Genomic DNA, 102,412 nt, shown 5'->3' with positions numbered 1-102,412 from the left:
CACTTAATTGTAATTCACACCATGAGTATCCTTATCACCCAACCTTAACATCTACAACCCTACGCCTGAACACTATAAATCCTAACAACCCTGAGGACAGTAGCCCTAAGAACTGTAACCCTTACCTCTAACCTCAGACACCTAACAATTCCTTAAACTAAAGCCCAACCCCAACCCACTCCATCACTTACCAGACAGTGCTCTGCATCCTTGGAGGTAGGTAGCCTTATTTTGTCAAACATGCTTAACATGTGTTCAAGTTGACACAGACATACACAGCACTCAATCCCTCACCCATACCCTCACGTGTGTGCAAAGCAGGTGCATAAACACAGTGAAAGCACAGCTGACCACTTGCTCAAGTCTACATTGTCACCCATTATTAGGCACAGCCAGAGCACACCATCAGGCATGGTAAGGCAAGGACTCTGATCAAGCAACCCCACAACTGCTGAAGGTCATCGGAGTGGCCTCACACACACTTTCTGAACCACACGGATTTGTAATCATGAATACTAACATGTGCAAACATAAAATGTATGGAGAAAACAAGAAAAGGAGGGGAGGGGAGGAAGCACAGGATGCAGGGGCGGAGGGGGCAGGTTAGAGGAATAAAGTAGAAAATAAAGTTTTCAAATGAAAAGGGGAGTGAAATCCCATTCTATTTTGTTCTACGGGTCTCTTGCTAATAAAACAGAACTAAATAAGTGCCTTTTCAGGAACTTGTAGATCATAAATTGAGCCAGGAAAGGTAGCAAATTCAGGTAAGCTCCACAGTTGGCAGGCTGAGGCAAGACGATTGAAATTTCAAATCAGGCATGGTCTAAGTGTAAAAATACAATGTCTGGAGGAAAGAGAAAAGATATAAAAGAGAAAGATGGGAGGGTAAGAGGAGGAATAAGAGGAGAAGGATGAATAGAGAAGGGGGAGTAGGAGGGAGAGGAGAAGAGAGAGGCAGTTTTCAATTGACAAGGGGAATAATGTGATGTGATGTGACAAGATATGATGGTGTGATGTGATTATGTGACATGATGTGTTCATGTAACATGATTTGAGGATGTCATGTGATGTGAAGATGTTAATTGGTATGTGATGAAGTCCTGTGACTTGGTGACTAGATATGATTTGAGGTGACATGATCTGGTGATATGAAGTGGTGTGACTTGATGTGATGGTGTGACCAGATATGATGTGATGAGATGATGTGGTATGACATGGTCTACTGTGAGGATGTGACGTAATGAATTGTGATGTGATGTGATGTGACGTGATGATGTGATCTGTTTCTCTGCAGCATAACTAAAATTTGTAATGCACACCCTGAGTCTACTTAACAGCACACAGCCTTAACCCTATCCTTAAGATCCACAACCCTACACCTGAACCCTAATCTCAATCATACCAACCCTGAAAACAGTAGCCCTGAGACCTGAGACCCCTACCTCCAACCATAGACACCTAACAACCCAATTACTTAAATTAAAGCCAAACCCCAAACCACTCCATGACATACCAGACAGGGTTCTGCATTCTTGGAGGTATGTAGCCTTATTTTCTCAAACATGCTTAAGGGGTTTCCAAGTTTACACACAAAGATACACAGCACTCAAACCCCCACCCATACCCTCACATGTGTGTGCAGAGCAGGTGCATGAACACAGTGAAAGCACAGCTGACCATTTTTTCAAGTCTCCATTGTCACCCATAGTTAAGCACAGCAGGAGCACACCATAAGGCATGGTAGGTCAAGGACTCTGATCAACAACCCCCCACAACTCCACAACTGCTGATGGCCATCGGATTGACCTGACACACATTATGAACCACACGGACTTGGAATCATGAATACAAACATGTACCACAAGCATAAAACGTCTGGAAAAAAGAGAAGAGAAGGAGCAGAAGGGAGAAAAAAAAAGAGTGAGAGGCGGGGAGGAGAAAATACAGTTTCAAAATGAGAAGGGGAATGAAATCCCATTCTATTTTATTCTATAAGTCTCTTACTATTGAAACACAACTAAAAAAGTGCCTTTTCAAGTACTTTTAAATCATATATTGAGCCAGGTAGGGTGGCAAATTCAGGTAAGCTCCACAGTTGGTAGGAAGAGCCAGGAAGATTGAGAGTACAGAACCCCCCCTGGGTCTAATGTAGAAATACAATGTCTAGAGGAAAAAGAAAGAGAAAAGATAGGAGGAAGAGGAGGAATGGAAGAGGAAGAGGAGAGTGGAGGAGGGCGAGGAGGGCGAGGAAGAGGGAGAGGAGATGGGGAGAGGAAGGGAGGGGAATGGGAGAGCAGGGGAGGGAAGGAGGGAGCAGAGAGGACAGAGGCAGTTTTCAAGTGACAAGGGGAATGAGGTGATGTATTGTGATTGAGGATATGATGTGACCTGTGGGATGGTGTGATATTATATGACAAAATATGATGGTGTGATGTGACAATGTGATGTGATATATTGAAACGTGATGTGATGTGACATGATTTGAGGATATGATAGTGTGATGTGAAGATGTGACTTTATATGAAGATGTGATGTGATGTCACATGGCTTGTTGACGTGATGAGATGGTGTGACGTGTTGTGATGTGACGTGATGCGATGATGTGTGGGGATGATGTGGAATGATATGATGTAATGGGAGGATGTGACATATTGTGATATGAAAAAGTGATGAGAAATGATGTGTTGTTATGATGGAGGATATGAAATGATGTGATGATGTGACATGAGGATGTAATCTAATATTCTGCACCATGAATAAGAACTGTAATTCACACCAAGTATCCTTAACACCCAACCTTAACCCTATCCTTAATATCAACAATCCTACACCTGAACCATAATCTCAATCATACCAAACCTGAAAACAGTAGTCCTAAGAACACCACAGACACCTAACAACCAAATTCCTTACACTAAAGCCCAAACCACTCCATTGCTTACCAGTGTTCTGCATCCTGGAGGGAGGTGCCCTTGTTTTATCAAACATGCTTAAGGGGTGTCCAAGTTTACACACAGACACGTAGCACTCGACCCCCCCACCCATACCCTCACATGTGTGTGCAGACCAAGTGCATGGACACAGTGAAAACAAAGCTGACCGTTTATTCAAGTCTCCATTATCACCCAAATTAGGCGCAGCAGGAACACACCATCAGATATTGTAGATCAAGGATTCTGATCACACAACCTCACAACAGCTGGCTTGACACACACTCTAAACCATGAATGGTAACATATAACTCAAACATAAAATGTCTGGAGAAAACAAGAGAAGGAGGGGAGGGGAGGAAGTGGAGGAGGTGGGGGTGAAGGGGGCGGGGGCAGATGAGGGGGGAGCAGAGGCAGAGAGGAGAGGAGAGAATAAAGTTGTCAAATTAAATGGGGAATAAAATCCCATTCTATTTCATTCTTCCGGTTAAGTCTTGGTACTAAAACAAAACTAAAAAATCGCCTTTTCAGGACCTTTTAGGTAATAAAATTGAGCCAGGCAAGGTGGCAAATTCAGGTAAGCCCCAGAGTTGGTAGGCTGAGACAGGAAGATTGAGAAGCCTGGTCTAATGTAGAAATACAATATCTAGAGGAAAAAGAAAAGAAAGAGAAAAGACAGAAAAGAGAAGGATGGGAAGGGAGGGGGAGGAGGAACAGAGATGGAGGAGGGGGATGAGAGGGGCAGAGGAAGGGAGGGCAATGGGAGAGCACGGGAGGTAGGGAAGGAGCTGATAGGAGAGAGGCAGTTATCAAGAAAAAAGGGAATATGATGTGTTCTGATGATGTCACGTGATGTAAGAATGTGTTGTGAAGATGTGACTTATTATCATGTGATGTGATGTCATGATAAGGTGATGGAGTCCTGTGAGTTGGTGACAAGACTTGATGATGTGACGTGATCTGGTTATGTGAAGTGATGGTGTGATGTGATAATGTGGTGTGATTATGTGACGTGTAATTATATGATGTGATAATGTGTTGTAAGACGAGGCGTTGATGTGGTGATGTGATGATGTGATGTGAGGAAGTAATCTAATTTTCTGCAGCATAACTAAAAATTGTAATTCCACCGAGTATCCTTAATAACACCCAACCTAAACCATATCCTTAACATCAACAACACCATGCCTGAACCCTAATCTCAATCTGCAACCCTGAAAACCCCAACCCACTCCATGACTTACTAGACAGTGTTCTGTATCCCCGGAGGTACGTGGCTTTCTTCTCTCAAGCATGCTTAAGGAGTGTCCAAGTTTACACACAGAGATACAAAGCACTTGATCCCCCACCCATACCCTCACATGTGTGGGCATAGCAGGTACATGAACACAGTGAAAGCACAGCTTACCATTTAATGAAATCTCCATTGTCAGCCAAAGTTAGGTACAGCGGGAGCACACCATCAAGCATGGTAGGTCAAGCACTCTGATCAAGCAACCTCACAGCAGCTGAAGGCCATCGAAGTGGCCTGACAAACATTGTGAACCATACAGGTTTGGAATCATGAATACTAACATGTGCCTCAAACATAAAATGTCTGGACAAAACAGAGAGGAGGAGAGGGGAAAGGAAAAGGATAGGACAAAAGGACAGGCGAGGAGAAGGAGAAGAAGAGAGAATAAAGTTTTTATATGGAAAGGGGAATGAAATCCCATACTATTTTATTCTACAGATACCTTGCTACAAAAACAGAACTAAAAAAGAGCCTTTTCAAGAACTAAATTTTTTATCATAAAATAGAACCAGATAAGGTGGCACATTCATGTAAGGTGGACATGATGTGATGATGTGGCGTGATCTGAGGATGTGAAGTGATATGAAGATGTGATGTGGTCAGGTGATGATGTGATCTTTCTGCAGCATAACAAAAAAGTTAATTGTAATTCACACCCTGAGTATCCTTAACAACACCCAACCTTAACCCTATCCTTAATATCGACAACCCTACACCTGAACCCTAACCTCAATCATACCAACCCTGAAAACAGTAGTCCTAAGAACTCCAAACCTTACCTCTAACCACAGATACCTAACAACCCAATTCCTTAAACTAAAGCCCCACCCACTCCATTGCTTACGAGTGTTCTGCATCCTTGGAGGTAGGTTGCCTTGTTTGGTCAAACATGCTTAAGGGGTTTCCAAGTTTACACACAGATACATAGCACTCGATCCCCCACCCATACCCTCACATGTGTATGCAGAGCAAGTGCATGAACACAGTGAAAGCACAGCTGACCATATTTTCAAGTCTCCATTGTCACCCACAGTTAAGCACAGCAGGAGCACACCATCAGGCATGGTAGGTCAAGGACTCTGATCAACAACCCCCACAACTCCACAACTGCTGATGGCCATTGGATTGGCCTGACACATTCTAAACCACATGGGCTTGGAATCATGAATGCAATCATGTACCACAACCATAAAACGTCTGGAGAAAAGAGAAGAGGGGAGGAAGAAGAAAAGGAGTCGGAGGCGGAGAGGATAGAATACAGTTGCCAAATAAAAATGGGAATGAAAACCCATTCTATTTTATTCTATAGATAAGTCTCTTGCTACTGAAACAGAACTAAAAAAGTGCCTTTTCAATAACTTTTAAATCATAAATCGATCCCCCACGCATGCTCTCACATAGCATAGCAGGTGCAAGAACACGGTGAAAGTACAGCTGACCAATTACTCAAGTCTCCATTGTCACCCAAAGTTAGGCGCAGAAGAAGCACACTATCAAGCATGGTAGGTCAAGAACTCTGGTCAAGCACCACACAGCAGCTGAAGGCCATCGGAGTGGCACGATACACATTCTAAACTACATGGATTTGGAATCATAAATATTGACATGTACCTCAAACATAAAATATCTGGATAAAACACAGAAAAGAGAAAACATAGAAGAAAAGGAGAGGAGAGGCAGAGGAACAGACGGGAGGGGAGGAGAAGGGAGGGGAGGGAAAGGGAGGGGAGGGGAGGGGACAAAAGGACAGGAAAGGAGGAGAAGTAGACAGAATAACTTTTTCAATGAAAAGGGGAAAGAAATCTAATTATAGTTTATTCTTCAGGTAAGTCTCTTGCTATTAAAACAAAACTACAGATGTGCCTTTTCAAGAACTTTCAGATCATGAAATTCGGACAGGTAGTGTGGCACATTCAGGGAAGGCTGGCGTGATGTGATGAGGTGGCGTGATCTGAGAATGTGATGTCATTTGAGAATGTGCCATGATGTGATGATGGGATGATGGGATGATGGGATGTTTTTTTGAAGCATAACAAAAAACGTAATGGTAATTCACAGCCTGAGTATCCTTAACAACAACCTTAACTATATCCTTCATATCGACATCCCTATACCTGAACCCTAATCTAATCATACCAACCCTGAAAACAGCCCTAAGACCTGAAACCCCTATCTCTAACCCCAGACACCTAACAATACAACTCCTTAAACTAAAACCCAACACACTCCATTGCTGACCAGTGTTCTGCATCCTTGGAGGTAGGTTGCCTTGTTTGGTCAAACATGCTTAAGGGGTTTCCAAGTTTACACACAGATACATAGCACTCGATCCCCCACCCATACCCTCACATGTGTATGCAGAGCAAGTGCATGAACACAGTGAAAGCACAGCTGACCATATTTTCAAGTCTCCATTGTCACCCACAGTTAAGCACAGCAGGAGCACACCATCAGGCATGGTAGGTCAAGGACTCTGATCAACAACCCCCACAACTCCACAACTGCTGATGGCCATTGGATTGGCCTGACACATTCTAAACCACATGGGCTTGGAATCATGAATGCAATCATGTACCACAACCATAAAACGTCTGGAGAAAAGAGAAGAGGGGAGGAAGAAGAAAAGGAGTCGGAGGCGGAGAGGATAGAATACAGTTGCCAAATAAAAATGGGAATGAAAACCCATTCTATTTTATTCTATAGATAAGTCTCTTGCTACTGAAACAGAACTAAAAAAGTGCCTTTTCAATAACTTTTAAATCATAAATCGATCCCCCACGCATGCTCTCACATAGCATAGCAGGTGCAAGAACACGGTGAAAGTACAGCTGACCAATTACTCAAGTCTCCATTGTCACCCAAAGTTAGGCGCAGAAGAAGCACACTATCAAGCATGGTAGGTCAAGAACTCTGGTCAAGCACCACACAGCAGCTGAAGGCCATCGGAGTGGCACGATACACATTCTAAACTACATGGATTTGGAATCATAAATATTGACATGTACCTCAAACATAAAATATCTGGATAAAACACAGAAAAGAGAAAACATAGAAGAAAAGGAGAGGAGAGGCAGAGGAACAGACGGGAGGGGAGGAGAAGGGAGGGGAGGGAAAGGGAGGGGAGGGGAGGGGACAAAAGGACAGGAAAGGAGGAGAAGTAGACAGAATAACTTTTTCAATGAAAAGGGGAAAGAAATCTAATTATAGTTTATTCTTCAGGTAAGTCTCTTGCTATTAAAACAAAACTACAGATGTGCCTTTTCAAGAACTTTCAGATCATGAAATTCGGACAGGTAGTGTGGCACATTCAGGGAAGGCTGGCGTGATGTGATGAGGTGGCGTGATCTGAGAATGTGATGTCATTTGAGAATGTGCCATGATGTGATGATGGGATGATGGGATGATGGGATGTTTTTTTGAAGCATAACAAAAAACGTAATGGTAATTCACAGCCTGAGTATCCTTAACAACAACCTTAACTATATCCTTCATATCGACATCCCTATACCTGAACCCTAATCTAATCATACCAACCCTGAAAACAGCCCTAAGACCTGAAACCCCTATCTCTAACCCCAGACACCTAACAATACAACTCCTTAAACTAAAACCCAACACACTCCATTGCTGACCAGTGTTCTGCATCCTTGGAGGTAGGTGGCCTTGTTTGTCAAACATGCTTAAGGGGTGTCTAAGTTTACTCACAGAGATACAAACTACTCGATCCCACACCCATACCCTAACATGTATGCAGAGCAGGTACATGAACACAGTGAAAGCACAGCTGACCTTTAACTCAAGTCTCCATTATCACCCGTTAAGTGCAACGGGAGCCAACAATCAAAGCATGGTAGAGCAAGTACTCTGATCAAACAACACCCAAAACTGCTGAATGCCATCGGAGGGGCCAGACACATTGTATACCATACAGGTTTTGAATCATGAATATTGGCATATACCTCAAACATAAAATATCTGGATAAAACAAATGACAGAAAACAAACAAGAGGAGAGGAGAGATGGGGGGAGGGGAGAGAAGAGGACAAAAGGACAGCAGTGGAGACAAAGAGAATGAAGTTTTCAAATGAAAAGGGGAATGAAATCCCATTCTATTTTATTCTACAGATAAGTCTCTTGCTACTAAAACAGAAGTAAAAATGTGCCTTTTTGGGGCTGGGGATATGGCCTAGTGGCAAGAGTGCTTGCCTCGTATACATGAGGCCCTGGGTTCGATTCCCCAGCACCACATATACAGAAAATGGCCAGAAGTGGCACTGTGGCTCAAGTGGCAGAGTGCTAGCCTTGAGCAACAGGAAGCCAGAGACAGTGCTCAGGCCCTGAGTCCAAGGCCCAGGACTGGCCAAAAAAAAAAAAAAAATGTGCCTTTTTGAGAACTTTAAAATTGAGCCAGGTAGGGTGACACATTCAGGTAAGGTTGGCGTGATGTGGTGTGAGGATGTGCCATAATGTGGTGATGGGATGGGATGATGTGATCTGTTTTTCTGCAGCATAACTAAAAGTTAATTGTAATTCACACCTTGAGTATGCCTAACTCCCAACCTTAACCCTATCCTTAACATCGACAACCTTACACCTGAACCCTAATCTCAATCATACCAACCTTGAAAACAGCAGCCCTACCACCAGAAACACCTACCTCTAACCAGAGACACCTAACAACCCAATTCCTTAAACTAAACCCCACCCAACCCACTCCGTGACTTACCAGACAGTGCTCTGCTTCCTTGGAGGTAGATGGCCTTCTTTTGTCAAAGATTCTTTAGGGGGTGTCCAAGTATACAGACACATACACAGCACTCGGTCCCCGCCCATACCCCCACATGTGTATGCAGGGGAGCACACCATCAGGCATGGCAGGGAAAGGACTCTAATCAAACAACGCTCACAACTGGTGAAGGCCGTCCGAGACACATTCTAAACCACACAGGTTTTGAATCATGAATGCTAACATGTGCCTCAAACATAGAATGTCTGGAGAAAACAGAGGAGGGGGGGGCGGAAGCGGAAGTGGTAGAGGCATGAGCGGGTGGTAGAAGGGGGCGGGGCGGCAGAGGCGGGGTGGAAGGGGGGCGGGGACGAGAAGGGGAAGAGGGGAGAATAAAGTTTTCAAGTGAAAAGGGGAATGAAATCATTGTTTTATTCTACAGCTAAGTCTCTAGCTACTAAAACAGAAATAAAAAAGTGCCATTTCAAAAACTTTTAGATCTTAAAATTGACCCAGGTAGTGTGGCAAATTCAGGTAAGGCCCACAGTTGGTAGTCTGAGGCAAGACAATTGAGAGTTCAAAACCGGGTCTAATGTAGGAATACAAATACAATGTCTGGAGGAAAATGAAAGGAAAGAGAAAATACAAAAGAGGAGGATGGAAGGGGAGGGAGGAGCAGGGAGGGGAGAGGGAGGAGGGAGAGGAGGAGCAGCAAAGAATGAAGAGTGGAGGGGGGAGGAGGAGGAGAAATGGAAGAGAGGGTGCGGGACAGAGGTGGAGAGGAGGGGAAAAGGAGGCAAAGTTTTCATATGAAAAGGGGAATGAAATCCCATTCTATTTTATTTTTCATGTAAGTCTCTAGCTACTAAAACAGAAATTAAAAAATTACCTTATCAATAACTTTTAGATGATAAAATTGAGCCAGGTAGGGTGGCAAATTCAGGTAAGGTTGGTGTGAAATGATGATGTGGTGTGATCTGAGGATGTGATGTGATCATGTGCCATGAAGTGGTGATGTGATGGGATGATGTGATCAATTTTTCTGCAGCATAACTAAAGAATTGTAATTCAGACCCTGAGTCTTATTAACAACACCCAACCTTAAACCTATCCTTAACATCGACAACCCTACACCCAAACCCTAATATGAAATCATACAAACCCTGAAAACATTAGCCCAAAGACCTGAAAACCCATACCTCTAACCACAGACACCTAACAACCCAATTACTTAAACTAAAGCCCAACCCCAACCCACTCTGTGACTTACGGGACAGTGCTCTGCATCCTTGGAGGTAGGTGGCCTTGTTTTGTCAAACATGCTTAAGGGGTGTCCAATTTACACACAGAGACACACAGCACTCGATCCACCACCCATACCCTCACGTGCATGCAGAGCAGGTGCATGAACACAGTGAAAACACAGCTGACCATTTACTCATCTCTCCATTGTCTCCCAAAGTTAGGAGCAGCAGGAGCACACCATCAAGCATGGCAGGGCAAGGAACAACCCCACAATAGCTGAAGGCAATCAGAGGGGCCTAACACACATTCTAAACCACACGGGTTGAGAATCATGAATGCTAACATGTGCTTCAAACATACAATGTCTGGAGAAAAGACAGAGGAGAAGCAAAGGGGAGGAAGGGGAAGGGGGAGGGGGAGGGGGAGGGGGCGGGGGAAGCCACAGAGAAGAGAGGAGACAATAAAGTTTTCAAATCAAAAGGGGAATGAAATCCCATTCTATTTCATTCTACAGGTAAGTCTATCGGCACTGAAACGTAACTAAAAAAGCGCATTTTCAGGCCCTAAGATCATAAAATTGAGTCAGGTAAGGTGGCAAATTCAGATAAGCCCCACAGTTGGTAGGCTAATGAGAGTTCACAACCGGCCGTGTCTAATGTAGAAATACAAATACAATGTCTGGAGAAGAAAGGAAAGAGAAAACAAAGAAAAGAGGAGGATGGGAGGGGAGGGAGGAGCAGGGAGCAGAGTGGGGAGGAGGAAGAGGAGGAGCAGGAGAAGAGGAGGTGGGGAGGGGAAAAGGGAGAAATGGAGGAGGGGCTGGGGTGGAGGTGGAAGAGGGAAGGAAAAACGGAGAGTTTTCAAATGAAAAGGGGAATGAAATCCCATTATATTTTATTCTTCTGTTAAGTCTGTAGCTACTAAAACAGAACTATAAAAGTGCCTTTTCAAGAACTTTCAGATCATAGAATTGCTTATGCTATTCCTAGGAGGAAATGCTATATCAGGTGCTCCAATCATTAATGGCACTAATCAGGTTCCAAACCCTCCGATCATAATTGGTATAATTATAAAGAAAATTATAACAAATACGTGGGCAGTCACAACCACATTGTAGATTTGATCATCCCCTAAAAGAGCTCCTGGTTGACCAAGTTCAGCTAGGATGAGGATGCTTAGACCTGTGCCTACTATTCCGGCTCATGCTCCAAATATAAGGTATAGGGTTCCAATGTCTTTATGATTTGTTGAAAATAATCAACAATTAATGAACATAATTGATAGAATGGCTGAGTAAGGCATTAGACTGCAAATCTAATTACAGGGGTAGACCCCTTTCTATCATAGTCCTGAGGTGAAATTTCATATTGAATTGCAAATTCAAATGAGCAGCTTCAATCCTACCGGGACTTCTCCTGCCTTTTTTTTTTTTCTTGGCAGGAGAAGTAGATTGAAACCAGATGATTTAGGGTATTTAGCTGTTAACATTTTGTAGGTTTGATTCCTATCAACATAGTGAGGATTTAGCTTTAAAAAAACGATTGGTTTGCATCCACAAGATGTAGTATTCGTTCTGCAGTCCTTAGAGACAGAAATTAAACTTCAGTGTTTACTTAGGGCTTTGGTTAACCTAATTTCTAGAATATTGAGTACAATAATGGGGATGGGGGAGTGAAAATGACAATAGAAAAAGAATAGTTGGGATGGGTCATAAGCTTTTGTGATTATTTAGTCGTCATATGAATTTATTATTTGGAAGGGGAAATAATATAAGGGCAGAGGAATAGATTAGTCGAAGATAAAAGTAAAGGTTTAGTAGGGATGATATGGCTATAAATATACTTGCTATAACATTTTTAACACTTTTTCTTGGATAATAAATCATTTTTGTAGAAATCCTGTTAGTGGGGGTAGTCCTCCTAATGATATGTGTGACCAGCATGATTAAAGTAATTAGTGGGGTAGAATTTCATGGTTAGAGATGTAGTGTTATTAGCTGATAGAAAGTCTAAGGAGATGAACATGTAAATTGTAAGTATGATGTAAATAAATTAAGGGATTATAGATTGTTACTGCTGCTATCCATCCTATATGGGCGATGGATGAATATGCTAGAATTTTTTCATATTTGAGTCAGACTAAGACCTCCTCAGCCACCAATAAGAATTGATGATATAGCTATAAATATTGTTATGTTTGTATTTAGGTTGTTGGCCATGTGGTATATAATTGAGATTGGGGCCAGTTTTTGTCATGTTAGTAAGATTATACAGAGGAAAATGGAATGCCCTTAGTAACTTCTGGTACTCAAAGGTGGAATGTGGCTAAGCCAAGTTTTAGGGGTAGGGCAATTGGTAGTATATATTGGTATAGGTTGTCTTTTAGGTCAACTATGTTTCAATGGCCAGAGAATCAAGGTTATTGAGGATATAGTATATAAGGATTATTGATGCTGTTGCTTGTGTTAGGAAATATTTTGTGGTGGCTTCGGTTGAGCGTGGGTTATTGTTGTAAATTACTATAGGAATAATTGCTAGTATGCTAATTTCTAGCCTTATTAATATGCATATTCAGTGTGAGGTTGTGAGAACAAATATGGTTCCTATATTAGTGAATATGCAACAATATCAATTAGTATGGGAGGGGTTAAAACCAACATTTTCAGGGTATGGGCCCGACAGCTTTAATTAGCTGACCTTACTAGAATTTAGTGTAATAGGTAGCACGAAGAATTTTGAGTTCTTAGGTTGGGTTTGAGTCCTATAATTGTAAAAATAAAAGGAATATAACCTTTATATTTTACTCTATCAAAGTAACTCTTTTGTCAGACATATTTCTATATTAGCGGTGGTACATATAGGTAGCAGTCGTACATATAGGTAGTAAAATGTGACACATACATAGCCCTAGGGTTATGAGAAGGAAGTTTTTTCATAGAAGATGTATAAGTTGGTCATATGGGAAATGTGGATATGATGCTCGGATCCATAGAAACGATGAAGTTAAAATTAATACTTTTACAACTAGGTTTGAAGTTATCATTTCTGTATTGAGTGTTGAGCTGGTTGGGCCAAAAAATAAAATAGCAATTAGTGACTTTATTAGGATAATATTTATATATTCTGCCATAAAGAATAAGGCAAATGGTCCTGCAGCATATTCAACATTGAAGCCTGAAACTAGTTCAGATTCACCTTCGGTTAGGTCAAAGGGAGCTCGGTTTGTTTCAGCTACTGTGGAGATCACTAGCTAGGGGTCATGCAGGGAGAATTATTCAGATATATTCTTGAGACAATGTAAGGGAAATATTGAGAATGGTCCAGCTAATAGTGTTGTCTATAGGAGGAGGATTGCTGGGCTTACTTCATATGAAATGGCTATACCTCGTAATGCTCTAAATATAGTGTATTTTGATTTGGATGCTCAGCCTTCTCATAAAATTGAATATACTGATATGCTTGATGCTGCTAAGATGAATAAGAATCCTGTGTTTCTGTTAATTAGAGGATGTGGTATTGGAAGGGGAATTCATAGGAACAGAGTTAGTGATAATGCTAAAATAGGGGAAATTTAAAATAGAATTAAGGATGATGTGGCTGGGTGTATAGGCTCTTTAACGAACAGTTTTATAGCATGCACGAATGGTTGAAAAATATCGTATGGATGTACAATGACCTTTTCGTAATTGTATATAGCCTAGGATCTTGCGTTTTAGTAGGGTTAAGAAGACTACTGCTGATGGGGCTGGGAATATAGCCTAGTGGCAAGAGTGCCTGCCTCGGATACACGAGGCCCTAGGTTCAATTCCCCAGCACCACATATACAGAAAACGGCCAGAAGCGGCGCTGTGGCTCAAGTGGCAGAGTGCTAGCCTTGAGCGGGAAGAAGCCAGGGACAGTGCTCAGGCCCTGAGTCCAAGGCCCAGGACTGGCCAAAAAAAAAAAAAAAAAAAAGAAGACTACTGCTAATAAAATTGGAATAATAAATACAAGGAAATTTAAAATAAACATGCTGTTAAGAAGAGGAATTGAACCAATGATAATAAAGTTTTAAATCTTAAGCAATTGCTGAGCTCTGCCATCTTAACAGTTCCTTATCTTGGAAATTATTTGGGGCATGATAATTTAATTAAGAAATAAAACATTAAGCATTACGGCGCTTTGGGAAAAGATGGCATTATTTCTCTGGTCCTTTCATACTAGGAGAAACAGTAAATAGATAGAAACCGACATGGATTTCTCCAGTCTGAACTCAGATCACATAGGACTTTAATCGTTGAACAAATGAACCTTTAATAGCTGCTGCACCATTTGGATGTCCTGATCCAACATCAAGGTCGTAAACCTCATTATCGATATGGACTCTTTGAGATTGCGCTGTTATCCCTAGGGTAACTTGGTCCATTGATCAGAAATTCTGGATGAAAGATGATGTAGGTTAACTTCGACTTTTAAGTCCAGGTCTAGGTCTTTCAGAGGATTATTTTTTGCTCCGAGGTCACCCCAACCAAAATTTTCTTTCTAGCTTGTTACAGTGAGTTTAATTTTTTAGTAGAAAGTTAATTTAAGCTCCATATGGTCTTCTTGTCTTATTGATTTCCACCTCTTCACGGAAAGGTCAATTTCATGGATTAAATGTAAGACACAGGGCTGGGGATATAGCCTAGTGGCAAGAGTGCCTGCCTCGGATACACGAGGCCCTAGGTTCGATTCCCCAGCACCACATATACAGAAAACGGCCAGAAGCGGCGCTGTGGCTCAAGTGGCAGAGTGCTAGCCTTGAGCGGGAAGAAGCCAGGGACAGTGCTCAGGCCCTGAGTCCAAAGCCCAGGACTGGCCAAAAAAAAAAAAAAATGTAAGACACAGATAAGCCCTCGTAATGACATTCATACAAGTCCCTAATTAAGGAACAAGTGGGGCTGGGGATATAGCCTAGTGGCAAGAGTGCCTGCCTCGGATACACGAGGCCCTAGGTTCGATTCCCCAGCACCACATATACAGGAAATGGCCAGAAGCGGCGCTGTGGCTCAAGTGGCAGAGTGCTAGCCTTGAGCAGGAAGAAGCCAAGGACAGTGCTCAGGCCCTGAGTCCAAGGCCCAGGACTGGCCAAAAAAAAAAAAAAAAAGGAACAAGTGATTGTGCTACCTTTGCACGGTCAGATACCACGGACGTTCAACGTTACTAACTGGGCAGGTGGTGCTTCTAATACTTGTAATGCTAGAGGTGATGTTTTTGGTAAACAGGCGGTGCTTGTGTTTGCGAGTTCCTTTTACATTTTTAAATCTTTCCTTGGTGACATACCTGTGTTGGATTAACATTGATTTGTATGTGTTTAAGATTAATATGGGGTTTGTTAAATGTTAATGTTAATTATCAGTGATTTATTTGGGCAGATATACACTTATGTCACGAGTAATTATTTTTAATACTTATACACTAACATTGGTGCATCTAATATAATGAATTGCATTGGACCAGTGTATTTCTAGGAATTGTTATAGGTTTTAGTAATATTTATATTTAACTCGTGTTGAGCTTGAATGCTTTCTTAATTGGTGGCTGCTTTTAGGCCAACTATAATTAAGTAATTATTCACTAGAAAAGGTTGAATCCTAAGTCTGAAGAGCTGCACCTCTTTAGATTAACATTAAATTTTACATTTAATTTATTAATACTTTAGGTAAATTTTAAGTTGAACTAAAATTATTTGCCTGGGCAACCAGCTATCCTAAGGCTCGGTAAGCTTTTCACCTCTACCTTTAAATAATCCCACTATTTGGCGACATAGACGGGTTGGTTGGCTCTGGTTAGCTATTTAAAGGTAGCTCGTCTGATTTCGGGGTGTTTGGCAAAAACACTTTTTGTCAAATTTATTCTAGTTAGGCAATTATCCAAAAGGTAGAAGGTTTTATCTTTGCTTTGTTATACTTTAATTAGATCTTTTATCTTGCCCTTGCAGTACCTGTTTCTGTATCTCTAGTAATAAATTTTCTATATCCTATACTAGGTTAGGGGTGAATGACTTAATGTATACATTAAGAATAATTTAAGTTTATGGAAGGCTAGGCTAGCAATAGTTCAAAGTTTTCAAGTATTTTGAAGTCTTCTGAGTGTAAAAGTCAGATGTTTTATTTAAGCTACACTTTGATTAATCCAAGGGCACTTTCCACAAGTCTTGTAGTTGAAAGTTATATACTTATCTGTATCTAATAGAGTAGGGTGATGGGCGGTTTGTGTGTGCTTCATTGCTCTATTCATCTAACAGCTCTATTTTTAGTTTACTGCTAAATCCTCCTTTGTCTATTTCAGACAAGATTTCCTATGTTCTGTACCAGAAAATGTAGCCCTGTTACACCTCGACCTAACTTTTTTGTATAATTGGGCTAACTTGTTGGACTTTGAAGATGGCGGTATATACACTGAATAACCAAGAAATGGTGAGGTATATCGGGGTTTATCAATTACAGAACAGGCTCCTCTAGATGGATATAAAGCACCACCAAGTCCTTTGAGTTTTAAGCTGTGGCTAGTAGTTCTCTGACAAATAGGCATGTATCTAATCCCAGTTTGTTATACTTTTAGTGTTTTAATTACATAAAATTTATTTCGACATTGTTTTTCATAAAAGATAGGACTTTTTACAGCTTATCTGTACTTTAATATTACTGAATATTTAATTCAACACTCTTTACGCCGAACTTTATTTACTTGGGTCATTCGTATGACTGCGGTGGCTGCCACGAAGATTACCAACCATATGTCAGTATAATAGCCGAACTTTCGTTCATAGCTTAATTTTTGTCACTGCTGTAGCCCGTGGAGCTTCAATTGTTATTCTGAGAGCTTAATAACTACTCCTTTTATTCTAACTGAATTTTAGGGTAAAACTGACTGGCGTATGGACATTTGCATGTATAATTTTACTGACAGCAAATAAAAAGGCCAAGACCAAATCTTTGTGTGTATGGAATTAAACAATTCTAGGAATTTTCAGTGCCTTGCTTTGCTTATAAGCTACATTAACCCAGTGGCCTTAGGAGTGTCAACTAAGCTTTTAGTAAGTTCAGATTAGGACTATGATGGTATTTGCATCTATTGATGTTTAGGGAAATGGGTGTTAATACACTGCTAATCTCCTAAGGTGGGAAGAATAAATATTATTTCTGTGTATGCGTTAGAGTAATATTTTAGTATAAAATTTTTTATGTCCTCAAGCATCAATTAATATGTCAATGGCTTGATTATTATGAGGTTGGAGAATGTAAGTTAATAAGTCCAGCTACAGAACAATTGACTGCCTCCATGCCTGGATGGCTTAGCTGAGTCACAGCATACTGAAAATAAAATACCAGGGGTATGACAGAGCAATTATGTTGATCATGGGCTGATTAGTCACTAATCCATCGAGATGTCTTATTTAAGGGGAACATGTGGGCGATCTTAATTTTATGGCCCTGAGGTGAGAACAAGATGTCAGGTATAGTTTCACAATAGCTACCCCCAAGTTTTATGGGCCCAAATCGGGAAGGGTAGGCCGAGTGGGCGGGTTGTTTCATGGAGGATGGTAGATTAAGAGACAACAAGTAGTAGGGGATATCCATGTGTTCAAGTACTAATGAAATTTAATGGACTAATGTGGGTATATTCTTGAAAAGCATTAACTTATTATACTGTACAATATTCATATTGTGGAGCATTTAATGTGGATATAACATAGGATGTAAATGTACTTTATGGGGGTTATTACTTGCTGATAAGCATGTATGTATTAATTTAATGTGTAATAAGCATTTTATGGTTTATGAAAGATTAATCATAATATGCACGGTAATTTTTTATGGAGAGTTTAAGATTAAGCCTGATGAAAAAGTTTAAATTTATTAAATCTCCCAAGTACAGGGAATAGTTTAAGAATTCCAGCTTTGGGGGTTGGAGGTAGGACTGTATTCTTTCCCTTAATGCTTTAGGAAGATAAAAACTTCATCTTAGGTTTACAAGACCTATATAACTCTTATACTATTAAAGCAGTCTTCATTTAAGTATTTTATATTCAATTAATCCGACAATTGGGAGAAAGAGAAGGATAATAGAAAAATAGAACGGATGCGATTTGTCCACTAATGATAAAGGGTGGTTCTACTGGTTGTCCTGCAATTAAGGTTAGAATAAATAAATCTGAGACTAAAATTCAAAATAGGATTTGGCTAATAGGTCGGAATATTAATCCACGTTGGCTACATGTATGGAGCAGTGGGAATAGGGCAAGGATTAGGATTGATAGGATCAGGGCAATTACTCCTCCAAGTTTATTTGGAATGCAGCATAGAATAGCGTAGGCAAATAGGAAATATTCTGGTTTAATATGAGGTGGTGTATTGAGTAGGTTAGCTGGTATAGAATTATCTGGGGGTCCTAAGGCATCTGGGAAAAATAAAATGATCGTAAAGAAAAAGGCTAGCAATGCTACACCTCCTAATACATCTTTGAACGAGTAGTAAGGATGGAATGGAATTTTATCTGAATCAGATAGGATGCTTAGAGGATTATTAGATCCTGTTTCGTGAAGAAATAAAAGATGAACTATCACCATTGTTGCAATAATGAATGGTAAAATAAAATGAAATGCGAAGAAATGAGTTAAAGTTGCGTTATCAACTGAAAACCCCCCTCAAATTCATTCTACTAGGTATGAGCCAATATAAGGGATTGCAGATAATAGATTGACTCCTCAAAATGACATCTGTACTCATGGAAGTACATATCCTATAAAGGCTGTAGCAATTACTAGAAATAGAAGAATAATTCCCATATGTCAGGTTTCTTTGTAGAGGTATGGGCCGTAATAAATACCTCGTCCAATGTGCAGATAAAGACAAATGAAGAATAATGATGCTCCATTACAGTGTATACATCGGATTAATCAACTCTAGTTAACATCTCAGCAAATATGCACGACTGAAGAAAATGCTGTGAGTGTATCAAATGTGTAGTGCATAGATAAGAATAGGCCAGTAGAAATTTGGATAATTAAGCATACTCCAAAAAGGGATCCAAAGTTTCATCATCCTGAAATGTTAGAGGGAGTTGGAAGGTCAATGAAAGCATGGTTTACTATTTTTATGAGAGAATGAGACTTTGATATGATTGTCATTATAAAGTGTTTTTATAGTTCAATTAACGATTTTTCATGTCATTGGTCATGGTTTAAGTACGTGTGAAAATCATGACAAATTTACTTTATTTAACTTTAATCTTAATAGTTTTATGTTTTGTTGGGGTGGCTATTAAAGCTTCACCTATTTTCGCGGGTGTAGGATTGATTGTTAGTGGGGCTGTTGGGTGTGGTCTTAATTCCAAATGATAGCTCTTATATTGGTATGATTGTATTTTTTATTTATTTACGAGGGATGTTAGTATTATTTGGTTATACAAGTGCTATATCAACTGATGAATATCCTGAAACTTGAGGCTCAAATTTATGACTCTGATTTTTACTATTATTAGGAATCTTACAAGAAGTCGTTTCAGTAATTACTGTTCTGCATTTTGAGGGGTTCGAAGGTATAGGTGGATTATATAATTGAGATAACAATTTAGCATTTGGTGAACACGATGTATTACTAGTTCGGGAAGATTCACTTGGGGTGGCGGCTATTTACAGTTCTGGGAGTTGAATTATAGTAGTTGGTGGTTGAACTCTATAGCTGTTTATCTTATTATTGAAATTACTCATGGCATTTAGCTAATAATAACTAGTAGAAATATGGTGGATAAGATGATGAATACATTTTTAATAGGCCTTTATGATATGACACGGAGCTAGAAGCAGATGTATTAATGGTAGCTACGGTTTTAGGTATAATTTTTTCATTTCATGTATAGTCTATAGTTGATGTTGCTAATTTTTTACTAAATGTGAGACCTATATTAGGAAGGAGTCTATGTGTGATGGTTGGAAAAATTCCTAGCTGGTTAGAGAAGTTGAATGAATATGAATTTGGATTTAATTTTAAATAAGATGATACAATGTTTAGTTCTATTGCAGTAATAAAGCCTATGATATTTACTGTTAGAGCTGGTAATTTGATTATAATAGGCATAGTTATAGTTTGGGTGTTGGTAGGATTAATAAGGTTGGAAAATAGGAAACCAGCGAAGATGCTTCCTATTAGAAGGTGTTTGATCGGATTAATTAGGCTTAGATTATTTTAATTGATGGATTTAATTGGGAAAAATTGTGGATGCCCTTTTAAAACGAAGAAAATAATTTGTGAACTGTAGATAGCTGTAAAAGATGTTGTAATTAGGGTGATGATTAGGGCCCAAGAATTAGTATATGACAGATTTATTGCTTCATTGATTAGGCCTTTGAGTAAAATCCTGTAAGAAAGGGTGTGCCAGTTAAAGCTAGGCTACCTACAATTAGAGCAGATGTTGTAAATTTTTCGAATATCTTGTTCATCGTTTTAAGTTGTGGATAATTGAGCCAGAACATATAAATAACATAGCTTTGAAGAATGCATGTGTACAGATGTGAAGAAATGATAAATAAGGCTGATTAATGCCTAGAGTTACTATTATCAAACCTAGTTGGCTTAAGGTAGAGAATGCAATAATTTTTCTAATATTGTTTTGGGTCAGGGCACAGATTGCTGTGAATTAGGTTGTAATGGACCCAATACATAGAATTAGTTATATATTTGAGAGATTAGCTATGAAGGGATAAAAATGAATTAGCAGAAAGATTCCTGCTACAACTATAGTACTACAGTATAGTAGACCAGATACAGGTGTAGGACCTTCTATGGCAGATGGAAGCCATGGGTGTAAGCCGAATTGAGCGGATTTACCAGTAGCTGCTAGAATTAAACCCAGTAAGGGTAAGGCAGTTTCATTACTTATTAAAAAAATTTGTTGAAGTTCTCATGAATTACAGGTATTATAAAATCATGCTATAGGGCTGTGGATATGGCATAGTGGCAAGAGTGCCCGCTTCATATACATGAGGCCCTGGGTTCGATTCCCCAGCACCACATATATGGAAAACGGCCAGAAGTGGCGCTGTGGCTCAAGTGGCAGAGTGCTAGCCTCGAGCAAAAAAGAAGCCAGGGACAGTGCTCAGGCCCTGAGTCCAAGGCCCAGGACTGCCCCCCCCCAAAAAAAAAAATCATGCTATAGATAAAATAAAGCCAATGTGTCCAATGTGGTTATAGATAATAGCTTGTAAAGCTGCAGTGTTAGCGTCTGCTCGACAATACCATCATCCGGTTAATAGAAAGGATATAATTCCTACACCATCCCATCAATAAAGAGTTGGAACATATTATTAGCTGTGACTAGGATGATCATAGTGATGAGAAATATAAGGAGGTAGGTCATAAATCGGTTTAGGTTTGGATCTGAATGTATATATCATGTAGAAAATTCTATGATGGACCAAGTGAGGAATAGGGCTATAGATAAAAAAAATAACAGCATGAAGATCTAACTTAAAGCTTATGTATAATTCTGTGGAGTGAATAGTTATTCAGTGATAATTAGAGATGACTGTCTCTTTTTTTATATTGATGAATAGGAATAGTGGAATCAGACTAATAATGAAGGCTCATTTTATAGATTTAGTCATTTGATCAGGATACGTTACTGTTGGTTGACCCATTAAAACTTTTGTTAGGGGTTTTAAAAGAATAGCTAATATGAATATAAATGATACGGTAAGCATTAGAGGTTACTTTATCTTGGATTTGCACCAAATTTTTGGCTCCTAGGGCCACTGGATTACCATTATCCCTAAAAAGTTAATTAAAAAACCATACTTTTATGTATGGATGGAGGAGTTAGGAGCTCCACTTTACTTTTTCAGGTAATTAAAAGAACTATAATTCTTTGTTTCTAGATTCACAGTCAATTGTTTTGTTTAAAGTATAATGTAAACTAGAGTTTAAACTATAATTGTAGGGCCAATAATAGGGCTTGGTGGAATTGTAAGAAGAATGACTGGCATTAAGTGAAGAAAAATTAAGGTATGTTCTCATGTTGTCAATGGAGAGGAGGAGAGGAGAAGGCAGAGGAGGAAAAGAAGGAGGCAGGGACACAGAGGAGATAAGGAGAAGAGAAGAGGGAGAATAATGTTTTCAAATGAGAAGGGGAACGAAAACCCATTCTATTTTATTCTACAGGTAAGTCTGTTATTAAAACAGAACTAAAGGAGTTCCTGGGGGGGGGGGGCAGTATTGGGGCTTGGACTCAGGGCCAGAGCACTGTGTCTGGGTTCTTTTTGCTCAAGGCTAACCCTCTGCCACTTGAGCCACGGCACCACCTCTGACCCTTTCTATATATGTCGTGCTGAGGAATCGAACCCAGGGCTTCATGTATAAGAGGCAATCACTCTTGCCACTAGGCCATATTCCCTGCCCCTAGAAGAGTCCTTTTTCAGGTAATTTTAGATCATAAAATTGAGCCAGGTAGGGTAGCAAATTCAGGTAAGCCCCACAGTTTTGAGAGTTCAAAATAAGCTTGGTCTAATGTAGAAATACAACACCTAGGAGACAGAGAAAAGACAGAAAAGAGGAGGGGAAGAGGAGGAGAGTGGATGGAGGGGAAGGAGGAAGGGAGGAGGGGGGGAAGGATAATATTGAGACTGGTAGGGTGGTAAATGCAGGTAACCACAACAGTTGGGAGGCTGAGGCAAGAAGACAAATTTCAGAGACCCCCCTGGTCTAATGCAGCAATACAATGTCTGGAGAAAGAAAAAAGAGGAGGGGAGGGGAGGAGAGAAGAGAGGGAAAGGGGAGAGGAGAGAGGCACTTAAATGAGACAATAGGTGGAACAAGTGCAGTTTTCTTCACTGAACTAATTCGTAAAAGCTGCTGGTTTAGAGGAATCCAACATCAACCATATTTTTCATGTTAACAATCCAACACTTAGTCAAATAAAGCCAATCCTAGAAATAATGAAACACCAAAAATGTCCCTAAGAATCACCATCAACACAGGGGATTTGCACATATGAATCTGAAAAAGAATTAACAGTCATTTGTGCCACTGTTGAACAATCAATGACATACAATTTATGGAGATTCAACAGTTAGTTGCATCTCCTTCCACGTTCACGTTTGTACCATGTGTCTCTCAGGTTATTCAGTGGTCTGTTCTTTTGCTGTTGTCCATTGTGGGGTGTACTTGAGCCAGTGCCACTTCTGGTTTTCTGGCATTTAATGGGAGATAAGGGTCTCAAGCACGTTCCTACCTGGGCTGGCTTTGAGCCATGATCCTCAGATCTCAGCCTCCTGAGTAGCGAGGATCATTGGTGTGAGCCACTGGTGCCTGGCTCTCTTCTTGATTTATTGACACTCTATACTTAGGAATTAATGGGTACTTTGTCTGACGAGTTTTGCAGCTTATGTTTGGAATCTTAGGAGGTTTGTACTGATTTCCTTTAAAGGATTTCAATTTATCGAACTTTTCTTTTAATGGCTTGTAGATTTTCTGTCACCCATGATAGCACCTACTAATCTCCGGGCTTCAGCTTTATCCAGCCCAAGCATCATTGTGGCCTTTCCAGCCTGAGTCTACAATGCTCAGTGCATGCCTGGGACACCCCACTCTCTACCATCAGACAACCCTAGTGTTGATCAAGTAAGGCCCATGCTTCTGTTGCTTCAACAGCGACAATGTCTGATCCTCAGATGTGCCTAAAGTGTCACCTCAAAACCCAAGACTGGGGCTGAGAATGTGGCTTAGTGGTAGAGTGCTTGCCTAGCATGCATAAAGCCTTGAGTTCGACTCCTCAGTACCACATAAACAGAAAAGGCCGGAAATGGTGCTGTCATTGAAGTGGTAGAGTGCTAACATTAAGCAAAAAGAAGCTCAGGGACAGCTCCCAGGCCCAGAGTTCAAGTACCAGGAGTAAACAGCCAGTGCTCATGGCATGCTTTATGGCTAAAAAGTGTGTTTTGCCAAGTCTCATTCTGCATCCTGCCTCATAGCAGCAATTGAGGCCCCAAGTATCTGTGTGGCTACTTAGATGGAGTCCCTGTCTGGAACTGCGCACTAATGAGCATAAGGAATAGCTGTCAGGGTCTGAGAGGCCATTTGCCTGATGACACCATGGCACTTTCAAGTCCCTCCATCGCCCAGTATTACCTTGGAGCAGGGCCAGCCATGGTCTGGTTGCTTCAGTCCCAGCCACACTGGTTGCTCAGCTCCTAAACTAAACCCAGTGGGTATGTTTTCATACCAGATCCTTGTCACCTTCTCCCTGATGCCTCCTCATGATTGTGATTCAATGATTAGAGGGTCTTAGAACTTTGACGGACAGTGATGCCAACTTCAGAATGTTTTTGAATGGGTGTCACTTCTTCAGGGGAGGGGGTGTCATTCAAGCCACTTTTCTACATTGGGCCATACTTCCAGATACTACACTCAAAATTCCAAGTGTATGTACTCCATGTTTTCTGCTGATACTAGACACATTTTGCCCTCAAAGTACTTACAGGCAGAAGAAGTCAACAGGCAACAAAGGATGGGCATGCTGGAACTACTCCCCAGGGAAGCAGGATCCTATATAGGCGACAAGGGAAGAACAAAACAGAAAGTGACACGGGAGGTCCTTACTAGAAAACTTGAATAAAACCAGTCTAAAGGAACTGACTGGGTTATATTAAAGGGGTGAGGTTCAGTGTTGAGTTGCTTGCCTAGGTTGTGAGAGGCCCTGAAACAATGAATTTTACATTCACCAAAAAGAAATTTATATGCTTTGCTATGCTGAACAAAATGTGTGTAAGACCTATGTAATAAAAATAAAATATTTTCCACACAGTCCCTCACAATCCCTAACTCACAATCACAGAGCAGGACATGACCAAAAGCAGAAATGAATACATGGCAAAGAGTCAGAGGCTTGGGCAGGGGCCTAGGGTCACTGAAATTGTTCTGATCAACACCAACATATGAAGCAGTAAAAGATAAGCTGCCCTTCCTCACACATGCCTTCACCTCCTTCTCCAGGCCCCAGGATGGATATGAAAGTATAAATGAAAACTTTATGCAGACTTGAACACAGGCCAAGGGCCTGGGCAAGGCATGATTTTTCCAGAGAAGGTTCTAATGGGGTCCATCCACACTGTTCTACCTTGGGCTATAGAGCCAGAGCCTCTATTCATGATTCCAAGCTTCCAGGCTCTACACATTTTATTCTGACACCATGTGCATTTTCTCTCCGAAATGCATACAAAGGCAGCATAAAAAGAACCAGGGCTAAGAGCTGATGTACTTGCCTAGCTTGTGGAAGGCCCTGGAACACAATACCACTGGAAATCACTAAAAAGAAAGTGAAATAGTTTTGTAGGCCTAATAAAATGTGGCTCACTCCTGTCATCCTAGCTACTCAGGAGACTGACACAAGAGGATCCAGGTTCAAAGTCAGCTCAGGCAGGAAAGTTCATAAGACTGTTATCTCCAACGACACACTAGAAAACCAGAGGTGGTGCTGTGACTCAGGTGGTAGAGCACTAGACTTCAACTGACGACCTCAAGGACAGAACCCAGGCACAGAATTCATACCCCACATTCGGCAAAGAAAAAAAAAATTTTTTTTTTTTTTTTTTTTTTTTTTGGCCAGTCCTGGGCCTTGGACTCAGGGCCTGAGCACTGTCCCTGGCTTCTTTTTGCTCAAGGATAGCACTCTGCCACTTGAGCTACAGCGCCCCTTCTGGCCATTTTCTGTATATGTGGTGCTGGGGAATTGAACCCAGGGCCTCATGTATACCAGGCAAGCACTCTTGCCACTAGGCCATATCCCCAGCCCCAAAGAAAAAAATTTTAAATAAATTAAAGTTTAAAAATAAATGTGTAGGCACCAGCGACCACACAGGAAGATAGCGGAACAGAGTCCCAAATCCGTAATATTCGTGTATCTAGGTAACATTTGCCAGTCACCCATCGTAGAAGCAGTTTTCAGAAAACTTGTACCAGACCAAAATGTTTCAGATAATTGGGCCATTGACAGCGGTGCTGTTTCCGACTAGAACGTGGGTCGTGCCCCAGATCCAAGAGCTATGAACTGCCTAACAAATCATGACATTAGCACCGCCCATAAGGCAAGACAGGTCACCAAAGACGAAGTAATCAAGTTAAAAACTGCAAAGCTAAAATTGAACTACTTGGGAGCTATGATCCACAAAAACAACTCATTATTGAAGATCCCTATTATGGAAACGACTCCAACTTCGAGGTGGTGTATCAGCAGTGCCTCCAGTGTTGCAAGGCCTTCCTAGAGAAGGCCCACTAGGTTATTAGCAATGCCCACAGCCAAGCCAACAACTCACCGACTAGTCCTGTGCCTAAGTGTAGAAGCTTTCCTTAGCCCCAGTCCCTGTTGTTTCTTCAGCTGACTTACTCTTAAACATAACTGTAGGTGACAAATTAGTTTTATTTACCCAAGAAGTTAATTAACTTCTCATTTTCTCCTGATTACCAAACAGTGGAACAAGGAAATAGGGAAGAACAAAATACAACCCTGTGAAGTAATAATGACCTGAGCTCAGGAAGACCTGGACAGTATGGTCTACCTGGCATGTTGAATGCCTAGCACTGCCCAGTACACCTGATTACCTTGTACCTTGCTGACCTGGGCTCTTATAGAGTCACAATAGCTCTACTGATAGCAGCTCCTCTGCTCTCAGAAACGTTTTAACACAGTTTACTCATGGAGCACACTTGTATGTTTGAGATAGAAGCAAGGAATGGTGGTGCCTGTAAATCCAGCACTAGGGAGGCTGAAGCAGAAGGCCAGCATGGGCTATAACATGCCTCAAAATACAAAATAAAAACACAAAATAAGAGGAAGACGGGTGGAATAAATCTTTAATATTCTTACTACTTGTTGCTTTGTATTTAGTTTATTTCATGGGAGTCAGCTTATTTGCTACAATTTAAGCAACTTTACCTTTAAGAATAGAATTCTAGGGGCTGGGGATATGGCCTAGTGGCAAGAGAGCTTGCCTCGTATACATGAGGCCCTGGCTTCGATTCCCCAGTACCACATATACAGAAAACGGCCAGAAGTGGTGCTGTGGCTCAAGTGGCAGAGTGCTAGCCTTGAACAAAAGGAAGCCAGGGACAGTGCTCAGGCCCTGAGTCCAAGGCCCAGGACTGGCCAAAAAAAGAATTGAATTCTATATTGAAAGTACACTTGTATGCAGGTTACCTTCCGTCAGTAGAGAGAATGTTTTCCATACACATCAACTCAAGTGTCCAACCAAAATTGACCAGTCATGAAGTTTTAAAAATTGCAGGGTGCAGTCACCAACCTCTGCCCGATTCAGGGAGCCTCTTCCAGCCCCTGGCTCTCTCAGCAGTCCCGCTTCCCCCTCCTACCAAACCTTCCCACTGTGCAGCACAACCTGCCCATGCAAGCACAGAGATCTTCTGCTGAAACCAGAGAGCTGAGGGAGGCCCTGATCTTCCCTGACTCCAAGCTGAGGCTGAAAATCGACCAGATCTTGGTGGCCTATCCATACATGAAAGATCTGAATGTCATCAAGGCCATGATGTTGGGCTGAAGGTTGTGCTGAGAAGCTTGAGCTCAGGGCCCACTGATAACACTCAAGCTGACTGCCACCTGCAATGGGAAAAATAATGTGAAGAAACCTTTTCTCCAGTGTAAACATTGTTATATTGTACAGGGAAAAGAAAAAAAATGTTTTGTGTATACAAAAATCTGGGTTTTCAAAGACAGCTTTTATATAAAATGCTGCTATTACAGATTTAACATTTTCTATAAAAGGAAAGTATACATTTTCTGCCTGTTCAGAACTGTTTAATAGCAGTTACTCTTCAGCGTACTTACATTTTTATGTTTTTTAAAATATTTACCTTAAAGTTGAAGATATATTAGTAAATGGATATGGTAGCCTTTCTAAAATAATAATGAGTCATTTTCTTAAAAAATAATTACCGGGTGCCATTAGGTTGGTGTGCTATAATAATATGTTAGTAAGTATTCTTTCATCAGCATTTAGAAACTTCCAGACAAACAGGTAATTCTAGTGTACCATCAATTAGCTCACCTCAAATTATAAGGATATTTCAGAAAATACTATTTTCAAAATAAACAACTATGGAGTTATATAAGATAAAAAATAAATAAATGTGTGTAAGACCTATATGATAAAAATAAAAATTTTTTTGCAAATCCTACACCTTGAAATAAGGGTCTAGGCACTGTCCATGTGCTTCTTTTGCTCAAGGGTAGTACTCTACCACTTGAGCAACAACACCACTTCCTGCTTTTTCTGTGTATGTGGTACTGAGGAATCAAACATAGGATTTCATGAATGCTAGGCGAGCACCCTACCACTAAGCCACATTCCCACCCCCAAAAATCTTTTTGTGCTGGTCCTGGGGTTTGAACTCAGGCATGAGCACTCTACCACTTGAGACACAGCTCTGCTTCTACTAGAGGTCTTTGTTGTTGTTGTTGATTGGTGATAAAGAGCCTCATGGACTTTCCTACTGCCATCAACAGATCTTGGCCTCCTGAGTACATAGGATTACAGGCATCTGGAAAAAACATTTTCCACACTTCCCCTCCACCCGAAACTCTGTGCCCTATGCAAGACCTAGATTGAGGTGTATATTATCCTAACCAAGATTTGTTGGGGTCCACTGAGCCCATCCTACATTGGACTGGACACCACCATTCCAATCCTCAACACTTAGGCCTCTCCTCTGTTCAGTGGGATCAGAGCATGGCTGATGGAAGGAAAAACAGGAAAAGGCCATTTAGACCACACTTTCTGCTCCTGCCTTCTGCTACCTCCATCCAGCTCCTAATGGGACAAGTCTGAGGCCAGGCCTGGGGGCAGTGATGGGACACGACTCAGTATAAAGGTGCTTGCCTGGCTGGTGAGGCATGCTCCAAAAACGAGACAAAATACCTTGGTATGCCAAGTAAAATGTGGAATAAACAAGAGAGGCAGGCTGACCTTCTCCACACACTTTCACAAATACCCCCACAACCATGTCCTGAGCCTGCCCAGACTTAAAACACCATCTAAAGTCTCTGCAGTGACTGGGAGCTGGATCCAGAAGCCTGGTTTGGGCCTGTTATAATATAAATGATCAGACAAACCACATTTTGAAAGATCCAATCTTGCAGTCTATTAAAATGCTAGCAGTCTATAAGCAGCCAATTGTTACAAAGGCATGCTGCCCCCAAATATATTTATCGCTGTTAGGAAACAGGCCAGAGAAGAAAGAAAAAACAAAAACTATACTAACAAACCAACTGAGCTCCAAGCGCTGATTTGGAACACCATATTGACCAGAGATAAGCCAGGAGACAACACAGGATTCAACACGGAGATGTGTGGTATGGTGTAATGGCACCTGTGCTTCTCTGGGCCTAAATAAGGCAAAGTCAGGGGACAGGGTAATAGGAAGCTCCTATTCCCAAGCCCTGGACTGACAGGTTCAGTCACCTATAAGGGAAGTACTCACCCATCTCCAGGAATTCAGGCACAACCATCACCTGGAGGTCAGAATTCCCTCCCTCTACCATGTAGACAAGATGCCAGAAACTACAATTCAACGTGTGTGACCAAGATGGCGCCGGCCAGACCTGACTTCCCTCCTGCAGGGCTTGGGCACCCTGAAGCCACCACAAGAAGAGCACAAGCAATCAAGCAGGGAGGCGGGCCACACTCCTCCACACACACTGTCACACCCACCCCATGCCCACGCCCCGGGCCGCACCTGACAGGATGCTCCGCTTAGTTGGCTGTTCTTGGATAGTCTCCCAGAGTCGCCTCAAGGTCGGCAGGAGGTGCTCCAGGCCGCTCTCCATGGGCCTTGGCTCTGCTGACTTCGGCTCTCCTCCCACCCACAGCTCGGCTGCCCGACCTCCATTGTCCACAGGCCGGGAGCTCTGGCCTCCTCTGTATGCAAGCCCCTGCTCACCTCTTGTCCTCCGTCCTCAAGCCCGACCCTGCTCTCCTCTAGCACGCAGGCCTGCAAGTCCAGCATGCAGCACTAGGCTCTCGAGGCTGCTGCGTTCCCGACCCTCAGGTCCCTATCCTGGAAGTCTCGCTCTAGCAGGGTAGAGGCGGAGGTTCAGGTCCCCTCCACGTGGGGTGAGGCCTCTCCCAAGCTCTGCATTGGGGCGGGGCTGGGCTGTGTGGGCACTGTGGAGCGGGACACAGACACTGTCGGGTGAGGATCTCCACATTTGGGGCTAGGACTGTCGACCCTTGACCTGTGCAAATGCTCTTGTCCTCACCATCCCCAAAACCATTGCCCTCAGGGCCGCGTGTTCGGGCTGGGCGCTCACCCCGCAGGGCCTTGCTACATTGGACTGGACACCTAGATCCAACACCAACCATTCCAATCCTCAGCACTTAGGCCTCTCCTCTGTTCAGTGGGATCAGACCCATGGCTGATTGAATGAAAAACAGGAAAAGGCCATTTAGACCACACTTTCTGCTCCTGTCTTCTGCTACCTCCATCCAGCTCCTAATGGGACATCTCAGGCCAGGCCTGGGGGCAGTGATGGTCCACTGAGACAACCAGGGGACACGACTCAGTATAAAGGTGGTTGCCTGGCTGCCAAGGCATGCTCCAAAAAATAGACAAAATACCTTGGTATGCCAAGTAAAATGTGGAATAAACAAGAGAGGCAGGCTGAACTTCTCCACACACTTTCACAAATACCCCCACAACCATGCCCTGTGCCTGCCTAGACTGAAAGCACCATCTAAAGTCTCTGCAGTGACTGGGAGCTGGAGCCAGAAGCCTGGTTTGGGCCTAACAGGAGGCTCCTCTTCTTTGGCTGTGCTCAAATGGTCTCCTGGAGTCACCGCAAGGTCGGCAGGCGCAGTGCTTCCAGGCTGCTCTCCGCGGGCCTGGGCTCCACAGACCTCGGCTCTCCTTCCGCCAACAGCTAAGCCGCCTGGCCTCCATTCTCCACAGGCCAGGGGCTCAGGCCTCCTCCGTCCGCAGGCCCCTACTCACTTCCTGTCCTCCTTCCTCAGGCCTGGGGCACCGCTCTCCTGCCCGCAGGCCTGTGGATCGTGCCTGTGGCAGCTCACCTGCACGAGTCACTCCTGGCTGTGGCTTTCAGGGACCTCGCCTCCCTTTCCCAGAAGTCCCGCCCTCCCAGGGTGGAGCCAGAGGTTCTGGTCCTCTCAACATGGGGCGGGGCCTCTTCCCAGGCTCTGCAGCGGGCCACGGACGTGTGGAAGGCATAGGATGGGGCTGTGACGCCACCAGGGGCGGGGCCGTGGCGATGGCATGGGAAGGGGCCCGCAAAGCCACCAGGGGCGGGGCTGTGTAAGCACTGTGGGGCAGGGCCCAGACACTGTCAGGGGTGAGGATCTCCACATTTGGGGCTAGGACTGTCGACCCTTGACCTGTGCAAATGCACTTGTCCTCCACATAGCCAAAGCCATTGCCCTCAGGGCCACCTCACCCCGTGGGGCCTTGCCCTCACACCAGGCCTGGCGTTCAGACCAGGCCTTCACTGTCCCCACCCCGCCACTGAGCCGCAGCTCTTCTCTGGCCTTACAGTGTGCATGCTTGTATGGGGACAGGAGCATGCAAGGCCCCAATCCACCTGGAGCCAGTGCTCGCCCGTGATGGAAGGGGATGGTGACGCCATGGGTGGCATTTGCGGGGAGGCCTGTATATCAGCGACATGCTAGCAGTGCCCTGACCCCTAACACAACCCCACCACGCTCGCCGCAACCCAATCCAACCCTGACCCCTGACCCAGGTCCCAGAATGGACATGAAATGAACAGAGGCCAGGGGCCTGGGTAAGGCATGAGTTCTCCAGAGAAGGTTCTAATGGGGTCCATCCACACTGTTCTACCTTGAGCTATAGAGCCAGAACCTCTATTCATGATTCCAAGCTTCCAGGCTCTACACATTTTACCCAGAAACTCTGTGCATTTTATCTCCAAAATGCCTACAAAGGTTAGAAATCATGGAAACCAAAGGCGGCATAAAAACAACCAGGGCTAAGAGCTGTGATACTTGCCTAGCTTGTGGAAGGCCCTGGAACACAATACCACTGGAAATCACTAAAAAGAAAGTGAAATACTTTTTTGTGTGCCTAATAAAATGTGGCTCACTCCTGTCATGCTAGCTACTCAGGAGGCTGACACAAGAGGATCCAGATTCAAAGCCAGCTCAGGCAGAAAGTTCATAAGGCTGTTATCTCCAATGCCCCACTAGAAAACCAGAATTGGCACTGTGGCTCAGGTGGTAGAGCACTAGTCTTCAACTGAAGACGTCAAGGACAGAACCCAGGCACAAATTTCAGGCCCCGCATCCGGCAAAGAAAAAAATTTTAAATAAATAAAAGTTTAAAAATAAATGTGTGTAAGACCTATATGATAAAAATGAAAATCTTTTTCTTGCCAATCCTGGAGCTTGAAGTCAGGGTCTAGGCACTGTCCGTGTGCTTCTTTTGCTCAAGGGTAGTACTCTACCACTTGAGCAACAACACCACTTCCTGCTTTTTCTGTGTATGTGGTGCTGAGGAATCAAACAGAGGGTTTCATGAATGCTAGGGGAGCACCCTACCACTAAACCACATTCCCACCCCCAAAAATCTTTTTGTGCTGGTCCTGGGGCTTGAACTCAGGCATAAGCACTCTACCACTTGAGACACAGCTCTGCTTCTACTAGAGGTTTGTTGTTGTTATTGGTGATAAAGAACCTCATGTACTTTCCTACCAGGGCTGGTTTCGAACTGCAATCAACAAAGCTTGGCCTCCTGAGTACATAGGATTACAGGCATCTGGAAAGAACATCTTCCACACATCCCCTCCACCTTAACCTCCGTGCCCTATGCAAGACCTGGGGGTCTTGGGGTTGGTGTTCTAATAACCAAGATTTGTTGGGGTCCACTGAGCCCATCCTACATTGGACTGGACACCTAGATCCAACACCTACCATTCCAATCCTCAGCACTTAGGCCTCTCCTCTGTTCAGTGGGATCAGACCCATGGCTGATAGAAGGAAAAACAGGAAAAGGCCATTTAGGCCACACTTTCTGCTCCTGCCTTCTGCTACCTCCATCCAGCTCCTAATGGGACAGATCTCACACCAGGCCTGGGGGCAGTGATGGTCCACTGAGACCACCAGGGGACACGACTCAATCTAAATGTGCTTGCCTGACTGGCGAAGTATGCTCCAAAAACGAGACAAAATACCTTGGTATGCCAAGTAAAATGTGGAATAAACAAGAGAGGCAGGCTGACCTTCTCCACACACTTTCACAAATACTCCCAAAAACATGCCCTGAGCCTGCTCAGACTGAAAGCACCATCTAAAGTCTCTGCAGTGACTGGGAGTTGGATCCAGAAGCCTGGTTTGGGCCTGTTATAATGTAAATTATCAGAGAAATCACATTTTGAAGGATCAAATCTTGGAGTCTTTATAAGAATGCTAGCAGTCTATGGACAGCCAATTGTTACAAAGGCCTGCTGCCCCCAAATATATTTATCACTGTTAGGAAACAGGCCAGAGAGGAAAGAAAAAACAAAAACTATACTAACAAACCAATTGAGCTACAAGAGCTGATTTGGGACACCATATTGACCACAGATAAGCCAGGAGACAGGACACGGGATTCAACACGGAGATGTGTGGTATGGTGTAATAGCACCAGTGCCTGTCTGGGCCTAAATAAGGTAAAGTCAGGGGACAGGGTAATAGGAAGCTCCTATTCCCAAGCCCTGGACTGACAGGTTCAGTAACCAATAAGGGAAGTGCTCACCCCTGTCTCCAGGAATTCAGGCACAACCATCACCTGGGGGTCAGAATTCCCTCCCTCTAACATGAAGAGATGCCAGACCCTACAATTCAACATGTGTGTGGCCAAGATGGCGCCAGCCAGACCTGACCTCCTTAATTGAGGGCTTAGCCACCCTGAAGCCACTGTAGGAAGGGCACAAATGAACAAACAAGAGAGGAAGGCCACACTTTTCCACACACAATCACACCCCACACCCATGTTCTGGGCCTGAATGTTCAAGCTAAAAGCTCAACAATGACTAGAACCAGCTTCAGAGGCCTGACTTGGGGACTGGCCTCACCCAAACCACTTTAGGAGAAGCAAACCGTATTTCTCCACACTGTCCCTCACCTGTATCCATGCCCTGGGCCTGCCTAGACTGAAAGTGCCAGCTAAAAGCCAGCTCCAGAAGCCTGGTTTGGGGACTGGCCTCACCAAAGCCACTTCAGGAAGGACACAAACCAACACAGAGAGGCAGGCAGGCAGGCAATAAAAACCAACACCCACGCCATGGGCCTGCCAGGACTGAAAGCACTGGCTAAAAGCTCTGCACTGACTGGGAACAATATCCAGAAGACTGGTTTGAGGCATAGCCTCACCGAAGCCAACAGGGAGGCAGGCCGCGCTCCTCCACACACTTTCAGAAGCACCCCACAACCATAGCCTGGGCCTGCCAAGACTGAAACTGAAAGCCAGCTAAATGCTCGGCACGGACTGGAATCCGGCTCTGGAGGCCTGGTTTGAGGCGTAGCCTTACCAAAGCCACTTGAGGAAGGGCCCAAAGGAGCAAACAAGAGAGGCAGGCCATGCTTCTCCACACACATTCACAAGCACCCCATACCCATGCCGTGGGCCCCACCTGCCAGGAAGCTCGGCTTACTTAGCTCTGCTTGTCTTCTGGAGTTGCCGTGGTGGACCTGGGTCCACCCTTTTCCACACACAAGCAGCATCTGCACACGCAGTCCTCCAGGCTTCCCCACACAGAAAAGTGGCTGATGCCTGATAGGACAGGTATATGAAGGCCAACCCATCAACAAACCACAGTGAGCCTGACCAGCTTTGTAGGCCTGACCCAACTAGAGGACCCTCAGAGAAAGGAGCTCTTCCTAGCCTCCTGGCATGTCTGTTTGTTCCAGGCAGAAGGGACCTAAACCAATCCAGCGCCCAAGCCACACCCCTTGACCGCTCACTTCCTCCCCTTGCCCCTCCCTTCTCCTTCCATGTTGCCCCATAAGCCCAGTCCTTTCACTTCTCATTTCCTTGCCCTCACCCCTCCCCTCTCCTACAGTGATGACCCACAAGCCTCACCCCTGCACCTCAGGCACAACTCCTCTACCCACTTTCACAGCCAGCCTCAACCATTGCCTGGGCCTGCCAAGACTGAAAACCACAACTAAAAGGATCGGCACTGAAGAAGCCAGCTCCGGAGGCCTGCTTTGAGGCCTAGCCTCAACCAAAGCCACTTCAGGAAGGGCACAAACAAGCAAACAGGAAGGAGAGGACGCACTCCTCCTCACACTTTCACACCCACCCCACAACCGTGGCCTGGGCCTGCCAAGACTAAAAGCACCAGATAAAATATCTGCACTGACTCGAAGCCGGCTCCAGAGGCCTGGTTTGAGGCCTAGCCTCACCTAAGCCACTTCAGGAAGGGCACAAATGAGCAAACAGGAGAGGCGGGATGCGCTCCTCTACACAATTTCACAAACACCACACAACCACAGCCTGGGCCTGCCAAGACTGAAACCACCAGATAAAGGATAGGCAGACACTGACTGCAAGCTGGCTCCGGAGGCCTGGTTTGATGCCTAGCCTCACCGAAGCCACTTCAGGAAGGACACAAACAAGTAAACAGGAGGGGCAGGCCGCGACTCTCCACACACTCTCACACCCACCCAACAACCGTGGCCTGGGCCTGCCAAGACTAAAAGCACCAACTAAAAGCTCGGCACTGACTCAAGGACAGCTCCAGAGGCCTGGTTTTAGGCATGGCCTCACCAAAGCCACATCAGGAAGGGCACAAACAAGCAAGCGGGAGAGGCAGGCCATGCTTCTCCACACACTTTCTCAGCTCCCCACACCCATGCCCTGAGCCCCACTGCCACATAGCTCTACTTGTCTTCCAGAGTTGCCTCAAAGACAGCTTGGTGCACCTGGATCAGGCCTTCGCCACACACAAGCCGCATCTGCGAATGGTCAGTGTTCCTCCAGGTTTCCCCACACAAACAAGGGTATGGTACCTGATAGGGCAGGTGTACAGAGGCCCAGACCCACCACCAAACCACAGTGAGCCTGACAGCTTTGTAGCCCCAAACCCAAAGATGAGGGCTACTGGCAGGACTACTAGTCCCATGCAGAACCGAAATAAACCAGTCCACTGCCAGGGCCACGGCCCTTACTTCTCACTTCCTCCTGCTTTCTCTGCCCTTCTTGTGCTGTAAGGCCCCATAAGTCCTGCCCCTGCACCTCTAGCTTCCTTGCCCTTGCCCCTCCCCACTCTAGCTGTGATGGCCATAAGCTCCAGCCCTGCACCTCTAGCTTCCCGAGGCCCCACCTGCAGACCTGCTGCCCTGCCTGCCTAGCAGAAGGCCTTTGCTCCAAACCAGGGCCTGGTGCAGGACACTCCACAAGCCTTCAGGGTCTCTCCTGCATCTAGAACTATCAACTCACTGGCACAAGCAGGCTTAAGGGGACACCTGCTAGGGACAGCGGCTAGGGGCATGACATGGCAACTTCCATTCATCCCAGATTACTGTCACAATCAAACATGGCAGATAAGGGGGCCAGGGGAGGGAGAACAGAGAGAAGGACAGACAAGACCAGAGAGCAAAACAAAACAAGAGTAAACAGGCTGGGTTTTTATTGATGTTTACTTATTATTCCGTTTTCCAGGTAGAAGGGGGAAATACCTTTGTTATCACATGGGTCTCTGTTAGACCTTTACAGCAATCTACTTGGTGAAGGATGAATTTAAATTAAAACATTCAAACTTCTCCTGATTTCATCAACCAGTATTTCCTTCAAAAATTTAAAGCGGGGAGGCAGGCAAACAGCCATGGAAAACAATGGCCAGGAATTCATAGGCAACAAGTGCTATCTTCACAAAAAGCTTCCATCCAAGATTAGTTTATTTGTACCTTCATGCTCCCTCATAAACTACAAAAACAAATTTAAAACCTGTACTCTCCCTCTCCCTCCGACTCCTTCCTTCCCTCACTCTGACCTCATCCCTGCTTGCCCAAATAATACTCTAGAAACAGAGTAAAGAAATCTTTAAAGATGAAATTCATGCTGGAAAACACAGACAAAATAACACACACACACACACACACACACACTTAGACAAAATGAAGCCAGAATATGGGCTGAAACTCAAGCAGTGCAGCACTATCTTCAGTAGAAAAGCTAAAGAACAGCACCCAAGTCCTAAATTCAATCCCTATTAACAGCGCGCACACACAAACACACACACACACACTTAGACAAAATGAAGCCAGAATATGGGCTGAAACTCAAAGCAGTGCAGCACCATCTTCAGTAGAAAAGCTAAAGAACAGCACCCAAGTCCTAAATTCAATCCCTATTAACAGCGCACACACACACACACACACACACACACACACACACACACACACACACGGAAAAAAACACTGTTCCACACACATACATATCACACCTGTCATTTCCCAAGTAAACAGCAGAGGGCGCCCTAGCACTTGGGACAGCACCACAGAGCCCAACTCTGACTATGTATGGACAATTTCCACAGGTTCCTACTGATATTCTCTTGGGTAACTTCTGACTGAAGCACTGAGGGAGTCACTGAGCATAGGGCAGAGTCCAACTATTAGAGAAATACCTAAACATAGAACGAATGGGTCACAGCATAAGATACCTGTTTTTGAGCCTGGTAGGGTGGAAAATGTAGTTAACCCCAACAGTTGGGAAGCTGAGGCCAAAGACTACAAGTTCGACCGCAATAGACTGGCCTGGTCTATTGCAGCAATACAATGTCTGGAGAAAGAAAAAAGAGAAGGGGAGGAGAGAAGAGAGGGAAAGGGGAGAGGAGAGAGCCACTGTTTTCTTCAGCATACTAATTCATAAAAGCGGCTGGTCTAGAAGAATACAACATCAACTGTATTCTGCATGGTAACATTCCAACACTTACTAAAATAAAGCCAATCCTAGAAATAATGAACCACTAAAAATGTCCCTAAGAATCACCATCAACACAAGGGATTTGAACATATGAATCAGAAAAAGAATAAACAGTCAACGTGTGCCACTGTTGAAAAATCAATGACATACAATTTATGGAGATTCAACAGTTAGTTGCATCTCCTTCCCTGTTCACATGTTTGGACCATGTGTCTCTGAGGTTATTCAGTGGACTGTTCTTTTGTTGTTGTCCATAGCGGGCTGTCCTTGAGCCAGTGCCACTTCTGGTTTTCTGGCATTTAATTGGAGATAAGGGACTCAAGGACATTCCTGCCTGGGCTGGCTTTGAGCCATGATCCTCAGATCTCAGCCTCCTGAGTAGCGAGGATTACTGGTGTGAGCCACTGGTGCCTGGCTCTATTCTTGATTTATTGACACTCTACTTAGGAATTAATTTTTGCAGCTTAGATTTGGATTCTTAGGACGTTGATACTGATTTCCTTTAAAAGATTTCAATTTATCAAGACTTTCTGTTAAAGACTTGTGGATTTTCTGTCACCCCTGGTAACACCTACTAATAATATCCAGGGTTCAGTCTTATCCAGCTCAAGCATCATGGTGGCCTTTCCAGCCTGAGTCTACAATGCTCAGTGCATGCCTGAGACACCCCATTCTACCATCAGACAACCCTCGTGTTGATCAAGGGAGGCCCCTGCTTCTGTTGCTTCAAAGGCGACAGCGTCTGATCCTCAGATGTGCCTAAAGTGTCATCTCAAAACCCTGGACTCAGGCTGAGAATGTGGCTTAGTGGTAGAGTGCTTGCCTAGCACGCATGAAGCCTTGAGTTCGACTCCTCAGTACCACATAAACAGAAAAGCCCGGAAATGGTGCTGTGGTTAAAGTGGTAGAGTACTACCATGAAGCAAAAAGAAGCTCAGGGACAGCTCCCAGGCCTAGTTCAAGTACCAGGAGTAAACAGCCAGTCCACATGGCATCCTTTATGGCTAAAATGTATGTTTTGCCAAGTCTCATTCTGCATCCTGCCTCATAGCAGCAATAGAGGCCCCAAGTATCTGTGTGGCTACTTAGGTGGAATTCATGTCTGAAACTGCACACAAATGAGCATAAGGAATAGCTCCCAGGGTTTGAGAGGCCATTTGACTGGTGACACCATGGTACTACTTCGGCATAGTTTTCAAATCCCTCCATCGCCCAGTACTACCTTGCAGCACGGACAGCCAGGGTCTGGGTGCTTCAGTTCCAGCGACACTGATTGCTGAGCTCCTAAATTAAACCCAGTGGCCATCTTTTCATACCAGGTCCTTGTTACCTTCTCCCTGATGCCTCCTCATATGATTGTGATTCAATGGTTAGAGGGTCTTAGAACGTTGACCTACAGTGATACCAACTTCAGAATGTTTTTGAATGGGTGTCACTCCTTCAGGGGAGGGGGTGTCATTCAAGCCACTTTTCTACATTGGGCCATACTTCCAGATACTACACTCAAAATTCCAAGTGTATGTTCTCCATGTTTTCTTCAGATACTAGACACATTTTAACATCAAAGTACTTACAGTCAGAAGAAATCAACAGGCACCAAAGGATGGCCATGCTGGAACTACTCCCCAGGGAAGCGGGATCCTATATAGGTGACAGGGGAAGAACAAAACAAAGTCACTCAGAAGCTCCTTACTAGAAAACTTAAATAAAACCAGTCTTAAGGAAATAACTGGGTTATATTAAAGGGGTGAGGTTCAGTGTTGAGTTGCTTGCCTAGGTCGTGGGAAGCCCTGAAACACAATAAATTTCAAATTCACCAAAAAAAAAAAAAGTTTTAATGCCTTGGTATGCTGAACAAAATGGAAGACCTATGTAATAAAAATATTTTCCACACAGCCCCTCATCCCCTAACCCACAATCACAGAGCAGGACATGACCAAAAGCAGAACTGAATGCATAGCAAAGACTCAGAAGCTTGGGCAGAGGCCTAGGGTCACTAAAGTTGTTCTGATCAGCACCAAGCTACCAAGCAGTAAAAGATAAGCTGCCCTACTCACACATGCCTTCACCTCCTTCTCCAGGCCCCAGGATGGATATGAAAGTATAAATGAAAACTTGATGCAGACTTTAACACAGGCCAGGGGCCTGGGCAAGGCATGAGTTCACCAGAGAAGGTTCTAATGGGAGCCATCCACTATGTCCTACCTTGAGCTATAGAGCCAGAACCTCTATTCAGAATTCCAAGCTTCCAGGCTCTACACATTTTATTCTGACACTCTGTGCAGTCAGTGCATTTTCTCTTCAAAATGCCTACAAAGACTGGAAATCATGGAAACCAAAGGCGGCATAAAAACAACCAGGGCTAAGAGATGAGGTACTTGCCTAGCTTGTGGAAGGCCCTGGAACACAATACCACTGGAACTCACAAAAAAGAAAGTGAAATACTTTTGCATGCCTAATAAAATGTGGCTCACTCCTGTCATCCTAGCTACTCAGGAGGCTGAGACCAGAGGATCCAGGTTCAAAGCCAGCTCAGGCAGGAAAGTTAATAAGACTGTTATCTCCAACGACCCACTAGAAAACAGAAGTGGTGCTGTGGCTCAGACTAGTCTTCAGCTGAAGACCTTGAGGACAGAAGCCAGGCACAGAGTTCACAACCCATATTCAGCAAAGAAAAAAATTATAAATAAATAAAAGTTTAAAAATAAATGTGCAGGCGCCAGCGACCACACAGGCAGATAGCGGTACAGAGTCCCAAATCCGTACTATTAGTGTATCTAGGTAACATTTGCTGGTCACCCATCACAGAAGCAGTTTTCAGAAAACATGTAGCTGACCAAAATGTTTCAGATAATTTGGCCATTGACAGCAGTGTTGTTTCCGACTAGAACGTGGGTCGTGCCCCAGATCCAAGAGCTATGAGCTGCCTAACAAATCATGACATTAGCACAGCCCATAAGGCAAAACAGGTCACCGAAGACTACTTTGCTACATTCGACTACATGCTGTCTATGGATGAAAGCAATCTGAGAGATTTGAAAAGAATAAGTAATCAAGTTAAAAACTGCAAAGCTAAAATTGAACTACTTGGGAGCTATGATCCACAAAAACAACTCATTATTGAAGATCCCTATTATGGAAACGACTCCGACTTCGAGCTGGTCTATCAGCAGTCCCTCCGGTGTTGCAAGGCCTTCCTAGAGAAGGCCCACTAGGTTAGCACTGCCCACAGCCAAGCCAACAACTCACCCACTAGTCCTGTGCATAAGTGTAGAAGCTTTCCTTAGCCCCAGCCCCTGTTGTTTCTTCAGCTGACTTACTCTTAAACATAATTGTAGGTGACAAATTAGTTTTATTTAACCAAGAAGTTAAATGACTTCTCATTTTCTCCTGATTATAAAACAGTGGAACAAGGAAATAGGGAAGAACAAAATACAATCCTGTGAAGTAATAATGACCTTAGCTCAAGAAGACCTGGACAGTGTGGTCTACTTGGCATGTTGCATGCCTAGCACTGCCCAGTACACCTGATTACCTTGTACCTTGCTGACCTGGGCTCTTATAGAGTCACAATAGCTCTACTGATAGCAGCTCCTCTGCTCTCAGAAATGTTTTAACTCAGTTTACTCGTAGAGCACATTTGTATGTTTAAGATAGAAGCAAGGAATGGTGGTGACTGTAAATCCAGCACTAGGGAGGATGAGGCAGGAGGATCATAAGTTCAAGGCCAGCCTGGGCTACAACATGCCTCAAATTACAAAAAAAAACACAAAATAAGAGGAAGACAGGTGGAATAAACCTTTAGTATTCTTACTACTTGTTGCTTTGTATTTAGTTTATTTCAAGGGGGTCAGCTTATTTGTTCCAATTTGAGCCACTTTGAATTTAAGAATTGAATTCTATATTGGAAGTACACTTGTATGCAAGTAACCTTCAGTCAGTGGAGAGAATGTTTTCCATACACATGCAACTCTAATGTCCAATCAAAATTGACCAGCCATGAAGTTTTAAAAATTGCAGAGTGCCATTAGGTTGGTGTGCAGTAATGATATGTTTGTAACTATTCTTTCATCAGCATTTAGTAACTTCCAGGCAAACAGGTACCTTTGGTGTACCATCAATTAGCTCACCTCAAATTATAAGGATATTTCAGAAAATATTATTTTCGAAATAAACAACTATGGAGTTATATAAGATAAAAAATAAATAAATGTGTGTAAGACATATATGATAAAAAAATGAAAATTATTTTTGCCAATCCTGGAGCTTGAAGTCAGGGTCTAGGCACTGTCCCTGAGCTTCATTTGCTCAAGGATAGTACTCTACCACTTGAGCCACAGCACCACTTCCTGCTTTTTCTGTGTATATGGTACTGAGGAATCAAACGCAGGGTTTCATGAATGCTAGGGGGACATCCTACCATTAACCCACATTCCCACCCCCAAAAATCTTTCTGTGCTGGTCAGGGGCTTGAACTCAGGCATGAGCAAGGGCTGGTGACATCATGGGTGGCACCTGCAGGGAGGCGTGTCAATCAGCAGCGCCCTGACCCCTGACCCCAACCCCACAAACCTCACCCCGAACCAATCCAACCGCCATGACCCAATCCAACCGCCATGACCCAATCCAACCCCGACCCCTAACCCAGGACCCAGGATGGACATGAAAGGAACAGAGGCCAGGGGCCTTGGCAAGGCATGAGTTCTCCAGAGCAGGTTATAATCGGGGCCATCCACACTGTTCTACCTTGGGCTATAGAGCCAGAACCTCTATTCAGGATTCCAAGCTTCCAGGCTCTACACATTTTATCCAGACACTCTTCAAAATGCCTAAAAAGGCTGTAAATCATGAAAACCAAAGGTGGCATAAAAACAACCAGGGCTAAGAGATGAGGTACTTGCCTAGCTTGTGGAAGGCCCTAGAACACAAAACCACTGGAACTCACAAAAGTGAAATACTTTTGTATGCCTAATAAAATGTGGCTCACTCCTGTCATCCTAGCTACTCAGGAGGCTGAGACAAGAGGATCCAGGTTCAAAGCCAGCTCAGGCAAGAAAGTTCATAACACTTATCTCCAATGACCCACTAGAAAACCTGAAGTGGCGCTGTGGCTCAATTGGTAGAGCACTAGCGTTCTGCTGAGGAGCTCAAGGACAGCACCAGGCCCAGAGTTCAAGCCCCACAGCCAGCAAAAAAAAAATATTTTAAATAAACAAAAAATAAATGTGTGTAAGAACTATAAATATGATAAAATAAAAATCTTTTGTTGTTGTTGTTGTAGCTGTCTTTGCCACTCATGGAGCTTGAACTCAGGGTCTGGGCATGGTTCCTGAGCTTCTTTTGCTGAAGGCTAATACTCTTACCACTAAAGCCACAGCCCTACTTCCTACTTTTTCTGTGTATGTGGTACTGAAGAATAAAACACAGAGTTTCATGACTGCTAGGGGAACACCCTACCACTAAGCCACATTCCCAGCCCCATAAAATCGTTTGGGGCTGGTCCTGGGGCTTGTATGGGCACTCTACCACTTGAGCCACAGCTCTGCTTCTACTAGAGGTATGTTGTTGTTGCTGATTGGTGATAAAGAGCCTCATGAACTTTCTTACCAGACTGGATTCAAACTGCAATCAACAGATTTTGGCCTCCTGAGTAGATAGGATTACAGGCATCTGGAAAAAACATTTTCCACACATTCCCTCCACCCTAAACTCCGTGCCGTATGCAAGACCTGGGTTGTGGTCTATATTCTCCAAACCAAGATTTCTTGATGTCCACTGAGCCCATCCTACATTGGACTGGACACCTAGATCCAACACCTACCATTCCAATCCTCAGCACTTAAGCCTCTCCTCTGTTGAGTGAGATCAGAGCCATGGCTGATAGAAGGAAAAACAAGAAAAAGCCGTTTAGACCACACTTTCTGCTCCTGCCTTCTGCTACCCCCATCCAGCTCCTAATAAGACAGATCTCACGCCAGGCCTGGGGGCAGTGATGGCCCACTGAGACTACCACGGGACACAACTCAGAATAAAGGTCCTTGCCTGGCTGTCAAGGAATGCTCCAAAAACTAGACAAAATATCTTGGTATGCCAAGTAAAATGTGGAATAAACAAGAGAGGAAGGCTGAACTTCACCACACACTTCCACAAATACCCCCACACCCATGCCCTGAGCCTGCCTAGACTGGAATCACCATCTAAAGTCTGCAGTGACTGGGAGCTGGATCCAGAAACATGGTTTGGGCCTGTTATAATGTAAATTATCAAAAAACCACATTTTGAAGGATCCAATCTTACAGTCTTTATTAGAATGCTAGCAGTCTATAGGCAGCCAATGGTTACAAGAGCCAGCTGCCCCTACATATACTTATCACTGTTAGGAAACAGGCCAGAGAGGAAAGAAAAAACAAAAACTGTACTAACAAACCAATTCAGCTCCAAGAGCTGATTTGGGACACCATGTTGACCAGAGATAAGCAAAGAGACAGGACACAGGATGCAAACACGGAGATGTGCGGCATGGTGTAATGGCACCAGTGCTTGTCTGGGCATAAATAAGGTAAAGTCAGGGGACAGGGTAATAGGAAACTCCTAATACCAAGCATTGGACTGACAGGTTCAGTAACCTACAAGGGAAGTGCTCACACCTGTCTCCAGGAATTCAAACACAACCATCAACAGGGGGTCAGAATTCCCTCCCTCTACCATGAAGAAGAAGAGATGACAAACCCTACAATTCAACATGTGTGTGGCCAAGATGGCGCCAGCCACACCTGACCTCCTTACTTTCAGGGCTTAGGCACCCTGAAGCCACTACAAGGGCACAAATGAACAAACAAGAGAGGAATGCCGCACTTCTCCATACACAACCACAAACACCCCACACCCATGTTCTGGGCCTGCATAGACTGAAAGTGCCAGCTAAAAGCCACCTACAGAAGCCTGGTGTGGGGACTGGCCTCACCAAAGCCACTTCAGGAAGGACACAAACAAACACAGAGGGTCAGGCATGCAATAAAAACCAACACCCATGCCATGGGACTACCAAGACTGATAGCACTGGCTAAAAGCTCTGCACTGACTGGGAGCCAGCTCCAGAAGACTGGTTTGAGGCCTAGACTCACTGAAGCCAACAGGGAGGCAGGCCGCGCTCCTTCACACACCCCACAACCATGTCTGGGCCTGCCAAGACTGAAAGCCAGCTAAATGCTCGGCAGTGACTGGAAGCCGGCTCTGGAGGCCTGGTTTGAGGCCTTAGGCTCACCGAGGCCACTTCAGGAAGGGCCCAAACGAGCAAACACAAGAGGCAGGCCACGCTTCTCCACACACTCTCACAGACACCCAACAACCGTGGCCTGGGCCTGCCAAGAATGAAAGCCCCAGCTAAAGGCTGGGCACTAACTGGAAGCTGGATCCAGAGGCCTAGTTTGAGGATTAGCCTCACCAGAGCCACAAACAAGAAAACAGGAGAGACAGGCCATGCTTCTCCACACACTTTCACCAACACCCCACCATCATGCCCAGGGCCACACCTGACAGGAAGCTTAGCTAGCTCTGCTTGTCTTCCAGAGTTGCCTCAAGATCAGCCCAGTGCACCTGGGTCTGGCCTTCTCCACACACAAGCAGCATCTACACACGGTCAGCATTCCTCCAGGCTTCCCCACACAGAAAAGCTGCTGGTGCCAAATGGGATGGGTGTACAGAAGCCCAGCACAACCACCGACCACATAAGCCAGACCACACCCAAAGCCAACAATGGAACTCCCAGTGAAAGGAGCTTCTGGCAGGCCTGTCTGTTTCCCCCAGAAGTGACCTAAACCAGTTCAGTGTGCAGGCCACACCCCTTGACTTCTAACTTCCTCCTCCTTCCCCTTCCCTTTTTTGCTGTGACGCCCCATAAGCACCTCTACCTTCCTGGCTCTTTCCCTGCCTCTCTCATGCTGGGATGCCCCCATAAGCTTAGCTCCTTGACCTCCTCCATTTTACCCCTCCCCTCTCGTACTGTGATGGCCAAATAAGCCCCGCAACCCTACCTTCCTAAATAAGGTAAAGTCAGGGGGCAGGGTAATAGGAAGCTGCTATTCCTAAGCCCTGGACTGACAAGTTCAGTCACCTATAAGGAAAGTGCCCACACCTGCCTCCAGGAATTCAGGCACAACCATCACCTGGGGGTCAGACTTCCCTCCCTCCACCATGAGGACTAGATGTCAGACCCTAAAATTAAACATGTCTGTGACCAAGATGGCGCCAGCCAGACCTGACCTCCTTCCTGCGGGGCTTGGGCACCCTGAAGACAACACAGGAAGGGCACAAGCGAGCAAGCAGGGAGGCGGGCCGTGCTCACACACACTGTCACACTTACCCCACACCCGCGCCACACCTGACAGGAGGTTCCGCTTCCTTGGCTACGCTCAGATCATCTCCTGGAGCCGCCTCAAGGTCGGCAGGCGCAGTGCTCCCAGGCTGCTCTCCGCGGGCCTCGGCTCCGCAGACCTCAGCTCTTCTCCCGCCCACATGTGGCTCGGCCGCCCAGCCTCCATTCTCCACAGGCCCGGGGCTGGGGCCTCCTCTGTCCGCAGGCCACGGCTCACCTCCTGTCCTCCGTCCTCAGTCCCGGGGACTTGCTCTCCTCCCGCCCGCGGGCCTGCAGGTCGCGCCTGTGGCAGCTCAGCTGCACGAGGCTCTCCTGGCTGTGGCTTTCCCGCGCCTCTCCCTTTCCCCGGAAGTCCCGCCCTCCCAGGGTGGAGGCCGAGGTTCCCGTCCCCTCCACGTGAGGCAGGGCCTCTTCCCATGCTCTGCAGGGCCCCCCCCACCCCGCCACGGAGTAGGGCGGGGCTGTGACATCATGAGGGGCGGGGCCGTGGCGATTGCATGGGGAGGGGCCATGACGCCACCAGGGGCGGGGCCAGTAAGACGAGTGGGGCAGGGCTGTGCGGCCACTGTGGGGCGAGGCTGAGACACTGTCAGTGCAGGGATCTCCGTTTGGGGTTAGGACTTTGGACCCTTGACCAGTGCAAATGCACTTGTCCACGCTGTCACCATCGCCATTGCCCTCAGGGCCGCATGCTCGGGGCCCGGCACTCACCACGCGGGGCCTCACCCTTGGACCGGGCCTGGCGCTCAAACCAGGCCTTCACTGTCCCCGCCCCAATGCTGAGCCGCAGCTCTTCTCAGGCCTACAGTGCGCTTGCATGCACAGGAAGGTAAGGACGGGACGCGGAGCTCGTGCATGCAAGGCCGCGCTCCACCCCGAGCCAGTGCTCACTGCCACCCACACGAGTTCAGTGTTCCTGCGTGTGTGTGACGGAAGGGGCTGGTGACGTCACGGGTGGCACGTGCAGGGAGGAGGCGTGTACATCAGCAACATGCCAGCAGTGCCCTGACCCCTAACACAACCCCACCACCCTCCCAGCCACCCAATCCAACCCAAGACCCAGGCCCCAGGATGGACATGAAAGTATAAATGAAAACTTGACACAGACTTCAACAGAGGCCAGGGGCCTGGGCAAGGCATGAGTTCACCAGAGCAGGATGTAATGGGAGCCATCCACTATGTCCTACCTTGAGCTATAGAGCCAGAACCTCTATTCAGGATTCCAAGCTTCCAGGCTCTACATATTTTATTCTGACACTCTGTGCAGTCAGTGCATTTTCTCTTCAAAATGCCTACAAAGGCTGGAAATCATGGAAACCAAAGGCAGCATAAAAACAACCAGGGCTAAGAGCTGTGGTACTTGCCTAGCTTGTGGAGGGCCCTGGAACACAATACCACTGGAACTCACAAAAAAAAAAAAGTGAAATACTTTTGTATACCTAATAAAATGTGGCTCACTCCTGTCATGCTCAGGAGGTTGAGACAAGAGGATCCAGATTCAAAGCCAGCTCAGGCAGGAAAGTTAATAAGACTGTTATCTCCAATGACCCACCAAAAAACCAGAACTGGCACTGTGGCTCAGGTGGTAGAGCACTAGTCTTCAGCTGAAGACCTCAAGGACAGAACCCAGGCACAGAGTTCATGCCCCACATTCGGCAAAGAAAAAATATTTAAATAAATAAAAGATTAAAAATAAATGTGTGTAAGACCTGTATGATAAAAATGAAAATCTTTCTCTTGCCAATCCTGGAGCTTGAAGTCAGGATCTAGGCACTGTCCCTGAGCTTCTTTTGCTCAAGGATAGTATTCTACCACTTGAGCCACAGCACCACTTCCTGCTTTTTCTGTGTATGTGGTGCTGAGGAATCAAACAGAGGGTTTCATGAATGCTAGGGGAGCACCTTACCCCTAACCCACATTTCCACCCAAAAAATTCTTTTTGTGCTGGTCCTGGGGCTTGAACTCAGGCAAGAGCACTCCACCACTTGAGACACAGCTCTGCTTCTACTAGAGGTTTTTTGTTGTTGTTGATTGATGATAAAGAGCCTCATAGACTTTCCTACCAGACTGGATTCAAACTGCAATCAACAGATTTTGGCCTCCTGATAGGATTACAGGCATCTGGAAAAAACATTTTCCACACATCCCCTCCACCCGAAACTCTGTGCCCTATGCAAGACCTAGATTGGGTCTATGTTCTCCTAACCAAGATTTCTTGGGGTCCACTGAGGCCATCCTACATTGGACTGGACACCTGGATCCAACACCTACCATTGCAACGCTCAACACTTAGGCCTCTCCTCTGTTCAGTGGGATCAGAGCCATGGCTGATGGAAGGAAAAACAGGAAAAGGCCATTTAGACCACACTTTCTGCTCCTGCCTTCTGCTACCTCCATCCAGCTCCTAATGAGACAGATCTCACGCCAGGCCTGGGGGCAGTGATGGCCCACTGAGACCACCACGGGACACAACTCAGAATAAAGGTCCTTGCCTGGCTGGCAAGGAATGCTCCAAAAACTAGACAAAATACCCTGGTATGCCAAGTAAAATGTGCAATAAACAAGAGGCAGGCTGAACTTCACCACACACTTTCACAAATACCCCCACACCCATGCCCTGTGTCTGCCTAGACTGAAAGCACCATCTAAAGTCTCTGCAGTGACTGGGAGCTGGATCCAGAAGCCTGGTTTGGGACTGTTGTAAATTATCAGAGAAACCGCATTTTGAATGATCCAATCTTGGAGTCTTTATTAGAATGCTAGTAGTCTGTAGGCAGCCAATTGTTACAATGGCCTGCTGCTGCCCCCAAATATATTTATCACTGTTAGGAAACAGGCCAGAGAGGAAAGAAAAAACAAAAACTATACTAACAAACCAATTCAGCTCCAAGAGCTGATTTGGGACACCATGTTGACCAGAGATAAGCAAAGAGACAGGACACAGGATGCAAACACGGAGATGTGCGGCATGGTGTAATGGCACCAGTGCTTGTCTGGGCATAAATAAGGTAAAGTCGGGGGACAGGGTAGGAATAGGAAGCTGCTATTCACAAGCACTGGACTGACAGGTTCAGTAACCTACAAGGGAAGTGCTCACACCTGTCTCCAGGAATTCAGGCACAACCATCACCTGGGCGTCAGAACTCCATCCCTCCCTCCACCATGAAGACGAGATGCCAGACCCTACAATTCAACATGCGGCCAAGATGGCACCGGAGAAACCTGACCTCCTTACTTCAGGGCTTAGGCACCCTGAAGCCACTACAGGAAGGGCACAAATGAACAAACAAGAGAGGAAGACTGCACTTCTTCACACACAATCACAAACACCCCACACCCATGTTCTGGGCCTGCATAGACTGAAAGTGCCAGCTAAAAGCTTGACAATGACTGAGAGCTGGCTCTGGAGGCCTGGTTTGCAGACTTGCTTCGCCCAAGCCAATTTAGGAGAAGCAGACCGTATTTCTCCATACTATCCCTCACCTGTATCCATGCCCTGGGCCTGCCTAGACTGAAAATGCCAACTAAAAGCCAGCTCCAGAAGCCTGGGTTGGGAACTGGCCTCACCAAAGCCACTTCAGGAAGGACACAAACCAACACAGAGAGGCAGGCAGGCAGGCAGGCAATAAAAACCCACACCCATGCCATGGGCCTGCCAAGACTGAAAGCACCGGCGACAAGCTCTGCACTGACTGGGAGCTAGCTCTGGAAGACTGGTTTGAGGCTTAGCCTCACCAAAGCCCACTTCAAGAAGGACACAAATGAGCAAACATGAGAGGCAGGCCACGCTCCTCCACACACTTTCACAAACACCCTACAACCATGGCCTGGGCCTGCCAAAACTGAAAGCCCACTAAATGCTCAGCACTGACTGGAAACCGGCTCTGGAGGACTTTTTTGAGGCATTAGCCTCACCAAAGCCACTTCAGGAAGGGTCCAAAGGAGCAAACAGGAGAGGCAGGCCATGCTTCTCCACACACATTCACAAGCACCCCACACCCATGCCCGGGGCCACACCAGCCAGGAGGCTCAGCTTAGCTCTGCATGTCTTCTGGAGTTGCCTCAAGGTGAGCTCTGTGCACCTGGGTCCAGCCTTCTCCACAAACAAGCTGCATCTGCCCACGGTTAGCATTCCTCCAGGCTGCCCCATACAGACAAGCAGCTGCTGCCTGATGGGATGAGTATACGGAAGCCCAGGCCCACCACCAAACCACAGTGAGCCTGACCAGCTTTGTAGGCCCAAATACAACTAGAGGACCCTCAGAGAAAGGAGCTGCTTCCTAGCCTTGTGGCAAATCTGCTTGCTCCTGGCAGAAGCAACCTAAACCAGTCCAGCGCCCAAGCCACACCCCTTGACCTCTCACTTCCTCCCCTTGCCCCTCCACTCTTGTTCTGTGATGCCCCATAAGCCCTGCTCCTTCACCTCTCACTTCCTGTCTCTTGACCCACCTCTTTCATGTTGATGCCGCATAAGCCCCGCCCCTGCAGCTCTCACTTCCACCCCCTTGCCCCCTCCTTTCCTGTGCTGTGATACCCCATGAGCCTGGCCCCTTTACCTATAGCTTCAAGACTCTTGCCCCGCCTCTCTCATGCTGTGATGCCGCAAAGCCCCACCCCTGCATCTCAGGCCCCACTCCTCCACGCACTTTCACAGCCACCCAACAAGTGTGGCCCGGGCCTGCTGAGACTGAAAGCACCCGATAAAAGCTCAGCAATGACTGGAAGCCAGCTCTGGAGGCCTGGTTTGAGACCTAGCCTCACCAAAGCCACTTCAGGAAGGGCCCAAACGAGCAAACACGAGAGGCGGGACTCATTCCTACACACACTTTCACAAGCACCCCACACCCATGCCCTGGGCCCCACCTGGCAGGAAGCTCGGCTTAGCTCTGCTTGTCTTCCAGAGTTGCCTCAAGGTCAGCTGGGTGCACCTGGGTCCGGCCTTCTCCACAAACAGGCCGCATCTGTGCATGGTCAGCGTTCCTCCGGGCTTCCCCACACAGAAAAGCGGCTGCTGCCTGATGGGACGGGTGTACGGAAGCCCAGACCCACCACCAAACCACGCTGAGCCTGACCAGCTTTGTAGGCCAAAACCCAAAGATGGGACCTCACAGAAAGCAGCTGAGTGACTAGCCTTGTCCAAGGCAGAATGGACATAGTGCCAGGGCCACGCCCCTTGACCACTCAATTCCTCCTGGTTTCCCCACCCCTATCATGCTGTAATGCCCAATATGCCCCGCCCCTGTACCTATCACTTCCTGGCCCTTGCCCCTCCCCTCTCCTGCATTGAAGCCCAATAAGCCATGCCCCTTCACCTCTACTTTCCTTGCTTTTGCCCCACCTGTCTCCTGCTGTGACACCCATAAGCTCAACACCAAAAGTGACCCCCTGACCATGGCCTGGGCCTGCCAAGACTGAAAGCACCAGCTAACAGCTCTACACTAGGACTGGAGGCCTGCTTTAGAGATGTGGTTTGAGGCCTACCCACACCACCTAAGCCACTTCAGAAAGACCACAAACAAGCAAACAGGAGGGGCAGGCCGTGAGTCTCCACACGCTCTCACACCCACCCAACAACCATGGCCTGGGCCTGCCAAGACTAAAAGCACCAGATAAAAGCTCTGCACTGACTCGAAGCGGGCTCCAGAGGCCTGGTTTGAGGCCTAGCCTCACCAAAGCCACTTCAGGAAGGGCCCAAACAAGCAAACGGGAGAGGCAGGCCGCACTTCTCCACACACTTTCACAGCCACCCCACACCCAAGCCCTGGGCCCCACCTGCCAGGAAGCTCGGCTTAGCTCTGCTTGTCTTCCGGAGTTGCTTCAAAGTCAACTTGGTGCACCTGGGTCCAGCCTTCTCCACACACAAGCCACATCTGCACACGAGCAGCGTTCCTCCAGACTTACACACACAGAAAAGTGGATGGTGCCAGATGGAATGGGTGTATGGGAGCCCAGACCCACAACCAAACCACGCTGAGCCTGACCAGCTTTGTAGGCCCAAATCCAGAGATGGGGGCTACTGGCAGGACTGCTATTCCCAGGCAGAACTGACCTAAACCAGTCCAGTGACAGGGCCCCGCCCCTTGACTTCTCACTTCCTCCCGCTTTCCCCACCCCTATCCTGCTGTGATGCCACATAAGCCCCACCCCTGAACCTCTCATTTCCTCCCCCTTGCCCCTCCCCTCTCATGCTGTGATGCCCCATAACCCCCACCCCTGTACCACTAGCTTCCTGCCTCTTGCCCCACCACTGTAGTGCTGTAATGCCCCATAAGCCACGCCCCTGCACCTCTCACTTTCTTCCCCTTGCCACTCCCCTCTCCTGCTGTGATGCCCAATAGCCGCACCCCTGCACCTCTCACTTCCTGGCCCTTGCCCCAGCCCCCTCCTGCTGTAAAGCCCAAACAGTGCCCCTTCACCTCCACTTTCCTTGCTTTTGCCCCACCTGTATCCTGCTGTGATGCCCCATAAGCTCAACACCATAAGCCACCCCACAACCATGGCCTGGGCCTGCCAAGACTGAAAGCACCAGCTAACAGCTCTTCACTGACTGGAAGCCGGCTTTGGAGGCATGGTTTGAGACCTAGCCACACCACCTAAGCCACTTCAGGAAGGACACAAACAAGCAAACAGGAGGGGCAGGCCCAACAACCGTGGCCTGGGCCTGCCAAGACTAAAAGCACCAGATAAAAGCTCTGCACTGACTAGAAGCTGGCTCCAGAGGCCTAGTTTGAGGCCTAGCCTCACCAAAGCCACATCAGGAAGGGCACAAACAAGCAAACAGGAGAGGCATGCCGAGCTTCTCCACACACTTTCACAGCCACCCCACACCCATGCCCTGGGCCCCACCTGCCAGGAAACACCGCTTTGCTCTGCTTGTCTTCTGGAGTTGCCTCAAAGTCAGCTTGGTGCACATCTGGGCAGGGTCAGCATTCCTCCAGGCTTCCCCACACAGACAAGCAGATGGTGCCTGATGGGATGGGTGTACAGAGGCCCAGATCCACCACCAAATCACAGTGAGCCTGACCAGCTTGTAGGCCCAAACCCAAAGATGGGGGCTACTGGCAGGACAACCAGTCCCAGGCAGAACCAACCTATACCAGTCCAGTGCCAAGGCCACGCCCCTTAACTTCTCACTTCCTCCTGCTTTCTCTGCAACCTGTACTCTGCCTCTCCCTCCCTGCCTCCTTCCTTCCCTCACTCTGACCTCATCCCTGCTTGCCCAAATAGTACTCTAGAAACAGAATAAGGAGATGTTTAAAGATGAAATTCATGCTGGAAAACACAGAGACAAAATAAATACACACACAAACATACACATACACACACACATACACATACACACACACACACACACACACACACACACACACACTTTGACAAAATGAAACCAGAAGACGGGCTGTGGCTCAAGTAGTGCAGCACAATCTTAAGTAGAAAAGCTGAAGAACAGAACCCAAGTTCTAAATTCAAAACCTATTAACAGGGCTGGGAATATGGCCTAGTGGCAAAAGTGCTTGCCTCGTATACATGAAGCCCTGGGTTCGATTCCCCAGCACCACATATATAGAAAATGGCCAGAAATGGCACTGTGGCTCAAGTGGCAGAGTGCTAGCTTTGAGCAAAAAGAAGCCAGGGACAGTGCTCAGGTCCAGAGTCCAAGGCCCAGGACTGGCACAAGAAACCAAAAGGAAAAAAAAAAACCTATTAACAGCACACACACACACACACACACACACACACACACTTAGACAAAATAAAGCCAGAAGACGGGCTGTGGCTCAAGCAGTGCAGCACAATCTAAAGTAGAAAAGCTAAGGAACAGCACCCAAGTCCTAAATTCAATCCCTATTAACAGCACACACACAGAGAATTAAGGGAGGAAAAACCACTGTTTCACACATTTACATGTCACACCTGTCATTTTCCAAGAAAACAGCAGAGGGCGCCATAGCACTTGGGACAGCGCCATAGAGCCCCACTCTGACTCCCAATGGACAATTTGCACAGGTTCCTAATGACAGTCTCTTTGGTGCCTTCTCATTGAAGCACCCAGGGAGTCACTGAGCATAGGGTAGAGTCCAACTACTGGGGAAATACCTAAAGGTAGAACAAATGGGTCACAGCATAAGATACCTGTTTTAATTCTACAATGGCTTCCCAAATTTTAGACCGAGAATGTGGAAATTAACAAAATATAAAAGTCATTCAAGACTTGGTTAGCACGTGTGAGTGGCCATGATTCAATAGCCAACCCTAAAATATAGTATAGAAGGTAGAAATGGTAGATGAACTCAGAACTAATGGGTAGTTTCCTTACTAATACCTAAAATACACTATGGAGATTCAACAAGTAGTTACATTTCTTTCCTTGTTCACATCTTTGGACTGTGTGTGTCTCAGGTCATTCAGTGGTTTACTATAAATTTATTGAATCTCCGTTCTTAGGAATTAACGGGTGCTTTGTCTCTGGAGGGTTTGGCAGCCTATCCTGGGTGCTTTGGAGATTTTGGCAACTTCTCTTCTTGGAAATCTTAGGAGGTTTGTACTGATTTCCTTTGAAGCAGTTCAATTTACAAGACTCTTCTTTAATGGCTAGTGGATTTTCTATCACCCACCATAGCACCGAATAATCTCCACGCTTCAGCTTTGTCCAGCCCAAACATCACAATAGCCTTTCCTGACCTCTTCTGTTTAGCCTCTGAAGCTTCAGTGCTCAGTGGGCACCGGTAGAGGCTAGACGCTCATGGATGCCCTTCTGCAGGTTGTGCTCCAGATGGACAGCATCTCCTTACAGCCAGATACTGTGAGCCTCCACCTCCATGTCTCCTGGGATGGACATGGTGTGGCTATCTGCACAGATTCAGTGATCCTCCAACACCAGTGGCTTCACACAAGCCTTCATACATACACACACACACACACACACACACACACACACACACACACATATACCCTAGCAAATACAAAGGTGAGCAAGACCCCAAAATAAAGTTGCCCCATGCTCAGTTGGATGATTGCAGCCATCTGGTGTGCCTTGAAGATCATGAGTTCAAGGCCACACAGTGAAACCCTACCACCCCCCCACAAAAAAAAAAAAAGAAAAGAAAAAACTCATTCAACATCATTTACCCATGCGGGAAATAAGAATCAAAACCACATCAATCCAGAAACACAAAAAACATGTAAAAATGATCAAGTATTGGTGACAAAAAAACAAAGAAGCGGATACTGATCATAGTAATGGGAAAATGTGCGGCAGCTGCAGACAACAGTTTGGCACATGTGAAACAAAAGCTAACACTTGAATTTCCATAGGATCCAACAATTCTATTCCTACATATACTGACACAAGTGAAAACATTCACAGAGAAATGTGTGACTAGATAAATGTTTAGCAGCATTATGCACAACAGCAATTCAATGGAAACAAGCCAAGTGTCTAGGACAAATAGACACACAACATGGGCAGTGTGCATCACTAAAGTGTTCAAGTCCTTCTGTATCATGTGAACTTTACTTCAATCTTTGAAAACATTGAGTTCCCAGAATACACTTAGAATGAATTCACTTCCCATTGTTACTCATATCTGACACAAATGAGATTCTTTCTCCCTCTACAAACTATGGAACCAATAACAAAACCAAGAGCTAATGCAGTGATGGAGAGTTTTTACTTGAGCAAGAAATAGGAAAAATCTGTGGGAGAAACAGAGCCCCCATTTCTAATCTAAAAATGGGGTCCTTTTAAGACTAAGGTCAAAAGAGAAATTTTACCTGAGTAGGATCATTCATAACCTTTTTTCAGGAAATGAGTAAACAGCCAGTCCACATGGCATCGTTTATGGCTAAAATGCATGTTGCCACATCTCCTTCTGCAACCCGCCTCATGGGAACAAAAGAGGCCACAGGTGTCTGTGTGGCTCCCTAGGTGGGGATCTTGTCTGAAACAGAGCACTGGCAAACACAGGATAACTCCTGGAAGTTAAGAAGTCATTTGCCTGGTGACACCATTATCTCAGCATAGCTTCCAAATCCCTCCACAGCCCAGTGCTACCTGGAGGAGCATGGGCAGCCAGAGTCAGCATTTTTGTGTCCAAGACACCTTGTTTACTCAGCTCCTAACATAAACTCAGTTACCATCTTTTCATACCAGGTCCTTGTCACCTTCTCCCTGATGCATCCTCAGATGACTGGGATTACAGTGCTCAGTGTCCCTGACCTACAGTGATGCTAACTTCAGAATGGTTTCTGATGGTCGTCATCTCTCAATAAATGGAATCAGTGTTCTGTCAGCAAAAACCATTGGCAAATGTCCTGCTCAAAAAAATAAAAACCTTACAACAACCCACTATGTGTGTTTAATCCCACGTGTAGAGGGGAAGATGAAGTCCAGGTGAACTGACCCCTGATCCTGAATTGCATAGTCTCTTAGTGCTTCGCAATCAGATTCCCACCTAGGGTCAGAACCCCAAGAACTACTCAGTGCATCAAACAGTCCTGTGAACATAAGCCGAGGCCGCATGGGGTGGGTGGGTGCACTACAGATTTTGGGGGGGGGGTCACCTGTGTCTGGCCCTGAAGTAGCAGATTCTATGTGAAGCATCTGGAGCCTCACTAGCCAGAGCCTCCCAGAGGCTGGGCCCTGGAAGTGGATCCACACTGGTGTTTTACACTTGGTTACACATGAGGATGCCTGCTCCTCTCTTCTGCCCATACCTCTCCCACTCTTGATGCTAAAGACCTATTCTGGGCATGCTTTACTCCCACTGACCAGGATCTGGCCACCGAGGTTAACCAGGAAATTCTGTGGTCTCTGCAGATCACAAGAGCAATACCTACCTCAGCTAGGAAAAGCTTTGGCCTTAGGGAGCCTCTAGCTGCAACTACTTTCTGCCCAGGTGACAGGGAAACTTGAAGCCCCAAGGAAGTATCCCAATGTCTCAGTGCCCAGAGACAGACTAGGCTCTGTATAATCCTGCTGCAAACCTTAGTGTCCCCAGCACTCACTGAATTACATCACTGTATCACCCAATGTCCATTACTCAGGGTCAGCAGGGATCTGCCTAGGGAATGAGAAGTAGGGACCACCAGCAGTGGCATTGTAATGGGTGTGTCCCCTAAATTCATATGTGAAAGTTCTCCAGTACCTCCTATGAATGTGACCATATACAGAAATGGGCTCTTGGCAAGTGTTGTTAGGGTCATCCCTAAGTCACGTTTTTTGTGCTTTCTTGTGTACAGTGTCTTCTGTTCCCTCACTCCCACTCTGTAAACCACTATTTTGTGCCACTTAAAAGGTGGAAACTGGGGCTGGGAGTACGGCCTAGTGGCAACAGTGCTTGCCTCATATACATGAAGCCCTGAGTTTGATTCCTCAGCACCACATACATAGAAAACGGCGAGAAGTGACACTGTGGATCAAGTGGCAGAGTGCTAGTCTTGAGCAAAAAGAAGCCAGGGACAGTACTCAGGCTCTGAGTGGAAAGCATAAGACTGGGGGAAAAAAAGGTGGAAACTCAGTCACAGAAATGCACACAGGGGAGTTACTCTACAAACTACACTATTCCCTCACAGGTTTAGAAACCAGAACAAGACCTGGAACACACCATGCTCTTGTACCTGTCAAGGGAATGTGGCCTATAATACACCTTGCTTTCACTGTTGGACCTTTTTCCATCTGTTGGACTTCAGAGCTGTGAAAGAAGATCTCCATAGCTCACAGTGTGCAGTGCCTTGTCATAGCAACCCTAGGGAAGTAACACATAAAATGTTCTGTTCTGTCTACACACTCTCCAGACCATGGGTGCCTCCATCAAGGTCACCCAATATGGTTTTGTAGGAAGCAGGGCCCTTCATAGGCCATGGCTAATGCCAGGGGGTCATTTCAGTCTGTCTGCCATCCCTGGCCTCAGCTCGCAATCTCAGGGGCAGTGGGAAAATTAAGACAATTAAGAGGTATAACTTTAAGAATCTGGTGAGCCTCTACCCTGATGATGCTGTCAGCAGGACCTAGCGCTTGGTCATCTACACTTTGGAAGGAGAGCCAAGACATCCCTTGTAAACTCGGTTTGCAATGTGACTTAGTAAGATGCATGAAAAGGCTGTTCCACCTGGTCATGGCATCTCACCTGTGTCCACAGAGCCGTGGTTGGGCCTTTAAAAGGGGAGCATAGAACAGGATGTGTATCCACACCCTTCTCAGAGAGGCCTGGGGAAAAACCAGAAGGGGGGAAATGGAGGAAAGAGGCTGGGTGTCAGGATGTTAAGGGTAGGGACCCTGCCCCACAGAACTGAGGATTGATGAAGGGCCCCTGCTCCATCAACATAAGGGCTTCTGTACAGTGTGCAAGTGACCACCTCAGGAGGCCAAGGCCCACCAACACTCAGCAACAGGGGCATTAACTCACTTACATCAATGTGGACATGAAGCAGCTGGCCAGGTCAGAGAGAACCTGCTGCCTGCCCAGAATGGGAGAGAGCAAAATGCACTTTGAGTCTTCAAGCAGTCTGCACCTCTGACTGTATGCAGCTTCCTCACAAGTAGCACTTTGCTGGGTATCTGGGCTCTGCTGTATATAGAAAAGACCACAGGCCTGGAATGGGCCTGAGTTTCACCATGTTTCTGAGGAACAAACAGATAGAACTCACCACAGCAGCCTAAAATGCAGTAGTCACTGCTGCCTCCCTCTGACTCTGGAGGAGCCAGCCTGGTGGGAGAAAGGATCCAATCCTCCTGGGGCAGGCAGACAGAGAGATTCCCACCTCCCCTGCCCCCCCCATACCTGCCCTCTGCTGCCAACACATCATCCTTGAAGCTCAGGAACCCCTGGGTAGGCAGGCCCAGTGGCTTCCTCCACATCCAGGCCTAAGGACTTCCAGGCATGCACTGGCTATAGGTAAGCAGTGTGCTGGCCTCCCAGGTTCCTGGTCAGGAGTTCCAGGCAGGCTGTAGAGAGGCTCTATCAGCCCCTTCCAAGGACTGAAGCAGATGACAGGTAAGGATTCAGGCAGCATGCTGGGACCCACTCTAACAACAGCAGCCTGCTCTTCTCTAGGAAGCTCCATGTCCAATTCCACTGCTTAAGTGTCACCAATACACACAAGACTCTATATCCCTCACAAGATGTCAGCCTGGTCTCAGTCAAGGAACTGGTGTCCCTTCAAGTCCCTCTCTGCTCCTCAGCCCTAGCTCAGTAGTCTGTACCTGCGTACAAACGTTTACAGGTGCCAAAGACAAGGAAGAACCCAGATGAAGAGCTGCCCTCGGCCTTCTAAAAGCAACAGAAAGTGGATACCTATCCCAGTATACACACAGGACAGGCAACAGTCAGGATACTTCTGTGGAGGCACATGAGGCCCTGCTACTGTAAGGGCTAATCTGAGAACCTGAGTGACTAAATATAAGTTTTAGTGTTAAAATTATAACAGCTTCTAAACCCTGGTGATGATTCCATGCTAGAGGGCTGGACCCCCCACCCATGAGACTAGTTTTTTGTAGTTTGGCATTTAAAAATATAGGGAGCCCTTGTTCCCCTCTGTACCTAGGTAGCAACCATGGTAACGGACAATAAAAAATGATCATAGTCACAGACTATAGAAATAACCATAATAGTAGTAAAAATACCATGGTAACTGTTGGGTTAGTTTGCTTATGATTGAGTACTGGATTGTTTTAGCCCACTCAAGCTTGCTTAGTAGTAATGGGAAAACACGGCCCCTTGGAGTACCAGCAACTCCACCAAATGTTCTCCACAGACCGAACCCTCCATCACTGTACTGCTCCTGAGAGGTGAACCAGCACAAACCATGAGCAAGTATGCTGCTCAAAAAAATAAGAACCTCACAACAACCTGCTATGTGTGTTTAATACCACGTGTAGAAGGGACGATGAAGTCCAGGTGAATTCACCCCTGATCCTGTAATTGCATAGCCTCTTAAAAGGTGAAAACTGGGACTAGGAGTATGGCCTAGTGGCAAGAGTGCTTGCCTCATATACATAAAGCCATGGATTCAATTCCCAAGCAACAAACCATAACCTATCCTCACAGCTTCATCCTCACCTATCTAGGTTCTTCCAAGGTATTTCTGAAAGTACAGATGGGCTTTGCTCAAAGCTAGGATCCTTGTCTTAAGCTTTAAATTGTACACTTACACAAAAATCCTCAAAAGTAGGCCTTCCAGTGAGAGGAAATGGACTTTTTTGCATAATAAGTGGGAGACACAAGATGAAGACAAATACAGATAAGTGGAAGACAAACCCTGGTACACCAGAAAGGAGGGCATGGGAAAGAGCAGGGCTAGTAAACCAAGACCCTGGGGAGGATGAGGATCTAGAGGCCATTCAGACTCTAAGCCCTACCGTATCTCCTACCCCATACCAAGGCATATGTCCTAACCATAACCATAACCGTACACACAGGTACCCTAATTGTGACACAGCTTCAACCCAACCCTAACCATACCCCTACTCCATACTCTAACATGGATCCCCATCGTGCACACAAGTGACTCTAGCCAGTACTCACACCCTAGCGTGCTACAACCCAAACCCACACCTTAAGCTACTCACCAACCTTATGCCTCACCCTAAGACATTCACTAACCAAAATCCATACAATTGTGTACCTAACACATTCATATTGAACACATTGCATAACTCTTCCCCTAGCCCCTTCCTTAACACGTTCTTAATCCTTACCTGTTCCATAACTTGTTTTGTAAACCACTCCCTAACACATCTCATAACTCAAACTCATTCCACAAATTCTCACCCACTCCCTAACCCTCAACCCTTCCTAAACCCTGATCCTAAAATCTTCCCTAACAGGCTCCCCAACCTCATCCTTTGTCTACCACATTCCCTAACCCACTCCCTAAGCCTGACCCATTCCTTAACCATCATTTACTGTCTGTAATAGTGATCCTAACCCTAACTTAGTCCCTAACACTCACCTGCTCTGTAAGGTTAATGGAAAACCCAACACCTGCCTAATCTATTTCCAAACCATAACTAAATCTTAATGCTGACGCCCACTCTGAGTAGACCTACAACCACCAGTCATTGACATCAACAACTGACCCCTAACACAGTCATATTGTTAGATATGTGTAAATTATCTGAGAAGCCACATACTTAAGGACCGAATCTTGAAGTGTATATCCGAGCATTAGCAGTCTGCAGGCAGCCAGCTGTTACAAAGGCCCTGCAGCCCACACAGACCCTCAACACTGTGGGGACACAGGCCAGAGAGGGAGGAAAGAACAAAAACCATACAGTTATTGAGTGGGTTTAGTTAATGAAAAGTTTCAAGTAAGGCATAGGATTCCTGAGTGGCTTAGGGTATGGATTAGGGTATGGTTACCCTAATCAAATTTTAATCCTACCATTAACACCGAGCCCTAGGCCTGAAGCGTAACCCAAATATCGCCTATCTTGCCAAAGTTCATTTTCAACAGCATGTGGTCCTAGGCAGCGTGTTGACTCACCAAAAGCAGACGTCCAGTTCACCCCTTTCCTCGCATTCCTCATCTTCCGAGCACACCGAGGGCCGGGAGTCCTTCGGGCGCCTCCGCTCCTCCCCGGCGCGGCGCGTGCTTCGGCGGTGCTGCCTTCGGGGCGGCCGGGGACCCCCGCGCCAGGCCAGGGCCGCGGGCTGCGCGGGCAGAAGGGAGAGGAGCTGCGGCCGGCGCAGGAGGCGGAGGAGCGCGGCTCCGGGCGGCGCCGGCCCGGGGCTCGGCTCCGGGAGAGCCGGGCGGGTGGAGGAGGCGCGCGCGCACCTGCGGGGCCCGGGGCGGGGAGGGGCGGCGCCCGGCGCCCAAAGGTCTCCAATCCCGGGGCGGTGCGCGCCCTCGGCCCGGCGCCGCCCGTCCACGAGCGGGCGTTTCGGGCGGGCAGCACCCCCGAGCCTGCGCCCCGGAACCGGGAGGACCCGGACTCGGTGCGGCGCGCGCCGTCCCACAGGTCCGTGCCGGCGGCTCGGGGCCGCGCGGCGGCAGGGAGCGGGGAGCGGGGCAGGAAGCTCGGCGAGGGGAGGGCAGATCTCCCCGGGTCCGGGTGGGGATGGGCCGGGGGTCGCCCCTTCCAGACCCGGGTCCCCGCCCCGCCCGGCGCGGAGTTAAGAGCCTCCCGTTAAACTAAGTTCACTCCAGCGCCCCGACACTAACCGCCCGAAAGTTCAAGAACCTTCTAAGGAGGATGAGAACCTCCGCCTTCCGTCAGGGCCCATTCGTTACCTGATGGCTGCTGGATGTGTGGAGCAGGGAGCGGGAAAGGAGGGCGCCGCGCGGTCTCAGGCCGGCGAGGAGAGCTCCTTCCGCTGACCCGCGCCCACGCTCACGGCGCCCGCGGGAGGACAGAGAGCGAGCGGCCCCCAGGCGAGGCCTTCTGTAGGGCGGGGATGGGGAGGTGGGGCCCGGATGTGCGGGGGTGGTGGGGGGGAGGGCGGGAGGAGGATACCGCCCCCAGGTGTGCGGGTCACCTAGGAAACCCGGCAAAGACAGCCAAGTGGGGCATCAATCAGCACGTAGCCCTCCGGGGGAGGACCTTACAACAGTGAACTGTGCATTGGTTACCCCACAGTACTTTGTCCTACCTTTTATGCAAAACAGGTGAAAACAAATATTATTCCCCGTGGTAAAGAAGATGGGTTTGTAACAGAGAAAGAAATAAGAATCCACATGGAGAGCCAAGTCTCTTTCCATGTTCAGTGCGAGCAGAAAGCCTCAGGCAGGCATTGCTCTTCCAACTATAGGAAGGCTTGTCCTTCAGAAGACATTTCTAGTTTAGAAACATATCCACAGCATCTCTCCATACTGCTCAGTACATTGGTGGTGGGAAATGTTAGGACTGGGTGTGTGTGTTAGTTCTCCAACTGTTAATGGTTTCAAATGATCTTTTCAAGTCTTTCCACAAAAACATCTGAGCTGTAGAAATCCTTTTTCATTGGTAATGTGTGTAAGAAGGAAAGACAATGAGGTTACTTCTGTTTAAGAGCTGTCAGTTGAACCTTGCAGTTTTCAACAATTTTGTTTTGTTTTGTTTTACAGTTGTTTACCCAACTACCCTTCAAGACAGCCAATAACACATAAAATAACATATCACCAGGCACACAACTACATTCCCAAGGACAATACCCTTGCATTGAGAGATTCTGTTTCAGGAAAATTCCAAGAAGCAGTACTAGAAATTCATTCACAGAACACCTGTGGTAAAGCTGGAAAGGATCTTTCCTTTAAATTATCAAGACCCTGCTACAACTATTTATTCATATTTTTCAGGTTTTAAATGCCTAATGTCAAAAATATTCCAACTTGATGAGCAGTACAAGGTTTCAGAACCAAAACACAAACCTATCTGAATAAACCAGAGCAAAAGAATGCTTACACTGAGAGGATACTTAGTATTACAATGAAAAGCTACAAATAACTGCTCCCTTATGCACCAATGGAAACTGTACTTTTATTGTTATTATAAAAGTGATGTTTGCATAGTCAGGTAAAGAGTACATTAACTGATTTCTTTTTAACAGTAAACACAAATCTTTTTGTTTGGGCATTGCATTGTTTTACATTACTGACTTTATTGTTTAACATTTTCACAAACACTTCTTTAAAACTTGACTCGGCTTTTATGAGACTCTTATCTCCAATTAACTATTAGAAAATCAGAAGTAGTGATGTGGCTCATGTGGTAGAACACTAGCCTTGAGTGAAAAAGCTCAGGGAGAGTGCCCAGGCCCTGAGTTCAAGACCCATGACCACCACCAACAACAATAAAAAGTGATGTTTGTCTCTCTGAACCTGACTTACTTCACTTACCATAATTTTTCTAGGTCTATCTGTTTCACTGCAAATGATATAACATTTTTCCTTCTAGCTGATTAGTAAAATTTGTATCTATCTAGCTGTATCCAAATATCTTATTTTCATGACTCATTGATCCATTGTAGGGCATCTGGTCTAGTTTCATGCCTTGGCTGTCATGAATAGTGCCATAAGGAGTATGCATGTTCAAGTGTCTTTACCATATCCTGACTTGCAATGTTCTAGGTAGATGCCCCGAAGTGCTATCATTAGGTCATAGGGAAGTTCTATATTTAGTGTTTTGAGGAATCTTCCAAGTGCCTTCCAGTGGGGTTGCACTACTTTATATCCCCTCCAACAGCGCACCAGGGTTCCTTTTCCACCCAGAATCCCCACCAAGATTTTTTAGTGCTCGTTTTCTCTATGCTGCCCAATCTAAGTGGAGTGAGATGAAATCTAAATCTAGTTTTTTTTATTTAATTAAATTTTATTGTAAAGGTGATGTACAGAGGGGTTACAGTTACATAAGGTAATGCTTATATTTCTTGTCGAACAGTGTTACTCCCTCTTCATTATTTTCCCACTAAATACAGTTTTGATTTGCATTTTATTTATGGATATGGATGTTGAACATTTTCTCATGTGTAAAGAGGCCATTCTTTTTCTTCTGATAAGTCTCTATTTAGCCCTTTTTCCCATTATTCTTGGGTTATTAATGGGGAGGATAGCTCCTTGTATATTCTGGATATTAGGTTCTTATCAAAAGGTAAAGATCTCCCATGCTGTAGGCTGCCTTTTTAGCTTAGTAACTATGTCTTTTGCTGCACAGAAACTTTTTAGTTTGATGCAATCTCATTTTCATGTTTCATTGCCAATTTGTTGAGCCCCAAACCTCTGCCCAGAAAGTTCCAGTGCCAGTGCTGAGGCTTATACTCAGGTCCTAGGCACTGTCTCTGAGCTTCTCTGCTCAACTCTACCACTTGAGCTGCAGCTCCCTCCCCACCTTTTAGGTGATTAATTGGAGCTAAGATTCTCATTGGCTTTCCTGCTGGGGCTAGCTTTGAACCACAATCCTCAGATACCATTCTCCTGAGTAGCTAGGATTAAAGGCTCCTCCTCAGGGCACCAGCTCTGTCATGGCTTACTTTTAAAATTATTTTTTCAAAACTTTCATGCTTGCCTTGTAAAACATGCCTTGCAAGTTATCCACAAATTTTTGGCAATTGCATTGAAGAGACCAGTGGCCTTGGACTATAGAAAATTAATAGAAAAAAATGAGAATTCTATTTTATTTTTACGTTTTTAAAGGGTAACTTTTCTGAGTATCCACTCTTAATTACCTATATATTCTTTGTTTTTATATATCCTATGTTTTTAACTTTGTAAAACATTAAATTTCTGTACTTTTGAAAGATCAAACTGAAGTTGATGTACAGTTACAAATATTTCTGTACGTACATTTTAAATGTTAATACTAAAATGACACTTTATCAGCAAAAGCAAAAAAGTAGACAAAAATTTGCTGAGGTCTGTTTCAGGCCAAAATTTCCGTATTGCTTTTTCAGTACTGCAAAATTTCCGGTTTCTGTTACTTTTTCTTAAATAAATTAACACTTCTGTGTCATTTTAATTATAAAAACTTTATTTGTTTTGGTTTTGTTGCCAGTACTGGGGCATGGAGTCAGGGCCTGAGCACTGTCCCTGGCTTCTTTTTGCTCAAGGCTAGAACTCTACCTCTTGAGCCACAGCACCACTTCCATTTTTTTTTCTATATATGTGGTGCTGAGGAATCGAACCCAGGGCTTCATGTATACGAGGCGAGCACTTTACCACTAGGCCACATTCCCAGCCCCATTAATTATGAAAAGTAATCATTATAGCAAAAAATATCTTAAAACCTGATGCATGCAGTTACTGCAATGTCACCCTTCCCTCTGAATCTTGTTTATGCAGTACATGACTCTTATGACTCAGAAACATTTTTAACTTCTGTACATTTTCTTGCTCTTTTTTATATGATAATATATATCTCACATTGAAGTGCCAGAATTTGAAGTCAGGCCCCATTTTACCACGTGAACCCCATTTTAGAATTGAACCCTGAGCCAATCAAATTTGTACCTGTGTCCTAATCTTGCTTGCTTGAACACCTGATTGTTATAACCTTATTCTTTGCCTTTATAAGCCCTGTGTAATCACAGCTCAGGGCTCCCTCCTAACCTCCGCTGTGTCGGTGGGTAGGACGAGGCCTGAGTTGCAGCTCGCTTAAATAAAGCCTTGCCTTGCTTTTGCATTTCGGAATGTCTGGGTCTCTGTGGTCTTCTTGGTGGTGGTTTCACGACTTGGCACAACATTTGGGGTTTCGTCCGGGATAGCCCCAGAGACCCCCAAGATCCCAGACTCCGAAGGTAAGAAAACAGCGCTGTTCATTTGTCTTGTCCTGTAATTTGTCTGTTTGTTCTGCTTTTGCTTATCTCTTGGAGGGGTTGTCAAAGCGGACGCGCTTACTTGGCAATCTTGGGGAGACTGGGGGATGCCCCATACTCTCCACCCTTGAAGGGGGACCCCTGGAACCCCTCATTGAACTCGGGTCCACCCTTCTGCACCCTTGCAGGAGGTTGTGGGCCAACTCAGGTCCACTCCTTCTGCACCCTTGTAGGAGGTTGTGGGCCAGCTTGGGAGATCTCCAACTCGTAGCTTTTCTTGTTCTCAGGCCTGTGTGTTTTCCTCCTTTTGTATTAATTGTTTTGTTTTCTGTAGCCTTTTGGACTGAACATCTGATCAGAGCTATGGGTAACGTTCTATCTTGGGAACCTCCATCTAGCCCCCTAGACTTGATCCTAGCTCACTGGAGGGAGGTTAAGGAGATAGCTCAGAACCAAGGTGTGGCCCTTAAGAAGGAAAAGTGGATCACCCGGTGCAAGTCAGAATGGCCCACCTTTGAGGGAGCTAATTGAGGGAGCTTTCACTTAGGTAAGATCAGGACTTTGCAACACCTAATCTACAGCCCTCGTTCGGGCCATCCAGACAAGAGAGAAACCAAGAAGGAAGAGAAGAAATTGTACCCACCTGTTCTCCAGGGAGGAAGCACGGAGGAGGAAATGTTTCCCGCTCCATACTCCCCACCCCAGTTAACTCTACAAGAGGAGGACTCTGAGGAAAATGTTTCAGCTGTGCCCTCCACTCCGGAGGGTCCTGCCCAGTCAACTCACCAGCGCCGACAGCCCAGGACACGGACACATCAGCCCCAAGTCCTGACCCACAGCCGCCAACAGGGGTGGACGTAGGGCCAGCCCAAGCCACCCACATGGTGACCTCACCATGCCGCGCTGTCATCTGTGTTGTTTGTAAGTCTAATCAGAGTGTGAGTGTCCGCAAAAAGAACTCTGGGGGGACCCCCACCCAGCCTTCTTAAGCAGAAAATTGTTTGGTGTGCTAAAATGTTTTACTAAGACTATCAAGCCCTGGAAAATGAGGCTGGAGAATGCTAAAATCATATATTAAAGGTTTGTCTTAAAATTTGCGTGTTGCAGGAGTAAGATTGGCAAAAATATCTCTTGCCACTGGAAAATGTATGGCCGATGCCTATTTTGCGCGCTTTAAGATCTTTTGAAAATGTATGTGTGTTGTGCCTGTGTGAGTGTGAACATAAAAAGACTGCAGTATGATGCAAAACTAAGTTTAAGTTTATAGTCAAAGGGTCATCAAGTTTGGGCATTACCAAATGCTTTAAAGGATTTCTCAGGGGTCTTCAAAATTAAAAAAAAAAAAATCAGAGCTAAGTGTCAGAAATTTTGGATTTAAAAGGACATATATATACTAAACTAATGGGGATAGAAGTAAATGCTCATTACTGGGCAGGAACTTGCCAGTGGTTAGTAAGGGGAAGTTTGTCAAATGAGAGGATAGATTAAAATCTCAACCCCCTGCATTTACTCAAAGCTCTGACTGGCAGTAAGAATTTTAAGCTGATACATCTGTTTAGGAAAGAAAGCTTGTAGACCTGAGATTGTGTCCTTATTGAGATTTGTTAAAGGCCTGTCAGCTTGCCAATGCCCCCAATCAACAGATTACTAAAGGAGCTCGCCTCTGTGGGAATAGGCCAGGCATGTATTGGGAAGTAGATTTCACAGAAATTACAAATATTTGCTAGTTTCTGTAGACACTTTTTCAGGATGGGTTGAAGCCTATCCAACAAAGCATGAGACTGCGAATGTAGTGGCTAAGAAGATCCTGGAAGAAATCCTACCCAGGTATGGCTTCCCATCCACCATTGGGTCAGACAACGGACAGGCTTTCATCTCAAAAGTAAGTCAGGGAATAGCCGCAGCACTGGGGACAGATTGGAAAGTGCATTGTGCTTATAGACCCCAGAGTTCAGGACAGGTAGAGAAAATGAATCGGACTGTAAAAGAGACTTTAACTAAACCGGCCTTAGAGACTGGCGCAGACTAGGTGTCACTCCTTCCTTTTTCTCTGCTTAGAGGAAGAAATTCTCCCTATCAGCTTGGCTTTACTCCTTTTGAAATAATGTACGGGTACCCCCCGCCCATTATCCCTAGCCTTCAGACTGAATTGCTTGCTGATTTGGATAATGCTGAATTTTTGTGTAAACTCGATTATTTGCAGCTTGTGCACAAGAATGTGACCCCAACTTAAGGCATTCTATGATTCTGCTTCTGTCCCTACCCCCCATTTATTCAGACCAGGGGACTGAAATCCTTAGAACCACAGTGGAAGGGACCCTAGACGGCATCGCCACGTGGGTTCATTGCTTCCACGCCAGGCCAGCTGACCCCTTTGCCCTGGACGACAACTACAGTGGTGGAACATGGGAGGTCTCCAAGCACCCAACTCAGCCGCTTCGCATTCGCCTCAAGAAAAGAAAGTTAGATTGAATATTGTTATAATTTTCTTTTTGCCTTCTTTCCTTACTACCCTGGCTAGTGTTGATGTTATTTTGGCAGCTCACTCCAAAGTGAGGTGACCCCCTTATTTTAGGTAGTTTTGGGCTTGCTCAGGAATATGGGTATAGCCACCTGACCCTTAGAGCACAGCTGAGAAGTTTATGTATTATTTTGTTGCTTACATTTGTATACTAAACACTATACAGCAAATGGTAAGTCTGTATAGCTGAAAGTTAATTTTCAGTTTGCAGTAATCCTGCAGTCCCTTGGTAAAGTAGATAAGGTTATATGTTCCTGGCAAGGTAAGGTCAATGCCCCTGAGTCAGCCTGAAGAAGTTACAGAAGATGGATGATCTTCACCCATCAGCCCCCCTTTAAAACCAAGGGACCAGAGTTGTTTTTGGGAAGATGAGGCAGGATAAACTAGAGGCATGCAAAACAGAGGTACAGAGACTATTCTTGTAAGAAATGGTGACAGGCCCTTTGGTTACTACATTGGGCCCTACTGGCCCATGCCTTACCTCTATATCATCCCCTAGACATGCAAGCCATTGAAATGGACAGAATGGAGCCATGATTGGCTCCCAAGGTACCAAAAAGAAAAAGGGGGAAATGAAGTGCCAGACTTTGAAGTCAGGCCCCATTTTACCACGTGAACCCCATTTTACCACATGAACCCCATTTTAGAATTGAACCCTGAGCCAATCAGATTTGTACCTGTGTCCTAATCTTGCTTGAACACCTGATTGTTGTAACTTTGTTCTTTGCCTTTATAAGCCCTGTGTAATCACAGCTCGGGGCTCCCTCCTAACCTCCTCTGTGTCGGTGGGTAGGATGAGGCCTGAGTTGCAGCTCGCTTAAATAAAGCCTTGCCTTGCTTTTGCATTTCGGAATGTCTGAGTCTCGGTGGTCTTCTTGGTGGTGGTTTCGCGACTTGGCACAACAACATAGTAGGAGTTCCAGTGTTTGATGACATAGAACTGTTTTTATAAGACTACAGTTTTGTTAACTGTAAGTGATTATGTTAACTATGCTGTACTAAAACTACACGTACTACGATAGTGAACCTAAGAGATGCTGAGAAGACTCAGTTGAGTGACTTTGTTGAAGGCCTGCTGGCTAATAAATATCCCTGGTCTGGGACAAAGTGCTAATTATTTTTGACACCTACATTTAATTCCAGTTTGCTAGAAGTAATTCCCTGAAAATATTTGAGGATATAAATTTCATACTTTTCCCCACAGTAAAATTTAACATATTCCAGTACTTCAAATATTATCTAGAACTTTCAATAGCATAAGTATACCTGATTAAGTAACAACACGATTAATGGGAGTATAACATAACTCTTTAAACTCTAAAAGTAAAACAAAAACATTTTGATAATATAGCATGAAGTGTACACTGCCCCGCCCCCCCCAGGTCCTTGGGCTTTGTTTTTTGTTGGTTGTGGGGCTTAAACTCGGGCCTGGTCACAGTCCCTGAGCCTCTTTGTGCTCAAGGCTAGCCTTTTCTACTTGAGCCACAGCAACACTTCTGGATTTTTCTGAGTAGTTTATTGGAGATAAGAATATCAGGGGCTATTCTTCAACAAGCTGGCTTCTAACCAAGATCCTCAGATCTCAGCCTATTGAGTAGCTAAGATTACAGGCCTGAGCCACCAGAACTAGACTTACACTGTAAGTGCAGTGTAAGGCACTAGATAAAACAGTAATTGCATTTGAATTTTACCAGCCCTGTACAGTGAGCGGAGAGATTATTATTTCTGTTTACAGCTGAGGAAACTAGCTCACTGTTTAATTAAACATTAGTCACTCTGGTCCTCTTTCTGGGGAATTCATTGCTCTTAGGGATTATCAAGCACTGTGACTATTATTGTCAAATTATTATTTGATTTGACAGTGATTCCAATTTTTCTTTTCTATTTTTTTTTTGTCACTGCACTTGAACTCTGACCTTGGGTGCTGTCCCTAATCTCTTCAACTCAAGGTAGTGCTCTACCACTTAAGCCACAGTGACACTTCCGGCTTTCTGGTGGTTAATTGGAGATAATAGTCTCCAAGACTTTCCTACCAGAGCTGGTGTTGAACTGTGGTCCTCAGATCTCAGCTTCCTGAATAACTAGGATTACAGGCGGGACCCACCAGCCACAGCTCAAGTTTTTCTTAATTCTTTTGTTTGCACTTTGTACCCCACTCTTCCTCCTCCTCCTCCAAGCCTGTCCTTTGGCTTGAACTCAAGGCTTGGGTTCTGTCACTGAGCTTCTTTTGCTCAAGGATTCCGACCACTTGAGCCACAGCTCCACATCTGGCTTTTTATGAGTAGTTTATCGGAGAAGAGTCTCATGGGCTTTCCTGCCCTGGCTGCCTTCAAACCACAATCTTCAGATCTCATTTTCCTGAGTAGCTAGGATTACAGATGAGTCACCAGACCCCAGCCTCTACTTGCCTCTTTATCAGCAGAGTATGAGCCACCACCAACAGTCTGAGGTTGTTATTGTGACGGGGTTGGAGGGAGGAGATTCCATGTCTCCCCAAGAGTTTCCCTAATCAAGATGGAGTCAGCTGTTCCCTACAGCAGTTATCTCTTGCTTTAAGGGAATATCTTTCCTCCCAACAACTAATGTCAGTAGAACAAGTCACTGAATTTGTTATAATATGAAAATGAAGAACTACAATGAAAACTTTGGACAATCTACTTTACTTACATGTGTGGTGCCCATTTCTGGATCTTCATCTGTAGTCCACTACTATTCAAATGTAGATTTCATGGTGTTATAATACTTAAGTCCCCTACATTTTAACAAGAGACTCAATATTTGTATGCAAAAATTAGAATTTTAAGGCACAATTAAGCTATGTAAATTTATGACTATCTTAAATTAGAAAAAAAATCTACATTACAAAGTTGTAGGTTTGGGGCTGGGAATATGGCCTAGTGGCAAGAGTCCTTGCTGAAGTATCCAGATTTCGAGACCCCAAAGATAACCACCAGAGTCCAGAGTCAAAGCCAAACCGCAAGGGTCGTTTATTACGAGTTCGAACCCGGACCTCCACGCACTAGTTGCCAGTGACGCTAAGAGGCCCCGAGCACAATTTCAGCACAGCTTTTATAGACGGGTACAGGGTAGTTGGGGAAGACCCCCGGTTACAAGTACACGACTGGTTGACATTTGCCCTAGTTTACTGGGCGCCTCAGGATTGGCCTGGGTCTCCCCGCCGAAGTATGGCACCAGATGGCCTTAAGCTCTAAAACTCAGTGGCCAGTGGGAAAATTAAGACAAGTAAGAGGTATAACTTTCTGAATCTGGTGAGCCTCTACCCTGATGATGCTGCGTCAGCAGGACCCAGAGCTTGATCATCTATGGTTTGGAAGAGCCAAGACATCCCTTGTAAACTCAGTTGGGAATGTGACTCAGGAAGATGCATAAAGAGGCTGTTCCACCTGGTCATGGCATCTCACCTGTGTCTACAGAGCCCGGGCTGTGCCTTTAAAGGGGGGAGCATAGAACAGGATGTGTATCCACACCCTTCTCAGAGAGGCCAGGGGGAAAACCAGAAGGTGGAAAGGGAGGAAAGAGGATGGGTGTCAGGATGTTAAGGATAGGTACCCTTCCCCACTGAACTGAGGATTGATGAAGGGCTCCTACTCCATCAATGTAAGGGCTTCTGTACAGTGTGCAAGTGACCTTCTCAGTAGGTCCAGGCCCACCAACACTCAGCAACAGAGGCATTAATCCACTTTCCTCAATGTGGACATGAAGCAGCTGGCCAGTTCAGAGTTCTGTAACTTTCAGGAGAGCCTGCTGCCTGCCCGAATGGGAGAGAGCAAAATGTGCTTTGTCCTCAAGCAGTCTGCAACTCTGACTGTGGCCAGCTTCCTCACAAGTAGCCCTTTGCTGGGTGTCTGGGCTCTGCTGGATATAGGAAAGACCACAGGCCTGGAATGGGCCTGGGCTTCTCCATGTGGAACACAGACAGATGGAATTCACCATAGCAACCTAAAATGCAGTAGTCACTGCTGCCTCCCTCTGACTCTGGAGGAGCCAGCATGGCAGGAAAAAGGGATCCAGTCCTCCTGGGGCAGGCAGACAGAGAGCTTCCCACCTCCCCTATCCCCCATACCTGCCATCTGCTGCCAACACATTATCCTTGGAGCTCAGGAACCCCTGGATTGGCAGCCCCAGGGCCTTCCTCCTCATCCAGGCCGGAGGACTGCCAGGGGTACACTGGCTATAGGTAAGCAGTGTGATGGCCTACCAGGTTCCTGGCCGGATGTTCCTGGCAGGCTGTAGACAGGCTCTATCGGCCCCTGCTCAGGCCTGAAGCAGATGACAGGGTGCAAGTAAGGATTCAGGCAGCATTCTGGGACCCACTCTGACAACAGCAGCCTGCTCTTCTCTAGGAAGCTCTTTTCATGCCCAAATCCACTGCTGAAGTGTCACCAATACCCACAAAACTCTATATCCCCAAGATGTCATCCTGGTCTCAGTCCAGGATCTGGAGTCCCTTTAAGTCCTTCTATGCTCCCCAGCCCTAGCACAGTAGTCTGTACCTGGGTGCAGACATTTACAGGTGCCAAAGACAAGGAAGACCCCGGATGGAGAGCTTCCCACTGCCTTCAAAAAGCAGCAACAGAGAGTGGATAGCTATCCCAGTATACACACAGGACAGGAAACAAAGTCAGGATCCTTCTGTGGGGGCACATAAGGCCCTGCCACAAAAAGGAAACAGGTCCCTCAGGGTACCAGCAACTCCACCAAATGTTCGCCACAGACTGAACCCTCAATCACTTGACTGCTCTTGAGAGGTGATCCATGCAGAACCAGACCACCCAAGGGTCTGGGTCACCCTAGCAGGTGCCATATTACTGTAGGGAAGAGTAGAGGGCCTTTAAACTCAATGACACAGTCCAGGGGCAATCACAATCCTATCCCCACAGCTTTGTCCTCAACTCTCTAGCGTCCTTATAGGTACATCTGCCACCTTGAGAGATGAGATGGACTTTGTCCAAAGCTATGACTTTTATCTTAAGCTTTAAATTGTGTATATGTACAACAGTTCTCCAAACTGGGCTTTGCTCAGAGAGGACATGGATTTGTCTACATAATAAGCTGGGGACACACTAGGAAAGGAATGTCCCTGCCTTCAGGGAGAAGACAAACTCTGGGACACCAGACAGGAGGGCATGGGAAAGAGCAGTACTAGTGGACCACAACCCTGTGAGACTGCTCACAGACCCTAACCCCTACCTTAACTCCTACCCCATACTAAATCACATGCCCTAACTCTAACCCTAACACATGCATTCACATATACCCTCCTACCATGTAACCTAACCCTAATACATCTTCAACCAAATTCAAAACCTAACCCTACCCCATGCCCTAACATGAATCCCCAACATGCACCGTAACTCTAACCAGGGACCTAACATTGTGCCCTAATCCAAACCCATACCCTAATATGTACGTACCCTAAGCCACTCATCAATCTTAGGCCTCACCGTAAGCAACTCACTAACCCAAATCCATACAATAATCGTGTACTTAACACATTTGTGCCTAACACATTGCCTAACCCTTGCCGCCGTGGAGACCCAAGAGCATGAGCAGGAACTTGGCAGTGCAGTAGGGCTTGTGTGGCCACCTGGACCCTGACCTCGGGGCAGCTTGGACTGTCTCCTTCTCCATCCGCCCCCCCCCCCCCCCCCGCACTGAACTGCTCTGGATATGCCTGAAAAAAGGTGGTAAAGCACTTAGAATACCTAAGGGCACTTTCAGAATTAGGCCTATACTGCCCTCTGGTGGCCAGTTTGAAAATATATTTTCACAAATGAATTAAATGAGTGATTATGTAAACATACTAAAAACTAAAGGCAAAGCAACCAGACATTTCATATCATGTTGACCAACTTATCTGATAACATTTTCCCCTAGTTATTAAAGCTTTGTGATTCTCCCTTGGAAATGTCATAATTCTTAAGACTAATTCCTGATTCTTAAATCCTAATTCTTAAGAATAAAAGTTCAATAAGTGTTATTACACCAAGCATATGAATATATATATATATATTTTTTATTGGCCAGTCCTGGGCCTTGGACTCAGGGTCTGAGCACTGTCCCTGGCTTCTTTTTGCCCAAGGCTAGCACTCTGACACTTGAGCCATAGCGCCACTTCTGGCCGTTTTCTGTATATGTGGTGCTGGGGAATTGAACCCAGGGCCTCATGTATACGAGGCAAGCACTCTTGCCACTAGGCCATATCCCCAGCCACGCATATGAATATTTTTTAAATAATGGCAATGGCTCTAAGCCTCACATTGCATTGAGTGATATTTATATATGTATTAGGAATTTTGGCATTAAATAATGCAAATATGATAGGAATTTTTTCTGGATTTATTATATTTCTTAAATTTTAAAACAGTAGATTACAAATTATTTAGTGCCATATTTTGTCCTACTTACTAAAATGTAAAGTTTTAGAAACACAGAAGCATATATTATCAGCACATCAAAATATTTAGAAGCTTAATTTAATATCCAAGGCTCACTTTGGTTTTACTATGTGGAGAAAATTTTATTCTATATTTGGGGATATATTTTCCTTGGATGTTCAGTATTCACATTGTTTCAGATAAAGGAACCAATAGAATTTATTTTTACTAATGCATTCATTGAGACTCAAGAGCAAATAAAAATATGTAAGTAATTTAATTTCTCTATTTTTAAAAGGGTTAATTATACAATGTTCTTTGAACTGAAGAGTAAATGACAAGTTCAATGTATGTTATGTAGTAACTAATGAGGATTGGGTGGGGTTGGGTCAGATGAAGGAGATGGGTAACATCAGCATACTCAGAAACTGACACGTTGAATTGAAACCCCTTTGTACAGCTAATAATAAATAAATAATAAAACTAATAAAGTTTGTTATGATGAAATAAAGAAATGCCCAATGTCATGAGTTTCACCTCCACTACCACAGAAAAAAAAAGAAAGAAAAATTGAGGCTTATTTGCTATTCATCCTTAGGTAAGGAAATGACGTTCTCTAGAGGTCAACTTCTTTATAAAAGCCCCTATACCCAACTGAGACAAGTATTCTTGGGGATCTTCTCTGGTCTTACAAGATGGGATCACTGGATATGTGTTCCAATTGCTCTCTCTGTGTCTTAGGGAAACGTGTGATGCCACTGGTCACTTTCCCTGTCTGAGATGCCACTTTCTTCCTTTAAAGACCTGCTAGCCAGCACCTTCTCATTCCAGCCATCTTCTACTGTGCCCAGCCAGACGTCCACTTCTGGAAGGCCAGCAATAGCAGCAAGAAAAGTTACAGAACTCTCCAGCTGAAGAGTTCCAGAGAGCTGATAGAGACAAGGGCTGTGAGAGAGTGAAAAGAAAAAAATGTGGGCCTTGGTCATGAAGTTGCCAAGGCTTAAGCCTCAAACACTAAAGACCTACCATCTGCCTTGAGCAAAAAGAAGCCAGGGAAAGTGCTCAGGCCCTGAGTCCAGGCCCCGGGACAGGCAACAAAAACAAAACAAAACAAAGAAAGGTCTGGGGATGTGAGTTCAGTAGTAGATTGCTTGCTGAGCACGTGAGGCCCTAGGTTCAATATCCAATACCAGAAAATAAAAAGAATTTACTCTGAATGGAATCTTTTTAATGCAGTAGGGACAGAATACATCACATCTCCAGTGTCACTGTAGCTATTCGAATCCTTCTTTGCCTTGCTCTTGTGAGAGGTCAGAATATTAAACGAATGGGCAGGCAGCACACAACACTTCGCCATGCAGACATGTTTCCACCGCAAACAGGGACCTCTGGAGCAGGGAGGCAACTCAGTTCCTGCCCGGTGCCTGTATTCTAAGCAGTCCTGTTTTTCGAAAAGGAAGGTCGTGGTGAACTCGGACGTCATCCCACCGGGGCCTGGGCGGGCCGCGCGTTACGCCCTTCCGCGCCCGGGGCTCCTGGCGGCCCCGTCCGGCTCCACCCCCTCAACCCGCGAAGCGGCAAAACGGACGTGATTCCAACAGCGCCACCAGGACGCTCCAACTCCCAGCTTCCTGACGGACCCGCCCCCGCCACGCCCGACGGACGGGGAAAAGCACCTGGAAGGGCCGACGCGGGGGCGAGGCCCACGGGGAGCGCGGCACTGGCGTCTCGCGATACCTCGTCGCTGACGTAAACCTCACGTACTTCCACGCTCCTTGTCGGCGAGAGCGAGAGCCAATCGTGGGCTGCGAGGGCACGAACCCGGAAGTGGGTCCGCCGCGCCGAGTCCGCTGTCGCGGAAGCAGGCCCTGAGTCCGGGTCCGGGACCAGGCTTGCGGGCAGTGCCGAGCCGTGTGGGCTCCCGGGGCGGTCCACGGGGAGCCCAGACGCGCACTGGAGGTCCGGCCGCTTTGGGCTCCTTGGAATGCCGCGATTCACGGGCCGGTGAGGACTCGCTGGGTGCCCGCGCCCTGACCGGGGCCCGGCCAGGACACTCCAGACCCGCCAGGTCACAGACTGTTTTTTAGCTTTTTTTTTTTTTTAATTGTAAAGGTGATGTCAGAGGAGTTACAGTTACATACGTAAGGTAATGAGTACATTTCTTGTCAAACGTTGTTACCCCTCCCTTGTTTTCTCCAACTTCCTCTCCTCCGACGTTTTTCCTCCCTCCTTTCCCTATTGTCACTCTGGTCTCCAGGTTGGGCACATCTGTGTGCGTTGTGTAAAAGCAGTAGAATATAGTGCAACTGCCGAATTAGAAGACCCGGTCTTTCCGTTGGAGAAGTCTTGATGTATGTCAAGTCGTTTTCATCCATCGGGATCTCTGCGCCTTCGCATGTGAAATAGTGCATAATAACCCCTTTCTGTTAAGAGTTGTGAGTAGAGCGTGTACGTGGAGCGAGAGTCTTGATCGTTTTTATTTGTGCTATCATGAATGGAAAAGTACATGCAGAATTTATATAAAGGAAAGGCATGCTGAAGGGGGTAGATTTGTGCTAGAATGTTGCAAGAAGCAGTTAGGGTAGGGTCTCTTAGTAGACTGAAAAGATGGACAGGACATTGAAACCCTTTAGTATAATCCTTCCTTACATATTACTATACCCAGAAAAGTTAGAGGACACGAGCAAAACTAAGTGATAAGGCTTTAACCAAGTCTAGTGTTTCAAATTCTGTCTTTCTTTGTTTTTCTTTTTTCCCCCCATTCCCCCTTACCCATTCCTGGGGATTGAATCCAGTGCCTCCCACTTGCCAGGCACACACATGACACTTGACCCATGGTGCAAGCCTTTTGTTTTTGAGATACAGTCTGGTTAACTTTGCCTGAGCTGGCATTGAATTCTTGACCCTTCTTACTCCACATCACAAATAACAGAATACAGACATGTACCACCACTCCTACCATAATGTTACAGTGTTCTTAGTGCCTGTTGTGTACAGGTGATGCATAAATATAAGTGGTGCCTGTCTTTATGTAGTCTTTTAAACACAAAGTTAATTGTTAAACAGGACAAAGTATAGCGCCATTTAAAAGAGAAAGCAAAGAGATCTACTTGGAAGCATCAAAAAAGAATAAGAGATGGGGGCTAGGGATATGGCCTAGTGGCAAGAGTGCCTTCCTCATATACATGAAGCCCTGGGTTCGATTCCCCAGCACCACATATACAGAAAACGGCCAGAAGTGGCGCTGTGGCTCAAGTGGCAAGAGTGCTAGCCATGAGCAAAAAAGAAGCCAGGGACATTGCTCAGGCCCTGAGTCCAAGGCCCAGGACTGACCAAAAAAAAAAAAAGAATAAGAATAAGAGATGATGTTTTTAAATGCCCTTCAAAAGACTCAGAAGGAAACCAGACACTGGTGGCTATGCTTGTAATCCTAGCTACTCAAGAGAGTGAGATCTGAGGATCCCAGTTCAAAGCCAGTCCAGGCAGAAAAGTCACAGTGAGACTCAGACTCTTATCTCCAATTAACCATTCAAAAACTGGAAGTGGTGCTGTGGCTCAAGTGGTACAGCGCTAGCCTTGAGCACAAAGAAACTCAGGGACAGCACCCAAGCCCACACTTCAAGCCAACAACGGACCAAAAACTAGAAGGATTTCAACAAATATAGTTAAGAAATTGAGAAATGGTGTTATTAGAATAACATTTTACGTTAATACTAATTTATCAAGTAATATAGCAGCCTACCAAAACAACCAACACTTCCTTCAGGAACTCTTCCTTAATTCTTTAAGAATGAGTGAATTATGATCCTGATCCTTCTGAATAACCTTGATATCTGGATATCGTCCCAAAATAGTAATATATGTCTTTGCAGTCACCCATACTAGCTTCTTCAAGTAAAGACGTTGTTAATTGATCTGAGTACCTAAGTATTGTGTTCATATTTGTTGAGCAAAGACAGGAGTAAAAGCCAAAATCAATTCAAAACAAAACAAGTCCTACAGCCTTGGACTCCTGAGCACTGTCCCTGGCTTCTTTTGCTCAAGGCACTCTGCCACTTGAACCACAGTGCCACTTCTGGCCGTTTTCTGTATATGTGGTGCTAGGGAATAGAACCCAGGGCTTCATGTATGCAAAGCAAGCACTCTTGCCACTAGGCCGTATCCCCGGCACCTAGGGAAGATAGGCTTTTAAGGAATATGTTACCTTTAACAATCCTAAAAAACAATTTAGGAAGTAGCATTTTTTTTAGGAAGTACAAATTTTTGCTTGTATTCTATTTTATGTCTCATTTACAAAAATATTGAGTGTTGGGGCTGGGGATATAGCCTAGTGGCAAGAGTGCCTGCCTCGGATACACGAGGCCCTAGGTTCGATTCCCCAGCACCACATATACAGAAAACGGCCAGAAGCGGCGCTGTGGCTCAAGTGGCAGAGTGCTAGCCTTGAGCGGGAAGAAGCTAGGGACAGTGCTCAGGCCCTGAGTCCAAGGCCCAGGACTGGCCAAAAATATATATATATATATTGAGTGTACCTCCACTTATTTTTATACTTTAAAATATTTATCACTTTTAACATAAAACCATCCTATCTAAACCATTAACAAAAAAAATAAACACAAATATAGCTGTACCACAAGGATAATACATACTTACCTCTATCAGTTCAAGTATTTTAATATTTAATGAGTATCATGACAGAACCACCATGTGCAAGGTTGTTATATACTCTAAGATTAAGCCTCTGTTACCATTTGGCTAAAAAAATTTTTTTTGTTTGTGTTTTCAGATCTTGATGAACAAAATAAAGCAGACATAATTCATCTCTAGAAATCTACCTTAGCGTATAAAATGTTTTTTGTTTAGAATAGTAACAATGGAAAAAGAGAAAATAAATCATGGTGAAAAAACAGATGCAGAAAATTCACCGGATTTTTCTGACCACTTTAACCAACTTGAACTGTTGAAAACACATGGACACCTCATTCCCACTGGTACTCAAAGTCTATGGTTAGGCAATTCTGATGAAGATGAGGAACAAGATGAAAAAAGTGAAGAGTGGTATCAATTGCAAGAAAAAAAAATGGAGAAGGAGCCAAGCAAATTGCTTCTTTGGGCTGCCGAAAATAATCGGGTAAAAATTATTTTTTAAAGCAAGGGCCATTACATAGTAGGAAGACCATTGGGTTTGTAGCTGGAAGATCTTTTCCCCAACCCACCCCCAACCTCCATTTGAACCATATCTTTAGGCTTACACATTTTCTGAATCTCTGATTTCTTGACTTCAATGTTGCCATCATAATATTTGCCTGTTTATTCAGGTTAATGAGAATAAAATGAAGCAATGTAGAAGAAAGCACAAATTAAGGTATCAGTATTGTAATATTTAAGGTTGATTAGAAAGCTCATAAGCAATTGTCTGATTGTGTATTTTTAAATCGTTTATATTTCAAATCAGTTGTATCTAATCATTATCTTCTAGTTCAGTATAATTTAAGATAGTGGGGATGTTAACACTAAATAGCAGATAAACCACATGCCTTAATAACGTTATTTTATTTAGTCCTCACATATCTCTACAAGGAAAATAAATGTGTTTTACATTTTGTAGATCTTCTTAATGTGCACTGCAAAATACCAGAGGTTCATAGACCAAACTGAAAAACACTTCCTGATAACATGTTTCTAAAGTTGTATTTGAAAGGAATTGATGGGCTGGGAATGTGGCTTAGTGGTAGAGTGCTTGCCTAGCGTGTGTGAAGCCCTGGGGTTGATTTCTCAGTACCACATTAATAAGAAAAAGCGGGAAGTAGCACTGTTACTCAAGCTGTTACAATGCTAACCTTGAACAAAAGAAGCTCAAGCCATGAGTTAAAGCCACAGGATTGACCAAAAGAAAAGGAACTGAGTCCTTTAGACCCTGAATTTTCTTATCCTCATTTTATTCTTCTGTTAAGAGAAGTTTCATTTTGTTAAACCTTTATATGCCATGTATGTTGGTATAGTAATCCTTTCATAACATATGAATCTGTCTTTTTTTTTTTTGCCATCCCTAGAGCTTGCCTCAGGGCCTGAGCACTGTCCCTGGCTTCTTTTTGCTCAAGGCTACTACTCTGCCACTTGAGCCACAGTGCCACTTCTGCCTGTTTTCTATGTATGTGGTGCTGGGGAATCGAACCTGGGGCTTCATGTATACAAGGCAAGCACTCTTGCCACTAGGCCATATTCCCAGCCCTGTCTTTTTTTTTTTTTGCAGATGAAATTTGCAGATTATTAAATACATTTATAGTCTGTATTGATTCTCTCTGGCTTTGGGAAATAGGCCTTAATTGAACCATAATTAAATATGTGGCTTGATATTTAGATAATCACATTAAAAGATAACAGCATAACACATGTTCATTATTAAGTTACTTGTCCTCCCAATACAAAAATTTTAAATTGCTTTTATTTTAAAGTCATCTGATAAGTAGTTTTTGGGTTTGGTTAGGTTTGTTTTTATTTGCTTGAATCTAAAGCCACAGGACAGTTTAATTTTCTTTATTTTTTTGCTTGGAGTTGAAATATGTATCTATCTTCCATTCTCAGCTTACTACAGTGCGGAAACTTCTTTCCAAAAAGGCCACTCATGTGAATACTAGGGATGACGATGAGTATACCCCTCTTCATCGGGCAGCCTACAGTGGACACTTAGACATTGTCCGTGAGTTGGTGGCCCAAGGGGCAGATGTTCATGCTATAACTGTGGATGGCTGGACTCCCTTGCACAGTGCTTGTAAGTGGAATAATACCAGAGTGGCTTCTTTCTTACTTCAGCATGATGCAGATATCAATGCCCAAACGAAAGGCCTGTTGACCCCCTTGCATCTTGCTGCTGGGAACAGAGATAGCAAAGATACTCTAGAACTCCTTCTAATGAACCGTTATATCAAACCAGGTCTGAAGAACAACTTGGAAGAAACTGCATTTGATATTGCCAGAAGAACAAGTATTTATCACTACCTCTTTGAAGTTGTAGAAGGCTGTACAAATTCTTCTCCTAAGTCTTAATGGTTCTGATAATTTTCTTAAATTTCGAAAATGCCAGTATATCCTTAGTGTCAGAAATAAAATATTTTCCCAGTACAAAGTAGAAATCAGTGTCTTACTGTAAAAATTCATGGTTTCTCACAGTATTCTTCCAAGTGAATTGCCAGACTTTGATGTCAGAATGTATTCAAGAGTTGCTTGGTACATCTTCAATGATTTATGCTGAGTTTGTGATTTTTTTTCATTAGAAGTAATTTTAACTTACCTGTTGAAATGAACAGTACACAAACCAAAGATATTTCTGGTGCTGGTCTGAAAAAAGTATGTTTTAAAATATTCTATGTCCTAGATCTTTGTTGAATATTTTATATATATATATATATATATATATATATATATATATGTGCCAGTCCTGGGACTTGAACTCAGGCCCTGGGCACTGTCCCTGAGCTTCTTTTTGCTCAAGGTTAGCACTTTACCACTTGAGCCACAGCGCCACTTTTGGCCTTTTCTGTTTATGTGGTACTGAGGAATTGGACCCAGGGTTTGGTGCTTGCTAAGCAAACACTCTACCAGTAAGCCACATTCCCAGCCCCTTGACATATTTTTTATCAGATAGGGTAATTCAGAATTTAAAACTCTTAAATATACTAATGCAATTATCTATCTTCTTTATGTTATCGCCAGTTGCTTTCATTTTATACCATATTACTAGTGACTTGAATGTTTTACAAGTTTAAAATTTAAAAAAAACTGGATATTTGGTCTTCAGAATATAGAACATTTTAAGGAAAGCAATTAGCTAGGTGTTTGATTCATGAATGTGATATAGTGTTTTGCCTACTATAATCCATTCCGCATTGTGAACAGTCCTAGTCAACATGGTCCTTTTTCTTACAGTAAGTTAGTATGACCTTTTAGACTTGCAAACAAGTAACTATACCTTAGTCTAGAAGGTTTTAACTACCATTTCTTTTTTTTGGGCCAGTCCTGGGGCTTGGACTCAGGGCCTGAGCACTGTCCCTGGCTTCTTCTTGCTCAAGGCTAGCACTCTGCCACTTGAGCCACAGCACCACTTCTGGCCATTTTCTGTATATGTGGTGCTGGGGAATCGAACCCAGGGCCTCATGTATACGAGGCAAGCACTCTTGCCACTAGGCCATATCCCCAGCCCCTTAACTACCATTTCATGCTAGGTTAAATACTGCTCATACAGCCTTGAATTTCAAGAAAGATTGGATCTAAAGTTCTCATTTTCTACAAACCCTTGCAAAGGCAAAATGACAAGGCATAAGGAATTCTAAGTGAGAGAATGGCTGTTACATGGGAATGAAAACCAAATAGCTTACACTTTCTTAGATAGTAACCAAAAGCATAAGTATACATATTCAAGAAAGATAAATGTTTTCACACAAAAAAGGCATGAATTCTTTTTTTAACTATGTATAAATTTATTGAGTCCATCCATAGCATATTTATTCCAACCACATTCATTTATTCAATATCTACTCTTTCTGGCCTTTTTAGTGTAGTATTCCACTGTTTATATGGCCACTCACTCTTTGACTATTCCCAAAAGGCCTCCACTTAACCTACTGACACTAGAACTACCACAAGGAAAGGTAAACCTTTCTTCAATATACATTTTAAATGTCTACTGGTATACATCTCGAGTCAACCCATATGAGTCAATCATCATAGACTACATTACAGTGATATTTAAACAATATTTTAGTGGTGTCTTTTTGTCAGAACAAGCTGTTATTTCAAAACCAAAAGCTAAATGATAATAAAAGAACTGAATCATTGTGACTATGTCAAGAAGTTGGGAGAACTTCATTTATTTTGTGATCTGTTGCTAGGGCATGCCTCGTTTCAGAGAACCAATATCTCTGATACAAAGATTTTGTCAGAATATGAAGGATTGATTTCTGCTTAACTTGGCACAAAGAAGATATACTAAATGACAGATAAAGCTGACAAACAAGTGAGGGTAGAATAGGACCCCATCTACCTAATGAGATTGTTGAACAAGGTTGCCTCATGGACTGCATCCATGGTTTTAAGGAAACTTTGCATTTAACTTTAGACCCAAAGAAATCTCCTTATTTCTGATAAAGAATTGACATGTGAATCCTCTTTTTAGGCATTAGCAATCAAAAATGCTGGTGAACAAAATTCATATAAGAAAAATTCCTTCTCCTTGAGGGGAGAATTTGTATTGTTTGCTCTCTTTATGCTTTCTTTAGCATTTACTAGATTATCTACAGCATCACTTAGTGATGCTTTTGTCCTTACAATATACCATTTAAGACCATTTTCACCCTTTTTCTTTGTACCAGTACTAGAGCTTGAAGTCAGGGCCTCAAGCTCTTGCTACCCTTTTTGCTCAAAGCTGATGCTGTACTCCTTGAGCCATACCTCCATTGTCCATTCTCATACACTTTATAATCATAGGGACATTTTAGTAACGGAAAAAAGTGTTATTACTAAAAGAAAATTAGGAGCCTATCCCATGTTTTTCCAAAGCAGAATTTAATAATTCATGAAGAATATGTGAGCTGATGGCAGTGACCAATTCTTGGAAAAAGATAATGGCTCTACAGTGGGAATCATATAAATACCTGAATAAGAATCATATGACTAGTTACTCAGGTGGTTGAGATCTAGGAACCACTATTTGAAGTCAGCTCAGGTAAATAACAAAGGTTCTTATTTCCAATTAACTGGAGGCCCTGAGTTTAAGTTCAAGCCCCAGTTCCCTACCCCCTCAAAGAAAAAAAAAAAGACTTGGGGTATGTACCACCCCCAAAAAATTTAGGATTCAAATTTACTTTCATTTGCTGTTGCAATTTTGTGTGTGTGTGTGTGTGTGTGTGTGTGTGTGTGTGTGCGCGCGCGCCAGTCCTGGGGCTTGAACTCAGGGCTTAGGCACTGTCCCCAAGCTTCTTTGCTAAGGCTCGTGCTCTACCACTTGAGCCACAACTCCACTTCCTGTTTTTTGGGTGGTTAATTAGTGTAAAAGTCTCTCAGACTCCTGCCTGGGCTGGCTTCAAACTAGCAGTAACCCTGGGTAGCTAGTATTAAAGATGAAAGCCACCAATACCTGGCTGCATTCTTTTTTTTTTTTTTTAACATTTTTCCTTTATTTTTTAAATGCAGTTTGAATTTATTTTATTTATCTTTTTTGGGGGGCCAGTCCTGGGCCTTGAACTCGGGGCCTGAGCACTGTCCCTGACTTCCTTTTGCTCAAGGCTAGCACTCTGCCACTTGAGCCACAGCGCCACTTCTGGCCGTTTTCTATATATGTGGTGCTGGTGAATCGAACCCAGGGCTTCAAGTATACGAGGCGAGCGCTCTTGCCACTAGGCCATATTCCCAGCACTGAATTTTTTTTTTTTTAAGTTCGGGGGTATGTAATCATTACAATAAGAATCAAAAGAGGTTAGGATACTTTCCTCTTTCCTTTGATTTTATTCTTTTTTTTTTTTTTTTTTTTTGGCCAGTCCTGGGGCTTGGACTCGGCCTGAGCACTGTCCCTGGCTTCTTTTTGCTCAAGGCTAGCACTCTGCCACTTGAGCCACAGTGCCACTTCTGGCCATTTTCTATATATGTGGTGCTGGGGAATCGAACCCAGGGCCTCATATATATGAGGCAGGCACTCTTGCCTAGGCCATATCCCCAGCCCCTTTGATTTTATTCTGAACCCTTGGGTAATAGGCACATCAGAGTCCCTCCACACTCTTGACATTTGAAGCCAAGTAATTTACTGGGGGCTAGAGGAAGAAGCATTCCTGGACTTCACTCACTACATGCCAGGGGCACCTCAGCCTCTTCCAGTTGTGACAACCAAAAATTTCTGCAGACATTTCTAAAAGCCTTTTGCTGTACAGGATCAAAAATCTCTAAGGCAAGAGTCTTTATAATTTCATGGTTTTTAATATGCAAGTAAATTTTAATAAAGTCATGGTTTTCCTAGACTTTCATAGGCATTCAAAACTTTCCTTTTTTTTTTTTTTTTTCTTGTATTTTCTTTTTTTTTTTGGCCAGTCTTGGGCCTTGGACTCAGGGCCTGAGCCACCATCCCTGGCTTCTTCCCGCTCAAGGGTAGCACTCTGCCACCTGAGCCACAGCGCCCCTTCTGGCTGTTTTCCATATATGTGGTGCTGGGGAATCAAACCAGGAGCTTCATGTGTAGGAGGCAAGCACTCTTGCCACTAGGCCATATTCCCAGCCCAAAACTTTCTTGAGTATATATTTTTAATTAGTAATTTCTTCTCCTTTAGATTGTCAATATTAATGAAATTATTTAAAGACATTCAAAAAGTTGTGCTAAAACATATAATTAGAAAAAGAAAGCACCCAAATATTTTATGTGATGTTTGGAATAAAAAACATTACACATGGACTCTAGGAAATTTCCCCCTTATCACTGGAGATGACAGCCACACATCATGATTTTTTTTAATACTTGCATTATTACAAATGTCAGTTTTTCATTGCTAAATAAAATTGCAATAAAGCTGACATGTCAACTAGAACAAAATGGGAAAAAAGGATAATTGCAATGAGGCTGATGTGTCAACTAGAATAAAATGAGAACAAAAGGAAGATAAACTAGCCACCAGTGCCACCAGTTGTCAATTATAACCAAATAATCTTTTTTTCTTTAGTACTATTTCATGTAGTGCATGTATGGTAGTCATTGAGGACATGGATTATTAAAAGCAAATAACATTTGTTGTAAAGGGTTAGTAGATAGCTTTGCATTTGATGACTTATACCTACATTTTAAATTTGTATGCTACATATCAACATATAAAAATAGGTATTATACATGAGCCATAAGTTTTTTAATCTGATTTTCCATTCCATATAAAATCCCATGCTGCTCCTTATATGTAATACCTGTCATAGCTGGTGTAAGAAACAAACTAAAGGTTAATCGGAAGTCTTTCATGGAAACTACAGATGAATGGGAAGTGTTTCACTTTGGCCAATAATAGAATCTCAGTCCCCTAACTTAAGCACCTTTGGCAGGAAGGACGTCCCACCTGGGACCTTGAGGAAGTTCCCAGAGCTGCTAGGCGGAGAGCATTCTAGTCACTATGGCAACCAGAGGCGCATCAAGTTCCCTGGCAGCCTGCAGAGCTAAGGCCTGGTGTCCTAAGGCCCCCAAGAACCCCAGCGGCATGAGACTTCAGGAGGCCCAGGTAGTGACCGAAGCTGTGGCAGCACCTGAGGCGGGCAGCAGCGGAGAGCAATGTAGGCAACCTGCAGGGCTGGGATGCTGGATATCTGGTCAGTCAAACGGACCCCAGGAACCCCACAAACAGTGTGAGTTCAGTCGTCTGCCACGGACTGCGGGAGGGAGAGGTGCGTGGGAGGGATTGGGGATGTGGGGGGAGGGGTTACTGAAAGCCTAGCTAGAGGACTAAAAAGGAGGTTTGGACAAGAGAGGGGTCTATAGAGCTGCTGTTTTGATAAAGGTAGAGATGTTGGCATTATGGCAGAAAGCATCTTGTCCTTCTCCACAAAATGTCCTTCAAAAGGGCACCTGAACTCAAGGGCGGGTCACACCTTTCTACTGAGTTGGTATGTAGTGGCATTATTCTTAAAAGAGAATATCCATGTGCCATTAAATTATGTATGCACAAAAATGCACACATTGACATGTATATAATATAGATACAGACATGTATGTGTGTATGTGTATGAATAAACCTGCACACACAAACAGGCAGATCATTTATCAAATTCACCCACTTAACTGATAAGTACCTTGATGTACAGACCAGAGGGAAAGAAGTGACGAAATACTTTAAAAAGCATTCTAACTCCCATCTGTCAGACTCTGCCACAAATTATTACCCCATCTGTTTAGAATCTCAGTTGTTGGCCACATTTGAACCCACTGCTGTTTTCTTCCAGCCCTGGCAAATATACAAGCAATATTTAAATAAATACAGTTCTATTTTACAACTAGGTAAATTTGACATGGCTATAACTCGAATCATGGCCAGCTTACAATTGTTTCATAAATTTACAGATATTTCATAGCTTCTTGCACACCATACATCTGCAGCAGGAAAATAATAGGGCAAAAGAGGAACATAAGAAATTCCCAGCTCTCCACAGTGTCTCCTTGATTGTCTCTCTGGGGAGGAACCTGGGATTTTGAAGGCTCCCTCTGCCTTGGGCAGCCCCAGGAGGGAGCACTGGGCAGAAGCTCTCAGTATTTGTACCCCAGGAGAGCCTTCACTTACCCACTTACCCACAGGGACACCTTGTCCCCACCTCAGGCCTCATCAGTCACAGAAAACACTGCCTCTTGGTGAAAGGTGCCTCTTTTCTCTGCAGCTTTAGCACCAGTGTGATTGCCATGCCTCATGCACAAGCTTTAGAGCAACTAAAATCAGTAGTTAATGTGGAGTCCTTGCTTTTGCTTAAAATTCTATCCTGCAGCTTTTACCTTAAAATGCTACTATGTAAAAGTTCTCATCACTCTTATATTGAGGCTTACCATGTGTCAAACACTGGGAAAGTTGCAAGGAAAGGGGTAATGAGTTAATACAAAAATACAAATGTTTCATAGCTCAGAGTCAGAAGAGAAAAATACGAAGTTTTGCCTCTGTTTCCCAAAGAACCTCCTTTTATGGCTCAGCCTAAGTAGAGTAAGTATCCATACAATTTTCAGATACCTCTAATCATTGGGAAAGTCTTCAGACTCTATTCCCTACTCACAGGTATGCTCTCAAATAGTCACAAAGTGTGGACCTTTCTCATAGAAGCATTGACTATTTGAGTACCCACCAAATTCATCACAGAACAAATTAAACCTTTGATGTCATTTGTAGTGCTCTCACCATCTAATGGAACTTCTCTAACATTATCCACTTAATTAAATCACCTAACACAGTTTTCTAGGTATGATCTGATTGTATATATGATGAGACTATAAACTCTCTTGTTGGAACACGATACAAAGTAATAGTTGTTTCTATTATTAAGCCAGAAGACAAAGGCAGCTTGTAACATCCTTAGTTTGTTTTCCCCTTTCCCCCTTTTCAGGTCTATTGCACCTGGACTGATCAGGTTTGTTTCAGATATCTTCAATCTTGAACTTGGGTGTCTGATCTGTTTGATAATAAGTGCAAGTGATTGAATGTGTCCCCATCAAAACTGTCCTGTAGATGTTCACACTTTCTTGTGTGTATAGAAGCAGCCCCTTGAGTCCTGAATCTGTCATTCTGCAACATAACCTTTCACTCATCATGTTTTAAAAACACATTCAAGTAAGTACAAAGACTGGAAGACTGGGTAGAAATAAGAAACCAATTTTGTTACTGCTTTTACAGGGAAGAAATTTTTATATTGTGAACCACATAAGAGAATTAAGGAAGTACTGGAAGAAGAACTTTATATTAAGAGAGATGAGTGCCACATTAAAAATCCACCTGCAGGTAATCTCAGTGACAAATTAAGCATATTTGTGAAACCAATTAGAATTGTCTATTTGATCACAGGGTGATTACTTATTATAAAACTGTACTGGGCGCCAGCAGCTCACACCTGTAGTCCTAGCTCCCCAGCAGGCTGAGAGCTGAGGATTACGGTTTAAAGCCAGCCAGGGCAGAAAAGTCCCTGACCACTCAAAAACCAGAAGTGGAGCTGTGGCTCAAGGTGGTACAGTAGGCTGGGAATATGGCCTAGTGGTAAAGTGCTCGCCTCATATACATGAAGCCCTGGGTTCGATTCCCCAGTACCACATATATAGAAAAAGGACAGAGGTGGTGCTGTGGTTCAAGTGATACAGTGCTAGCCTTGAGCAAAAGAGCTCAGGGACAGCACCTAGGCCATGAGTTCAAGCCACAACACTGACAAGAAAATAAAAATAAAAAATGAATTCTTGAGAAATTCCTTAGCTATTCCATAATTATTTTGCCTGTGTCCAAATAAACAACTGCATTTAAAGAACAATGAACTACATCATAATGTTCTGTGTGACACGTAGCAAGTTTAGCCAGATGCACCGTCTCACACCTGTAATCGCAACTACTCAGTTTGGGTAAAACTTAGCAAGATCTCATTTCAACTAATAAGCTGGGAATGGCGACATGTACATGTCATACCAGGTACATGGAAGGCATAAATGAGAAGTTTGAGGTCCAGTCCTGGTTAAAAAAAATACACACTTTATTAGGGGGAAAAATCTTCATTAGGAAAATAACCAAAGAAAAATAAAAAGGTGGGGCATGGCTACCTAACAAACAAGAGGTCTTGAGTTCAAAGCACAATATATTTGTATACCCAACCACCAAAACACCTTTTGTGTCTTTTCATCTTATCCAGTCTTACAAAAAGATAGACTAATAAATTAGCCAGATTTTCTCATTCCGTATCTTCAGAGAATGTTTTACTCTATTTTATCTCTTTGAATAAATGCAGAATGAGCTACTAAATTCTGTCATGAAACCAAGTCTACATATACTATTTTTCCTGGTGTTTTAAAAAAAATAACTTATGCTCAGCATTGGTGGCTCATGCCTGAAATCCTAACTACTCAGGAAGTTGAGATCTAAAGATCACAGTTCAAAGCCAGCCTGGGAAGGAAAGTCCATAAGACATTTCTCTCCAATTAACCACCAGAATACCATTGGTGATGCTGTGTCTAGTGGTAGAGTGCTAGACTTGAGCTGAAGAGCTCAGGGACAGTGCCTACACCCAGAATCCAAGCCCAACAATTGAGAAAAAATTACTATTATTGTAAAAATACTAGTTATATGTTGTATCTTGTGATTGTCACATGTTGTATCTCTCTTACCTGGTACATTTGATTGTGAAACAGCCTGAGTGAGAAGGAAGTAGAAGCTCATTTTTCTAAGCAATCTTTTTCAAATATGTTTCATAGACGATCAGCTGGATTTTATAACATCCACCAGCGGTCGCTCAAGCATTTTATTGTAGAAAACTCTCACCACTGAAAGCAGATCCTTTGAAAGACAGCTATCCTAATAGAAAAACTAGAATGAAATATAAACTCCGTTTCTCTCAAAGGGTACAGCTTTCTTCCAGCTTGTCTTAAGAGTACTGGATCTTCTAGTCCAACCTTCTGCTGTGACAGGTTTACACGGATACTCTCCTCTTTGGAATGCCTGATAACAGCTATAGCATTATCTCTTCCTAGAACACTATATTTTACATACACAGCATTCTGCATCAAACTTTTATGGACTTGAGTAGCTCCTATAGCAGCTATTTACAGATGTTGACTCTAAGTATACTTAAACCATTGACTTCACCTCTTTATGAATTCTTAGTTCCTTGATTGCCATTCATCTTTTATTCCCGTGAATTCTGTTCTTTTTACAGATTGCAAATTAATTTGTTCTTGATGGTCAAAGTCAGTGATTCCTCCATTATATTCATGTCTCTGGCATCAGACACAATATAAGGAAAAAAAATTTCCCTCAGGTTTACCTCTAGGTCACCAGGCTACTTTATCCTGGTTTTCATTCTACCTCTCTGCCCACCTTTTCTACATGCTCTTGGATGACTCTCTCCTTCTGGCCTCTAAAACGTGAACTCAGTCAGGCCCTTTTCTCTGGTAGACCATTTCATTAGGGCAGAAGTAGAAAGTATCAGTACCAATGCCAATGTACAGCCATGATTTATGACAATTGTCATGAAATTTTGCAGGCTAAAGCCAGCACCGGTGGCTCACACTTAAAACTCTAGCTACTCTGGAGGCTAAAATTTGAGGATCAAGGTTCAAAGTCACCATCCCAGGCTATTGGAAAGTCCATGAGACTCTTATTTCCAATTAATCACCAAAGATCCAGAAATAGAGCTGTGGTCCCAGTGATAGAGCTCCAGCTTGAGGCAGAAAAGCTAAGAGACAGCACCCAGGCCCTGAGTTCAGGCTCCAGTACAGACACAATGGTTTTTGGCAACCTAAAAAACTAGAAAAACAACTTATGGTAACTAACCTGAATTCACCAACTTACTTGGGTTGTAGTTTTCTGCATAGAAGTTGACATGAATGAGCAAAACAAGTGACTTTTAGGATATGGAGGTTAACTCAATGCAAATCATTACTAAAATTTATTATAGTTTCAGAATTCAAGATCTATATTTTATCCTGTGTCATTGTATAAATAACTTTCCACTGTTGTAGTGTCTTAAATATGAGACCTCGGGCTGTGAATATGGCCTAGTGGCAAGAGTGCTTGCCTCGTATACATGAAGCCCTGGGTTCGATTCCCCAGCACCACATATATAGAAAACGGCCAGAAGGGGCCCTATGGCTCAAGTGGCAGAGTATTAGCCTTGAGCAAAAAGAAGCCAGGGACAGTGCTCGGGCCCTGAGTCCAAGCTCCAGGACTGGCCCATAAATAAATAAATATGGGACCTCATGAGTTGGCTATTGCTTCCTTCATGGAGAGACTAAATAGCATCTAGTTTCTGGCTCTCAGAGGATTCTTGCATCTATTGAACAAATAAATGTAGTTTTTCTCATCTGTGGAAATATTCACAATTACTTCAAGAATTAAATCAAACTACATAAGGTCTTTGTATTAACTGGTTTATTCATGACACTTTTCTGATATATATGTATATATATTATGTATATTCATTCAAATATTGACTTTCCATGTATTTGCTTAAAGCTTGAGCTAAATTACATAGGAACATTATTATTGTTTAATTGAATGTATGCAATGGAATACATGCTGAAGATTTTGAGTGGTCTGATTAAAACAAACGCCTGCCCAAGTAACTTGGGGCAAAAAATCACTAAGTACTTACTTTAGAAACACTTTATATTAAAAAGAGAATATATTAATAATATCATCTTTCTTTTGAAAATATTAACAGTGGCCCTGGAAGGGATTTGGAGCATTAAAAGGAATCTCCCTGTGGGAGGCTTGACACAAGGACTGCCAAGCAGAAACACTTTATTGCCACAAGCCAAGTACTATTCACGGCATGGAGGGCTGAGAAGTAAGATGTTGTGCTTTTGATTTCAATGGAAGCCCTTGAGATTACTGCAAAAAGTTAAAAAAAAAAAAAAAACCACTGGTATATATTCTGTTTGGAAATGTCAACCAAAATTCAACCTTCTTGATTCATTTCTCCTAGGTTACTTTCTGGTTAGCCACAGTAAATCATTGTGGAAGTCAAATGGTGACAGTTGAGATAAACAGTGTACCCCATGGATACAATAGAAGTCATACCCAGATTTATACTCTTGATTTTTCCCTTTATTTCTTATCCACAAAAGCATTTCTAGCACACAGGAGGAATCTTGCACTGTTCTTTGTTCTAGATGGATAATCTATTATGTTTACCCATGAAGGTGAGAAAAGGAGATGAAGGAATTAAGGAAAAACAAGACAAGCACTTTGCTTGGCTCCCTTGGTTTCATTTTATTCTAAGTAAAAGGCCTCCAATCTGGGGATAAATCATTTCTCAAGAGACACAAACATTGGAACAAGCACTGTTCATTTCTCACAGTCATAGAGAAATTTTTCTAGTGACAGTTATAACAAGATACAAAAAAAGGTGGAGGTCTTGATATGAAGCATAATAACCAAATAATGTAGTGACATGAAGATGTGTGCATGAGTCCTGAAAATTGCCCTACAACTGATAGGTGATCTTGAGTGAACAGAAAGAAGCTTGCAAAACCCAAAAATGAGCACTCTTAACCAAGATATGCTATCTAGTAGTTCTTTCTTTCTTTTCTTTTCTTCCCTCCCCCCCCCCCAGGATCTAGAAGACTTGCTTTATTTCTTTTTTTTTTTTACTTAAAAATTCAACTTTGTGGGCTGGGAATATGACCTAGTGGCAAGAGCGTTTGCCTCGTATACATGAAGCCCTGGGTTCGATTCCCCAGCACCACATATATAGAAAATGGCCAGAAGTGGCGCTGTGGCTCAAGTGGTAGAGTGCTAGCCTTGAGCAAAAAGAATTCAGGAACAGTGCTCAGGCCCCGAGTCCAAGGCCCAGGACTGGCAAAAACAAACAAATAAATAAATAAATAAAATTCAACTTTGTTAATTCCGTAAGCCTATTTTCATTATCTATTTTATACTGAGGCAAGAGGTCCGATTATTGACTTGAGAATCATTTTTTGTTGTTGTTTAATGTTATAAATACCCTTTTCAGGATTTTTTTTCTTATTTATTGTCCAAGTGATGTACAGAGAGATTAGTTTCATACGTTAGGCCTTGGGTACATTTCTTGTATTGTTTGTTACCTCCTGCCTCATTACCCCCTCCTCCTTTCCCTCTTCCTCTATGAGTTGTTCAGTTGGTTTACAAATGATTTTGCAAGTATTGCTTTTGGAGTAGTTTGTCTTTCTTTTCTTTTCTTTTTTGTTTCTTTTTGCAGGTCCTGGGGCTTGAACTCAGGGCCTGGGCTCTGTCCCTGAGCCTCTCTGTACTCAAGGCTAGCACTCTACCACTTGAGCCACAGCACCACTTCCAGCCTTTTCTGCTTATGTGGTACTGAGGAATGGAACCCAGGGCTTCATGCATAGTAAGACAGCACTCTACCACTAAGCCACATTCCCAGTCCCTATCTGGTACTTCTTATTGTAGATTAGATAGATAGATAGATAGATAGATAGATAGATAGATAGATAGATATAGATAGATAGATAGATAATATATGTATTATTCTGTTTAATAATTACAACAATCACATGAAATAGATGTGATTCATTATTTACAGGAACAGACCCTGAGGCATAGCAAGACTGAACAATTTACCCATAGTTTTGTGGGGTAAAAAGTGTATGGTTTGTACTAGTAATTATACAGCATACAAACATAATGGAGAAAGCCAGTAAATCTGCTGCCTTCAGTGTGTGAATTAGGAAAAGTTGTATGTAGATATCTTAGAACTAACATTTTAAAGAGAAGTTTACTGTGAGTCACAGTATTTTCAGGAATGTATGCCATGTGGTATGCTTCAGTTAGATACTTTAGTCCAAACTTTTTTCCTATTCACTTGTGCTTTATTTTCAGTAAGTATTATAATCATAGGGCTCTCCTGATTTCTAATACATATAGCTTAAGGTTGACATGTAGAGTCATGATCATCCAGTTGTACTTCTAGAGCATTTTTGAGTGGAACTACAAAATATCCTCTTCCATCATCATATTAACAAGCTTCATTCATTTGCTTTTATCATTTTCTTCTTATTCTTTGCTACTTAACAAACTAAACAGAAAAACATAAGTCATCTATCCAAGATAAAGTTTGAAGGTCTCCACAAACCATGTGACTATCTTACTAAAGATTCAGCCTCTAATTTTGAAGGTCTGAGGTGGGATCTCAGGGTCTGTGTTTATATTAGTGCCCACTGATTTGGAGACTGCACTGCAGTATATAACATTCCACTCTGCAGGAGAGATTAGGTAAACTTTAGGTTACAATGAGATTGAGATTAAAGAGTATGTTGCTAAAGTTAAACATTTACTTATTTGTTCACATATTCTTTTATTCACCCTAGGATAAGTTGAAAACAATTTTCCATTGACAAGGAGCTATTTATTCCTCGTGTCTACAGAACAAGGAAGAAACCTATGCATGCTTCTCAATTTAAGATGTGCAAATAAAATTTTAGTAGTCTCTAATAGCTATTTCTAAATTACTCCAACTTACTGAAAGACTTGTTAAAGTTTGCTAAGTACCTGAAAACAATGAAGAAAATATCATGCTTCTTTATGGGTTTCATAGTTGGGATCATTGGATTTCTAATTCAGCTTATTCTATTAAATATGTAAAACAATAATGAAACAAAGACTATGTTTATTGAGTCTTTATTTTAAGGTAAACATTAAGAACCTCAATGATTATATTATAGCATAATCAACTTTTTTTAAAAACCAACATAGAGATAATGATTAAATTAATAACATGGGTGAAAGGTTTTTGACTCAGAAACAATCATGTTCATGTCATTTTTATACTTAGCAGAGCATATCATTTATCTAGAATATGCTTACTAAATTGTAGGGAGCCACAGTGTTTTGTGGGCATGAACAAACATTGGTATATTTAATGATACTTCTTGGTTTAGAAGAAAAAAAGTCATTCCAAATAAAAAATAATTCATGTGCCATATTAAAAAAAATAAAGATAAAAAGAATATCTGCCAACCACTGGTAGCTCAAGCCTGTAATTCTAGCTACTCAGGAGGCTGAGATCTGAGGATCATGGTTTGAAGACAGCCTGGGAAGAAAAGTCTCCATGAGACTCTTTTTTTTTTTTTTTTTTTTTTTGGACCAGTCCTGGGGCTTGGACTCAGGGCCTGAGCACTGTCCCTGGCTTCTTTTTGCTCAAGGCTAGCACTGTGCCACTTGAGCCACAGCACCACTTCTGGTCGTTTTCTATATATGTGGTGCTGGGGAATCAAACCCTGGGCTTCATGTATATAAGGCAAGCACTCTTGCCACTAGGCCATATTCCCAGCCCTGCTACCAAATTTTTATCAAGTTTTTTACATGTATTTTACTCAGACAAGTACAAATAGGTGAAGACTATTGACTTCATTTGTTAGAAATAATGTTCTGTTCCTACTTGAGTTCCACTGACTTTATAAACATATTAAGGATTTTTCCCCTTCATTCCATTCTATTTTTGCCTCTAGTCTTGTTTATTCAACAAGCTGGCCTGGACTGGCTAGTCTGAATCACTGCCTCTTATTGACCAATCTCTCATGCTAACAAAGACAAGACATGGTTTCCTTGCTAAAGTTTCTGTCCTTCCTTCATTCTGGTTCCTGGTTGCATTTATAGTTAAATGTTGTCCTTTATTGTCCCATTGTCTGTTTTTCAAAGTGAATAAATGTGCAGGGTTATTCATGCCAGCATTACTTTTAGTAGTGAATAATCAAACCACCTAAAGAAGATGATTTTTGAAAATACTATAAAATAAGATATACCTATTTTCTTTGCTACTTAAACATGTTATGTAAAAACTTTAAAATCAGAATTACAAGGATATTTCTTTAAAACGATGAAAATATGTACTAATTTAAGAGCCTGGAGGCACAGATCAATTGGAAGAGCCTAGTTCAACTCCATTACCACCAAAGTATGTAAGTGTAGGGCTGGGGGAATGGCTCAAATGGTACAGTGCCTAGCAAGCATGAGACCTTGAGTTCAAACCCCAGTACCACTACAACAAAATGTCTAACTCTTAAGTCTATAGTAATTTTCAGTTAACAATTTAGTACAAGCATTTTCTGAGGCCCCAAATAGAATAAAATTGCTATTTATTCCAAAGAAGTTTGTAATTTGCTCTCTCTTACTGTTAATTTTTTTCCTTTACCCTTAATTTTATAGAGTCCTTTATTCTGAGTTCCTGACAGTGATAGTAATTGCAGGTACTGGACAGATTGGCAGCATTTTACATACCAATTCCTAATTTTGCCAAAGAGTTGTGGTGAATGCATCTGTGCACACACAAATTGAAGATTAGAAGAAAAAAGTCCAAACAACTTGGAAAACTATTTCCTTTCAGTTGTATAAGATGAGCCTCAAAAAAAAAAAGACAATTTGTATTATTATTTTTAAAGAGCTCTGTCTCCTGGTTCACCTTAACACAGTCCCTGCCTCACTGAAATCTATACATATGGAATACTTATACAATAAGACTTCTTGCTTTATTTAATTTAATTAATTTATTTATTTATTTATTTTGCCAGTCCTAGGCCTTGGACTCAGGGCCTGAGTGCTCTCCCTGGCTTCCTTTTGCTCAAGGCTAGCACTCTGCCACTTGAGCCACAGCGCCACTTCTGGTCGTTTTCTAGATATGTGGTGCTGGGGAATCGAACCCAGGGCTTCATGTATACGAGGCAAGCACTCTTGCCACTAGGCCATATTCCCAGCCCTTGCTTTATTTTAATAAAAATACATGTAATATATTTGTATAGTCCACATCTCTTTACTTAGCCTGACACTATTATTTCTCTTTTGTAATACGTGCTCATCAAACCAGGATGTTATAGGTTATATATCATGATATGGCTGTAAAACAATTTACTAACCTTGTCTCTATTGAAAGACATTTATTTTATGTCTGGTTTTTCTAAAATTGGAATTTTAATGCATATTTCCACCCCTTTCTACTCAAATAAGAAATCCCTTAGGTTTTCTTGGCAAATTCATACTCTAGGAGGAAGAAACTAGAAACCAGAAAGATAATGAAGTTGACAGTCAACATTGTCCGTTTTAGGAAATGGATGTGTTCATTTTAATAATTACAACCACTTTAGTTTCCAGAATATGTTAGCTAGATTTATTTCTGTCTAAACACACACAGAGACACACACACACACATACACACACACACACACACACACACACACACACACCCCTCTCACAGGACAGAAAATTAGAGGTAAGCATGGATGAATTTGAAGGTCATCATGTTAAGAGGGATAAGTCACAGAAAGATGCATACTGCATGATTCCACTTATATAAGGAATTTAAAGTAGTCAAACACAGAAATGACAATGAAATGCTTTGGAGGGTAGGGGGATGGACGGGAGAAAAGGAGAGGTGACTAATGGAAGACACGGAATTTCAGTTCTGTAAGATGAGTAAGTTGTATAGAATTGGTAAACATTTTGCCTATAGATAGAAATATTGTACTATGCACTTAAAAACCAATTACAGGGGCTGGGACTATGGCCTAGTGGTAAGAGTGCTTGCCTCCTATACATGAAGCTCTTGGTTCGATTCCCGAGCACCACATATATGGAAAACGGCCAGAAGGGGCGCTGTGGTTCAGTTGGCAGGGTGCTAGCCTTGAGCGGGAAGAAGCCAAGGACGGTGCTCAGGCCCTGAGTCCAAGGCCCAGGACTGGCCAAAAAAAAAAAAAAAAGAAAACCAATTACAAGCATAGGTCATTTGTTAAGTATTCTTACCACACCAAAAAGGAGGAGGGGGAGGAAGAGGGGGAGCAGGAGGGAGGAGGTAAAAACTAAAAGACTAAAACAACTAAATAAATCTCTGCAGTCAGGACTTGTTGACTGGTCATTTCCCTGTTTAGTTTTGCAACTAAAAGATTCATTAGTAAGATAGCTAGTTTTATCTATTTTAATTATAGTTCTTGCTTGGAATGCATGTGTGTGGGTTAAAGAGCTTCCTTCTAATTTGCAATTCCACATTTCATTTCTATGACTAAAACAGAGAAAGTGACAACTCTTTGAGTGGACAAATCATGTCAACCCATTGTCCCCAACTAAAACTTGTTTCCAATTTTTTTGTTTTTTTTTTTGCCAGTCCTTGGGCCTAAGCACTGTCCCTGGCTTCTTTTTGCTCAAGGCTAGCACTCTGCCACTTGAGCCACAGCCCACTTCTGGCTGTTTTCTATGTATGTGGTGCTGAGGAATCAAACCTAGGGCTTCATGTATAGGAGGCAAACACTTTTGCCACTAAGCCATATTCCCAGCCCTTGTTTCAGATTTTTTATGGACAGGCTGACAAACCTTGTAGATTAGATAAGAACAGCGTGGAGATAGGTGCCTAAAAGAACTTTCTAACCTGGGCATGGTGAGACCCGTATATCAAGCTACTCAGGAAGCTGAAGGAAGAGGGTCATTTGAGCCTAGAAACTCAGCACCAGCCTGAGAACTCTGTTTGAAGAAAACAACCAACAATTCCCCCCACCCCCACCCCAAGTTTTCTGCTCCAAATCAATACAGAAGTAACAAAGGACAAAGTGGTTAAGACAACCAAGGAAAAGCCCCTTGAAAAGCAAAGTGAGCAGGGTTACCTCCAAAAGAGGGAACACAAGCAGCTTCTGACAACAACCTTTGGACTTTCAAGTCAGGGATTGTTAAATGTAATTTAAATGGGTGAGGTAAGTATGTTAGCTATCTTGACTTCCAAAGATGGAGGTTTCTGTGTTTGCTCAGTTACACCCACATAGCTGGTACACAGCTGGCAAATATTAGAGCTTTTTCAGTTTTGCAAGCCCAAATAAGAGCTGATGTGAATGTAGCTTTGCAAATGTCAACATAGAACAACTATTGACATTGTATTACTTGCAAACACTTTAGAAATAGCATTACAAGCTTGATGATGGCAAAAGAGTTGTGCTATAATATATAAAAGTAAGGAATGTCTTTTTTTTTTTTTTTGGCCAGTCCTGGGCCTTGAACTCAGGGCATGAGCACTGTCCCTGGCTTCTTTTTGCTCAAGGCTAGCACTCTGCCACTTGAGCCACAGCGCCACTTCTGGCCATTTTCTGTATATGTGGTGCTGGGGAGTTGAACCCAGGGCCTCTTGTATACAAGGCAAGCACTCTCGCCACTAGGCCATATCCCCAGCCCCAAGAATGTCTTTGATAAGATAATGAATGAAGAAGTAAAAAGACTCCCAAGCCATTTAGTACAGAATGGGTAAACATACAGGCTTCTCCTTAGCTGCCAGCAGCTACCTGTGTATGTTGATAGTTTTGTATGGCCCAAAACATGCTACAAATATTCAAATGGCCAACCTATTCCCTTTTCTGTTCTCCTCCATTTTCCTAACATGAATAACAATTTCTTTCAGGTCCGTAAATTATTTTTATAAAAAGTGAAGTGCTGGGGCTGGGAATATGGCCTAGTGGTAAAGTGCTTGCCTCCTATACATGAAGCCCTGGGTTTGATTCCTCAGCACCACATATATAGAAAAAGCCAGAAGTGGTGCTGTGGCTCAAGTGGTAGAGGGCTAGCCTTGAACAACAACAACAACAACAACAAAAAGCCAGAGACAGTGTTCAGGCCCTGAGTTCAAGACCCAGGACTGGTAAAAAATAAAATAGCTTTGTTTCAGGTTTATTTTTCTAACAAGGTTTTACCAGTATATAGAAAATACATTGTGGATTGCCGTTATTTTTATGTACTTCCTAACAACTTGTAACAAGCTGTCCATTCTCTACCTAGTTACTCATTAAGCTGTTAAAAATGTGACTGACAAAGCAAACTGTCTTCATCTACTTGCCTTTCCAGCCATATCTACTCAATGTCCTCTTGTCATTTCCCAGCAAGAATACAACAGTGTGAAGGGCTGCAAACTACAGATTCTACTTAGCAGGTCAATGTTCTGTCACAGAAACCTCAGATCCAACCAAAAATAACCTTTTTGTGGGTAGCCTAGTTCTCAGAAAGCTCATGCAGATAGAGACTGATTCTGGCTGGATGATGAAGCTATCAGAACATATTCTGGGGTGTCCATAGGAAATAATTCTCTCTGGTAAGTGGCACTAGGATAGGGTTACAGTGAGGTATTGTGGACTTACCACCAAATGAGCTCTTTCCCTGGGAGGAATAAGGCATGAGTTTAGATTTTAGGAGCCACATTGGCCTGGTTCATCCTGCCATAGCATTCTGTTCTGTACAAAATATTGGAACTGAACAGGTCACCCTTGGCAAATTGTGAACTGAAAGCTCACCTTGGTACATTCAGCTTACAGTTGTGGAGTTTTCTTCTTCACTACTTCAGCAACTTAGCATCTCAAAGCCTTTCTTTATACTTGTCCTTGGTATAGTCTTCAGGCTATAAAAAACAAGTAAAAGGCAGTCAGTTCTTCCTGTGCAATGATTGTGGAAAGTAGCCTTAAATACACATATCAATTATTTACTGTTACCAAATTAGAATGGCTCATGGAATGTTCCTAAGGTGATTTAGAATTACTTCCAGCC

At 44.0% G+C, this 102,412-nt stretch overlaps 2 protein-coding genes and 1 pseudogene across 6 annotated transcripts; all 3 read left to right on the top strand.

Moving 5' to 3' along the window:
• The first annotated feature begins 26,041 nt into the window (after nucleotides 1–26,041).
• Nucleotides 26,042–41,368, top strand: LOC125347834 (annotated as a pseudogene).
• A 36,172-nt stretch (nucleotides 41,369–77,540) lies between these two features.
• On the top strand, nucleotides 77,541–82,913 carry Ankrd49 (ankyrin repeat domain 49). 4 transcript variants are annotated; one of them, XM_048344093.1, is made up of 4 exons: nucleotides 77,541–77,820; nucleotides 77,932–78,071; nucleotides 80,461–80,805; nucleotides 82,260–82,913. In XM_048344093.1, the coding sequence occupies exons 3-4, from the start codon at nucleotides 80,548–80,550 to the stop codon at nucleotides 82,719–82,721; spliced, it is 720 nt and encodes a 239-aa protein (XP_048200050.1). In that variant the 5' UTR covers nucleotides 77,541–77,820; nucleotides 77,932–78,071; nucleotides 80,461–80,547; the 3' UTR covers nucleotides 82,722–82,913. The 4 variants fall into 4 exon arrangements, with proteins under 4 accessions (XP_048200050.1, XP_048200051.1, XP_048200052.1 ...); XM_048344094.1 differs by having other exon boundaries at nucleotides 77,932–78,109; XM_048344095.1 differs by lacking the exon at nucleotides 77,932–78,071.
• A 4,365-nt stretch (nucleotides 82,914–87,278) lies between these two features.
• Nucleotides 87,279–96,461, top strand: C3H11orf97 (chromosome 3 C11orf97 homolog). 2 transcript variants are annotated; one of them, XM_048344097.1, is made up of 3 exons: nucleotides 87,279–88,037; nucleotides 90,059–90,163; nucleotides 93,579–94,412. In XM_048344097.1, exons 1-3 carry the CDS (start codon nucleotides 87,809–87,811, stop codon nucleotides 93,722–93,724), a joined length of 480 nt encoding a protein of 159 aa, XP_048200054.1. In that variant the 5' UTR covers nucleotides 87,279–87,808; the 3' UTR covers nucleotides 93,725–94,412. The 2 variants fall into 2 exon arrangements, 1 of the variants encoding a protein (XP_048200054.1); XR_007210562.1 differs by lacking the exon at nucleotides 87,279–88,037 and adding an exon at nucleotides 96,223–96,461 and having other exon boundaries at nucleotides 89,203–90,163; nucleotides 93,579–93,704.
• Nucleotides 96,462–102,412: the final 5,951 nt, after the last annotated feature.

This window comes from Perognathus longimembris, chromosome 3, assembly GCF_023159225.1.
Source record: "Perognathus longimembris pacificus isolate PPM17 chromosome 3, ASM2315922v1, whole genome shotgun sequence".
NCBI classification, from domain to species: domain Eukaryota; kingdom Metazoa; phylum Chordata; class Mammalia; order Rodentia; family Heteromyidae; genus Perognathus; species Perognathus longimembris.
The sequence above is the reverse complement of the archived record's forward strand: the minus strand, read 5'-3'. Positions and strand labels throughout refer to the sequence as shown.

Excerpts from the sequence above, each read along its gene's own strand:
- Ankrd49 (XM_048344095.1), top strand. The coding sequence starts at position 80,548 with ATGGAAAAAGAGAAAATAAATCATGGTGAAAAAACAGATGCAGAAAAT. Across the intron at positions 80,806-82,259 it reads GGGCTGCCGAAAATAATCGG|CTTACTACAGTGCGGAAACT; the intron begins GTAAAAATTATT and ends TTCCATTCTCAG.
- C3H11orf97 (XM_048344097.1), top strand. The coding sequence starts at position 87,809 with ATGGCAACCAGAGGCGCATCAAGTTCCCTGGCAGCCTGCAGAGCTAAG. Across the intron at positions 88,038-90,058 it reads CCAGGAACCCCACAAACAGT|GGAAGAAATTTTTATATTGT; the intron begins GTGAGTTCAGTC and ends CTGCTTTTACAG. Across the intron at positions 90,164-93,578 it reads CATTAAAAATCCACCTGCAG|TGGCCCTGGAAGGGATTTGG; the intron begins GTAATCTCAGTG and ends AAATATTAACAG.